The 144,179-nt window shown below is 38.7% G+C and overlaps 2 protein-coding genes across 5 annotated transcripts in view; both read right to left on the bottom strand.

Annotated features, from left to right (window-relative positions):
- The window catches only part of DICER1 (dicer 1, ribonuclease III), a 43,768-nt gene extending 1,983 nt beyond the window's left edge, over window positions 1-41,785 (bottom strand). Inside the window, exons 1-28 of one of the 4 annotated variants that reach the window (XM_065750711.1) lie at window positions 41,685-41,785; window positions 36,336-36,528; window positions 35,316-35,478; window positions 34,771-34,901; window positions 34,073-34,207; window positions 32,176-32,336; window positions 31,395-31,563; window positions 29,015-29,487; window positions 25,407-25,539; window positions 24,108-24,350; window positions 23,857-24,011; window positions 22,358-22,490; window positions 21,810-21,885; window positions 20,570-20,709; window positions 18,035-18,214; window positions 15,597-15,810; window positions 15,061-15,214; window positions 14,266-14,448; window positions 13,857-13,962; window positions 13,590-13,765; window positions 13,134-13,317; window positions 12,534-12,686; window positions 11,120-11,275; window positions 7,147-8,029; window positions 5,083-5,351; window positions 2,306-2,468; window positions 2,135-2,210; window positions 1-1,852 (exon numbers count right to left, since the gene is read on the bottom strand). The exon at window positions 1-1,852 is cut by the window's left edge and continues 1,983 nt beyond it. In XM_065750711.1, coding sequence (XP_065606783.1) covers window positions 1,687-1,852; window positions 2,135-2,210; window positions 2,306-2,468; window positions 5,083-5,351; window positions 7,147-8,029; window positions 11,120-11,275; window positions 12,534-12,686; window positions 13,134-13,317; window positions 13,590-13,765; window positions 13,857-13,962; window positions 14,266-14,448; window positions 15,061-15,214; window positions 15,597-15,810; window positions 18,035-18,214; window positions 20,570-20,709; window positions 21,810-21,885; window positions 22,358-22,490; window positions 23,857-24,011; window positions 24,108-24,350; window positions 25,407-25,539; window positions 29,015-29,487; window positions 31,395-31,563; window positions 32,176-32,336; window positions 34,073-34,207; window positions 34,771-34,901; window positions 35,316-35,478; window positions 36,336-36,479 — 5,319 coding nt within the window. In that variant the 5' untranslated portion in view covers window positions 36,480-36,528; window positions 41,685-41,785 and the 3' untranslated portion in view covers window positions 1-1,686. Of the gene's footprint in view, window positions 1,853-2,134; window positions 2,211-2,305; window positions 2,469-5,082; window positions 5,352-7,146; window positions 8,030-11,119; window positions 11,276-12,533; window positions 13,318-13,589; window positions 13,766-13,856; window positions 13,963-14,265; window positions 14,449-15,060; window positions 15,215-15,596; window positions 15,811-18,034; window positions 18,215-20,569; window positions 20,710-21,809; window positions 21,886-22,357; window positions 22,491-23,856; window positions 24,012-24,107; window positions 24,351-25,406; window positions 25,540-28,863; window positions 29,488-31,394; window positions 31,564-32,175; window positions 32,337-34,072; window positions 34,208-34,770; window positions 34,902-35,315; window positions 35,479-36,335; window positions 36,529-41,684 lie in introns of those variants that run through there. The other 3 variants (XM_065750696.1, XM_065750702.1, XM_065750719.1) reach the window with 3 other exon arrangements.
- A 28,177-nt stretch (window positions 41,786-69,962) lies between these two features.
- On the bottom strand, window positions 69,963-138,105 carry CLMN (calmin). Its single transcript, XM_065750683.1, has 13 exons — window positions 137,955-138,105; window positions 89,619-89,680; window positions 87,126-87,221; window positions 85,580-85,663; window positions 82,669-82,761; window positions 81,272-81,462; window positions 78,873-79,066; window positions 77,804-77,886; window positions 75,117-76,427; window positions 73,915-74,096; window positions 73,244-73,304; window positions 72,180-72,241; window positions 69,963-70,714 (listed from the first exon to the last, which is right to left on the bottom strand). The coding sequence occupies exons 1-13, from the start codon at window positions 138,034-138,036 to the stop codon at window positions 70,561-70,563; spliced, it is 2,655 nt and encodes an 884-aa protein (XP_065606755.1). The 5' UTR covers window positions 138,037-138,105; the 3' UTR covers window positions 69,963-70,560.
- Window positions 138,106-144,179: the final 6,074 nt, after the last annotated feature.

Raw genomic sequence — 144,179 nt, 5'->3', positions numbered from 1 at the left:
TTATCTGTAATTTAATACATAAGACACAGCATCAAGTTCAAACTATTGTGCTGGAAAACGTTAAAACACCTTGCTCTGCTTTCTCAAACTTCAAGCATAATTAACAGGGCAAAATTGCAGCAAACCTCTACTGATATTGGTGGGAATACGAGACCCACAGCTTTTTAAAAAGGTAAATTAAGAGGTATTATAGTTACAGTGCAAAAATTAAATTTTCAAGCATAATATATAAACATAGCACCAAAACAGGAAAAAACAATGCATGCAAAATAAGAAGAAAAAAAGAAAAGAAAAAAGAACTGAGGTATTTAAGTGAAGAGTGCCTACATAAATCTAATTAAAGAAGTATAGGCAAAGCCTAAAACATAAAAGTATGATTTCCCCCCTCCCCCAGTAGATCAAAACATCAATGAGCTAGTTTCTCTAAATTAAGGACCTAAATCACAGATGTATCAAAAGTACGGCAGTTATTTCAAACATCAACTTTCATATTATTTAACAGCACAGCTTTGGTAGGTGAAATATGCATGCAACTCCGAAAAGTACAGTAAGAAATTTATGTGGAAATATTTCTAAGTGTAAAGGTGCTCTGTTTGTTAAATACGTAACCAATTGACTATAAAATCTGCAGCATATTTTAGGTGTGATATGTCTAAGGTTATTTTGTTAGAATGACAGCTTGCACTGTACAATTATTCATTACTGTCTCCAGTAGTGGAACTATCTAGCCTGCAGGTTTGTGTAAAACTGGAATTTTAGCCAAAGACCATATTTTGTTTATGGTATAAAAAAATCTGTAGACTAACCACCTCCTCAGAATTGTTAAAAATAACCTAATTATATATATATGAATACAATTTCTATTATACTCCTGTAATAACTCACAGCTATAGTAATGAGTTGTACTGTAAATATAGAGCTGTATCATTGTAAAATGCATAAGAAAATGACGGGAATGTAAAATAGTTTGTTCCAAAAAAGATCAGAAATTAAAGGTTATTAATGAGGGTTTATTTACTTTTAAGGCAAGAACCTTTTTTTTTTTTTTTTATGCAAGACGATGTGGCATAAGGAAATTGAAGTCTCATTCTAACAGTATGCCAGCCATTTCAATTAAAATCTGTCCCTAACAAATAAGTGCAATAATGATTGGGAATGCCATCTTAATGTAAAAAGATGACATGTAGGAGAAAAAAATAGAAATGAGAATACTGGCACACTTATTCTTTCTTATACCCAATCATCCAGTACAGTTTATCAACTTCTTTATGACTGGCACTAGTGCACAGATTGAAGAATTTCAGGATTACTATATATACATCTAGCAACTGCATTAGGCATAAGCTCCCTGGCCTTCTAACACTAAGCAAAGCTGTACTGACAATAAAAGTAAACCAAAAAGACCTGACAACAATTATTCTGAACACTTGCTAAATGTCATCATTAAAGCACTCTTGTGATTAAACAAAGCAGAAGTGAGGAAAGAAGACAAGATTGTGTTTGCGCAAAAAACTATAACTACAATTAGTTCCAAAATTTTATACATGTTAAATGTTTTGTTATCTATACCGTTATCAAACTTTAAATTCTGTCTTCCAATTTGTTCCTCTCAACATCAGCATTTTAAAAAATTTGCTTTATTTGTATGCGTTTTTCCCCCCAATTTTATTTATTTTAAGAGGAGTCTCAGCTGTTTGGGACCTGAGGTTGATTTGCTTTGAGGCTTCGTAGTGCTCTTCTTGCAGCTGCAGATTTGGCAATCCTGTAGCTTCTGCCAACACCTTTAAACTTTCCCTTTCCTACAACTTCCACAGTTACTCTGACCTTTCCATCGTAAGTTCTTTCTGCAGGACTGCAAAAATACACACAGTAATTACTCACTTACTGTCTAGGCACGTTAATGTGAAATACAAGACCTATATTCATTCTCTTTTCTACGGCAGAAAAAGCAGTCAAGTTAAACAGAAATCATTACTCTTCTCAGAAAGTTATACAAAAACAAAGTTCATCTTAACTTTCTGGTGTAAAAGAAATTAAAAATCACTCGTGACATTTAAAAAATTCTCTGCAGTTCATGAAGTACATCTTAAGAACATTTTAGGGTGGTGTGCTCCAAAAGAAAGTGTCACCTTACCTAAATTTGGCCGTCTCTGGCTCCATCTCAAGCAGCTCTCGCACTGGGGAACGGGGCACATTAGCAGAAAACTTTTCTATTAAAAAGTAAAAAGTAAGAATTGATGTTTGTTCTTTTTGAAGCAGATAGCACTTAATCATTATTACTTTTTTTTCTGAAAGCTGACTATACCTATTAATGGCCTCATCATTGGATAGTACACTTGCCAAACCATTTCCAAAGACATTCCACTATCCATATAAATGGCACCAGCAAGGGACTCGAATATATCCCCCATGGCCTTTGGTACTTCAATGTCTTCCTCCTTTTCTTCATCTTCTTCAGATCTTCTGAGCTGTTTGCAATTAAAAAGAACGGGGGGGGGGGGGGGGGAAGGGGAGAGAGAGGGAAGGGAGGAGAAAAGAGACATTTGCTTCTTTTAAAACAAAATAAAGATCTTCAGAAATCTAAGTTCTCTTATATTCTGTCCTGAGCTGCTTCCTTTATGCTATTTTTCATTGACAGCTTCCTATGGTAAATATTCTTTTATTCCCCAATGAAACCAAGTTGCTGGATATATCATTTTTCAAATGTGAAAAAAAAATCCCCAAACACCATTGCTTACAGAGGACTTAACATGCTTTCTGAATTCCTCCTGTAATAATTCCATAGCATTTCATCATGGGTCTGTTTTTTCCAATAAAAAACAGACTCGGTTCTATCAATCAATAGTCGAAAGCTACTCATAACAAAGGAAGACTTCATACATTAAAGACCTCCTAGAAGGAGGCTTTAAAATCTCTAGGTCAAGCCTGTGGATGAAAGTCAGATGCACCATTTCTTACTTCATTTACCCCAGAAGACCAAGCATAAAAGAAGCATTAGTTAAGTAAGCCACTATTAACTGATAACCATCAACATTAGACTGAGCTAGGTACACTTCAGTATTCTTTAAACATAGCAGACAGTTTTTTGTTTTGCTACAGCACTAATTTAAATCCAAAGTCAATTATCATTAAAACTAAGCTTATGGTGTCTGTCTCTCAGATCTTGAGTTAACCCACTCCTCAATTACAAATATTTTAAATATATATAATTTGCACTCACTTTAGGGCAAATAAAGTAATACAGCAAACAATATGTTTTGGATCATTACTGTTGTCTGCCTAAAGAGAAATACATTTTTGTCTTTCCTCAGCAGGCAGCCCCTACTTAGGGTTTAAGACAATTCAGATCTCAACAGTCACCACAATGCTTCACAAACTAGTCCTTCCTAAAACATTTCCCCCTAAAATAAATTAATCAAGAAGTCAAACCTGATGTGTACACCCTCCAATGTGGAATTATGATGATGAAAAAAATAAAAATGAATTGTGTTCTGAAGAGTGCATTTCATACCAAGTTCAAACTAAAGAACTTTAGAATTACACAGTACTTAAGTAACAGAAGGAGAGAGAAATTAAGATCTATAAGGCAAGGAGCAACAGATGTTTCAGGAGTGAGATTCGAAAAAAGCGAAGCAGATGATGTGGAGACACACATGGAAACCAGTCTAGCTGGCATGGACTGCAGAAACAAAGACTCTTGCATTAACTGTGATGAAATAAGAGTTTCAGTAATTCAGTGCCAGACCAAGATAGGGAGCAGGCATAGGGAGAGTGAAACAAGAATTTTATTTGAAACAGCTATCTCACAATTTGGTTGCAACTCAGATCGAAGTTTCTAGGCCATCGTTTTGCATACCAGCAAAAACTGAACAAAGCTAAAATCTGTTATGAACACTTAAGATGAAATTCTAACCTTTTTACTTCATTGTGAAGAACACAGATAATAGTTTAGTTCTCTGATGAGAAACAATTATCTAAATTTCAATAAAAATTTTCTTAGTCTTTTCTTATTTTTCTCAGCCTTCCCATAAAACATATGGATTTCACTCTCTACCAGATGCAAGGGCTGTAAACATGAGTAACTGAAGGCTTTTTACTCCTGAGCTTTAAATTGTCTATCAAAAAGAAGAAATTACTAGAGTCAAGGATAATACATTCTCAGAATATTTTCTAAGAAGTCAGTAATTGTTTTTCAGAAGACAAACTAATAGGAAAATCTACCAGATACGATTTTTTTAAACAGGATCATGAGAAAGTTAATCTCTTGCAGGATCCTGGTTAAAATTTCTTGTGCTCATACATTTTCTGAGTGGCTTATCTAAATGAGAAGGCTTTAATCCATTCTTCAGTAAATGTTCATTTACATTTATTTCAAGTATTTATATTTAATTCAAATATTCCATTTACATTTATTACATATCTCAGATATGATCTAAGTTTGCAAGTCCTCACCTAAACTCTCTCAGGTGGTTTATTTAAACGATACCTGCTTCCTAGCCTAGTGGCTGTAAAGCTTCTAGGAGCATTTCAATCATTCTGGTGCAGAATGCAATGACACCTGTTCCAGCAAAACTCATCCAGAATAAAAACAGTCATTTCTTACACAGTTGTGCTACATTAAATTATTCCAGTATTTTGCCAAGCCAGTATTGTTTGTGGTGTCATGTGGATATCCTATCTTGAGTCAGCACTGTGTGACTTAATGCTACTTCATTACTGTTTTATTGTACAGTAGGCTTCCAATCAGAGAAGCAAGCTAAAAACAACACAGGAAAAAAAAACCCACTAAGAACAACACAAAGGTGAAATACTGTGAGAAAGCAATTGTCACTGAAAAAAAAAATCTATAGGTATAACTACTCTCAATTTATTTTCTTGATGTTTTTACTTACTCTATGCTTCCTGAAGCTTGTATTTTACTCCACACATTGCATGCTTTACTACTGAGAGCCACCTGCTTCTTTGGCTGCTTTGTGCTTAAAACTAAAACATTACAAAAATGTGCATCATGATGAGAAATCTTACAACATGCTACAAATCAGATACTGAAAACATTATTTTTTTTTCCCTACTACCACTAACCTCTGAATCCATTCCTTGCATTTCATTCTTTTCCATTTGAAACTGCACAAAATCATCAATAACATGAAACAGTTCAGGAGAGACAGCTTTGAAGTACTTGTGGTAGTCATACTTAACAGCTAGCGATGCAAAAATGGTATTATTGACTAGAGCAGATCGCAGGTCAGTAAGAACTCCTGGTGAGTGTTGCCGTGGGTCTTCATAAAGGTGCTTGGTTATGAGGTAGTCCAAAATTGCATCTCCCAGGAATTCTAAGCGCTGGTAACAATCTTAAAGTATTGGAAATAAAAGAAGGTACAACAACACAATTAAGTTTAACACATGCATTCTTTCCAGGCCTTTCTGGAAAGGAGATTCGTTAAACTGCCGTGTAAATTCCACAAAGTAACAGATGTTCAGGGAAGAGCGTGTTTTAAAATAGGTATCTTTGACTTTAAAAAGATTGCTAGTAAATAATAAAAGTAAGAAAAAAAACAGTTTTATCTAGAAACACAGACACTCTTGAGCCAAATGTTAATTTATCAGGCTCACAAAACACTTGTATATAATCAGTCAATAACCAGTTAATGCTCATGTCCAAATCATCATACTGTGCTGAGAGAAATGTACAAATAAAAATCAAGAAATTCTACTAGCACACTGATCTGAAAAGGATGACAACTAATGCTGCAAATATGAATAAAAAGTCAATACGTTAAAAGCAGGGTGACATATAATGAGGTGGGGTTTTTTTTGCTTTTTAAAATTTATTTTTAATGTAACTTGCCGACATTTAGAATTCTTGAGATCAACTGAACTAAGATTCCCATTCAGAATGAGCTCATTTACACCGATAAATGAAATGGGCAAGTCTTTGCTGTTGGATTATTGACAAGGCAGAGGGGAATGGAGAGCTATGGAGGTCTATTTTTAGAATAAAACCACCACATAAACCATCTTGAAAAGCAAACACGAATAGGTGGGAAGAGAAGCAAGATGAAACTACTCTACAGGTAATTTGATGGTGAAAAGGCTAGTGGGAAGACTCAGTCGCTTGTGGCAACTAAGACACTGTCATATCTCAACTAACACTCCTTCAGAAAAAAAACACTAAGCTTTACAGCAACTCCCGATCATCTTAAATGGTAAAAAGGGACTGCAATCAAAAGTTTCTGCTACAAGCAGCGTCATTTCATCTACGTGCTATGCCTCAGCATTTCTCCTTGATAGTATATAAAGGAATAGTCTACCTTCTATATGCTCTGTGAAGTTTCTAGAAAAAGTATGTAGGCATATAGGTAATACTAGTTCAAATGGAAAACCAAAGGAGGTTCAGTGATTCATCAGGACTATATCTCAATGTACTAACTTTCCTAAATGACTTATTTATTTGAAGGAAAGATTGCTTACTTCTTGGAGTAAGGAACCAATTCACTACAGGGAAGAATTCAGATAAAGCAAAAGTAATTAAAGGATATTACAAATTGGGTCTGCTGTTACATCATGTGGAGGAACATTAAGCAGTTAATCTGAAATTAATATTTGGCCTGATTTAGTAAACTACTTCAAACTTGCACATTAAACATTTACTCAGTAAAGTAACTAAACTTAAATTCAGCCTACAGATTTCTAACTTCAAACTAAAGTCTCTATAAACATTGTATGGTCTTATTTTAGTCTTAGATATACAGTCAAAGAGTAATATTTTTGGGATTAAATTATGTGACAAATTGCTAAATATATTTGCAAAACTTAATCAGCACTTCCAGATTTTCTGCCACTACATACAAATTAACACAATTAGATGCAAAACTAATGTTAGTCACATGCATTAATAATACAGCATCAAAAACACATCCTGCACCTGTACCAATTCAAAATATGAATAATCATTAAGATATAGCTTCAACAAGTATCCCCCTTCTAAATCAGGGCAAGATACTGTTTTATAAGAAATTTTATTAAGTGGATACTTATTTCTCAAAATAGTACATCAGATGTAAAAAAGACTACATATGGGAATACAACAGGCTAACTCTTACATTTATTGTACAAGAAAGAACACTTTTCTTTAGGACAACTTACCAGTAATGGTATTATAATGGTATGAGGCATGAGTAAATGCCTGAAGAAGATACGCCTTGTTCTTAAAACAGTAATTAATTTTCTTCTCAAAGTTTTCAAAACCAGAAATAAGGTGATTCAGGGTTTTTTCAGCATCTGGGTGATCAAACATACACCTTGGTGGGATCTTCAAACAACCATACTCCAGGTCTTTATAAAGAGAAGGCTCTGAATTAACTACACAAGCAGGAACAGAGTTTGGCAAAAGATTCTTCTGCTCGCTGTTACAGTTCTCCCCGGTAGCACACAGAGTGTTTTCCCAATCAGCCTTTTTAATTACAGGGAGCACCTTCAGCCCCAGTGAACACAGGAAAAGCTGAGCAGCTCTTTCACCACAGCTGGTCAGATAGCAGCCCAAAAGGGCTTCCACACAGTCTGCAATGCTTTTGTCAGCAATACACTGCTCTGTATGCAAATCATATGAGATAGACTGTTTTCCTGCATCGACACCACAGTTTTCTTCTGATGGATTCCAGAAGCCCACTACAAAATCATCCTCTTCAACAGCCTTGCTAGGATCCAGATAGCACATAGCATCCCAAGAGCTATAGTCAAAATCATCAAAGTCTGACGAAAACTGAACGTTACCCAGGGATGACTTTTTGGGTGCTTTCCATTCATAGTTTGAATCAGTGGTTGAAAAGTGAGAGAGAGAAATTTTCTTCACAAAAGCCCCCGATCCCATTAACATACTATCTATGAACTTGATATGCTCTTGATCATACTCCAAAAAATCATCTTCAAAGTCTGTTTCTTCCTTGGGTAACCTCCACATTAGGTCTTCATCCTCTTCATCATCATCATCATAATCAAGTTTACCATTAGCCAACAAATTATCTTTTGTCTATGAAAGAACACAAAAAAATACATCTTATTCGAGAATTGCCATTCGAGAATCTGAGACTCTAATGCATCAATAATCATTACTTAAAGCAGACAAAACATATTTATGCTCTCAAATATAGTTCACTTGCACATAATTTGTAGTCTACTCAGCAAACTAATTAAAAGTTTAGTCAGTCAGTGTAAGTGATTCTTACAGACCAAAACAGGATTCTAACACCAGTTGGCAAGAATTAATTGCTTTTGAGGGAGACTGTCTTGACTATCTATGTTACAGATTCAGTAAGTGATAGTGCTTAGAAGCAGAAGGAAGAACAAATAAATAACATACAAATTAAACATGTATGAAACCTCCCTAGCTTCTCAAATGTTCTATATCACCAAGATTTCAATAGAGAACATGTAAGAAGGAAAAGCAGATAAATGACACAGTTATGCAACATAGCTTTTTGCCTGGTACTGAACAGCAAGCCATACATTAAGTCACAGCGTAGGGTAACAATGCAATGCAAAGACAACCAGTACTCATTCTATCCTTCAGACAAGCACATAGCTGTTTTTTTTTCAGACTATTACTCACGAACTCTCAATTAAAAGTTACATTTGTCACCATTTTAAATACATAATTACATATCCACAACAATAAAAGTAATGATACCTCATATCTTTTCCCTCTGCACATGGAACAAATTGGTGCACGCTGAAGTAAATTGTAAATTGAACACAGATACGTCCAAGCTATACAATGCTGTACAATTTAGTGTGGACCCAATCCAGGAAAGCACTTTAAGATATTAGCTAAATGCATAAGTAGCCGTCCTTATATCAAAAGGACTATTCACAGACTCAGCTCAGCATCGCTGATGTCAATGGGAATTCTGCCACTGAATTTGATTGGAGCAAGATCAGATTCAAAGTGCTTTTCTGTACTGGGCCTTGAAAACCAACACCAGTTTGAATCAAGTGAAACAGCCTTTATCTGCCCTCAATCTATGTATGGTATGCTGTAGTCTCAGCTATCTAATCTTGTGAATCTGTGAAACAGATGCTAAAACTGGGGACTCCTCCATTTGGGCCAAATGTACAAGCCTTTAGAGCTGTGGATGTGCAGCTACAAGGTGCACCAGGCAGCCCCTGAAACCATCCACTGACCAACTGGATCACAACCTTCCTCAACATGATGTGGCAGTCCTAGTTGGGTCTAGGAAAAGGTGGGGGAGGGAAAATGGCTGTAGAAATTCATAGTCCAGCTATATTTTGTCAAAAATTTACTGCTGTAGCAGTCGTCCATTTCACACGCCCAAAGCAGGGATTTCACTAACTTTAATTGTTCAATAAAAATTGCAGAACTTGATTTGAAGTATTCTGGAAACTAGTAGTAGCACAAGGCACATTTTTTTTTATCCAACTAGAAATAGAGCTGCCTTTTCTTTTTTTTTCCTCTTATCACATATCACCCATCCCACATGCCACTAAAATAAAAATATACTCACTAAACGAGAAGTGCTCAATTCTAAGAGTTCAGTGACTGTCCTTGCAAATATTTAAAAAACAATAAATAGAATTATTTAACTTGTGAATGAAATTGTAGCTAAGAACAGCTAAGTAACCTCCCCTAACATTGCTTCATATGTCACAGAAATAGAAAATGAAAAATCTAAATGCTAAGCACATACAGTAGCTAAATGAGTCAGGATATAAGTTTGATAGTTACATTTTTTTCCTTATTAAAAAGCATTTCAAAAATAATAAATTAACCCAACAAGAGAAAATTTTGAAGTTAATTTTATTTTCTTTAAGAAAACACATGGCCACAAGCTAAATATACGGACGTTATGTGTTTTTTTTCTTGCTGTTTGTAAATCAGCTATTTGATAAATTAACACTGTTCTGCTCCAGGGAAGATCTTAATGCTTCATAATACAGTAATACCATCATTTGATTAGGACGTTTCAATAATAATTTGTCATAATGAAATGAGACTTCTAGCACCATGGATAAACAATGAAATTTAAATCTGAGATTGCAGCAAATCTAGTTTGCCACTTGGCCCAGAAAAAAAACCTCTATTTTGGTCTGAAATTGAAAATTTTACTTATAAGCAAATAGTGAAAGAGAAAGAGGTGACTGAAAAGTTATGGAGAACTGAAAGCTTTTTTTAAAAGTAATAATGATCACCTGCCCCAAATGTACAATTTTATTTTTTAGAAAGGGGTAGCACTAAATCTCTTTGAAAGGAAATTTTGGAATAATACAGAACCACAATATTCAAGTTGTTTTATTCTGCAATAAATATTTATTTGCACAGTACATCTACCTAATAGCCCTCTCATGTGCCCTCTGGTGGTTCCACAATCCCAGTGTGGTCTCCGTACTGGAGAAGAAAGATAAATCCCTCACTCCTTCCTGACCTCCAAATTATTTTCAAACACCTGAAAATTTATTCACTGGCTGTTGTATTCAGTAGTATTTCTTAAACATCCACTTCAACTCATGACATAAAATGAGTTCAGTCAGAGAATAATTTCCTCATAAAGATTTGCCATTCTGAAGTTACTGGTGACAGGGACTAAGAGGTGTCATGCATTTTATTTTGGATGGCAGCAAGCAATATTTTCTCAGGCCAGCCGTAAACTTTATTCTCCAAAGCACTATGAAAAATAACAACACCTGATATATTTTATAAGGTAAATACATCATTTATTAAAAAGCAGACAAACAAAATTTCTCCTGCATACAAACGTTACAGCAAAACTAATAATGAAAATTCAGACTAGGCAAACTCAGGAGAGCACCTTAACTACATGCAAAAAAAGCTTTTCTTTCCTGCTTTTCTATATATTGGATTATATTCAACAAATTTCTGTAGTCTGGGCTCTGCTCAGGATTGGTCTGTCCCTCATTTTCCTTAAATTATGGTTAAGTTTTAGATATAAATAAAATAAATACATGGATTTTTTTTTCCCCCAAAAACGTAGTAAAACATATGAGAGACAAGAGGAGGTAGAGATTAGAGGACACATATTGCAGTCATTAAACTATACTGACAATGCAGGTAAATATTCAGCAACATTGTTAAATGAAATCTTACCGTTTCATCTTTCTCCCATTTATCAGTGTTGCTCTTGTCCTGGTTTACTATGTAGCCAGGAGGAAGCCAATTGACAGGGGGATCAAAAATCGATACTACCATTCGACTAGGCAGTCCTTTCTTTTTTCCAAGGCGATACAAGTTACAGTTGCTGACCTTTAGGAAAAATACCTTGATAAATCTCCGGACATGCATTTATAAAAGAAATGAAGTTAATATATGAAGGACCAAAATCACTTTAAGAGGTCAGCTCAGATTTTGTACCATTGTGCATTTCCTTTATTTCTCTAAAGGGTGTTCAGATTTCTTAGCATAGTGCAACCAACTCACAGCAGAGTAGAGATTTATTTAAGTTAAACATATCAAGCATGGCAATTTCAGTTAAAAGAAATCTTTTAAATTCTCTTTACAAAATAAAATTACTACTAACTTTAGAATAATAGTAAATATTACCAGGACAAGTGTCATTAATTATCAGTATTAACAATCAACATTCAAAGTAGATTTGTAATGAAAAATATTTACTATTAAGGGTAGACTGACCTAAACTTTAGCAATAGAAAGTGTTAAAACAGTTCCACATAAAAAAATCTTAAGTTATAATCCAGATGTTATTTTGATAGACTTGAATGCTTTTAAACATTTTAAAAGGAAAGGAAAAAAAACCCACAAACATCCTTTCCTTTACTTTTGAACTACCAACTTCTGACCTTCATTTCTCACTTTAAACACAATTTCCATGTTTCTTTTTCAAGTCGTGAAATTCGAACTCAAATATTCTATTGCTTCTTTTATTTGAAGCAAGTTACTTAGCTTTCCTTGTTTCCCAAGACTAAACTACTCAGTCAGTGTAATTCTCAGTGAAGCACTTTATTAGAAGTAGACAATCAAACTTTCAATATTTAAGTTACATTACATGGACAAAAAGAAGTGAAGACTTTGCTACTACTCTTTACATTTACACTAAAATACTTCCATTAATTTTTGTTCACAAGTTCTGTATGATTATTTTTGTTTGTCTCATTTTCGGTATTCCCTTAAGGTCATGCAGAAAGATTTAATGAAAGGCAACTCTTGTGGAAACGAGGGAAAGGTCAGTAAAGCTACAGTCCAATGCTCTGTGCTGCTAACTCTTGATTCAAGTGCTCACATTAAGAGTTTCTACACCAAACAACTCTAACGTTTGGTCTGCCAAACATGTTCTCACTAATCCAGAACTTCCATTTCATTTCAGCTCTGTCCTTACTTACGGTTGGTTATTAGCTGCTTTAGATTTAGAAACAAACTGTAAAAAACTATTTCCATTACAGCTATAGTAACATCAGTTTCTTAATCCTGTTAATTATATACATAAGCAATTAATATTTATATAATATGTAACATTGTGTGATATCACTGGACTTTTACTACTTACTTTTTTACTTCTCATGTATGACAGCCGTCCCTCGTGTGCATCAGGGTAAGTGCAAAACAAGTACGTAGTGATGGCATGCTTTAAAAATGAATCACCAAGCATTTCTAGCCGCTCCAGATTAAACCCATCACTAGCATTTGAAAGAGTCAAAGCCTGAAGAATGAGACCAGGATTAGGACCAAGAGTTTTTGAGGAGTACCCACTGGAAGAGTTCTTTTCAGAATCCACTTTGTCTTTTAAAGGATTAAGAGCTGTTGAAGTACTGGTGGTCACTGCCATTTTGGGGCATCCATCTGAGGTAGATCTGTTAGCATTTCCATCAAGGTATTTATTACTCAGTAGAGTACATTCATTGCTGGGCTTGGGCTGGTTCTCACTGCTGTATAAATTCTGAATGGGATATGAGGTAGTTGGTTGTACAGGTATTTCCTGCCTGCAGTAATTCAGCTGATTTCCTTGGCAAAAGTCTCTGTTAACTAAATCACAATTGCCATTGGCAAGATTTTTGTTATAAGAAACACCATTAATTGCTGCAAGTTCTGCTGAGACATCAATTTGGAGTTTACTGGGTGACTCATCAAGCAGTGCTCTGTAACTCACAGACATTTGGTCGTGTTTTTCTGCAGAAGAGGTCCTATTAGCACCTTGATGTGCAGCATTTTCAGGGACTACAATTGTGCTGTGCTTACAGTAATTTTCATTCTCTACCAAAGAGGAGCTAGGTATGGAGATGAAGGATTTGCTGTCAATAGACTTTTTCCATCCGAAGTCCAAGTTAGGATATCTGTGAAAAGAATATGTTGGCTTTGTTAAGAAGAAAAAATTATGATAGATAACTACATGCACAAACTTGTTTTAAAAAAAAAAAAAGTAGTGTTTTTCTGAAAAAAGTGAATTTAGATGCTGTAGTCACTATTTCCAGTCAAGTCTGGAATTACCAGTTTCACTGAAAAATGGCATGAGTTAAATCCATCGACAATCAATCTCAAATTCTCACAGTAGTTTCCTCTTGTTTTCAATGAAGTCAGACTTCAAACATATTGAAAAAATATGTACCTGAAATCTGCAGGAAGTGATTTAACCCCAACACCAGCATCAGTGGCTGTTTGAGCTCTTAGTTCCTCTGCTGTCAAAAGGCAGTGCAGGCGATAAAGTATGCTGGGGAGGCAAACTGCTTTCCTCCATAACGATGCTGGAATAGGATGTATAGCACACAGCTCAGGAACCAGTATCTGGGATGGGGAGAACAGAATTTTATTTGGAATGGTATTCACCAGGTCACTGTTAATGCAGACAAAACTTGAATTAATACTTGTATTTTACCTGCTTATTCTGCAGACTTTCCCATTTTGCTTTCCTCTTCTCAGCACTGCTTAGTGGAAGTGCTTTCCCCTTCTGATTCAAATGGCGTGGAGTCAAAAGATTAAGTCTAAAACACATGTGAAAATAGTTCAATGTTAGTACATAAAAACTTATTAGCTTAAACTTTCCAAAGTGATGACTTGTTCTTAGAATTCACCTGTAATGTATTATGAAGTGAAACGAAGCTAGCTGTAGAAAAAATAAAAGCAACAGACTCAAGTTACAGTTGCTATAACATATGCAAGGTATTTCTTAAGAAAAATAAGTATTTTGGAAAGCACAAATCTTCAACTTTATCACACAGAGGAAAAAAAAATGGCATTTTGTTGTCATATTTGAAATACCAATCAGAAACATGATTATTATTTACCTTGAAGATGTGTGGTCCACATCCAGCAGTGGCTGGTTCAGATTGGTCAGGTCAAGATTATATTTTGTTTTATAATATTCAGCAAAAGTTTCATATTCAGGGGATGGGAATTTACTGAGTGGAGTAAGATCAGTGTATACATCAGCTACATAGAATCGATGAGGCTGATCAAAATTTCGATACCTAAAAAAAAGAGTTCAGCATGTTTATCCTTTGCGTGAAGCTGCAATGATTTCTTCAAGCTCAAGTGAGATGAAGTGATAAACCATTAAATAACTCACTCTGGGGCTTTTCTTTGGTTTTCAAACACTAGTTAAGTAAATGAGGGGCTTCACAACTTCAAAATCAAACATATTGATGACAGTCTCAAGAGTAATTCTGCAAACGATGATTTCTTAATTCCAAACACTTACCAATTAAACTTGGTAACTTAGCCTTTTGTAATCTGGTTTCCTTTTTGTGCTAGCATCAGTAGAATTCAGAGAATCAGAGTTCTCATGCAAAAAATGTACTCTATCCACACTGGCAAGTAAGATGAAAATACAAAAATTCAAATACCACATATGGTCAATTCACCACAGCTTTCCAAGGACAAGGTACAATATTAGAAAACTGAAGCCAGGATGTTGCAACACCTTTTAGTGGTGCTCTCTGGATACTATGTGAAAACCTGAAATTCTTCACTGAAGAATACACAGTATAATTAAGCTTTCGGGGGAATCCTTTTTTCTTATCTTATTCACAGTAATGCTTATTTTGTAGAATGTCCAAATAACACAAATACTTGCAACTCACCGTGGAATGATAACTGCATCCTGGTAGTCTTCCAACTTGAAAATAAAAGGCATTTCTTTTGTATATTGTGTACTGGGAATGCCTGTACGCGCTTCAGACTTTTCAATGTCTTCCATAAACTTAAAGTCAATGTCCAAAGTGCTGGAGTCATCAACTTCAAAAAGGAAAATGAATAACAATTACTCAGGGGAGAGAGCTCTTCAAGAAAAGCTTTTCTGACAAGTTGTAAATTAAAACTTTTGTGTTTTCTTATTCTGTATTTTCATTTTACTAGTGACGAATACATATATTTCTATATAAATATATGTGTGTGATTATATAACTTCAACTTAAATTTGCTATAGATCGACTTGTGTCACTAAGTTAAAACTGATTTAGAATTGTGAAGAAGAAATAAAAACTAAACCGACATAAGATTTCACGTTACCATTACCACATTATTTCTACAGTCAATCTCTGAAATTTAAAATAAATACTAAAAAATGTTTTGCTAAAAGAATTAAAAGTGAATATTAAAAAAACACCTCTGTTCTTACCAACGTTAAGAGGTAGAACACAATAGGCTGAATCAGCTTCCGTGGGTTTGAACTCTAGTGCAGGTTTCTCAAGACGAAGAATATGTGAGAAAATGTACTGGTGGAGTCGTGTTATCAGCTCAAGCATTTGCAAAGACAGAGTAAAACCAGATTTCTTAAGCTCAATAGATATTGTAACCTCTCCAGAGCGAGTATACACAGGAAAGTGAGGAATCTAAATATAGGGAAAAAAAACGAAAGAGAAAGGTTCAGAATAGGATTCCTTTACAGAGTACCAGTTGCATAGTTAAGACATTTCTAAGCAAAGACTGCTGCTAACACTTTGCTGCCACAATGGTAATGACAGAAAGTCTGTCAGCTGTTTGAAACAACACTCATGTCTCTTCCAAGGCTGGGGGCAGACTATACATACACTAAATTGTCTAATGTTACAGCATCTTTAAAGAGTAAGAAATAACTCCAAAGGTACCCTTCTACAACAGCCTAAGTTACTTAAGCTGGTGTTCTCCAGTCACGCTTTCCTACTTAAACATTCGTGTCAAAGTTACTGCTTGAGTCACCACAGCAAATGAGATCAAGTGCTATTTAACATCTCTGTAGGCAACAAGTATGGTAGGATCAAGTGCACCCTCAGCAAGTTTACAGATGACACCAAACTGAGTGGTGGTTGACATGCTAGAGAAAAGAGATGCTATCCAGAGACCTGGACAGGCTTGAGAGGTGGGCCCACGCCAACCTCATGAAGTTTAACAAGGTCAAGTGCAAGGTGCAATCCCAAGCACAAATACAGGCTGTGCAGAGAACAGCTCGAGAGAAGCCCTGAGTTGGATTTAGGGGTGTTGGTCGATAAAGACTCAATGTGAGTTTGCAGCCCAGAAGGCCAACTGTACCCAGGGTCCAGATGAGGGCCACAAAGATAATCAGAGGGCTGAAGCACTTCCCCTACAAGGAGAAGCTCTTCAGCTGAGAGAAGGGTCTGGGGTAGCCTTATAGCAGCCTTCCAGTACCTGAAGGGGAATACAGGGAGGGCTTTTTTATAAGGGCATGTAGTGACAGGATGAGGGAAAATGGCTTCAAACTGGAAGATTTAGACTAGATACAAGGAATAAATTCTTTACTGTGAGGGAAGTGAGACACTGTAACAGGTTGCCCAGAGAGGCTGTGGATGCCCCCTCCCTGGAAGCGTTCAAGGCCATGCTGGATGGCACACTGAGCAACCTGGTCTAGTGGGAAATGTCCCTGCTTATAGCACAGGGGTTGAAACTAGGTGATCCTAAAGGTTCCTTGTAACTCAAACCGTTTTACGGTTCTGTGAAACTTCTGAAAGGCCAAGCAATGCAAAATGTTTTCATTATCTTCCAGACTTGTTCCTTCATCTCGATTTTGATTAAAACAATTTATAAGGTAACTTGCCATATAAAGCATTATCACGTGTCTTAGAGTTCAGGTGAAGACATGAGACCAGAAAGCAATTCTGATTTAGATTTGTAAGATCGCACACAGTCTTTCTGAATGAAAAATTTCTGGAGGTACACTCTTCTAAGACCTCTATTCAAAACTTTGCTTCCAGGTTTTCCAAACAACAACCAATAGAATGATTGATGACTGGAACTGCTAATGGAGAGTGCTGTTTTAAGCAGTAGTAGCTGTTTAATCTTCAGTAATCACTTCTACTATAATTCCTCTAAAAATTCTCACACTTAAAAGGAATCCCATCCATGTGCTTGGATTAAAACTGCTGTAGATGGTTCTACAACGTGCTTTCAATGTGGCTTGTCTATTAGGAGTTTGGTATTCTTGTCACAAAAGATATTTTTAAGCCAAGATGGAAATTGAGAGTACTCACTTTAGGTAAGGTTGCAGTAACTAAATCACTTCACTTACACTCCTCTCAGATGTAACTACAGTTCACAGCTTTGTGTCAATTTCTTTTTACACAGCATACTACTTCTGCTGCAGCAGTACTCAGAGGAGTACTGAGAGGACTTGTTACTATAGCTTTCCTGAAGATGAGGTAATACTTCAGACCATCTCTGCAGCTGAAACTCCATTCCTATCATACTCACTACAAAAAAGGAGGAACATTTGGAATTTGCCACTGCAAAATAATAGAAAATGAAAAATTTCAGTTTTAAAGTTTGGACACAACAGAACACCTTGTTCCATCACTAATGACAGAAAATAAAGTGATGACTGGACTAGATAAACTATTTCATTTTCCAGAGGTGGCCTGACATAAGTGCACTTATAAAACTGAACAGGCCAGTTGAAAGGGACACACACCAAGTCCAACCATCTTCGAGGGCTAACCTAGAGTTAAAAGATATTAACACCATTATTCAAATGTCTCTTGCCTTTTGCGGTCATTTCCAACTCTTCAACCTGGAAAATGAGATTATGAGGCATATTAGATGATAGAAAGTAGCTAAATTCATTACCTGAGGTATAGGTTTGGCTGTCAATATGCCAAAACATCTTGTTGTATCCTCAGGAGGATATAGCTTTCGTCTCCTAAAGTTGAGCTCATCAGGCAATGGAGTAGTTAACACCATTCCTATTACATACAGGTAACAGGGCTGATCAGGTTTGGGATAACTATCTCTCAAACATTCTGGAATCTAAAAATCATAAAATAGAACAATATTAGCATGATTAAATCAGCAAAAATAACCTAAACACTATTCTTTGAACAAGCCTTCCTATGCTTACTTGGTAAAGTATGACTAAAAATGAGGAACAAGAAAATTAATTTAGACTTAGGTCAACTCTTTATTATGCAAAAACTTTTTTTTTTTTTTTTTTTTTTTTTTATCAACCTGGCCTGGGACTTACGGACTCATGTCATCAAAGGAGAAGAGTGCTCCCAGATCCTCCTGTTTCCTGAGGGAACTTAAAACTACATTACATCCCTAACCTTCCACTGTATCCACTTCGTTAAAAAGTCTAATTGTATAATACAGACATAACTTCACTATTAACACAACTAAAGTTTTGATGCCAACTTCTAAGTTTAGCCAGTATATCTGGAGCACTCCATGTCCAACATCTTTCAGTCTTAACACAAGAAAGGAAAATGAGTAAATAAGGTTGGGAAGACAGGGAGGAGGAGACAGAAGCGACATAAAGACCTCTTACAATCTAGTAATTCAGCTTTCATATAGGCTTGGCTGAATTTACATCTTCATTAACACAGATTCTTCTCTCCAGATAAACAGTTTTAGAACACCATTTTCTTTAAATACGATTTGAATAAACAAAAACAAGGTTTTATACACAGCCCATGTTGCCCAGCATTACACAGTAAAACTCTATATAATAAACAATTCTTGTAAATTTGAATGCTTTCAACAGCCAGGAGCATTTATAACTCTGCTCCTCATATTTATCTCAGATCATTCTTTATGTTTGGTAGGAGTTCATTACTTTATGGATCTCAGAAAGTTATCCTTCTGTTCATCTAAAAATAAACTGCAATACATGTAGTCATACATTTTAAAGTCAGACTGCAGCAAAACTAAGGCCTGGGCTTAATGGAAAATTACTTATAAGTTTAGTAACTATATTAAGCCCAAGAGGACCTTTTAGGCCTTAAACATTTGCCAAAACTTTTTTTCCAGATGTGAAAAGTTGGGACTGAAGTGAGGGAAAATATTTTCAGGTTCTGTATTAAAAAAAATAAAAAAGAGAAAGAATGATGCGTTACTTGACAAATCAACTCCTCTGAATGAGAAAGAATATAATCACGCATTTTACAAGTAGCCTTAATTCAGAAAAATCACTAGAGGTAAGGGGACTGAAAAAGGCTCTTGTAGTGACAAGAAACACCAAGAAACACTTTGCAAAGTTTCAAATCAGTAAGTTTGTCAAGTCTTGCAGGATAAAACGGTTTCCTAATCTTATAACTCCCTCTACAACATTCTTCATGATGACACAGTATTCCTTCCAGGCCTTTCATAATAACCAATTAAGCCATTTAAATTGGAGCATGTGGAAGAATCCAATAATGGAATTCTTGGCTGATACAGCACATCACCATAAATACCATATAATAGGTTCAACTGTACAACCTTATATGGCTAAGACCTGTTTAACAGATTTATGGATAAGCTACAGAACTATCAATTATCTATATAAAGCTTCTAGTACTTTAGGAGTTATATTTAGAAGTAAAATAAGTATATTTGATGCTCTAAGAGTTAAAAAATTATGAAAATCTCTGTTGAAGCAATACAGTTACTGAACTAAACCAAGCACCTAAAAAATTAAAAAACAGGTAAAGGAGCAATTTCTGCACTTAGTGGTTTTTAATTTTGACCTCCTGAACATCTTCATCAATCTTAAATTATTCCTCTAGAAAATCAGTAATTCTTCTGTTGCTCTACTACATTTACCAGAAATTTAGTTTTAATTTACAGATTACCAATGACAGATAATTCTTCCTTCCAGTTATGACAGTCTGTAAGGGAACTGTTAGGTCATAGCCTGAACCAGTGATTGAGCACCTGGTGAAGGGGTGTACCCAACCCTGTGAGCACACCTGGAAGCAATTCACCTGTGCCACCAGAAGGAGTGGACCCAGGGTCTCATCTAATCTTATTTAAGAGCTGGCAGACACAAGGGAAAACTCTACTTGGAGATTACTTTCTAGGGTATTTGGGCAAGCCCTGATCCTTGGAAAGGGGTAAGCAATTCCTACTTTATTACCAGATTGTAACCACTACCTTTCTTGGGTTTAAAGCAACTCTATCTGCAGTTGCCTATCCTTACAACGTACTAAGAAAAACAGTTACAAAGTTTTACAGAAACTGTACATTCTCTGAAGTACAGATTTGTTTCCATAAGATATGCTCCCATTAGCTCATTCAGGTGATAATGCATGTTTCCATACCGTTAAAACTTCAGAATATGCAAAGTACAAACTGAATTGTTCTAAAAGATAATGGTAATAAACATTAGCATTGAGCAATACTAACAGCTTTAGGGTAGCACTGTCGTCTTTTGGTAGAGCCTGGTCTTCCTGGCACACTGGTTTCTTCTTCGTCATGTAAATCAAGCTCTTCCTCGTATTTAACTGTTTCTTTCCCAACTGGCATCAAATGATCATCCAGTTCACCTGGGTATTGTGAAAGATTACACGTAAATAGCAATAAAAACAATCATACTCTCATGTTGTCAAGATTCACACATATATACTCAGGAGAACACCTCACCTAAATTTTTAAAATACACTTCCAAGGCTTCAGAAGTATAATTTTGGGGAAAGAATGATAAAGGTTATATTTTAAGTATTGATTTGTTGAAATGTTTTATATTATGATATTTTAATGTAAAGTTAATAGAAAACTAAAAAAAAAAAGAATTCTATTATGAGAATATTCATGAAAAATCAATTATCATTGTCCACAAAAAACAACCTGTAACTGAAATACTTGTCTAAAAAACACTCACATGAGATTATACCAACAAAGAGGGAACAGTTATATTTGTGTTATCATTCTAAAATAGGAAATAATACTATTGACTGTGCACCCAATACTGTGTTGGGCCACAAATATTATTCTGAGATAAATTCAATGGTACTGATTCAATCATCAAAAGGCATAACTCACCAGAATTTTTGTTTAAAAAACGTAAATATTTCTGTATTGCATCAGAGCACTGATGAGAAGACATGCTCTAAAATATTTACAATTAAGAATATGCTTCATTATACTTACTAGAGAAAAGACACCTGAAATAATCCTGCATTATTATTTCTGGATCGTGACTTAAGATGCAGTAAAAAGTACAGTTTTGGGCTCTGTATTTGTAATATTTTGCTTAAATTCACTTTTAAAATCCAGCAATTTATTTTTTGGCTGCAGTAACCAACTCCTGATCTATAACCAATACCTCCTAGGGAATAAAATTCTTTCCCCTTCTACAGTGAGTATATTCAACATTGAAGTCTCTTAGGCTTTCATTAATATTTCATTTGCTTAAGATGAAATTAAGTTAAATAACAGTATTCTTCTGGAAAATGAGTTTAGCTTATATGGTTTAAGTTTGTAATTTAACTACATGATGTTATCAAAAACAAGCTGAAAGGAAGTAAGAATAGATAGCTAAACCTGATCAGCAGAAATTCATGTACATACATAACATCTAGATCGTCTTCAATATTTAATTATAAAACGCTCCATGGTAAAGAGATACTGCTTTTCAAATTCTTACCAATTTTGTGCAGTTTTTCACAGCAAATAAGAGCTACAACTCTCTCAGCCAATCTTGCACAACTCATTGGAGGACCCTATAAACATTTAAATATTTATTGAAGTCTTCAGTTATTTAGCACATATATTCCAGACAGTTTAACATGAAATCCTTAAGCAAACAAACAAAACTTAATAGAATAATACACTGATGACTAGCTTTGTCTAGATTTGCTTGTTTACATTTTCTTTTCCATAGAAACCAAAATTACAAGCTGTTGACTTCAAAATACTACCAGTGAAAACCAATTTACATTTACCTACAACTGATACATAAGCATCTGAAAAACAAAACAATGCACTGGAATGGAAATCTAAATATTTTTGCCCACAGAAAAATCTGTTGCAAAACAGATAGTGGAAATAAATTCAGTTACAGAGTACAATACAGGAAGAGAAAGCCATGTGACTTCCACTGTCACTGAAAAATATCTATTTAAAAAACAGGAGCATGCACACATCTGTACCAACACCTCTTATTTCTGTGCTCTTCTGTCCCCAGATACCTACCACAATTGATGCTCGAAGAGGTGAGTTGATTGGCAGGTAGAGAGTAGAGTAAAATGTATGATCAGGTAGTTCTCGGGTTTTACACTTGGGAGCTAGGTGTGTAAATGGATCACTTGGTAATCTAGCACAGTACCTACATTGACAAGAGATTTTTTTTTAATCATCAAAACTTGCAAATTGAAACTTATAGAAGTTCATTTTCTATGAACTCTTACCTTACTGGCATGAACACTACGAAAGCCAACTTTACACCACACTGAGCACTGCAAGAGCGCGTTGTTGACTCACATTCAACTCTGCCAACTAGGAGACCTCCAAGTCCTTTTCTGCAAAGCTGGTCTTTAACGGGGTAGTTCCAAGGTTGTAATGATGCAAAAGACCATCCTATGTACCAGCATTTGCTTTCATCTTTTTCTCAATCTCCAGGCCCCCCTCCTCCACTGTAATCACATTCCCCTGACTCTCAAATATACGCCAAAGTCAAATGTGTCAAGGAACTTTTTCTGCAGCCATGAGAGTGACACTGAACTGCACTAGACCTCTTCTGATGGTTCAAGAGCAAAACTACACATAACATGCCAGCTAGCCTTTGAGTAATGTAACCACTACACTGAAACTGCTGAAATTGCTGGATTTAATTTCCCAGGCAATCCACACAAATTATATATTGCATAAATTCATCTGCTGATATCCTTCCTATGGCAATAACATCAAAAGCTTTAGTTAAAAGGATTTTACATGATCCACTTTTCCATTTTTCAAAGAGTCAAGCAATTGATCACACAGAAAACAATAGGTTCAGACACACAAAAACTGCTCTTGATGAAACTGTTGGCTGTTGCCAACCAACACCGCTTTACACTTATGGAAACATGTTCCAAAAGGATTCATACTAAAGAGTTGAGCAGTCACATACTTCTCTGCCTCCTCCTTTTTTTGTTTTTGGAAGAGGGTCACAATATTCACCCCTTCCTGTCTCTGAAGACCTTCTCTAATTGTCATGACTTTACAAAAATATTGTTGGTTAGTTCCCTTAGAAACACACTCTCCAGTCTAGCGGAACGGTATTATGTTCAGCTTTAAAGCATTGTTTTCTTTCCAACACAACAATACATTGACTTTGTAAGTGTGAATTTTACAATTGAAAGATTTTACAACAGTTTTAATAAGCCACTTATTTGTTCTTTGAAATAAGCTTGTAAAGAGAAAAAGTAATCTTACTACCTGTTTTAAAACTAAATGTCTTTGGGGCAGCTTTTATCTAGAGGATGAATTTAATTAAGCAGGAATCTATTATTACCTCAGAGCTAGAATATCTATAGGATAAAGAGAAAAAAAGCAAACTAAACCTTCAAACTTCAATGATTTTCTGTAAAAGACCCTGTAAAGATTTCTAAGATGAAATGTGCACAATGCCCTACCCTATACTCCTATGTTGCAAGACAGAATAACGAACCTTTTATTCACAGACAAGTAGTAAAAGTGAACATGCCTCATACCTGTTTATGTGTCCAATTGCAGTGTTGATAGTAACTCTCGGACTGTTCTCATCGGGCCTCAGCACATAGGGTGGAAATACATCATCATCATCAACAATGGGTTCAGTTTCGGTTTCGCTGGTATCAACAGATTTTGAGCATTTATTTCTCAGGATCTTAATGTTTCAAGAACAGAATATGATGAGAGATTATGCTTTCAAAACACATTACAATAAATTAACAAAAGTGGGCATATTTCTTTGACCACATACCTTCTCAATTGCTTTATATGTCTTAAGATCTTCTTCAAAACTTTTAATTTTGTCAGTATCTGCTAACATTATGTAATTGGAAATTGGTGCTCTAGCTCTTCCTTTTGACTGCACATAGGAACGGTATTCTGTGGGCAAATCAAAACGCACCACCAAGTTGCATTTTGGTATGTCAACACCCTCTTCTACAATACTGGTAGCAATAAGAAGATTGGTCTCATGTGCTCGAAATTTTCTAAGAACCTGGAAAAGTAAGGAAGACAAATTCTAGAGATTAATCTGTTACCATCTGCATCACTCAATTCATCAATAAGCTACTAGAGACAAGAAGAAATGATCAAACATTCCAAAAACCTCTTTAAGCATGCAGATAAAAAGCTACTAGTGTTTACAAAACACCGCAAGGCTATTTTATCAGAGTACCCTTCATTTATTCAGCTACCCTTCATTAGCGGATTCAACCCAAGCTAGTTTGTGACATTTTTGAAGACTTTATATTCTGAATGACAGAATTGTCTTTTTTGCATCCCTATATATATATATTAAAAAAAAGTATGTTTTCATTAGAGATTTATTAGGTACAATTAACTTCATTACTTTTATAAGACACTTAACATTTTTTCCTTTAAGTACAGTCACTGTTAAACTCCTGATCTAATTACATTTCAGGAGCTTTAATACATTAAAATTTTGGCGTTGCTGCATTACTGAGCATTTATTGAAGTCTGACTTTAACATTACTCTCTCCTCACCATGTAAAAGGCCAAACTGATTGAAGCATACAACAAATTCAAAAGGATACTAGATGACAATATCATCGCAAAAGCCAGAAAGTTGACAACACAGCCCAGGCAAGAGAAAAACACATTTGACTTCCAAAAACTTTACGTGCTCAAACCATGGAGTTTTACATTTATACAGTTTACAGATTTAACAAATGAATTGTTAGCAAAAATTAACAAAAGAAACTTAATAACTGTTAAAAGCACCTGGAACTTTAATTTGCTGTACAGTATTACTCTACTACTTCTAATGCAATGAAAAAAATTAACGGTTAATGATCTGACAAGAAAGAAGCATGACTTTAAATAAAATTTTTACATTAAGTTTTGTTTGTGCAATGTGACATACAATTTATCTAAACATCTGTTATTTTTTTTTATGAGAAACATCTGTACCTCAAATTAGCATGCATATTTGTAAAACCACAGGTATTCCCCAAACTCCTAATGATTGTGCCCAGATTCTGCCTGTAAGAAGAGTCCTGAAGTTATTTTCAATTATTTTTCTTGAAGTTACCTCTTCCTGTTTTCTGAACTCTACTTCCATCTGCTTGTTACGAGGCTGATTCTTGCCAATGCCATGTCCAGTTATGAAATTGCTACTGATGTAAGCCAGTTCTGGATCTTGTTTGCCAGCTTCTTTTATCAACCTAAAAATATAATGTGCTTTTTAGAAGTCACAGAAGGCAGACAATGGAAGACAATCTTTTGTTTGCAATAACTACATTTAAAAGTGAATAAAAATGAAAGTGTGAAAATTAAAATTAAACATCATGCTTAAATATAAGCTAGCCTTGGTTTTCCCTAAAAACACCAGGTTCTACTGAAAGCCTTTGTAAAGATAACAGAAGGCCATACACAGCATGCAAAGGCATGTACCATATACACTCTGGAACTATTGTGGTAAATTTTAAACCAAGCTACTACTCTAAAGATTCCTGTTAACAAACTCCCTATTCATTACATTTTAGTTTAGTTTCTGTAAGGGACAGTTTCCAGCAGAAATACTTCTCCATCCAAAAAGTATGCTTCCTCCATATACAGTGTCCATTCTTTTTTCCTTTTCCTCCTACATATTTCTTATAGAAAGAAGTACAAAAGTCTGCCTTCGGCAATGCTTTGGTTTCACACACAAGAGAAAATTGCTTGTATAAATAAATCTTAATCTATTATGAGACATTTGTGGATTCAGAAGCTTAATTAACTTGCTCAAAGTAATTGTTCATGCTGTAGCATCCTTAGTTGACCCATTTTCAGCAAGGAGTGAATATGGATTTTCTCAGCCATATGGGTTTATGACAGCAGAGCCAATAAAACCAAGGGTTCTTACATACACACACAAAAATACATCCCTTGCACACCTCACTATAGCCAGCCCAGCACCAGTTATTACAGTATATTCCTCATTTTCATCAAGAGGTCTTCTTCCTGTCCAAGGAAAGACAGCCTCCTTATACCTCCAACAGTAATTCGATCTCCTGTCAGTAACATCTTGAGAAGTTCTGCCTCACAGAAGAGGATGGATGCTGTACTAGCTACCTACCAGTACATGCACAGATAGCTACTACTAAGCAAATGGAAAATGGCTAAGTTCTCCTTCCTCTCTCTTCCACACTACTCAAGTCACCAATTTTAATGAAGTTTATGGGACCCAGAACTACCTTAGTATTGTGGAGTAATGCAAATGGACAGGGATAATAAATAAGATAATGGAAAACTAACAAATAGCATGGTATCCTTATAGAAACTAACTAGAAGGATGCTCCCATACTAAAATGTGCTTTTACTAGCTAAAGACTGAACAGATTCAATTTTTATATGAAGTCTAGGCTCTTGAGACAGGCATTCAAAGAAAGTAGGACTTTTAACTTAAAAAAACACTTAATTTTTTTATTTATTGTTCTGTATGGCATCTCTACCAAGCTGTATAGCTTGAAGAGCAACTACTGAAGAATAGAAATGCTCTTTTTGTGCCCCACTCATTACAAAAACAGAAAAATTAAAAGCAACTGAATAAACATGTCACTGTGCATATCTCTGGAAATCTCTTAAACAATGTGCTTAAAATCTTCAGTGTTTAACAGGAAATGTAACAGTTTTCCAAAGAGATAAGAAAATTCTGCTTTCAGAGCCTTCTCTATGAGACAAGTGAGGCACTGCGATGAAAATCAATGGATATTGGGCTTTTAAAAGTGATTTCTAACACCACTAAACTCCTTCTCAGAACAGGACTTAATTGCACAGACAAAAGAGTAAATAGGGTACTTCAGTTCTGTGAGTAATAACAAAAATGTTGGTTTCTGAAGGGAGGTTTGTTGTTGGTTTTGCTTGTTTGTTAGTCTGTAGCACTCACAACATGGCTGTTGCTAAAGATCCCCAAAGAAAGACTGGCTCTAATTACTACTTCAGAGAAAAAAAAAACCTACCTATTTCTCCTACAAAGCCCAACACCTTCCATAAGGGTTACCCTTCCTTAGTCACAACAAACTACAGAATGTACTACTTTATAAGGTTCGTTTTATTCGTAATACAGATTTTTGTTTAAATTGATGGTACTTCAAGTTAGTTAGATTGATTCATTGGAACCTAGAGGTTTTAATACACGAATTCAAACACTTTTAATTTCCTCATTTGGGAAACAGTACCCTCTTCCTGTACATACAGCATTGATATAGCTGCAATCAGCAGAGGCCTTTGAACTTAAGCATCTCCATAGAAGGCCTCCAGGTTTCTGTTGGTCAGCTCAAGTTCGCTTATTTTCCAGGAATTCTGAGACCCAGTGTACATGAAGTAAAGGAGCATTTTGAAATTATGCTAGCTAATTGTCAGCAGTGAATAAGAAGTTGTATAGTTTGATTTTTTGCTGCCCATAACTTGCACCAAAGGTGCCTAAGGCTTAAAGACAGCAGAAAGTGGTGACCTATTCTATCTAGATATCATATTCTCTGTTGGTTTCAAGAGCACTTGACATATATTATAACACATTAATCTGTCTACAAGAACACAATGAAAAAAGATGGAAATAAGGGATTCATAGTTTAATAGATAACAAATTTAACAATTCTGTTCACTTCCTGTCCAGTATTGAAACACTCATCTCAACTTTGCAAACAATTCATCATAATCTACTGAAGTTATTTCTTCAGGAGTTATTCACAGGGAACAAATTCCACTGAACTACATAATTCGCACTATATTGCATATTTATGCAAACGCATTTAAGAATATAGAAAGGCAAGCAAAAGTGCACAAAAAACACACAGACAAGTCTGCAGATCAATATATTATGCAACTCCAACTATTCAGTCAGGCAAAAGATAACAATGGAAATACCAAGTATCCAGAACTCTATAAACACACTGCAAAGCACAGTTAACATACCATCAAAAAAACAAACAAACAACCCTACATCTCCGCTCCCTAACTTCCCTTCCCCCCAAGATATGAATAAATCCGTTGTCACTCACACATGTCAAAAAGCTTCCTTAATCCTTAAATGACAAGTACATGTGTCATTGATCACATTCAGGAGCAAAAATTGATAGGGAATGATATTACTCCGAAGTATATCTTGGCAAAAATTCCAGGGTTCCTATTTTTCCCGGTGAATACTTTAAGTGCTTAGTGTTCTACAAAATAACCTATATAGTAAACACTAACCATTAAAAGTTGTACTGGTAAACCTTCAAAGGTATTTCTTTAAGGGAATTTGGTTTTCTGCACACCTGTATCATATAATATTGTGATTTAGTAAGCTAACAGTAAAATTTCCAGAAGCACAGCACTCAGTAGGTTAGAGAAATTTCCAGCATTTCCACAAATATAAAGTAATCAATACAAATCAGTATGCACCTATTTAACAGTTAAGGCACAGTACTGCAAACCTAGGTCCAGAATGAGCCCTTGAGAACAACTTTCAAAGATGTGCTCTTCCCCACCTCCCCATATACATACAAACTCTTTTGTTTGCTAACCTTGACACTGATCCGGTATGATTTACTAACCCAACTTTAAATAGAGTTCTGAAAATAAAAGACAATCCATTCCATATTCACAATATAATTATCCACATGCTGACAGCTGAACATGCTTTTTTTTTTTTAAAAGGGTTTTTTAACGATTTACCTATTTAGAACAACTGCCGTGTATCTTCTTTCCACAAAAATAATTCCACATAAAATATTTGTAAAAGGAGATGGGAAATTAGTCTCTGGCTTCTCTTTCTCCTCAATTTCTTCATCCTCATCATCATCTTCAGAATCACTCCACGACACGTAATTATCCTGATTCCTGTTGTTATACCATTCAACACTTTCAAACTGCTGCCGTTCATACGGTTTGTATTTGCGCAAGATTTCAAGCAGTTTTATTACTTTTGGAGTTACAAATTTCAGGTCAAGTGAGGCAGGTGAGAAATGCTCTTCACAGAGTGCATGTATTTTCCTTAGGAAAGTGTCTGTAAACAATAAAAATTTCCTGTGCAGCTCCTCTTGCTCATGTTTGATATACTTCTGTAGCTCTCTCACCATCATCCCAGCTACCTTATCTGCACACCAGGGTCCCAGAACAACCAACACAGCTCGACAGTCTGACAATATCTACAACAGATGAATTCAAGTATCAGTTCAAAGAACACATTCATAAGTTATTCAAGTAAGACAGATCTGTTTTCTCATACAGTACTTAAGAATACTGTGATATTATCTCCTATTAAAAAGATACTTAAAGTTGGCTTTTGTCATTTAGACAACCAAGGGAACTCTGCTATTTAATGGAACAATTTTTCCCATCCTAAATTCCAAAAATTCAATTTTAAGCTCTGCACATTTCTGAGCCTCAAACAAGTTCAAATAGTATTTTTCAATTTGATGAATAGCAATTTAAAGTTATCTTCAAATAATTATACTAAGAAGGAAAATACTTATTGAAGCAGGTCAGTAACTAAAGCACAACAATTATCTGTGTTTAGCATAAAACTAATAAGATAAATGCTTTAAAACATTTTACTTCATTTGTTAGTGATAATTGACAAGGTTTCAGATATACCTAAGCACAAAACTGCACAGCAACCATAAGTTAATTTTAGTAAGCCTTCCAAAGGAAAAAAATAGGGCTGTATATATGCAGGCAGCACAGAAGAAACCAGGGAACTATCTACCACTTAAGAGAAAATAATATCTATGCTTGAGTACCATCAGCATTTTAGCTGATCAGTTTTTTCTTCCAAGAGTGGTCAAGCAGTAAACAACTAATGAGATCCAAAAATGACATCCACAGAACAACTCATGAACTACACGTTGTTATAACAAGTATCTCAGAACAATCAGGATATTGGTTTTCAGTTGCCACTCTAAACCTTCTTCATTCTTCCATTCTTGTGAGGAAACACAGAACAAGTTGTTGGCTTTTTATACAATATTCCCTGAAGTTTATTAGCTGTGAGATTTGAGGATAAAGATTTCCTAAGCAAATCATAACTACATGCAGAGGTGCAATTCTCCCCACAGCCAAGAGAAGACAAGTAAAATGAAAACCTGATCTATTTTTTCTTAATATGAGTGCTTCCATCTTATCATAGAGATGCTGATCAGAAAACAAGCACAGATGGCAATGCACATTAGAAGCATAACTTAATCCAGTATTCTGGATTACACGAATCCTTGGAACTGCCCACACTGCCAATATTCCTTATGTATTTTACCCTACCGCATTTTAAGTCTAGAACAAAAGCTATAGGGACTTCCACAAGCAGCTGTAATAAACTGAGAAGCAAAAAGTTAGACTGCCTTATTTTTTATCCCTCTCTCTGGCCCAAGTAGACCTTCTTAACTGGACACTGCCAGAATAGTGAGTTTCTAGAAACATTAAACTGAAGTACTTTGGGATGAAAAGTTCTTCACAGATGGTTATAGAAATAGTTTACTTTAAACTTCTTGTTAAACAAGGAGACCGAATACCTGCACAACTGTACCTCAATGATGCAATTTCAAATCTCAATGGACAAAAAAGTTTCTGGATCCCATACCCCAAATGGAACAAACCTCTGTTCAAACCATGTCACCTATATCCTTTTTACCATCCTGCACAAAAACATAGTGGAAAGCTTGAAACTGAAGTTTCATTTAACAAGTCACACATTGTTCTCACTAGAATTAACTGTGGAAATCACAGAGCCAGTTGGATTTTACACTTCAGTTCTAACTTCAGAAATCATGGTGCAGGATATCTTTTTGCCTTATGCAAATATAAATACAAGATTCTCCAAATCAGATGAAGATCTAATCTAGGTAGGAATACGAGATAGGAATAGCTGACACTCAAGCCTCACTCATAAATGAAAGAATCTGCAGTCTTAGAATATGAAAATTAGAAGTCATTTTGCTCAGATATACCAGGCTGACTAGCTTACAAAGTTGTTGTAACATAATATATGTTGCAAAGAAAAAAAGAATAAAAAAATCAGGACTTCAATTCCCCAGGTTTTCCACACAGTTTACAACCTTACCTGTTTAGAAATTAATGTAGAATCTCTTTCCTTTGAATGTACAGATATGTTGCAGTCATTTAGAAAATGAAGTGCTTCATCCAATTCACTTAACAGTCTTCCATACAACCCACTTTTGTCAGTATATGGTCCACAGTCTACAACAATCTCACATGGCTGAGAAGTATATCTTAATTGAGGGCAAAGATCAGGTTATTTCAGCCTGTTAAAGTTATATGGCAAATAGCAAGGACAGTATGAAGCACAGTCAAGTACATTTCTTTCCCCATCTTGAATGGTTACAAAGTTAATATGCATTTAAAAAAAAATACAAACACCACAACGTATACCAAAATGATTGATTCTAAAATACTAATCTGTCTAACACACTTCCTAAAAATGAGGTTAGTATCACTACATACATTTCAAATATTTGAATATTTAAGGCAAAGCAGATTTCATCTACTTGAACACAACCTTCACTTCAAAGTTTTCCAAGGCGCACATTTTTGATATGCCAAACAAGTAAAACAGATGTGAAGATTTATGTTGAAAAAAGAAAATGAAATTTACCTCTGAATATTAAAGTCAGAGAGCCTTCCTACTTAACCTTAAGATGTACTTCAACATTAGTTACTCAAAAAGCCATTTCATACGTTCACCTCTGTCCACACCTCATACAGAAGTAATGGCATTGCATACACTCAAGCTTACCATTTTAAATATTAAGTATTTATATTAGTTTATTCCTGATTAAACAAAAAGGCAGTCCATAAATAGCCATAACTATACAACAACATACCTATCTAAGACCACCAAATCAGTTGCAGTTTCAGCATTGCTCTTCAGTATTTTCTCCAGTTTCTTTATCTTCTCCTCTAACTCAGCAGGATCACACTTCCCATTTAAAATGGAAGCAGTTAATCCCAAGATTCGAGGGCAAGATGGATAATCCTCACAGATCTGTGAAGTAAATCAGAATCAAGTTCCTACAGAATTGTTCCCACCATCCTGAAAGCCTACTATCAAACCAGCAGGCAGAAAGTTCCTATGCTTAGTTGTAAACTAGTATTTGAATAGCATGTATTGGACAGGGAATCAAATGTTGAGTGATTATTTTCTACTACTACCTGGAAGTAAACCTACAGAACCGAAGAACATTTTACAGCAGTCATGTTTCAAGATAAATATTTCCATCTAGTAAATAAGTAATAAACAATTAGTATTACACAGGATATTCTTGTCATAATAAAAGCATACATCATAGCACTTCACATAATCACAGAATTATAGAGGTTGGAAGGGACCTCTACAGATCGAGTCCAAATCCCTCCCAAAACATGCTCCCTAGCCCAGGTTGCACAGGTAAGCATCCAGTTGGTCTTGAGCACCTCCAGAGAAGGAGACTCCACCACCTCTCTGCTCAGCCTGTGTCAGTGCTCCGTCACTGCACTGTGAAGAAGTTCCCATACACATTTGTGTGGAATTTCCTATGCTTCAGTTCATGGCCACTTCTCATCCTATCGCCACACACTCCTGACAAGAGTCCAGCCTCATCCCTTTGCCTCCCACCCCTTAGATATTTATAGACATGGATCAGATCCCCTCTGAGTCTTTTTTCAAGGCTGAACAGATCCAGGTCTCTCAGCCTTTCCTCATAAGAGAGGTGCTTCAGGCCCTTTACCATCTTTGCAGTCCCTCCACTGGACTCTTTCAAGGACATCCCTGCCTTTTTTTTGTACCAGGGAGTCCAGGACTGGACACAATACTCCACATGAGGCCTCACCAGGGCAAAGTAAAAGGGAAGGATCACTTCCCTTGACCTGTTGGCCATGCTCTTTTTAATGCAACCCAGAATCCCATTGGCCTTCTTGGCCACCAGGGCACACTGCTGGCTCATGGCCAGCCTGTCATCTATCAGGACACCCAGGTCCCTCTCCTCAGAGCTCCTCTCCAGCAGGTCAACTCCTAACCTGTAGTGGTGCAAGCAGTTATTCCTCCCTAGGTGCAAGACTCTTGTTAAACCTCATTTGGTTTCTTTCTGCCCAACTCTCCAGCCTGTCCAGGTCTCACTGAATGGCAGCACGGCCTTCCAGCATGTCAGCTGGTCCTCCCAGATTCATATCATCAGCAAACTTGCTGATGGTGGACTCCATCCCCTCATCACAGTCACTGACAGAGATGTTGAACAGGACCAGATCCATCTTACACGCCTTGAAAAAAAACTGAAGTCATACCAAAAAAATAAGGTACACATGGTCTGGTTCGAACTAAAGAGAGATCTAGAAAGGTATCTAACAAATGCCTCACAAAGCTAATAATATCCCATAAAAAGCCCTATAAAGTACTAATTTCTAAAAATGTTTAAGAAAAAAAGAAACTGCTTAGTACGCATCATTCCTAAACACAAATATTTTAATCAATAATTTTGAAAATTCCATTAACTCCCTAAGTCCTGGTTACTGCCAGATTTTTCCTTAATCACTAGAAATTATAGAAGAACAGTATTTACTATGCCATAATACGAGTGAAGTATTATTTCATTACAGTAAATCCAGCCCCAACGCATGCTAAAGCAGAGTTCCATTGATGTTATTCTTCAATAGCAAAAACTGACTTGTTTCCTACTCCTTCAACCCTTCCAAACTCACCTATGCTCCAGATCCAAGTATTAAAACATTCATACTGTACAAACTAACCTTCATAATTTCACGGTACGGATGGTCCTGGATTGCAAGATGGCACTCATCAAACACCAGTAGATTAATATTTGACAGGGATAAATATTCATTTTTCAAAACAGTCAAAGCAACATGACATGTCATAACCAGAACCTAGTTAAAAAAACAAAACAAAATGCATGAGTATAACAGAAAATACAAGTTGTCTTAAGCCAAGGTAAAGTGGAAAAGCTCTTCCACAGGTCACACTAGATAATATTTGCTAATGATGTCAATACTAACTCCACGTACTCATTTTATGTGCCTGAGTTCTCCAGATATTTCACTGGCCATTACTAAAAGTTTTGCTAAGGTAAAACAAAAACAAGAAAAGGGTCCAAGAACCAGAGAACATTAGCTTACTCAAAAAGGCAGAAATAAAAACTATGTTGAAGAGTGACATTTTTAGTGACATTTAAAGTACAGTATGCGAACTAAAAATTTCTTCTGCACTTATCTTTGATCAAAAGGCAGGGAGACTGGAATAAACAGGCTTAACAGGCCAGTCTTTTACAACGACCAGAGTACCCTCTACATATGTTTTGTGTCAAAATTAATATATGTATATTTCTAACACACAATTTCTGATGGAAGAATAGTTTATGTATAACTGAAAATTACCAGTTCTCATCTGGTCTAACTGCAGACTCTGTTTGTATTTACATTTAATACATTACCTGATGCTTAGAGAATTCCTGACTCCATTTCTCTTTTGTCCATGATTCAGTTACCTCTAAACTTGAATACTCTCCCACTTTAAGATCTGAATGTGTCCTGACAGCTGATACTTGCTGAGCAACTTGATTTGCTTAATAGAAAAAAAAAACAGAAAAGGAAATTCTCAATCTCATGAAGGTGTTCTCATACATTAATTTTCAAGATGTTTGCCATGTAGCTTAGGCTACAGTTAAACTGGGGTACATGGCAACCTACCTCCATATAAAAATACAGTTAAGAAAAACTGCTAACTGAACTGCAATTCAGATTTAATACTTCAATTCTTAAATCAGGAAATAGAAGATGTCAGAAACAAAGAGTTTGTATTCAGTGTACAACAGGCAAAATGTAAAAGGTATCACATTCTTTGATCAGTTTATTATCCCTGCTGTTGTAGGCTCCAGCCAAAACTTTCTCTCATTTGCTTTCATTCAACTTCTATTAAGAAAAGACCCATGACAACAGTTCTAGCATATTCAGGCACTTAGTACATTTTGCCTCTTACCTGAGTTGACCAAGAATACAGTTCTTTTTCCATTTTTGTTGAAATCCCCCCTGATCTGATAGGACAGCTCTTTAGTGAGTAGTACTGCAATAAAAGTCTTCCCTGAGCCAGTGTTTAAACAGACTATTGTATTATGATCCAAAGCTGCTTCAAGCAGTTCAACCTAGGTTTAAAAACAAAGACTTATTAGCAGCAAAGCAGAGGAAATGCTGACAAAAATAATACAAAAGGTAAAAAACAAAACAAAAAAAACACTTCTGCAGGTTATGTTGACCTCTCGGTACTCTTTCCAATGTCAAACAACTAACGCTACACTTTCACAACAAAGGTATAGTTACTCAATCAAAAATACTAATACATGCAGTTTAGCTTCTAAAACTAAGTTCTTCTTCAAAACTATTTGAAGCTACATGCTAAAGCTTTTAAATCTAATTCTGTGCATTAATTCAGTCAAATATGCAAGTACTTTAGTTCAAGGTGATAGAACCTTTTCAGTAATATTAACCAAATTCTAGCATTCAGGCATCTCTGCAGGGCACAGAGAACTGAAATTCCAGAACTCAGGAATAGCTTCTGTAACAAAATGAAAATCAGAGTGCCCTGACAGAGTTTCTGACACTACTAAACAGCTTTGACCAGTGCACGTATCAAAAATCAAGAGTTACAACGTAAATCAAGACTGGAGACATGAATAATTATAAGCATAAAATCAAGACACACAACATCAAGATTAGGGTATTTGTCCCGAACAACATCTTACAGAAAGCAAGAGAATATTCAGCTTAAAATTTTGGTTCAAAAGAGCAAATTGAAATAGGGGAATGGGGATTATTACAAAAACAAAATGCATCCAAGCTAATGAAAGAAGAAACAATTAGGTCCCAACAGGTTGTGAGAAACACGTGCCTGGTCTATGTACAATGGTAAACATTTTCCATCTGCTCTGCTTCTTTTTCTATTAAATTCATAATTTATTTTTACTAACATAGTAATGTTAGAAAAAAGTATTATCACTGGTACCTGATATTTTCTTGGCGTGTAAATGTTATCATGAATTGCTTCTTGCTGCCACGGTAGTCCAAAAAATGGACCCATTGGGGAGGAAGCAGGGGTCATGAGCTGCAGACCCGCCATGCTGAGGGATTGCAAAGCAGGGCTTTTCATTCATTCATCCAGTGTTTCTGTCATTGCGTTTTTGTTCCAGCACAGCCTACTATGGAAGAAAGCAAAATAATATTACAGTTAAAATATAAAGGAAAAACAAAAAAGAATCTAAGAATACATAATTCTACTGTGCTTTTACTTCCAACATGCGCTACAATCACATCATTTTCAGCAAAACACTTAAATTTTGCACTTAAAGACACTTCTCCACTTAAAGAAGTGAATTTAACAAAATTAAAAAAAAAAGCTGCTTTATGGGCAAAGTTGATTCTAGGCACTTGGACTTGTACATTTCAGGATTGAGTTCCTTTTGTATTCTAACAAACCTCCTTTCAAAATTTCTTTAATAAAATATTAAAAATATATAGCTGCTTTATCTTTACTTCAGGAAAGAAAAAAGAAAAGATTTTTGAGACCACAGGTAACTAGTAAATCTTACTTGAAAATGCAAAATGTAGAAGAAGTTTTATATCCAAAGATTTACATACACATAAATGCACAGAACAAGGACTTTGTTCTAACCAAAAGGAAAAAGAACAGGAGCTTCAAAAGAACCTGGTTTCAATTAAATAGAAAACTTTATCAGAACCTGTAGAAGAATAAGCCGAACTGTAATAAATAATACTGATGACGATAAGAGATATCAGAAAATGGGTTCCTTGCCAGATAAACTGCCAGTTTCCAGAAAGATACTCTAAATAACCAGCTCTTTGATGACAATTACCTACTAGAAAACAGCTCCCTATGAAGGTCTATGAACGCATAGCTGACTATTTCAGAAACTTGGTATTTTTCATGAATTACCAAGGTATAAACAATTCTTTTTTCACCATAGGACTGAATGAATTATCACCTTATACAAAAATGTTCCTACTGCTCTGTACTACAGGAAAATTAAGTTTTACAATTGTGCACTAGGAAGGAATTTTGAGACAAGAACAATAAGATATATAACAACCTATTGAACAGTGAATATTAGGAAAGAAATACTTAGCAAGTACAAAGCAGTCAAAAAGAAAAAGTGTTCATTCATCTCTGAATCAACACGAAGATCTTTTAAAAGTTCAGCTGACATAAAATGGAAGTTCTCCCTTGTATACTGTTATTTCTATTGACTATTATATTATTGACTAAATTCTACAATCTGAACCACCTCTAAACACTCATGTAATATACTAGTTTAACTAACATTAAGTAACTATAAGAAGCCCTCAGTTCTCCACTTCAAGTATATTTTGACTCTTGTCTTAAGATAAAGAGAAAGCATTATATTAAATTACATGATCATTCCCCTTGGACATTTGTCAGAGTAAAAAGCTTTCTTTTTTTTTTCCTCCTTTCTCCAAAAGGGTGGGAGACTACTCAAGGGCATTAAGGCTGAGTTTGAAGTAACATTGTTCCATACCACTATTACTGTTTTGAAGACAAACATTGAGGAAAACACTACTAAGAGAAAGAGGGTAAACATCTTCTGCTCAGCAATAAACACTTCTCACTCTCCAATAAAAAAAAAATTTAATTCACAAAAAGAGCACATTTGTATTGAAGAAATATAGTCTTATTTTAATTTCAGCTTCAGAGAAACTGTCACTGTGAAAAGATATCAGAAAGAAATGATATATTCAAAAGTTTAAGAAAAAGCATGTCATTTTTCAAAGGATGTGCTGCAGAGTGCTTTTGAGATTCCAGCTAATTTCTCCAGTTACTTTTGAATGAATCTCTAAACTCATGGAAACATTATGAATACATCTCATTTACTCAGTTCTGTAACATAAGTTATTATTTCAGTCTGAGTCTTTTAGATACTTTAAATCAAAGCAATATATTTCTTCTATTTAGTTGAAAATACAAAACAACATAGGCTACACACATCATAAAATCAGAAATACATTTTTCATTTCAGATGTAATATGAGTCCTAGAGATTCTAAAACTGCATTTCTATTTTTCAAACTGCAAAAACGAGCACACAGGTTCTGTTCTAACAATTAGGCTAGTAGCTCTACACGGTGTTTAAATCCAGTCAGACCAGAAAACGTTCAGGATGACCCCCCGTTCAAAAGAAGCAGCTTCATGGCTGTTCTTCCACTGAAGTTCCCATAGCTCTATGTCAAGTAAGACAAGTGGTTAAAAAAAAAGTGCACATGCTATACAGTTGCGCGCAGTAAAGGTGATAATTCTTGATATTCTGAAATACTAAGCATTTTCACATCAAGTGTACTCATGTTAACCATTATGTAATTACAGTTGTGTCAGTCACATGCGAAGGACTGCATTGGGGTACAGTCTTCTTCACAGCCACTGGTAGAAAGCATCTGAGAGCTCTGGTCACTAACAAAGCTTTTGTATCAACAGGCAGCTTAGTTTCATGACAGTTGGAGAACCTATGGAAAGGTTCCCTCCTTCACATAAAGTAATAGATGAGGCTCTTTAATACTCTAGCTTTTTAATAATCAACTCAGTGTCATGCTATTTGGAAACAAAAATTTCTTTAGAGAACACAGAAGTCTTCATGAATACATTGAAATTGCCTCAGGTACTTTTCCTACTTATATAGAGCAATTTATGCTGAAGGATAATCTTTTTTTTTTTTTTTTTAAAAAGAGACCTCGTCACATAATAGTTGCTCACAGTTGGGATGGACCAGGTAAAGTATAATATATATTACATTTCTAAGGGCAATCGCCCAATCATTCTTACATTTATGACCAGTTACTTCGATTTTATAAAGCATTTTGGATCAGCAGTGCCTTCTCTTTGTTACGCCACTTTGGTTTACCTTTTCCAGACCACAGAACACAACTTCACAAACACACCCACTATCTGAGACCACCTCCCTCACAACCAAACACATGATCTAATATTCACAAAGAAGCTTACATTCTTTTCTACATAAACCTCCATGAGAATGACAGTAGGTTTAGCTATCTCACTGCAAGGAGTAGAGAAATTCACTCACTTACAGGTTCAGCTTGAGCTGGAAGAACCTGTGAAATGTCACACTCTAAGCTACAGATCTGATTTCTGGTTTTTTTCACGAAGGGCCTGCTATCAAGAACAGTCACCTCACTGAGATTAAAAAAAAAAGTATTCTCAAATAAAAACTTGCAGATTTTTTTTTAAGTTCAAAGGAATAAATATGTACACATCAGTAACTTGAAAAATAATCAAAAATAAAACAGCACTTTAATGGGCAGTAGTAGTATTATTAACTGCGGAACAATCTGACAACAATGGGATTTAGTTCTCATTATTAATTAGCAAAAACAACACAGTGAGACACAAGAGGACACTTGAAGTAATTTGGATTCCCTGTTCATGTGTAACAACTGAAGAAAAGTCCACCTCCCTAAACAATCAGTGCTACTTCCTGCTGTGCTAAGGAGTTCCCTAGCCCTGGCCTTCATTTGTATTATTTCTATTGTAAGTACATCTTCTATTGTAAGTAAGAAAGACAAACCAATTATGGCACTCACCTGAAATAGGACATCCTAGATCTAACCCCACTCTCAGGGCTGTTTAAAACTTTTATAGAATGATACTCTGAAGTAAGCAGAGAAGAGACTAGAGCTCCCGGGACACATCTTTGGGTTTTTAACTGCCACCTGCATGTTTAATATGTTTTGTATTCATAGCAAGTTACTGCAAAACTATACTTCCTATTAAGAAAAAGGTTATTACTGTCAAATGCAACATTTCCTCTGCTTTCTTCAAGACCTCTAACTGTGATGTCTGAATTCCTACCTGATACAGTCTTAATGACACCAGAATTATTTCTCACGCTGCAGGTTTTAATCTTTGCCTAGGAATTTCTATTTTATTCTCTAAAAATCAATGCTGTCATTAGAAGAGAGAAATTAGCCTCTGAAAAGATGGAAAAATTACTTGAAAGTAAACAAACCTTGATCCATACATGTAAACAGGAATCAAAACTTGCTGCTTCAGTATCTCTTACATGAACACCTAAGAGTCTGAATATTGCATTCCTTACAACAACAATACAATCATGTCGAAGTACTACATGAAACATTAACTTGTTCAAAGAACAAAAAATTATTTCCTGGGTAACAGACGAACAAATACAAAGAAAATTGTAAAATATATGAGTACAAGTATGGAGAAGAAGATCAATGTAAATGCTATTGGAAAAAAGAAGGAAAACATTAACTGAGAGTGTTAAGCTTACTAAGAAAACACCATCTAACTAATATTAAAGAGTATGAATCAAATTATATTTACAACATGATATCTTTAACATTTTAACATACGCAGTGCAGCTGCACAAAACTCCATTATCCTTCAAATACCTTCAACAGATGCACTGTTTAATGAGTTATGTTGTCCTACAATATTCTTTGAAAAGAAATAAATTCAGATCCATTCTCTTTCAAGTGCTAACGGAATGCATAAATACTTAGAAAGCTTAGCTGCAAGAAATCCACTAAGAAGCAGCTTCTCTGATTTCTCTAGCACAATCAGTTAACTGTGAATCTTCATCTTCAATCAGATGCTATTTGTTTTAATTTTATGATATAAAAATAACCTAAGAGAAAAATCGTTAAGTATGTGATATTTAAAATGCAAGGGAAGGAGAGGACCGATGAAACTACATACATGCCTGTCCTCACTTTGACACCAAAGGTCTCAACTTTTATTACATACAACTTCAGCAGATAGCATCATTCCTGTTTTTGCTCAACTAGTAGTTCAAACTGAAGTTACTACAGAGAGTAACAACTTACCTGCCATTCACCTCAAGACAATAACTCTTTAATCTCCTATCTGAAACAAACCTAATTCTAATCCTTCACATCTTCCTCCTTCCCACTTAATAAAAATTATTTCACTTCATCTATAAAACCACATTTCATTGAAAAATCCACACGAAATATTTGAACAACATTCACTTTTTAAAAATGTCCAAAAAATGAACACTCATTCAGTTTCACAAGAAATGTCAAGGCATACTTTCCACAGCAAATATCTTTTTTCTTTATGCTGTTGCTTTATCTAACCATCTATGCATAAAAATAAATTCAGCTATTCTCATTATTCTCATTCTTCCAAAGAAATTCAGGGTAAATTTCTAGAGTCTCACTTACTTCATGGTGACTTGGTGGTGCTGAAGGAGTTTTAGATATCAGATAGAATACAGCAAATGATAAATAAAAATCTGTTCATCCCATACTACAAAGCATACACTTACCGTTTTAATCTCTGCAGCCTCTGTGCTTATGCTTTCCAAACTGCATTTTGACATCATGATATCAGCTTGTAGGTTAATCACATAACTTGCAAGCTTCGGCTCTTAAAGACAGGAAGAAAAGAAAGACCTCTGAACTATAAAAATTATTTTAAAAGGGAACTCAAGGATAATTGTAGAAATTAACCTGGTTATAAACATTTTATGATGAGTCAGTACCACACTGTAACTGGTCAAGAAAAAATGAAATATTTAAAATAATTTGTTTGGGGTGGACTTAATAGTAGAAACAAAAGTTAAGAGCAATTTAAAAGCTGATTTTTGATATATTAAATGTACAGGAAATTAATGCATCCCTAATGTTATTAATAATTGGTTCACATGAGAAACACACTAGAGATTTTTCCATGCACAATTTATTTCATTTTAGAGCTGGCATGAAATGTGGATTTCTTTCAATGTTTTCTAATGTATTACACTTTCAAGACATAATAAACTGTTCATAAAGAAAAAAACGTTACTTTCTAAGCACATTAGCATATGTATATTTTATTAGTAACATTAATAATTTCTACAAAAATATTTACCTATACACATAAAACTAGCATTCATTCATGACAATTTCATGTTAACATCTTTAGAAAACTACAACTTAATAACACAAATGTTGCATATCTAAAATAGATCTACAGTATTCTCAAAGCTTGAAAGCACAAAATTATCACGATATATTCACCTCAAGTATTACTTTTGCTATATCTAAAGAGATTCTGGTCATTTTTTCTTTTAAATCAATACTGAAAACTTAAATGCGAGATAATTCTTGATGAAAATTTCTTCTCCAATCAGTTCCATAAAGTTAACAAGAAGGACACTCCCAAGATTACTTCAGTATGTTCATTTTTACCTCAAATACTGATGCTGAGCTTTTCCAGAGTTTCCAAGCCTGTAATTTTGTTTCACCCTAGGTAACCTAAAAGGCAATATAAAAAGAGTATTTTAACATGAACTGCCATAAAAATCAGTTGTGCCATGTGGTAGTCTGCTTTCTTGCATTTTAATATTTAGCTCTGTAGCAACAGCACATGGTCCTCAAAAATCTAATTATCATATGTCCTTTTTTGGCTGGGGATACAGACAGTCAGCATCTGAAAGCCATAAATGCTCCGGAGATATTTGCATATTTTCTGTTTTATCTGCTAAAGTAATTGCTAGCTGAGTACAACTAGATTTACAATTTTCCTCCCCTGTGCTCCCTCCACACAGCTTTCACATAATGCTGTGATAAAGTCTTAAAGAAACTCACCACCCAATACATAGCCAAAAGAATGGATTTAGTTGTTTGAAAGAGCAAAACAAACAGTTTTTGCTTTATTTTACAACAAGAACGTGTGGGAACTGCAATGCAGATAATCTGGTGAGTGCTGTGTTAGTGTACAAAATACACCTTCTCAAATCTTACTCCCAGAGCTGCTCCTAAAATTCACGTTTGCAGTGCTCACATGCACCCTTTTTCTACACAAAACACAGAAAGTTACCAGTAAGGTGCAGCAAGTAGAAGAAATTTATAAAATGTTCCTGTGACATACACGTTATTCATTTATTCACAGCTCCATAGCGTGAATGAGAAAACAGCTTAACAACAGAAAGTCATTTCTTTTGAAGTAGAAGTATAATCTGGACTTCACATTATCTCCTTCAGCTTCTCTTGCTATTACAAGATTTAGTTACCCTACCACATAACAGACAAACAGGAAAAAAAAAAGGCTCAATTACTTGTCAATAAAGCTACGGTCATGTATTGCTTCACACAGCAAATACACTTTATTCCACAATCGCAAATGGTAAGCCCAAAGCAAACATGTCGGTAGGTTAAGATTTGGAGGAACCAAAAGTCGGTGTGTGTGTGTGTGGGGGGGGTAATTCTCCACCACCACCACCAATTTCCTTTGGCACATCAAAGCTGTAACACAGAAGTCGGCAGCCTCAATCGATCCGCAGACATGAATTACAGTAGCCTTTTTAATGTCGAAGCTAACATATAACCAGACAGGCCACATTCCTGAGATGCAGTCAAGTTCTCCTACTAAACAGCAGCTCTTGCCATTAGCATCTCAATGGCGCTGGTGCCCTCTCCCAGACAAAGCCCGGTGCGCGGAGGCAGCAGCCCCATCTGCAGCTCCAGGGCTCCCAGCCCCACCGAGGAAACGCTTAGGGCTCACCAGAGAAAATTAATAAAACATCACTGTCCGATCTGGTAATATTTTTAAAAATATAATAACAATAAAAAAATAATCACATAACCGATGTTTTATTTGCAGATGGACGAATACTGGCAGAGGTACAATATTTTATGCTACAGTGACTAAAGGTCTCGTTAAAAGAAAAAAAGCAGAGTGACTTTAAAAATGACTCTTGACATCCCTAAACACAGAAGACGTTCCAGAAGTCAAACTCATGAGTAACTTCTTTTTTTTAAAGCTTCCCATTATGAGCTTAATGTTCACATATTCCATACAATGGTGGAAGGGGGAGTTCCAAGCTATTCGGATTGTCTAACTAGTCACAATACGAACGCCTTAAATACTTACAGAACAAAGCAGCGCTGTTCAAACAAACAAATAAACAGAAAAAAAAAAACAGTCAAGTCCTACAAAGAGGCCAAGAGAAGCAAAGTAGGACACTGTGACTTCTGCAGACCTCCAGTGGCCCCGCAATCTGCCAGCAACCACCAGGCACCTCTGCAAACCTCAGACAAGATCTTTGAATACCGTGGCTATTTGCTACTTTGACATAGGGTAACACACACACAAAAGAAGTATACAAATAATATGAGAAAATATACAAAAGATCATATCGTGAGTTTTGCTTTTTACTTTCCTTTCACCATCATGTCATAATTTAGAGTTAGCTGTCACATTAACCTGATAATTTTCTAACTGTTGATATTAAGAAAAACATGACTGCCAGGAAGAAGTAGGAATGAAGTCAACGACAGAAGCACATGACAAGTAACAGGACGAAGTTCAGATTCTCAAAGTTCTCTCTTCATCATCTACATTTTAAACTTAAACAACTATTCTCGCCATTCTAATAATTATGTTGATACTTAAACTATTATTCATGAACTGCTAAAAGCCTAAAAATGAGCTCCTATTTGGCAAGATATAGACAATTTGACTTTACATTCACGAGAGTGATGGAACAAATAATCTTCAAGCAAACAGAAATAAATCCTAGTGTAAACTGAAATCCTGCAGCACCAGAGGATAAGAGGCAAAAACCAACACTGTGGCTATGGTTAGGAGAAAGTCCTTCTGGGCCACCATCCTGCCTCTTCCCAATTACAGCTGGGTCAGGATTTTGAAGAGGGCAATTACAAAATGGGACTCACTCTTCTCTTCCATGTGTTACCCCAGCAAGCTTATTTCTAATATCTTTCTTTGGTTACACTAAGCTACAAACAATAAAACAAGTAAGGAGCCACAGTACAAACTTCATACTACCTCGAAGTCACTCCAAAATAAAATACTCTCAACTTGACAAACTGAAGTCAACTCCATGGAAGTCAGGGGGAAAAATATATACATTTAGGGCATACCTTTAAGTGAAGTCAACTAAAAGCCACAAACATCTAATGGATTTAACAATTAAAACGAAATTATTCTATGTAATACTTAATTCGCTTTTATTTTTTAAGCTACTACTTGAAAACTAACACAGAAGTCACAGGGAAGCTTATAGATCTTAATTTATGTAGTTACCTTATTATTACTACATCTGTACTAAAGGGTAGCTGAGCATGTATGTATTTATATATATTTTAATCACTTAGTACTTCGGGCAACAAATTGTTTTCCTGTAATTATTTAGTTTACCTAAAGGTTACCTTTAAGACAGGAAGGCAATTAAGCAGACATAAGGGCAGGGATTTCTCCTCTTCTCCACCCAAGGGCAAGCTGTGAGCCAAATAGTTCCAAAGTACCAATTATTCTTGCTTATGGTAAATACAAGCAGCAGCTGCCCCCTGAATATAACCCCATGTGGGGCTTTCAAGCCCGTTATTTGCATCAACATAAATCCTTCCTCTCCATGTTGCAAGACTTCACGCTGCCCCAAACAGGCATTTGACAGTCCTCAGTACTCCCTCTGTCAGAGCGTCCAAAGCTCCAGTCCTATGGTACAAGAGCTCTCCTCCAAAGGCAGTACTTTATAAAATTACTATCTATGGATATCTAGGTTTTAAGTCATCTCCTAGGGTCTTCACCAGTCTAAAATGAGTGTTCAAATCTTCTAATTTGGTCACGTTATTAATTCATCTATCACTAAGCACACAAATGGCAAGCTTAGTACTAAGAAAAAAAACAGTGTAAATCAACTCATCCTAATGCCTAATGTAACACTCAAAACTTTTAAGTATTATGCATTGATTAGGACATTATTTAATTACATTTTGGGCTTCGCAGTTTTTACTCTGTTTTCCTAAAAATAAAGGCTTCTCACTAATCATCTGCATGCCTGTAAGTACTCTTTCCTGGCCAGAAACTTGCAGGCACAGCGTTTGAATTTTCATTTATGAGAAGGTGGGAGAGAAGCAATACTTTAAGTCCATAAAAATATGTATTATAAAAAGCACCTACTAATGCTCCTAAATTCATAACACATTCAAAGCTCCAGATGCCAGGAACCCAAGCTCCAGTAAGACATCTATATGCCCAATTTCTTTATTTGCCCAGTTTAAATAACATTTAGAGGTGCAGATGAAAAAAAATCCCTGTGGAATCCTAGCAGCAATTCAAGGGCCCTCACAAAACAAACAAACAAAAAAAAAAAACAAACAGAATTTCCCATATTAAAGTTGTGCCTGCTCATAAAACAATCTGAATTAACTCCAAAATGGAAAAAAAAAACCTCATTAGAAAATACTTCATATTTTAACCTACACAGCTGGCTGACTGACTTACTGTGCACAGCACCAGAAAATAAAAGCCTTTATATTGAGTCATTTCTTGTCTGAAGAGCTGAGAATTAACTGGGCTAGCATTACTAATCTGTACAATTAGCAAAAAACAAATCACAAGTGCAGTGTGTTTGGCAGTGTTAATGGAATTAACACAAGAAAACTTTGCATACTATGAAGTACTTCATAAAGAAAATTCAAAATATTTTAACTCTTACAGATTACAATAACTTTCAGCTTAATAACAGTTATTAAATGCTTTCTGAGTCAGGCTGAAACAAAAGGCAACCCTTTTGAAGGTAGAGACTTTCACATCCTACTTTAAGCATCAGGCCTCTGCCAAGAAACAGACACTTAGATGACACATACATAGATGGGTACAACGAAATTTCACTGAAAGATGCAGAGTATTATATAGTGCTATTTCTTCCATAGAAACATATGCATTTAAAAGTAGAACTCAAGCTTTCTTTTACATTACCTAAACTGAGATTGCAAGCAAGTTTTATCGAATTAGTGATTATTAGCTATTTGAATGCATTTATCTCCACTTTTCAATGTTGTTCAATAAAGTAGAAAAATTTGTAGTGCCTGGTGTTCAGAGCTAGTAAGAAGCTTTTAAAAATACATTTTATCATTGTAAAGGTGAATGCTTCACGCAGTGTTTTCACAGTACAGGTCCTCTGTTTCACTACTGGCTTTCAAACACAACTGTCACCAAAATATTGAAAGTGATTCAGATAGAATTCACTTAGTGGAAAAGGTGGCAACAGGACAACTAACATCCATATCAAAGTTGAAGTGACAAGATGCACATGACAGCAAGGGACATGACACTTGTTTTGCCTATTTTCAATCCTGAAGCAGAGGAAATGAAAATCAGAATGGTTTGCAAAGATTTGAGGAGCTTATCTCGTACTCTTTAACTTCAGATTTCCAATATAGGAAAAAAACACCTTTGTTTTTAACAGATGTCTCCAATGCAGTCTCAGAGAATAAGCACTGCTTTATGATTGAGAAATGAAAAATATTTAAGACCCACAAAATACAACTGGAACACATTCTCTGCAACACATGAGATCACAGGTGTCTAACATCAATAAGCTCTTTAAAAAAACCTTAAAGCTAACTTCCCCCTCTTTCCTCCCCCCTTTAAATGCCTTTCACTTTTTCCATTAACTGTGAAAACAGCAAAAGGTCAAACAGATAAAGACTCTACCATGTCATCAGACTTGAGAAGTGTCCTGCTCATCATAAGGGTCCCTCATCTCCACTGTTGATGCTGCACCAGTTAATACTGTCAGTACAGACAAACAAATCAAAAACCAGACCCATCCCAGAGTCAGTCACCTGTGATCCTTCCACAGTAGCAGAATACAAGGAGACAAAGAATAACTGTAAATAAAATAGGTGTCTTTGATATATTTGTGTCTACTAGGAAGTACTTTTGTCTAATGGTAAGCCTATATTTTACTGATAAGTATCTTAATAATCCAGTGAAACATAAGTCTAATTTTCCACATTAGCTCTGTATATAACATATCCAGTAACAAACTCTTATACAGCTTATAAAAAGTATTAAGTGCTTCTCCTCCCCTTGTTAAATAATAAAGGAAAAGCTTCACAGACTGCAATAAGCAGCTTTGCTATTGACCATATCCAACATTAATAAAAAAACAAGAAAGATGAGCACGCATTCACCCTTTTATTTCTCAAAACTGGAATGGAAGCTATTTCTGAGTATAAGAAACAACATTATCCCATTACAAAAATAAAAACACTGTTACGCACATCAGAATTACGATGGCTTACTAAAAATGCATCAACTCATTTAATGATTATTAAGGCATGTTAGAAGGCAAAAAAAAAAGCAACTTCACTTAACAATTCCAGTTTATCTACATCCTCAACTAAAGCCACGCAGCGCTGAGAAATAACATTTTGAAGTAGCTAAATCTCTAAATTATGCAGTTAAGGGTTTCTGACATTAGTTCGGGTTCTGGAAACAATATAAGCTAATATAGTACTCCAGCTGCCAAATAACCCTTCTGCCAAGCCCGCCTCAGAATGCATTCACATAGTTCCTTCAGTTCCAGATCCGCTCTGAATAGCCTGGCACTGCAAAGACAGGCATACCCACAGGATCCTGGTCCACATTCATCAGTTGAAGGGAATTCCTCTCTTCTGTAATGGTAAAGCATAGTCCCACAACTCAATCAGTCGAGAATTGGAGAACCATGTTTTCAGAACAAAATATAAAGATAACGGCTTCAGTAGAGCTCCATTTCTAAAAAAAAAAAAATCACTGAACATTTTGCTCTACCCAGAATTCCAGCTCTATAGCACCAGTTACCAAATAAGAGCAGTTATGAAAAGTAGAATAAATTGAAATAAAAGAAAAAATCTGTCCTGTTATTACCACATCGGTTGTAGCTTGAATTGAAGTTGTCAAATCACCTATGTTTAGTATCATCTAATTGCCAGCAGCAAAATAGCAAGCACCTTAGAGACTGCTTGATCCCAGCAGCACGAAGCAGCCAGCAGCAGGCAGCCATCTACAAACACTTCATATTTTTTTGTCATTTTGTCAGTTCTGAGTTCTCAGAAAAAGGCCAAGTTCTGTAATGTCTACCTGGCAGCTGCATCAGCAGAGCCTGGACTACCTCCCCTTTCTACCTATGTCCTAAGCTTCTACCACAGATATACAAGGACCTAAAAAAAAAAAAAAAAAAAAAACAACAACAACAAAATCAAAACAAAACAGAAAGATACTTTAGCAGGTATATTCCCTACAGAAATCTCGGTGATTTACATCAGGAGAAGATGGAATTACAAAAAAATTACAATTACAAGAAAAACAGATAAGAACTGGAATACAGCTCCACCATTTTGAATCTAGAGGAAAAAATAAAAAAACCAGACTCACACATGATCTTTTGCAGATATCACCATATGATCCTTCCAACCTGGATTAACTTGAGAAAAGTCCACATTTGACATTTTATGACTCATTCCAGAGCAGACACATTATGGAAACATTCCTCAACACCTTTTTGTTATCTGACCCTTGGGTGGTTCTGCAAATAATTCAGTACTTTCACTAACAATGAACACAATGGGTCAGGAATATTTCCTTGCCTTCCCTTATCCTCACAATGCCCTGCAGATGACCAATTCCAATAGATCCGACTGACGAGTACATAATTCTCCAGGGAACAATTAAATCCAGACTCTCTAAGAAGATCCATGAAGCAGCACGGAAGGGGATGGAAGGAACAGCAGCTGTAATGAATACATAACATTTAGGCACCATCAGAAGAAACGCTGCCAGCATTTAAATGACAAAGAACAATGAAAGCTCAGTCTAGGTAAGAATGAATAAAAGAAAAGAAATAGGTTTCTAGAAGCAAAGAAGAAAAACATGAATGCAAACATAACTCTGAAGAAGTAGAGGTCTCTGCTCAAATAAAAATAAATACTGAAAATCATAAGATACGAAATAAATTGGTTTAAAAGCAAGGTAAAGGAACAGCATTTTAAGGTGAAGTGATTACTCCAACACAACATCCCAAAACAGAAATCTGATTAAATCCAAGGAATTAACACTCCTTAATTCAATACTGATTTCTATCGGGAAACTTTATCAGTTAAGAAATCTCATTTTGGATGTCAAGTTTTAATTTTAAGCAATTGCTTCCTTATTGATGTTAATTACTTGATCTATAAATTATGAATCTGAGCCTTTGACACATTAGGAGGGTACTGTTACAACTATTATTAACAATTAACTATTATTAGTTACTTCACTTAGTTTATTAATCAGCATATTCCACTGTACAGAACAGCCTACTTGTCTACCAGTTGTGTGCTATGGTGTATTTAGGAAGAATTTATAACTTGTTTAAATGCAAATGTATTTTAAAACATTAAAAATTTATATTATGCAAAATAAATATTAAAATACAATTGACTTAAATCTCATGGAATAATCATTTAATTTTGTTAGTTACAGCTAACAAGCTGACTTATTTGATCAGGCATTAAGAGAGAGAATTAAGTGGTATGACTTTCAGATTTACACAGATTAACTGCCTAACTTCTACTGGAGATGGAAATATTTTCCACTTCTTCCTCAGAATTACTTCTCGACTATGAAAGAGTAGATAAATTTTTAACTTCTCTTAAGCTAGCAGATGAATTGATTTCTGTTATGTAGGAAGGTGTTATAAAAGTAATGGTATTCAGAAAAAAAATGCATGTATTCTTTTCATAGCTTGAAATACTTAATGAGAAAGATATCATGGAAGTTAGAATTAAATACTGACACTCATTCTCTCCTAGCTACATACATATATATACACACACACACAAGATGGCCATTTTCATAGTTTACACTTCAAGCATCTTTTAAACGTACAGTAAAACTGATCAGGAAAAAGAACACAGTCTAGGCCTTTAGCACAGATAACGAAGTGTTTTGAAATGACACTGTAAAGCTTTAGTCATGAGATAGACAAGAGCTTAGAGAAACTGCGACTAATCGATTAAAGCAATGATGTTAATTTGAAAAGTAAATTAAACTCTTACGGGAAAGCTGTCACTGTGAAGAGTAGCCTTGCTACTTGTTCTCTGTTAGCGTTAAACAGAGAAAAAGCAAAAGTTTAACATATCTTAACGTCACCAGAGGTATTTCATTTTAGCTCTCAAGTGTTCTCAAAACACCCATATCTGTTTGTACAGTCAAATTTTTCCAGAATAAATCCAGAAGAAATGTGATAGCCCTGTACAGACAAAATATAGAAAAGCCACTTCTATTTCATCATACTACTTACATTTTCACTCAGCAGTTACATAAACCATTGTCCTTGTCTTTTAAAGAAAGACCTCCAGATGACAGCTTAAGATGCATTTCATAGGGCAATGCCAGACATATTAGAGCATCACTCTTAGATTCTCTCTTCAACCCACGTGCCACCTCCCACTGTCTTATACTGGTACAACTGCTTTTAGGTAATTGGTGGCCAGATAGAAAGACTAGACATAACAGTAATAAAATAAGTCTGACAGAAGAAAGCCACTTCTTAGAAGAAGCATCTTCCCTAATCTACCAACTTCAGACATGCTTGCACTCAAAACTTCACAGCAAATGCCACTAAATCAGGGGACATACAGGTATCTTCTTTCTAGGCTGAAACATCAGCTAAAATGCACAAACTACATACAGTTGGAGATAGACCTATGCACCTCAGGTGCCCAACAGGAGAAAGGATTTACTGTTTTCAGTATTATCTCTGTGATCATACAATCCCTAGTTAGAAAGCAAACTTTTAATGAATATGAATATCTTTATATAAAGGTTTTCTGGTTTTGTCCTTTTAATTAACCATCTACATATCACAATACTAACTGCAAGTATTGAATACAATTCTGAAGAAAAATATACATGCAGTGAAGTGACACTCTGAGCTGTATGCCTGCTATTGAAACTGATAAATATCATTTACTTCAAAAATCCAGTGGGACAGAAATGTTAAGACAACACTTTAAGTGTGGAATTCCATGTATCAGAAGTCAGACCACTTGCAAGTTTTTTCTGGCTAACAGCATATCTGAATGGTGCACCCGTTCAGTTACTTAAAAAATAACCTGTAGTCAATATGCATCACAAAACCAAGGACAGGTCTGTTTAAATTGTGAAGCCTGATCTCCAAACCCTTACCACATTTACTCTAGAAGTATAGAGTAGGAAGAAACAGTTCTTTACTCAAAGGAAGGAAAGAAGAACAAAAAGAAAACTTACAATGGTGACTTGCCTCTTTCAACTATTTTAACCTACTAGTTTCAAACTCCCCACATAATGGCACAAAGACTTACATTCTGGATAGCACAAGGTCCTAAAGCTTTGATTTCAAAGTAAAGATCAAAAATCTTCAACATGCTGGCAGTAAACATTCAGATTACATTTTATTATTTTAAACAATCAGAACATTGCTTTCCCTCCCCTTACCGAGACCTAACCACTTTGCTTCAAGAACCTCTTAAGGCTAACCGTGGAGATTACAAGAAATAAATTGCAAATCAAAAGAATGTAATACTCGATAAAGGAAAACGTTAGGCTTTGATTTGTATTCAATGACACTGCTATCATGGAATATATCAATACATTCAATGAAAACAGGAAACGAAATGTTTTAAGATTAAGCATTTTTTGAATACTTCCCTAATTATGGATTACAAATTATCACTAAGTAAAAACGGGAGGCATAAAAAACTAAGCATTAACAGAGACTCGAATTTTCCCAAGCTAGCAGCTAGAGCATAAATACTTGTTACTGTCCTTTCTGATTGTTATTACCTTTGTTTCAAAGTTATCAAATCCCAGCTGATCTTGATATACACCAGCTTAGTAATAAATGAGAAAGTAAAAGATTGAAAAAAACATGAAACAGTTATTTTAAGTAACAAGTGAGAAGAGGCATCAATATTCACATTGTACAGATGACAAACCAGTAGAAAGTACCCACAGTATTTTGGGATTAGGTTTAACAAGACTGCCAACATAACCCAATGGCAACTTAGTGCTAGATGAAGAAACTCTGCTTTTCTTACTGCTCCTTCCTGTCTCTAAACAGCTTTGAGAATTGGTTGACATGTTGGGGGAAAAAAAACGTCCAGTTCCCTAACCCTTTTTTTCCTTCACCTAAGCAAGCTTTCTGCTGGTTCAGCAAGCTGCATCAAATACGGGAGGGAAGAGAGTGCCAGATGAGTAGCAGAGCTGGTGAGAGGAGATGGTTGTCATCCATTTTGACAGCCATTAGGTGGCTTACCTTACAGGAAACAAGCAAATTGGGTTCAAGAGGCTACTGATTGTCACTCAAAATCTGACAGCAACTTCCCTGTTGCCAGCTATTGCTGATCGGTGCTACACTGTGACAAAAACCTTCAAGTTCCAGAAATAAAACTTCTTGACACTTAGTACAAAATGAATTGAAAGCAACAAAATAAAATACTTCGTAGCAAAATCAAGAGAATGAACTAGAAACAGCTTTAAAAAAAGTTAATAGTTGGCAGTCAATGTATATATTAATAGCATTATTGGAATGTTACTCAAAGTGCTGCCAGAAATCAGCACCTGCTTCATCATTTTGCAAGTCACTACTTGCTCTAAACAATCCAGCAGCTCCTTGCAGAACCTTATTCACTGAGGTAAGTACCAGCCAGTGGGTAGCTTTAACAAATCATGGATTGTTTTATTGAAAAATTCATCTTCAATTTAAGTAACACACAGACTTAAGACGACCATTTTCCAGAAAGTTCAGTATTAATCAAGGCAGGTTTTATGTCTCAACTTCTACACAGCAGAACATTAACTATGCAAAGATTACCACAGGGAAAATTACTCATCTCCTGTAGGTTGATTGTATGTCTTTGAAAGACCCAGGGAGCTCATAAATGTTTCTGGCACTCTCCCAGTCCTTTTGCATTGAAGCACTTCAAGGTAAAAATGCAGACCTATGTTGTGCATTACCTTCATAAAACCTACACCTCCTCCAGAGTTGTGTCATGTGTCATAGCTCAAGCTCTTTCCTCTCAAATCCCAGGACAGATATTCTTTACCATAGATTCTAGTCACACTTCTTTAGAGGAAGATACCACTAAATTGTAGCCTGATTACAGGACTGCAGTACATGCTGAATACATGTTGATTTTAAAAGTTCAACTTGAATACCTAGGTATACATATCTTAATTACACATAAACCTTGAAAGTACACAAGTAATGAACTTGATTTTGAAGTTACAGATTGCTGTGATTCTTCTGTGTTGGTGTAAGTCAATTTATGAGGCTGATTTGACTGAGCTCAATATTCTCTAGACCAACTAAGAAAAGAAAAACTTTTCTTCACAATGACATTAAAATGAGGTCTGCCGGACCCATTTTTATTTTTTTTAAGCTACGAGGAAATGCAGGCCTTGTTTAGAATAACTGTTGAAATCATGAGGGGGAAAAAAAAAAAAAAAAAAAGAAGAATCCCTAGGCTCAGCAACACAATTGTGTCACTTCCCTCTTGCAGTCTCTACCATTCCAGGCTGACACTGGACACTAAACTGCTAGAAGCCATTAATTTCCTTGGGACAACATTCTCCTTGTTTAGCCTCCCAGAAACAGGAAAGCATTATTAATTCATCTTAGTATGATGTACTAAGTTAAATAAATACACACATCTTCCACAGACTTGTGGAACATGTGCCAGAAATAGGGCTTCAAATCAAGCTTTGTTTTCAAAGCAGCGTACCTTTCCACGCCCACTGTCCACCTTCAGTAGTAATTCAGTTTTTGAAGACTCAGAGATAAATTTGGCAGTACCACGCCGGACAGTAAGTAAAAGTGACCTTCAGTGGTGGGGGGGAGGGGAGGAGCATGCCTTTCCCTACCCCACATCTTTCACAGAGATCATATCACTTTTGATTAATAACTTCACATATATTGGCAACACAGGCATTTAACTTCAGCAGAAAGACATTAAAAGGTCATGGATGGAAAAGAGAGAGAGAGAGAGAGAGCGAGCGCAGTCAAAACTCTGTTATATTGTAAACATCTCCCTTTACTTTATGTTATTTTCCAAAAAGGAAAACCTACTAGGCACTGAGCATGAAGTTAGCACAGCAGACAGATCTGCCTACTTGAAAATACAAAACTTAGTGAGGAAAAAGTCTCACTTGAGATTGACTACACTTGATCATCTTTAAAGATAATAATATTAGCGTCAGGGATGAATGAACAATCCATAAAGCCACGATTAGTAAGTCAGCTTAGAGGCATCTAATTATACAAACACCTTCTAACTGTCACTGATTTCAGCAGTAGAAAGTAGGGGGTGAAAACATACTTAAATGAATTTGCGGGAACTTAGAGAAGTGCTTCGTGAACTTCAGTCGCCAGAGACCAACTCTACATGTTTTTAAACATCAACTACAAAGTAACTTCGTTCATTCCCTCTGGAGCAAGAAAACATATAGTCAAAGAGACAGCAACAGTTGCAAGAAAGCTGCAAGAACGTTGATCTAAAATCACAGACGTGGGCTGCCATTCTATCCCGAATCAGATTCCACAAGAAGAGCCAGGCCCTGCGAACCAGATTTAAACTATTAACAGTAAGGACTGCAGGGCTTGGGAATTTCATATGTTTTTGCTGTATTTTTTTTTTGTGGTTTTTTTTTTTTTTTGCATACAAATGCAAGAGTTAAAAACAAAACACAACAGTGTGAGCTCAAACAGCCTCCACCTACTGCCCTGATCACAACAGCCATCCCACACCACAGTGAAACACACACAGAGCAACACTAAAACAGCAACCTGGCAGGTTCACAAGTGTGTACACACACAAAAGCCATGCAAAGTGGTAAAATAAAAAAATAAATAAATAAAAAGTCCCTGGAGATAAGATGCAAGAAACTGGATCATTGCTCTTCTTTCTTTTCACACCAGGTTCCCAACTTGCAACCTTGCAAGTAAATTCCTTGACACCAGTTTTAGTTCTCTGTTTCTCAAGTCTAGAAGTTGCAGCAATTTGAAAGTAAAAACATATCAGGAAAACTTTCCTTAACCAATTAGAAGGATAAATAATGGAGTTTTAAATCAGCTGCTTGACATTCAAATACTTCACATCAATAGGTAAAGCAAGTAAGAACTACCAAGACCAAGCATTCAGAGAATATCAAAGTGTACTTTAATATAGCAGACACTCCTTCAAAACCCAACCACAGATTGCAGTAACTCCAGTTGAAAAGTGAACCTTTAGTTATTACCATACATCAGGTCTCTTCTGACTTATCACCACCTGTACAGAACTCAGGAAAGGCTAAAGGCTGAATAATCTTGATGGTGTGAAGAAAGCACAATTTTGTCTTCAAACATTCTTAGACTTCAGGGTAGAATGCACAAAAAGTACATTTCATATAATTATGCAGAGGTTACTGTTCTATACAGTACTAAAATTATACTTTCTTTTTAAATAAAACCACTTCCTGGGGAAAAAATAGACCAAGTTTCTGTGCTGTCAATATAAAGAAATGATTGGTGACTACATGAAGGTGATAGGACACAGCTGGTCAGCACTTAACCTGCAAGCCATTACAATAGGAGGAAAGGGAACACTGTAACCACCTCTCTGTTCTGCCAACTTTTATCTATCAAGCTCAGTACCCAGTCTGTACCAACTATATGAAAGAAAAAAAAAGAATTTTCTCACTGAGAATTAGGGAATCAATGCATAACTCATCATAACTGAAGAACGTTTTAATGTGACTAGATCATGCCCCAAACTAAAACTTGTCTATAGTCCTAGCTATAATGCTCACTATTCCTAAAGCATCTCTAATCCTTTCCAAAATCTTCTGTAGACTGTAAATGAGAGTTCAAGCTTATACAAAGAGTATGTCAACTCCAAGCTTACATCCACTAAATATCTCCTTGCTCTTCTAAAAAGGATTGACTTTTGCACATTTTTTTTTGCCAGCAGTTTGCATTCAGTTACAGACCAATGCACATTTGGTCCATATACAGTTAAAGAGAACACAGATTAAGCAGTAATGCTCAAACTCTATAAAAAGGTGTGCTGAACCATCCCTGTGTCAAGGAAAAGGAATCTCAAAGACTTTTGAAATGGGACACATCATATCTTTTGCATACACCATACAGTAGGTTTTTCCTTAACTATTGTTCTGCTTATTTTTCTCCCCAAATCTACATATCATGAAAGTAAAACACTGCACAAACACTGCAACTTTATATAAAATGTTTGGATAATGTTATGTCAGACAAACTCTCTCCTTCCCAGCTTGTTGCCTTCCCTCTACCAGTAATCAATGGAGGTCAAGTATGAAGGAGTGTAACAGCAAGGCAGACAGCAATACCTCCTCCCAGTGACCAAATCATCTTGATATTTACTGAGCCTAGGATACTTCAGCATTCCTAAGAAATCACAATTCCTGCTGCACCAGGAATTGTAAGTTACATGTGATATACAGTTGTCCTGCCCCTTTTTTTTCCATTTCTAAACCACAGGAGCCTTTCATGAACAGGTGAAAAAAGCTACAGCTTCCCATCTACTTTACTCAAGACTTCTGTCTCTTATCCTTCCTCTTGCAACTCTTCCCACGTAAGAAGTCCTAATCAACTTCCTAGTTTAATATCATCTTTTTGAGATAGAAGAGAAAAACAGCATAAATATCCAAACTGCATTTAGTATTACATACATTGGCCCAGTAAGGATCTATACACTGGCATACTGATGCCATTTTATTTCCACTTATTTGTGAGACCTAATGTTTCTTTACTTTCTGACTGCTGAGTACTGAGCTGCCACTTTCACAGAACCATATCACTAAGTTGCTTTCATATTTAATTTAGAGTTCAGTACTTCTGAATGAGCACGTTTATTTTATTTATTCATCTGTAAGATTTAAAAAGTAACAATCTCCTGATTATACACCTACTAGCACCTCCCAACTAAAAGCTTCTAACAATATCTCCAAACCTCAGACTGTAATCTTCATAACTACAAATCTTGTAGACAGAGACAATGGGCAAGTCCCTCTTCAGAAAAAGATTTGGGAGCACTGTTATGGCACATAGGGAGAAAATTCCAGTTTGTCTCTATATCAAATTGTAAATAAAAAATTAAAAAAAAATAAAGCATAACTTACCAAACCTTTACATGCAATATGCCCTTCAACATCAAAAGCAGTTTATTAAAAAACATTAAAAACAGTATAAAGCACAATATACCATAATGTAAACAGTGTGCCTGCAGCTCATTCTTTTAACTCTGCAGTGTGGTCTCGGTCCTTTAAATACAGTTATCGCCTCCAAAACCACAGCTTCCACCACTGTAGCCGACTGCATAACTCGGGGTTCAACATCTCAGCATTAGGAATACTCATACTATCTGATGTGCCAAACCCCCCTATTTGAAGCCAGGAAGAAACTATTTTTGGGAATAATCATTTCCGGTGAGCGACCATAAGTAAAAACAAAACAAGGTGGGGTTTTTTGTTGTTTTTTTTTTTCTCCTAGATGTCAATACCACAGCCCATGCTTTTATTACTATTTCCCCTAATACCTCAGCGTACTACCGTGCCTTTTAACCTTTTGTTCCTTCCCACAGCACCACGCGTGCCTCGGTCACTCCGCTACTGCGCTTTCTTCACTCGTTTAAACTGAAGGCGACGGAGAGGAAGCACAGCGAAGAGCTGATAGTTTCCAACGCCTCCTTTAGAGATGGAGGCGCTCCGCTCCTCGTCCTGAGCCCACGGGCACGGGGGCTGCGAGCCCCGCGGCCTCGCACCGGGCCTTCCCCACGGGCCCCGAGCAGACAAAGCCGAGCGGAGCCAGAGCGCGGCCCCGAGCCGGGCGAGGCTCCGTACGGACGGAGACGGCCGCGGGGACAGAGGCGGGGCACAGCTCACCGGGACCCGGCGGCGAGAGGCGGGGAGGGAGCGGCCGCCGCCATCCCACCCACTGCGGCGGCGCGGGGAGCGGGCTCCGCCACGCAGCTCCCGGGGCGAGCGGCCGCCATCTCCTACCTGCTCGAACGGACCTGGCCCGGCGCTGCACCCCACTACAGGCCACGTCTCATTGTGCTGCTGCCGCCACCACCGCCATTTCCCCGCTGCCGCCGCCGCCTCGCTCCCCCCAACTGTCAGGTTCCTCCATTCACCTGGGCCCGTGACTGCCGCCTTCTCCTCCTCCTCCTTCTCCTCCCCCCCCACCCCCCCCTTTTCCCCCTGCGCTGCCGGCCCTACGCAAACAGAGCGCCTCCCACCCGTACCAACGGAGGCCGCCCAGCGCCTGCAACGCAAACCCGCTCCGAGAATTCCACCCTGCGCAGCTCACGCTCCGCGTCCCCGTGACATGAAAGGAGTCAAGCGATTGGCGGCGAGACCTAGATAAAAGGTGAAAGGTTCACCAATCAGCCAATGCAACAAGGCGACACAGGAGCTGCTGGGAAGCTGCCGGGTGGTCCAGGAGCTCACGTGCATGCGCCTCCCCCTCCAAAGCATGGCGAGGCTCGCGGCCTCCAGTGCTCCTCCGTTCCCTCCTCGCGCACGCGCTCGGGCGGTAGCGGTGAGGCTATGGCGGCGGCCGCCATTTTGACGGAGGTGGCGAGGCTGCCTGCGGAGCTCTGGGTTTCCCGCTGAGTCAGAAGTGGCCCTGGGGCGACAGTAGTATCCAGGCAGACAGAGGATCTGTTTGGAGGCAAAGGAGCGTTTGTTGACTCTGGTTTCAGAGTCAAAGTGTGACAGTGATCTTCTGTGTAGGGAAATTCCTCTTGCCCATAAAGGGATGGTTATACTGTGATTTCTGCCAAGGAGCTGGTGGCACTCACAGCCCAAAAGTGGTGTTGGGCCAGAACAGGGAATACAGAAGGACTGCCAGATGTGGTTGTGCACCCCATGAGCATCCTTTTGCTGTTGCTTGAGGCAGCATGGACCAGCTGGGTCATTGGTCTCACTGAGTTTCTTGCCCTCACTTCAATAACATTACTAGCTATGACTAAATTAAAAAAAGTGCCCAGAAATGTCATGGACACAACTTTTCAGCTGCTGTGACTTTTCCACCCTCTAAACTCTTCAGGTGAAGCTTCTTAGAGTGGCAAATGGGTTGCACATAAACACAGGATCACGGTTTCTCTTGTATGTCACATACTATTGTTTTCCGTCTTTTATTTATGAGACACAATTGACATTAATATCTAAAATTCCTTGGAAAAAACTGAGTGGCCTTGAGTTTACCTAAGCAGTGCCACACAGCTGCTGAATAGCATGTAGGATAATGTGCAATTGTAAGCACAAGGAACTGGTCACCAAGGTAGGGCATAGGATTGAAGCAAATCTGTAAAGCAGAATGAGCGCATTAGGAGCTTCCTCACAGTTTATTTTAATTTTAAATCCAGGTGGTTTAAAGCCCCTGGTTCCCACCTTCCATGGCATCATCTGCCAACACCATTGTCTTTGTGACTGGCAAAGACAAAACAGCATCATGGCTGGTATCAGCAGCAGGGAACAACAGAGGTCACCATTGACTCACAGGAAGGAACCTCTTCAGAATCCATTTTGGAACCCGATCTGATATGTATTCTGATCTGTCTCTGATATGAGACTGCACCCTCCTCACAGAGACAAGACAAAGGTGATAATCAAATCTCCAGATATGCAAGAACAAGAATAATATCTTATTGTACTTTACAACAGTGGTGGGATATGCACACTTAAGGTTCTGAACAGGCTTAATCTATGACGATAGTGAGTGGTCAGATGTGGGTACTGCCGATACAAATCATTGTAACGATACGGTAAATACCTAACCACATGGGCCATGTGGTCATTCTTATGAAAAAAAATCTTAAAAAAAATGTAAATATATGCACCTGGCTCTGTTTTGTCTTCTCCTGGCTTCTCCTTTTCATCGTGGATGGATGAATTTAGTTGCATGCTGTGTTGTCCTGCTGCAAAACGCTGCAAGATATTTCAGGCATGAAGGTTTGGGACTGGTCACACTTTTGGTAGCCGGGGTAGGCAAGTTATGACCATCCTAAGATCACAGTTACTTAAAAAGGGACTGGAGATCATCCTTGTTGCCTAATAAAGAAGACAGTTGTAAATGTAATATAAGCCACTTCTTGCCAGCTGCCGGCCTTTAAAGTTGTGCTGAATGTGATGCATATGCAGCTGCAGATTTGTCACTGGAGATCCAGCTTTCTTCATTCCATCTGCACTCTGCCTTCCTTACTACCACGGTTTCTGCCTACAAGATCTGTATGAAGAAATTAGGGTAACCAGAGTACCCTAAGGTTCATTTAAATTGGAGTAAAATGATTTCAGGTTAAAAGTGAGGCAGAGATCTAGGATATTATAAAATCAAGTTTTTTATTTAGTTAGCTCAAACTTCAGTTGCTATTTAAAGTACATTGCTTTTATAATGCCCATGTTATTAAATATTATAATATTAGGTATTTTATAGCATTGAAGGGACACCCTTCTGTTTTTTTATGGTTGGAAGAATATTCTATCCCATGACAAAACCTTAGGAAGAGGAGCAGCTGTTCAGTCTTATCCAGTGGGAGCTGTCAGAACATATGGGTCTATTTTTCCAGTTTAACTCAAGTACTGAAGGAAACTGGCATTCTTGATTATTTCTAACATAAAATAAAGCAGAAAGAAACCCTCCTTAATCATCTGCAGGCCAGGATTAAATAATGAATTTTATCCAATTCAAGTAGGTTCAAAGAGAAGGCAAGCAGAATACTTAAAACATAAAACAAAACAAAACACACTAATGCCAGGAGAATTCTGGAAGTTATTTTCATATAAAGAAAAGTGTGTCTCTCTCCACAGCTACTTCCTCCTTGAGCCTGGTAGCTGACAGGAGCTTTTAATTTGAAAGCACAGTTGGGATAAAACTTGTACTGTACTGTATTGTTCCATCACCTCTACCCACTCCTTTGTAAGCTCTGGGTATTTTTTTGTCATCTGCTTGCACTATAACAGCTGATCGTCAGATTTTTAAGCCCAAAAGAAAAAAAACTCTGTTAATTTCATAAATTTCTTACTTTTTTTTTTTTTCAAGTAAAAGGAGATCAGCCATGTGTTATAAAGCTCTAAAAAACTCCATGTATTTCAAAGAGCTTGGCATTCAGGGTTTGGTAAGAAAAAATGAACAGCGCACAACTGTAAGAAACAATGCAAACAGGACATTGGATGAAAGGAATAACCCAAATGATTAAAATCCAGGGCAGAAAAAAATGATTACGCACCAAATCATAGCTTTCACAATATCTTTCATGCCAGAAATACTGATGATTACACCTTTTGCAATAATTGCAGTAAGACTGCAGCAACCACAACAACAACAGAGATACTTATCTCCCCTTTTAAAAAAAAACATCATATCAGTAAATGGTACTGGATTTTGATCCTACTTATTCCTGCTGGGTGGTGGAGAGAAAATGTCTTTGGGATAGAATGCAGGGAAAATACAATTTTAAAGAAGTCAGAGCCAAGTGATTGTCTTTGTTCATGCTACAGAACTTAGAAATTAATCCAGCAGAAACCGGCCTTTGCTTTTGGCTCTACATATCAGATCGGGTTCCAAAATGGATTCTGAAGAGGTTCCTTCCTGTGAGTCAATGGTGACCTCTGTTGTTCCCTGCTGCTGATACCAGCCATGATGCTGTTTTGTCTTTGCATCACACTATTTCAACAATGCACTTGGGAACAAGCTGGCAGGTGCTGAGGAAATATGGGCCACCGTGTTGTAAGCAAGTTTCTGGAAAGGATGTGTCTATTCTTCACCTCACTTGAGAGAATTCAAATAGAGACCTTCTTCTCAAACAGCTCCCAGTCTGGCTACCAGTTTTCAACGTCCATAGTTGTGAATTGCTGCTCAAAAAGGCAGTTACAAACACTTGAAGCCACGGTGCTAATAAGAGCATCTGTAACATATTAGGAGAAAAAAGCTGCAGGTATGAGCATGAAGGAGGAAGCCGGAGGAAAGAAAGGACCTCTATTTGAGCAGAGTCCATTCTTAAAACAGGAGCTGACATTTTAAGGTGTCAGGTTGCACAGACATTTGGTTTCCCTCCTAGGATACAGGTTAAAAAAGAAATCTCACAACGTTTTCAGATGTCATAACTCTAAATAAGTGTGTTTCCCCTAGGGCAAGTGGAATTTAAACATTTTTAACTGTTCTAGTGTCTTTTCTCCTCCCGTTTATCACTGACTTGAAGTAATTTAACAAGACGTAATTTCTGCATTTCACAAGCAGTTGCTATACAAAAGATCTATCATACCATAATTAACAAAGGTCCTTAATATCCTTGAAATATACCTTTTTATGCCCTGGGAAACAAGAAATAATACTTTTCAATAGCTACTACACTTATGACGATGCTGAATAACATGCAGAAAATACATATCACCAGAACAATAAATCAGCTCCCCAGGCATAGAAGTAATGCCAAAAAATGATCAGTTCGAAGTATTTCCAGCAGAGGGAGCTATGCATTTTGCTTTGATCAGACGTTACATCACGTTCCAAGGTAAAGTGTATGTTTGGAGGGCACGGGGAACTGCCGATGGTACTGTCTTACCACGGAACAGACTTATTCAGCATAAATCATTTCATAAAATATTGTAATTAACTCTTGTGGAAATGATCCTTGTAATAGCAATACAAAGAGCAATTCAGTAAAAGATTATTGTCATTTATTACCTCGCTACATGTTACTGTTGTTGTAAGAGAAGTCACAGCTCAAGTCTACGATTCCATTATATCTACCCAGCAGTTTGAAGGTACTCATGCCTCTGCTAGCTTTTATCTACCAGTCAGATAAATAAGCACTGCAGAGAGCAACCAGCATATATGCCTTATGTCCACAGGCTGCCCTTGGCAGGTTTGGGTTGCTACAAAACCACAACATGCAGACTGGTCCCGTACCTGAAATGACACCCGTGCTTGTCTGTATTGCTGTCGTAATCCAGATGGGAAACTTTCCTATCCTGCATCATTTGCACCTTGTTTGATCTACAAAACTGAGCTAAATTTCAGAACCCGTACTCTCATAAAAATGTATGCTCCTCCCAAATTCTCAATAGCCTGATGAATGTTCTCTTAACTGGCTACAAACACTAGGCGTGGGGGAGAAGGGCTCAATAAAGAAGTACCAGGAACAACAAGTGTTGGGCAAAACACATTGGAAGTGTGTGAGGTGATTTGATTTTGTAGCAAGGAATGGAGAACACTGACCATTCCTAAAGCACGATAGGCATTAGCCTTTAAGTTTAGTTAGAAAATAAGCACTTCTACTCCATTCCCCCCATAGTTTCATGTTTAGTGGTATCTTTCTGGAGGCAGATCACAGGCCTGATTCTCAGCTATACTGCATCTCTGTTGTACTTTGATTATTCTCCTTTGCTCAGACACAGCAAAGGGAATTATGGTGTAGGGGGAGGAGCATAGTAAATATGAATCAGAACTGCACCTAGTAAGTTACCAATCCACTGATCTAACACTTAGCTTCTTATATAGAAATAGCCCAGATAAACTGAATATTAAGAATGATACATAACTCAGCACACCTGGTTTTGAAAGCTTACCTTTATAATACCAATTTCCATACATTAAGAAATTAAGTAATAAATAATTGTGAAATTTTGAAGTTCATTCTTGTTCATTACTGGAATACAACTTCAGCTTCCTCCTCCAAAATGAAGTCACTTTTTAGGTAGGTGGGAAAACAGTTCTCTATGAATGTGCTCTGTTTGCTCAGATCTTCTCTACTGAAAAGTGAGTACAGCTTCTGGGCACTAAAATGCAAAATGAGAACAAAATGGTAATCTCTCCTGACATCAGGAGCTTGACAATATGCAGAGAGGAAAAGGACAAACTCACAGTAACAGTTTATGTACAGGAAGCCTGTCCATTTATTTCAAAACTGAAGGTTTTATAAAATAAAGTGGAACTATTTGCTAGTAAATGCTAATCTTATTACAGAGCAACAGGTTCTAAAAACATTTTGCTGTTGTACCAACTATACACAAGAATACATTTCTTTCTCACAAAAATTAGCTTTGAGCAACAAGTGCCAATGTTCAATACGTACCACTGATAGAAAGCATCTCATAGGAATATATTTTAAAGTACACAAAGACACATCTCCTTCAGCATGCCTTTGGATACCAATCAATTCCTCATAGCATTTGTTCTCATTTAAATGACCTTCATTCCTTATCACTTGCCCAATGGTAACGTGTTTTCTTTTAAATGCGACATCTCTTACTTACAAATGTCTCTAGTTAACTCCTTACCAAACTAGAATTTCATAGATTATTTTAAACTAGAGTACTTCAATAAGAGCAGTCAAATCAATCAGGGTAAAAGAGGTTTTTTTCAGCTTTTCACACAAAATAAAAAAGCATAAAGTGATATGGCAAAATAAAACGTTTCATTCAGTACAGAAGCAGAGGTTGAATTCTTCTGATTATAACAAAAAGATGTGTTTGATGTGTAAGTAAATCAGCATTAAAAAAAGAAAAAAGAAAATGTTGCTTCTCCAGAAAATGGAAAGCACATAATTTGAAAGTTCATGGATTTAAATTAGATCAGTCATTTCTAAGAAAACACTGTTACAGTCTGGTGACAGCTGTGGATCAGAGCTGCACTGTGTGAGCGGTTCCTTGGGCACAGAGCAAATATATTCCATGAATCAAAGAGATTCCAGGAAGGCCCAATGAAAGCCATGAAACTACTTTGGCAGTAAAATATTACCTGACTTGAACACTGCCTTTCTTGGAATGTTATTCTTTTTACTATTTCTCACTGAGGTCAAATTAATTATTTTTATTGCCCCTTCTAACCTTTTCATGAGGAAAGAATCGTATTAATCACCCAGGGGCCGATTTTATGTTCCAGAGACATAAACTTAGACATTCCCCTCGTGGTGAGAAAATAACACAGTTCTCATTTTCCATTATCAGCAGTAGCAGCTGTCTGAAAAGGAGTCATCAAAAGCGCCACTGAGGTGGAAGTGAGCTTTCTATGTCTCATATACAGAGGAAGAAAGAAATGTTTTGATATTCCACAATTTCATTTAAGATAACCCTGAAATAGACATGGCACTTGAGAATAAAAGGTTAATTTTTTTGCCATTGTCAGTTATAGAGTAGCGTGTTAAGAGACTGACAGAGTAAGCAAGCTTTCCCATTCTGAATACGTCTTTTCCAACATCCTTTAAATGTGCATATAAATCCCATCCTCTAGCATGAATAGCTCCACTGTGGTAGGGTGTGGGGTGGCAACTTGCACTGTGGATTCCCCATTTATGTACAAAACTGGAATACCAACACTCATCGGTCAAGCATCTGTAAATTAGCACCATCAGTGGTACTGCACAGGGGAAGAATTCAACATTATTTACTTGACAAAAACTGCACGACATAGAAATATAACCACTTAGGGATTTTTTTCCTTCTTTCAGGTTCACCATCTAATAGCCCAGTGGAAATCAGGGGAAGACCTTTTGTCAGAGATGTTGGCTGTGGAGGTTTGGGAACTTTCACAGGGTCATTCTAATCTGCGTTCCAGCCACTTGTTCCCTGCTGCTGTCCTCTTCATCAAAACTGGTTGCAGATGGTAACTTCCTAGAAAGAACAGGGGATTGGTCCTGCATAATTTACCCAACAAATGTAATGCATATAAGAGGGGTTAACTGAAGTCTGTGGCATTGTTTGTGTACCTTAGATTTGAGGGGTTCTAGCCCTAAGGCAATGTTTAGGCTTTGGCTGCCTCTGGCCTATGTGATGGAAGTTAAGCCCCGTCAGGGCCAGATCCCGTAGCGTGTGCTTGGCACACAGATGTGTCACAGTGACTTTCACAGAAGTCGAGAACTGAACACATCACTGGATGCATCCATGTTTGTGCTCGGTAAGAAGGGACTCCCCCAAGTACTTAAAGCTACCTAAGTGATAATGCACTAATTCTCTTTTTAGATGGTTGAATGTGAGAGTACATACACTGGCCAAATTCCTCTTCTAAAAGCTCTGATTATGTGAGGATTGGTACTGAGCACTCCGAAAAAAATAAAAAAATAAAAAACCCTGGACCCCAGGAAATGCAGTGGCTCACTACTTTGGTAAAGACCATCATCAGAAGATGTAAAGGAAAGAAGCGAGTTAAACACCAAATATTAACAAGTTGAAATTTCAGCCTCACGAAGTTTTAATGGAAGAAAGTAGCTTAATCACTCGGTATAATTTGCAACTTTAGCTGAAAGTTAACATCACAAAATGATATACAGCTACGCAGCTTTACGAATCACACAGTTGTATTCCAATCATTTCCCACGTTTTTCAAGTCCACTGTTCAGAAAGAGCTCTTCCTCTGTTTGCAGTTTCCATTTGTTGAATGGCTGATCCAACTGATGCATAGCTCAGTGTTCATTCTTGTGAGTCATCATTAATAAATAATCGTATCACATACACACAGCTTTACAGGTATTCTTCAAATGGTTTTACAGTTCTATTAAATATATAGATAAAATAATCACCGCTATATAAAAAAAATCTGTTCAAAACAGCTCAACTCTGAAGCTTTGCATAAAATTCTGTAGACACATTCATTACAATCTAGAAACTCAATTAAAATATACTTTAGAGCTCAATCCATCAAAAATATTCATGGCATTGGTAAAGTGATTGTCTTGGTTTTTTCTTTACTGCCATCTGTACTTGCCCTCATTGTTTCCTCCACCCTGGCAAAGGCTGCATTCATTTCAATTCATACATTACTCAACTGTTTAACTCATTTCTTCAGCTGGAACACATCTAGCCCATAAATGCTGAGCAGGATTTTGTCTTTAACACTATACCATTTCTTGCACTTCCTATAAAATCGCAATGAAACACTCTGCAGTTATGTTACACAGCAGCAGTAACGTTGAAGCATCCTGTTACAGCTGCTTTGCAAACTGCAATGGTGCCTCTCTGAGCACCGAACACCCTTCTATCCAGTACTCTTCAAGCACTTCCCAACGCTTACACTTCACAATACCTTACTGTGCATACACTTGCTCAACGAGAACTGATATTATAAATGGTCTTAACAGATCAGTGCCCATATATATCTGAATTCTGCTACTAAATCAAAGCATCAAACGTGATCACTTCAAGCACTTTGCAAAAACCCACACCTTTTTTTTTCCCCAGAAAAACCTTCTTATTCAGATCATGCACAGATCTGATGGCAAGATTAAAGATGTCCCACCCGCCTTTAAAATCTCAGATGCCTCAAGACAATCTTCTAGCCAGCACAGAAAATCCTTTGATACAGATAATGCTTCACAGTCAGGCTTTTAGACTGTAAGCTAAGGATGGGACACCATGTCCAAACAGCAGCAACGTTTGCAGAACAGGGAGGGCACCTGCAGTAAGGGATAGGATTTTGCACTGTGGAATAATGACACAAGCTTACATGTCATTTTAAGTAGGGAGTCGCTGCTGCTTTTTTTTCTTTGCAGTTCTAGATAATGGCAGAACTCTTTGAGAGTTCAGCCTGTTTCCATAGTCAGCTGACCACTGCACTATTATTTGTAACTCTATATTATTCCAGACACTTACACAACAAATGGCTGAATAAAGTAGACTGCTTCTCTTATAGCAAAAACAAGCAGGCAAACCCAAACATGGACAGCAGCCAAATACCAAGTATCATGGAATTCGGTATTATTTTCATCAGCATTACAAGGAAGAAACAATCTCCATCTTTTCACAGGCCAAGCTGGAGTGTATACATCAGCTTAAAGATTGGATGAAATGATCAAGACAATTGCCGTATGCTGTCTGAGATTAAAACTGCTCCTTTCACTGCCTGAGCCACTGATCATTAGCACGAGGGAAGGGAAAAAAACAAACATGGGTTTTCTCCTTCTTGGAAGCAAATATTTTGTGATGAAATTGCTAGCCCACTCTTCCATTCTTTATGGATGCCAGTGGTTTAGATGAGACATCCAAAGATCTCACTGAATTGATTTTCTTAGGAGATAGAAGACAAAAAGGGAACTGATTCACCTTGACTGAACTTTAATAGTGATAACATTCTCCAAAAAGACTGTAATAGAACTCCAGGTAATCCCTGTTGACAACTATGAAATTACTGCAACTGAATTGAATTTGAAGAGTTTTCTTTCACCCTATAGTACACTGGTACTCTTCCTCCGGGCTAAAAAACCTAAAACAAATACCCTAAAGTGATTGCTGATGTGGCTAAAAATGTCTGTGCACAGAAGTCTGTCTAGTTATACTAGAGAGTAAACAAAGGCTGTCAGCATTTACCTGTATTGAGTTTTACATTTCTCACTGATTTATACATTTAAAGGATATTTATAACCCTTTCGTACCAATGCACTTGTGCTTCAACAGTAGCCTTAGGAAATTAGATTACCCACCATATTTTGTACCTTTAAAACAGAGAAATCTTCACATGATCTGGTAATTAAAAGCAACAGAAAAAAGGAATCAGATGCTGCCTCACAAGCAGTGAGGTACAGTATTAAAAACAAACACCACCTATCTGATTCTGATCTTTTTCAAAGGTGGCCACCATCAGTAACAGACAGAAAGTATATTTTTTCAGGTATTTGCTACAGAAATTTCTGGATTAAGATTTTTCACATGATCCCTCCTGCTGCACACCCAATTTGTTCCTGCAATTTAAACTTAACATACTCAGGGAAAAAAATGAACTTATATCCTACAGAATAATAAAAAATAAATAAATCAAACTTCCCTCCACAAATAAACCCTCCACCTGACTTTGCTGCTTCACTGGATTGCCACTAGAATTACAGTCAAATTCCTGCAGCGAGAACGTTTCAACTCCAACTCTGCTCTACCTCCATCTCTCCCAAAGAATGCCACGGTTAAAGGAGCATTTCAAGCCTTGCCCTTGAAGGAGGGCCAGATTCAGGGGCAAGCCAACAACAAGTCTTCCACTGCTGTTGGACCCTTCACAGGTAAATGAAGCCAGAGGAATAATTTTTGAAGACTAGAGCTCTGAATTGTTCATAGTTCTACTGATAATTATCCATTTTTATTTAGCATCTTATAAAGCAAGGCACAAATGTACAAAATTGCAGCTACTAAATCAGGTCATTTTTATATATATTTACACAATTGTCATAATATAAAATGTGCTTAGACACTGTCATAGCACAACAGTAGAGAAACTGAGGAGAACCTGATAGTAAATACAGATACCAGGTCCTATATTTCTGCTTGTGCTTCACCTGAAATAACATACTCATATATGTAGATACACAAAGCAATCAAGCCATCATCTTTTATTTTTCCACACCTCACAGAGATCACACTTTGAAGCTAAAAAGCTGTGGAAGGACTAAAAGACAGTAGACAAGCACCCAGAGGAAAATGATGAAGTAGAATTGCTCTGACTGCTCAACACTTGGGGCCTGGCAAGGAGGCAATGCAGTCTCATTTGTTTCTGTGTCCTTTTTCATCCTAAAAATAAGAGAGAATTTGTTAAGAGGCAGGAAAACCTGTTAACATTTACTTTAAAGATCAGAGAGTTTTTAACTGCAGCTTAATCACCTCTTTTAATCTACTTGGTTGCAACCCAAGCTACGCTGTAGGATGCATAATGAGCTCTAGCAGGTGTTTCCTAAGGACTCTGAAAACAGCAATTAATACTCTGAAGGCTTCGGACAAGTTTCTCAGGTAGTTTAAATATATGCAGAAACGGTTATTTTGACGAGAGCTGATTTTCATTGGTCACAAAGACACTTAAACTCTCAGAGCAGCAAGCTTTGAGCGACAATTGTATCACGTTTTATTTATATCGTGTATCAGACTTGACACACTGTCTCCAAACCAGCTACTCATGGGTTTCTCAGTCAGACACACAGAAGGGTAAACAAGAAGCCCCAGACTTCAGGAAACAAACTAACAACTGAGGTTTTTGCAGGACACCTCCAGAATTCCAACCCCAGCTCCTAAGGGCAACGTCCAACACACTGCCATCATCAGTGAGCACTCCTGTAAATAATAAAAGGTCTTCCTTCAAAAGGTACAAGGTGGTACACTCCTAACACCATACATATCTCGCTCTCATACACATCTTTTTAATCTACTTTTGAATACAACTTTCTTTGGCCTGTTTTAATGAGTCTTTCTTTTTCTGGCTTAGGCATCCTGCTCCCTCAAATAAGGTACCAGACATATATGTATGAGTATTATACAAAACATGTTTGACATCAGCAATCTGCAAGCAAGCAGTGCTTATAGACTGCTGTGACAGCTATTCTTAAATATTTTTAAGGGAAACATAACTGGGACCAGGGTAGGAGATCCTGTTATTATTTTAACTAGAAATTCAAGGTGGTACTAATTCAGTACCAACTGAGGGAAAATGTAAAGTAATGCTTATTTCTTACATAGACATGTAGAAACCCATTCTAAAGGGACAAATACTTGTAGCTCAGGTTCCACCACAGCACCATAAGCCCCAACTAAACAAACGACTTATGGGTGCTCTAGGAGAGGCACTTCTCCTACCCTGTTAAGCGTTGCCTTTCTCGGTGCTAAATGCTGTATTAACAGGCTTCCAAACTTGGAAAGAGCCAGCAGTACCAGAAGGCCTCACATAGGAAGAACTCCCACTCTTTTCATGGTCTGAAATATCCACCATGTGGGGAAGTTCACAGTCTTGCTTAGACAGCTAAGCCTTTTCTCTCAAGCAAAGAAAAGGTATTTTTAGTTAAAGAGAGAAATCTAGCAACAAAGAAGTTTTGTATCTTACCTATGGGAAATACATAAGTTTATGAACTTATGAACTTATGAACTGACCCCAAGCCAGTACACAAGATGTACCATGGGTATACCACTACAGTTATTTTTCAATTCCCTTTGCAATAAAGATAAAATTACCTAGAATTTATAATAAGATTTTGTCTGAAGGACTACTCACCCAATCATTAATAGATTTTCACTCATTTCTGTCATCTTCTGCTCCTTTTTACCAAAGGTTTCCTTAAACAAGCAAGTAACCAAAAACTGATTATATAAAAGAAAACAAAACTCAGTGTCTCACAACAATGGTAGTTGTGTGTGTATTCTTTACAAAGTATGTCTAATGTTTACTTAAATAAAAGGCAACTTTGCTCCTAAATTTGGCCTGCGCACATACACCCCCCACCACAGTCTGGTACATACACAGAAAATAAAGAACTCTCCTCATTCATACAACTTTCTGTTGGTTTCGACAGCATGGCAAAATGAGAGCACCTGTGTGAAACACTAGTTTTCCTGGACATTGTCAGCAGCATTTCTTTCCAACTTGAAGAAGGTCCAAATTTTATTTCATGCTGAAAAGTCACATTCCTGCTCTTGCTCAGCACACTCAAACTGCTGCTGCTGTCCCTTCTGAGTTAAAAAATAAAAAGCATCCCGAGCTCAGTTGTGTGCTCACAAGAAATGAATATGAATTACATCTGTGATTAAGGATGCAGTTTCTTGCTACAACTAAGTGACTTCAAGAGCTAGCTGATGGTATTCACAGAATATACTACAGCACTACTACAAAAAGGAGAGGCAAAGAGCCCACTCTTTGCTAAAAAGTGCATCCAAGACACTCAGTGTTTTTGCATGGCTCTGACCAGGATGCTTACATGCATACAGAAAATGCATAAACTAGAAAAAATTGAATCTGCAAGTAAAGGCAGCTTCAAAGAGGAGAAATGTTTCAACTATACAGTGCTGACAAAGTAACCCTCAAAGTTAGAGTATATTTAATTGAAACATTAAGTAGTACTTCGTGGGCCTTTTCAAGGATCAGTAAGGTGTCATTTCATTTATTTGGAAGAGTTCAACAATAGCTTAAAAGGTTAAAGACTAAAATTCTTCAAAAACACTGGGCTTCTGCATCATCACCGAACTTTATATAGGGAGTGGACCCTTTTACAGCACTTGAACTTCTGAAGTTTAGGAGTAATCATGAAATAGTGACGGAAAGGTCAGTTTGTACATGCTTACCATCTCTGAGGAATCAGGGAACCTTTTTCGAAGATGAATGTTGGAATCATTGTCGTTAGTTCTGAAACACACGTAATAGCAAAGTGCTTTGTTTCATAAAGCTTTGCTTTGAATTCCAAGAGAGCCACTGCAATTATGCATGCTAGTTTTAGGTTACCCAAAACTACACATATTCACTGTTGTGTCTTTCAGTATACGGATTTGAATTTATAGTTATCATTTTAAGCAATAACTTTGGGAAACTTTATGCTATTTCTTGATTTAAAAAAATGCAAATACTCAAATTTTAATCTTTTTGGAAAATAACATTTTTTGCACCTTTTACATTATCTATATTTAAGTGAGATCTTATGGTTGTGTAGTCAAAAAGAATAATTGATAAATTACAGGGAACGCAAGCCTGACTAAAGAAGTAATGTTTTCTAATCTCAAAATGCACTGGGATTCCAGCTGGTTTTGTGTAGCAAAGTTTGTACAGCAAAGTGAAATCACACCTTGCTTGCACTAAATCACTTGATAAGTTTAAGAGAAACATAGGAAGAAGCCAACAACTCCTAGAAGTCCACAAAAAATATTCAACGGTCACAGCATACTGTAAAAGTGCAATCCACTTCAGAAGTGCATCATACCTATCGGTTAGATGCACTTCAAACAAAGTGAATGTGAAGTACCTGCTGAACTCCTGAATATCAGCAATTTCTTCCAGTTCATTGTGGAACAGTGAAGTACGCCCAACTTCTGAGATCTGTAAGTCTTCCGCTTCCATCGTATTTTCCTTTTCTTCCTCCCCATTACTACTTTCTTCCAGTCTTATTCCCACTGTTGCAAAATCACCTAGATTGTCTCCTCTGAACTGTTGAAATTAAGAAATGTTTAGCATCAGACAAGGCTGATTCCCCACCCTTCTAAATATCTCAGGGGCGTAACTCACTCAGATGCTAGACTATACGTAGCATGAGATTGAAGGTGTTACTAAAGAGAATAAAACACAAATTTTGACATAATCTTGGATACCTTGAGCTATAAAGCATTTTCAGTTTAACTGACATGCAATTAGTTGGTAGTTCTTTAAACATAAGAAATTATGATGTGATTCAGCTCTTTGAAGTAATCAACTAGGATTTCCTTTTTTAAAATCTATCTCCAATTAGCCTCTTGGTGATAACAGCAATTTCATTTCATTACCCTAATAAATGTTAGGACCAAAACAAGTTTAAGTAACAGATTGAGATTCAAGTACTTAAATGGACACTCATTCCAGAAAACACTGTCACTACTATGCTAGAAAATGTGTAAGACAACTCATATCAATGCTTGCAAGCAGAAATGCAATAGCACATTTTGCCTAAGTCCAGAACACAGAACAATTACCAAAAATTGCTCTTTTTTCTCTTCCTTCAGTATAGATAATCCTTCATTTTACTCACATGACTTAACCTACTCAAATTGGTTTGTTTTCACAGAAAACTTATCTAAATTCAGACAAAAAATTCCCTTAGTCATATCCTTTCTATATCAACAATATTGCTCCCTGTTCATTTCATTAAAATTTATTTTAAACACCCTTTGTGACAGTTTTCTCTGCCTAGGAGCTATACAGGAGCTTCAATATACTTTAAAACATCAGTAAAATTCAAATTCTGCAATATCGTTACTGCTCATACTCTGTTTTGATAATGCCAGGTCTTTTCAGGGAGCTGCAATTCCATTCTTTCCAGAAGAGGGCTGTGGCAAACAGCGTTAACGAGGCAGAAAATCAAGTACATTTCATGCATTTCTCCAAACAGCACGCAAAATGAAATGAAATCTTTGAGTTCAGGTACTAACCCCCCATATATACGTAAAGAAATACAGCTAATAAAGAATTAAATACCTCAGGATGCTGTAGAATCATGGAATCTTCATTGCTGGTGGCCTTTTGGCTGTCTATTTCAATTTCTATCTCTCCAATTAGTAATGGCACTTCTTTTTCATAGAAAGAACTGCTATGACTGTTATCTATTGTTTCCTCCTCTCCATTCTCAGTACCCATTTCCAATGAAGGGGCACCAAGATTATTCCCTAAGCCTGGCTCTGGATCATCCTCTTTGTAGTCCCGTGTTGATATCCCTTTCTCATGTAAAATATCTGTTACTGTTTCAGAAAAAGGTTTATCATTTTCAGTATCATATCTTTCAAGACAAGGCTCGACATAAGCATCCAAAACTGCTGATATGGGAACGTTATAATGTGGATAATAGAAGAGATCGTGGGGTATTACAGATACTTTTGAAGAACTAGGTAGCACTTCTGCTGAAGACTCATCTTCATCACAGCTGTCTGAGTCTTCTCCATTATTGGGTGCGTCTGAGAGAGAGTCATCAGATATTTCGAGCAGTGTAGATATTTCTTGGCTTCTGAGATTAGAACCATTCAATGAACAATGGTTATTTTCTGTTGTCTCTAAGACAGGCAATTGCTTTGTATGTTCATTTTCTGGCAGTTTCGGTACTTCCTCATTTAGAAGATGAAGAACATATTTATGTGTATCTTCTTGTTTAGAGGTAACTTCTGGTAAAATAATTGAATTTTGAGAATTGCTCTCTTCTACTTTATTTATAGATTCATCTGTAAGTATACCTGAGGTCCAGGACAATGGACTTAAAGAAGAAGTGTTGGCTGAAAGGCTCTTTGTTTCATTGTCATATTCAGTATAGGTTTCTTTAGTTAATTCTTCAGAGTAGTCTTCAAAAGAGTCAACAGAATTTTTCTGATCTGTCAGAACAGCTGGAGAAAGGTCATCATTCTGCTTCAGTGGATCATCAGATATGCCACCATCGCCTGGCATCAATTTATCACTAAGAACTTCCCAGGAGGAACTGGATTCACAACTGACAGATCCTGTAATTTTCAGTGAAGTAGGCCTTCGTGGCTCATCCTCAGGGATTTCCTGAGAATCACTTAACACTTGACTCAATTTGCCATTACATGCTTCAGGAACGGTTTCTGACAGGATTCTTTCAGGGGCATCATGAATATGAACCTTTGGAGGAGCAGGGTGACTCTTTTCATGATTAACAGTATACATGTTTTGGTCACTTTCCCTTAAAATCAAGATTTTGCTTTCCTTTTCTGAAGGCGCGTCTTTGATGTGGACGTACGTAGACTCAATTGGAAGCTCTTTCTCAGGATCTGTAAAGTCTTCCTATAAGTAACAATACACCATTAGAAAACAAATCATACCTCACATACCGTTTTACTTCTCCCAATTGATACAGAAACTAACCCACTACCTCTTTAATTTGCAAATGGCCAATTAATTATTCACATATTTTAAAATTAGGCAAATCAATTTGTCAAGTCAAGTAAGTTGAACAAAGGTCAACATCAAGAAGCCACTCGTAGGAAGATTAGAATGCAGATAAGCCTACTGCTCAGTTCTTAATATTTTCATCTCTCCCTACTGCACTTGTGGAAACAATTGACTCTGCCTTTTTGACTCAATCCCAAAACCTGGAAGTAAAGTAAACCTCATGAGTCTACTAAATCTACCATGGAACATAGTAATCTACTAGATTATTCAGTTCCAATGGACTGCATTAATAATGAATAGCTAGGCTCTTTCTTTGCCATTAAAATGTCCAAAAGTCTTAATGCTGACAAAAATTAAACTAATAATCGTGATTAGATTAATATAATAATTTTAATTCAAATGACTTCAGCAACGTCCACCAATTTCATAAGTGATGAAACAAAGCTACTGGAACTTTCAGTCAATAAATGAGAAGGAATAGCTCTCATGTAGGAATTGTGATCGATGTGCATATAATCAAGCTCAAAAAAATTACCTAGGTACTCAAGGGTCACTAAATCCCCTGGAAACTCTTTCAGATTAAAAATATTGTGTTAAACCAGGATAGTCAAGAACACTTTTTCATCTTATATAGGTCTTCTCCCAAGTTCCTGTGACTTCTCATTTCTCCTCCAGTTTAATGTCTCCTATAGTTTAGCTACATTTCAAATTTATCTTCTTTTTCTCCAAAGGATCTTTGTCAGTCCCTGTTGACACCTGCTTCTCAATGCTTTGTTTATGATAAGGTCTTCCTTAAAGCCCTGCCCTTTAAGCTGTAATTTACATTATGCTTACATTGAGTGCATTTGACAGCTTTATTGATAAGATTCAGACTTTGATGTCTTGTGTCTGATACAATATCTACTAAATTCAAATTGATTGAGACCCTCATACTTGAGAAACTTGCATTCAAAACCAAATTGCAGGCCTAATAAGTTATCAAACTTTATTCTGAAATTATAATGGCAAAGTAGCAGAGCCTACATAAATACTTCTAACCTTCAAAAGCTTTAATTGGATGTGTTTAAATGCAGAGTTCTACCTGAAACAGTTGAGCAATGTGCAGTGAAAGCTCACTTGACTAGATTTAACAAAGATGAGAAAAATTACAACTGAGTTTGTGCTTTATTTTAAACAGCTGAGAAAGAAACCCAGAAGTACAACACCTGTCTTTATTAATTATGCCAAAGCAAATAATAACGGGATGTGGCATGAAAGTAAACACTTACTCCCTCCAGCTCTGGGAAGTGTTCAAGAAACTGGGCTACGTAGGTCACAATGGACTGCTCATCGGGGGATTCCACCATTATATCTGTGGAGGAAGGCACACAACATGTCAGCACATGTGGCCTGAAAACAGTTTTGCAGGGGCACGGGCTGCCAGACAGTTAACTGCCTTTACGATGAGAGAAATAGCAGCTACATTTTTCTTTTGCTGACAGATTAGAGATGGTAGAATCCTTTTCACTGCTTACAGTACTCTAAAGAGTTCTCACCATCTGTTCACATTAATTTTCTTCCTGTTTCCAAACACAGATTGAACCCTGACCAGGTCAGGGTTACTTTTAATCCACCTGGAAAGTGTAATTTACAACATAAATTTGTTGCTATCACTTGACAGTGATCTTGTTGAGTGACAGCACAGAGACTTATTTTTAGCAGAGCCTATTCTTCTAACAGATGACACTTAAAGCACAGTTTGGTTGTTTGTGCTTTCAATCATGAAGTCAAGGCTTAACACCTGTGTAACAGAGTTTAGCAAAAAACGTAAGAATCAGCTCCACTTGTAAACAAATATTTATCTGCACACTTATATATGCTTTTATACACATTTATATATGTTTTATATATATGCATTGTAGAAGAGTAACTGGAAAACACAAACACTTGAATAACTTCTTCATTTTCCTGGTGTGGTGACTCACGCTTCATCCTGAAGTGACATTTAGCCTCTGTGAACTACAGACATTATGAAATGCTGCTACTGCATTGAGACACCTCTCCTCTCAGCAGGGTGGTGATTAATGCCCACTAGCAAAATCGATGTTGTGTAGCATCTAATCATTAACCAGGACCAACATACATAGCTAAAATTACGGTAAGGTATCTGTAGAAGTGTGATTGGAACCACATGTCTACCAGCCAGTGACAAAATCTTTTCTCATATCCATGAATACCAGACACAGATCACATCAATAATCTAATCACTGGGAGGTTTTTGGTAGGTATGACAATGCAGTATTAATGTACTCATTGTAGTCTGAATGTTACCCAATAACACTGATGTAAATGTTTTACCTTCTGGCTCTAGGAGCCTAGGAACACCCAGCTTGTTTTGTGCAATGCTGAAAGCATCCTCCAAGTTTTCTCGAGCTGATTTTTCCAGTGCACGCTTCATGTCTACCAAAGTGGAGTCTATTGCTTTTATGACAGCTAAGAAGGCAAGGCCGCTCCTCCAGCTGCTGGCAAAGTCCTGAACTGCAACACCATATCTAAACAGAATTACATACAGTTAACCTGGCAGCTGTGTTAAAAATCCAAAGTAGATTCATAGTTACATTAGGTTGGAAAGGACCTACAAGATCATCTAGTCCAACCATCCTCCTATCACCATCCCTACCCACTGAACTACTAAATCAAATCCCTTAGCACCTCATCTAAACGCTTCTTGAACAGCGCTAGGGATGGTGCCTCAACCACCTCCCTAGGCAGGCCATTCCAGTGCCTGACCACTCTTTCAGAAAAGAAATGCTTCCTCAGGTCTAATCTAAATCTTCCCCGGCGCAACTTGTGGCCATTCCCTCTCGTCCTGTCATTACTTATCAGGGAGAAGAGGCCTACCCCCTCCTCACCACAACCCCCCTTCAGGAAGTGGTAGAGTGCAATAAGGTCTCCTCTGAGCCTCCTCTTCTCCAGACTAAACAATCCCAGCTCCCTCAGCCGCTCCTCATAAGACTTGTGCTCCAGACCCCTCACCAGTTTTACATTTACAGTTTTACACAGTAAAGCATCATCATTTTGAAAGTTTCTTGAAAGTTGCACTAGTCTCTACATCAAAAGGCACAAAATACTCAGATAAAACACAAGGATTCATAGACTGCCTCAGTGTAGTCAACAACTGATATGAATCTGCTCATAGGAAGCAGCTACTGAAAACAAAGCCCTCAAGTACTCAGCAACCACATTTAACATTCACAAAACCAAATGTCTGTGCGATTCCCATTTCTGTTGTGTTCCAGCATTTTAACACCGTAGCTTCAGATGACTGCCAGCACTCGAGTACTTAAAAAACATAAATATAAATGACTCACTTTCTTGAGTACTTGGCCTTCTATAGCAGAAAACTGTACTTTGACAAATGCAAATAGTGCAGTATAGGAACAGATCACAGGTGTGTTAGGTGCCCAGAGTTTTGCAGGAGAAAACAATTAAATTTGCATTTAAATGCAGGCCCAGAATAGAAAATTCTGCACAAGTCAATGGTAAGGACAACTATAATGATTCTACTACACTTTGTTCTTGCAACTGAGCTATTAAATTTTCTCTGTTAAATGTTTCAATTTGTACTCCTTGACTAGGATGAAAAGTCTAAAAGCTTTTACTTCTCTCATTCTCTTTGCACCACCTCCCTGTTAAGGTAGGTGTCATTATCAGCACTACCTTGGGAGTAAAACTGTGCTTCCTTTGTGGTCTGCAATAGCAGCAAATAACTACAGATCTCAGTGGAGCAAGTTTATCTGTACAACAAGCACCATTACCTTCACTGGAGATAATCAAGGGATGTGGTCTGCAGGACCAAATACTTAAGATGTAAATTTGTATCTTCAGCTCTGTATATAGAACATCTGTGCTCACAGGCAAATTTGGACATACATATCTATCAACAGACAAAAATGACAAATATACAGCTCTCCTACATTCACTGTTTAAGCTTGCCCTATGCCCTCTTTAAAAATCTCTGGCAATCATCCCTTCTAATAATATTACATGTAAAATACATTCCAAGCATTTATGCATGCTCTAGATATCTTACACTGAAGAACTTTAACTCAGCAATTAAACAGCAATTCTGCCTGGTGTTAAAAATCAAAACATTTTGGTGAAAGAATTGTTTTCTTATTTCAGAGGAGAGAGATGTGTTGACAGGTGGAAATGGACCCCAAATTAAATGTGTTCTCAGGAAACAATCTAAGATTTGACCAGTTTTCATTTTTAGTTTTGAAGAAACAAAGCTTCTAATAGAAAGTCTGTCCTTCTAGGCACTCTACAGCACACAGAGAAACTCCCTCAGGGCTGCTGCTTTATTTAAAAGACTGTTTGTTGTTCAAGTCTTTCGCTATGGTTTTTTCCCCTTCTACATTTTAACCTTTATTTATGCCTATCCTTTAATTAGTAAAAGATATCTAATAGACTGTGCAGAAGTTGAGGGAGGGAACAATCCTGTTTTAAATAGTGCCGAGCAGATTAGTGCATGTTAACATTTAACATCAAGCCATGAAGCAACACAGCCTGCTTCAAGGTCAGACGGTTGCTTTAAGCACACGTGTGCAGAGATACATCCACCTGCAAGTCTCTTATGCCTGCAGACTTTAAAAGCCACAAGAACCCACCGCCACGGCAGTACAGGAGGAGAGAGAGATGAGCTACTTGAACAGGACAGGAGGAACACAGTTCTCAATGACAGTTTGTTTGCTTACTTTCTGGTTTTCCTCTGAACCCAGAACAAAAGGGCTCTGATGGCTTTTCGCTGGTCCTTCACCGTGACAGACATGCTTCTCTCTATGTTAGGAGTGCTGGGGTAAGACGTATCTGACTCCGGCCCGCTGGGCCCAGATGAGAGGCTGGATGAGGAGGAGTTCCTGTTGAGATTCCCTGTCAGCTCTTTAATCTGCAATAAGAAGTGAAACACACGTCGCACTGATTTAATAGCGAGCGAATGGAGAATTTTATGTTTGTTTTCAGGCAAACTAGAATACTTTTGAGATAACACGGCCATAAGTGAACAACTCTCAACTTGTACTGCACAGAGATGATAGCAGCAGTAGCCCAGCTCACAATCTCGAAGACAGGAAGGGCATGGGATCAGTTAATACCGAACAGAACAAATTCATATTAAACCAAAAAAAAAAACACGTCCTGAAAAAGCAGTTAGCTTAACTGAAATCATTCTCTCTCTTCTCAGGGCTCACCCGAGTGAAATATTTTATATTAAGAAATGGTGACCTGCAACAGCATTCCCATCCTATCCTTGGTCAGCATGGATAGCTGAGTCCAAAGTACTCCCTATGCTGCTTTCATGTGCCTCCATGCCTTCTGTTGCCAAGTCTATCTGGCCAAACTGGTGCTGTGCTGTTTGGTTTGAAATGCTCAGCCACACAGAGAAACCCCTGTGCCACTTCAAAATAAACAGCCATTTTAGAAATCAGCCCAAGAAAATGAAAGAGCATTTAGAGCCTCACAATCTTACAAGCACTGCAGAAACCTTCCCTCCATCTCCCTTCTTCATTAAAATTTGCTATTGTATAGAAGGTCATTTTCAAAATACTCATAGATTAGGAAGCAATTTTAATCTAAGCCTGGGGTTAAATTAAATGTCAGGTTTAAATCAGTTCTATCAGATCTGAAAGTTCACGCTCCTCAAGATCTTTCATTTGTCTCTGCATCAGTTGTGAACTTCTGCCATGATGGGAAGGTCTCCAGGGATCAGTGATTCTGCATAGAATTTGCCATCACATTACACTAGATCCAGATAATGACATTGAAAATAAACTGTAACCTGGAACCAAATGTAAGACATTGGTGCAGGTCCAGGGAATGTGAAGCAGAGTCCTGAGAAGGCACAGGGGAGAAGCTAATTCTGGTCCAAGTCTAATCAGGGCTTAAATTACCTTCTATTCACACCAGAGCAGATCCAATAAAATAGAATGAAAACAGCTTCAGGTATAAAATTAGCATATCTTAGGAGGAAACAGGTCAAGTTTAGCAAGCTTAATTATGTTTTTTAGGATTATAAACCAATTTTATTAAACAGTATTTGGCTGAAATAGATTTATAAAATGAAGACTGTTGATTTTATGATTAAAGTATTTATTACCTGAAAAAACAATATTATATTCCATATTAGTCCAAGTACCAGAGAGGAATTTCCATCTGCTATTTCTGCTGCATCAATGCTAACAAGCTTTACCTGTAGAGGAGATAATAAATTCAGAGACAAATTCAAGTGAAACAATGTAAATGCAAAAATATATACTGGCTTGGACTGAGACCATTGGATAGATCCAGAACACTTCCACCATTGACCAACCAGACAAATGTAAGATTGAATCTCTTCTAATGATAACGTGCCCTGATCACAGCCACTCTGCTAACTGAACTCTCAGCTGAAGCCTTCCAGGCCTCTAGCAAAGTCTGTAGAACAGGAGTGAGCTCAGTTGTACGTCTTAAGATTACAAATGTATTCCACGTGTACAAAAATATGGAAAAAGATAGTGTCCCTGCTGGAGGATCTAATTCTTAAAAAGCAGAGGGCAGGCACATGCCTCCTGTCTTCCTCTGCCTAAATTCTCACAGATTGTCTGGAATGCACATAAAACCTGAGGAAAAGGATAGGACTGAAGTACTTCTCTTAATAAAATTGGAATCACAGCAAGAACTGTTCACTTCTGTTTTGCTAGGCATTTCCTTTCTCCTTGCTTATATCATTTTACACCGCTTGTCAAAGAGCTCTGATGAAATCAGGTAGCAGGAGATAGGTTTGCATAACCCAAGCAAACTCTAGAGTTTCCTACACTGAAGTTTCTTCTACATAATGACAACAGAATGTTATTCTCCTAGAGAACATATACTTGTTTTTGGCAAAGCTCATGAAGGAAAGAGGAAGCAAGGAAATTGTCAGTACAGTACGTGGCACTCAGCACCCAGCATACAGCAAATTTATCATTTATTTAGAAATTCCATACATGATGAATCACTTTGCAGAGCTTTACCCTGCTGCCCCAGTTCCACAGAAGCGTACGCTGATGGGTTCCACCCATTGTGGTTTAATATCTAACCCTGAAGGTCTTGGCAGCACTTTCATCACTACCTATCACTAACTGCTTTGGTTAAACTGAAAAATGGAGAGCAGAATAGCTTTTTATCTAGTGGTTTGCACAACAGTTTTCAGTTCCAGCAAGAAGACACTTCTGGCTGTCATACTTCAAGGCTCAGACTTTTTTTACCTGCTTCAAAGTAACTGTCATGGAATAAGTTTAAAAGTTTAAAGTTTTAGAAACTTAGCGCATTTTAACAATTGTCCAAAATGAGCATTCATCCTTAGACTGTCCTGTGTCAGCTCTTTTCTCTTACCACTACTTGTTTATGTCACCTGTTCCAGCTTAGTGAAATGCTGCAAGCTACCAGCTGCTCACTCTTAAGGAAACAAGAAATAAATAGAAAAGTAGTTGTTTGGCACAGCTAATTAGAAGGCTGCCTGTGTCCAAGGCTTTGCCTGCCTGGCCTTGTTCAGTGAAGTTCTGGATTGTCATCTTGTGAGGTCCTAGCAATCAGGCATGCTTCAGCTGCAGCTCTGCAATGTGTTGACATCAACAGAGAGAAAAAAAAAAAAAAAATCTGCCTGATAGCAGGCCTTAGCTGGCTTTGTGTGAAAAGCATAATCTGGGAAACTGCTGAGAAATTTAAGAACTTGTAAGATATTTCTTAACAGTTCTACAGAAGGCCATGTACACCTACACATTTAGGGCCAGATCAGCCTGCACTGGAAGACCACAACACCAGGAAGATGTAGGACAACTTTCTGACCTTCCATATCCTCTTCTGAAGAACAAGGTTAAACCTTCAATGCCTACTGAGGTTGAAAGAGGTCCACTAACGTCTCACATCATACTCATTCCTGTACTGGTTCTCCAGTGACCATTTGGTCTGATGAGTACTGCTACAGGATCTCTGGAGCAATAATCAAGCACATCAAAAGAAAGCAGCAAAGCAACATCAGTCACTGATCTGACATTCCCTGTGAGGCAGGGTTTTATCCCTACACACACACACCAGATCCCTCCTTACCTAAGAAGCTTAACCCTCCTTTATTTATACCCTGGAGTTAATAGCATCATCAGTTACATTTTATTTCAAACAACATTGTGGAGAAGCTACAGAAGTTCATTTCAGATATTAGGGGAAAGAACTTTCAGGACAACAAGAACGCTGTAATCCTTTGTGGGTATGGCCCACTTTTCCTCATTCTGAAGGATCTGAGTACACCATATAAATAAGCTGTCATATGGCTGGGGACTTCTCTTGACACCATTACACAGCTTTTCAAGAGCAGACAGCTTTTGAGACACAGGTCACATCAACAATGCTTTAGAAGAAAGCTCTAATGGGAGAGATCAAAAAAGGACTGAATCATTCTGAGCTACAAGGTATGATTCTTGCTTGTTTCCTTCCAGCTGTGTCAGCTTTTAGGAAGCGATCTTGCAGCACTACCACACTATGAGAAATGTTATATCCTTAAAGGGTTTTGATTCCTGGAATTATGCATTTATCCATGTTCCCAGATTTAATTTCCTCTTGCCTTTGACTCATGATCAGCTGCTGCAGCAGTTTACTAGATAAATACATGATTTGCAATACTGAAAATATTTCTGATAAAAGGAAAGAAAGCCATCTCTACCTTCAGAGTAATTGAAATAACACCTCTAATACTCAGTTCGTAAAGATTACTTGCATTTCTTTTAATTTTAATACTGGATTCCAGGTCCTTTAATCCTATTGAAGCTTTACATTATGAAATGAACAAATAATCCTTGTTTTAGGCTCTGTAGGCGTTCTCTTTGTGCACTTCTATATGTCTTTTCAGCCCTGCTGCTAAGGTAAGTCTCAGCGCCTTTAAGCAGTACATTCTTCCTATGTACATGCCACGCATCAGCCTAGTCACAATTACAAACACAGTCTGTGACATACATCCAGAGAAGAGATTAAGAACTGCCTTTAGAAATACTCACGTTACTGTCCTCCAGGAACTTAAGTGCTTTGGCAATGTTGTTCAAACGAAAGATGCGGTGGGTTGAAGATTTATATTCGTGCATCTAGAAAAAATAAGCCACATCTGTTTCAAAGTGGTGGAATTATTCACCCTTTCATGCAAAGCTTAAAAGAATTGCAAACACAGATGCAAATCAAGCTGAGGAAGTAAATATACTGCCATCTTTTCTGATCAGGAAGTGCTACAACTACATGATTGGCCCCAGCTGCAGCAAAACATGGTTAGCAACCCATTTTCCTGCTCTCAAGATGTTACCTCTCTCCTCAACCTGCCAGGTTGATTATTTATATAATCAGCCCCAACCACATTCAGCAACAGGATCAAATTTACCAGAAAAATCACAATAATAGATGTATTCTTTTGTCTTTAATTAAATTGTATGATTCTATTCAGGAAGCACAAGCTGTTTTGCTAGGAGGCATAGGCAGGTGGAAACAACAACCTTCATTTTGGCAGAGGTGAAGCAGACTCGTTGCATGGCAGTCTCCCTGCAATTTCACACACTACTTTTATCATGTGTGCAGGAAAACCCACCTGCCAGCACGAGTCTATCTGACCTTACCTCCCATGCTGCCTCCCTCCCTGACTTCCAGCACACAGACCAGGGATTGCTGTGATGTGTCTCCCCTCCAACTCGACTCTCAAAGCTTTCTATGTGAATGCAGAGACACTGCTGTTTCTGCTACAGCCCAAACTGCACGAATATTAAAAAAAATTATGTGGTTCTGAATGTGTGAACAGAGTGAGCATTCACACTGCAGTATGGAGCACCACCAGGTACACATGCAGTGATGTGGTAGCTGAGGAGCAGGTCCCTCCTCTCATCCAAAAGCGTGGTATCCCCAACGAAGAGAGTACTTATTGACAAGGCTTAAGCAGAAAGAGAACACTTAAGCCAACTGTAATTGGTCATTTATGTTTGTATTGGGCATTTCCATTTCTGGTATGTGGAATTTTATATATTTCTTAGAATGAGTAACAAAATATTCTAGTAAGTGAAACTTTGTCATTTTGATTCAGGCTGTACCAGTAAGACTAAAGAAATCTGAGCCAGAAGTGAAATCACAACAGCACAAAAGCATGCATCAGCAGGCTTACTCAGTGCCATAATGTCTTCAGACCAAAAAGAAAGGGAATTCAGGGATAAAAAAGAAAATACAATTTTCTCCAGCATGTTTATCTTTCCTCGATAACATGGCCTGAGCAAACTCTAAATGCAGTATGTGAACTTCAACATATCCGAGCCTTAATAAACCTGGGGGGAAGGAACACTTACAATGACTGCACACCACTCAATACCTCATGGTTACAGATTTCCTTCAGATCTAAATTACAGCTCAGGACATCAGCTTGTAACATAAAGAAATAACGACAAAACTGCTAAAATACTTCTTATTCTATGCATGACATGGGAGCAAATTCTCCCTTATTACTTGAATACCAATATAGTGTTACTTCTATTGTGTGGAGCTCCATAGATAGGTTTCTCTCCCTTGTATACATACCAGTTTTTGTCCTGATAGGACTTCCAGTAGTGCCATCAAGATTTTGCCATCTTGTATATCCATAAACAAATCTCTCACTTTCAGAGGAGGTTTGCACTGTGAAGTAAAGAAACGAGGCAGTTTTAAAACAGCCCTACTTGGTGAGTCACTGTTACTACAGAGAATTGGAAGGAGAATTTTAAAAGACAGAGATACTAGAAATAAATCTTGGCCTGCAGGAAGAAACAGACAACTCTTCTTCACATCACTGGCAATTATGCCTATAAAAGAAATAAGATAAAACTGATATAGTACCTGTGTAACTGAGATCTGAAAAGGACTTATCCCAGATCTCCTTCCTGTCTTCTCTGTAAAGTTTCTGTTGGTGCCATTCTATATCCCACTATTTTCTAAGCACTTTAAATAGCAATGTATAGTGTCTTCTCAGCAAACTCCTCCAAAGAGAGCTATTTCTCCACTCTGCTGAGGTGTCATAATGTGTGCCATGAGGCACACAGTGAAGTCAGCATTGCCCTTAGGAGCAGTCTCAGCTGCAGCAGTGATGCTCCGTTCAGATGTCACTTGCACCTGTATCCCTAAAGAACCAAGTCATTTTATTTCTGATTGGGCAGTGCACTACTGTTTCATTCAGTGCTGCTGCTGGCAAAATGAGGCTGTACATTTTTATCTCTAGTCTTTAATCTAGCCAAGAGTAATAAACTCAAGTCAACGCTCCATACTGAAAGAAAGAAAAGCAACATTCATTTCAAGATTTAAAAATCTTCGAGTTTGAAGCTTTCAGATGACTCATTCCCTCTTAACAAAAACAGGAACCACCAGAACTCATAGATGTAGACTGCCCCCCGACTATCCCATTACCAGAGCCATCTTCTCTCAAAAGATGACCCAAATGGGATGGCGTGCTCTAAGAGAGCACACACCATGCCACACGTTTCCTAAAAAGGGATATGAGGAGGCTTTCAATGCTGCCCATAAAAGAAGTGAGCCTCTCTGCATACAGAAGTGCTGCTTCAAGGATAAAGGCAGAAGCCATCTCCTTCAGAGGGTGTCCTTGGGGAATTCACCTGTAATTAGAAATAGCTTTAGCAGTGTTCTCATTATTTACATGGATGTGCTTGTTATGCTAATTCCAGAAAAATAATAATAATAATAATGTAGCAGTACACTTTTGCCCTTTCTTCAGAGAAGCACTTTTCTTTATTGAATCAGAGAGGAAAAATAATTGTATGCACTCCAGAGAAAACAATTCACTTATCCACAAAATTTCTAAGACTTCATATGTTTGGCACAGAAGAATTAACAGCTCCCTACAGCCATTTTGTGATCTAATTCCTTTTGTAAATGAAAGACCTTTTCCACAGTTACATGCTTGACAAACCTTTCCGACAGCTTTCACATTTAAAGCTCCAGAGCCTAATTCCCAAAGGAATCACTCACAAAACACTGTCTTCATTCTGAGAATACTTTGGGAGCAATTGATAGTGAAAACATTACCAACTAACCTTATTCAGATCTTCTAGAGAGATTGAAGATCCTTTTATTCTTTCAGTAACATTCACTGCATAGTAGCAGACTGAAGCAACTATACACGTGATGCTTTTCTTCTACAAACCCTTTGCTTTACCATGTTTGAAGAGTAGTCTCTTCCAAGGAGGAAACAATCCAGACTTTAGTTAACTCACAGCCCAAGCTTATTTCCTATCTGTACTCTATGAAATTTAGCCACAGATACTAACATCACTGTGAAGCTCAAACTCCAATCCAAGTTAGGACTGTTGGTCTGTCTTATTTCATGACTGCACTAAGCATTGTTGCAGTCTTAGGAATTCTAAGATTTCTTTTTTTCTTTTCTCATTCTCAACAACAAGTAAACCCTCCTCTGGATGTCTAACTGCTCGTGAGAGTTAGTACTTATCTACTGTCAGCAGGAACAACAAATTGGCTTCAATAGTCATATTACAGTGTGAATAAGAAACAATTATACTTCAAAAATGTGATATCTAAGCATTAGTTTTCTAACATAATTGGATATGTAAAGATCACATCATACAAGCCTTTGGAAAATGAACAAGTAATTAATGTTTCCCATCTGGAGATCATTGACAAAGCCAGGTTCTGAGGACTGATCTGTCTTGGGCCACGATGCCTCAGATACTGAAACTTCCAGTTGTGGGAAGCATGCAGCTATCATCACTTCAGAGCAGCCTAAACCACAATTGATTTTATACAGGTATGTGGGGTTCTACAGGTAGATTCAGTCAGTAGCAATGAAGACACAAAGGTATCTGAGATGGCCCAAACCCAGCCAAGTGTTCATTGAACCTGAAAAGGAATTTTCATGCATACAGAAACATGTTTTCTCATTCTTCTCCAAATCTCTCCATACCCACAGAAGTCCTCTTTGATCAGAAATTGTAACTATTTTAAAATATATTAATGTAGTCTGCTTCCTACTATGTCCTTGTATGTCTTTATCAAGACAGCCAGACTTACCTTTCCCAAATGTAGGTTTATCCATCGCGTAAAGGTCCTCTTCTGTACATTTTCCCGTTCCACTAGAAATATCAGAAACAAAACACAGCACTTAGTTTCCAGAAGACAGCACACTTACAGGAAACTTCAAAAACTTATGCACAAAAGAAGCTGGAATTCATTGGAGGCCTGCAAATAAAATAAATATATTCCAAAACAGGAGACATAAGGTATTTCTTCAATTCCTTCATCCAGGCATGAGCTATGTATTGTAGATGCATTCTAAACTACATGGGAAAAAGGTTCTCTTAGTTTTGCAGTCTTCAATGTAGCTTTTGAAAGCTGAGTTTTAATGTGTTGTGCACAGCTCTCCAGTGATATTAGACAGTGAGCTGGTCAAACCCTTCAATTTATGGAATTATTGTCCTGACACCCACATGCAAATTGGGCTGCTGTGGATTCCAATCTACTTAACTTGCAAGCACAAGGAAACAGGACCATATTAGTCAACACAACAATTTGGTCTTCAATCTTATGAATGAAGAAGCTGCCCAAAAACTCACCTTCCCCATCTTCCAACTAGTGTGTTTCAAATATAAAAAATCAGAATCGAAAGCCTCTGCACTGATTGATCATTTTATTTATATTGCAGTAAGATGAGAAGCACTTGTGACTTGCCAGAAGTGCTGTACACGGGGAGCTGTACAAATAGCTCTTGTGCCAGCTGAAGAGTTTTTAATCACATGTGCCATTTCCTGAATCCATTTCCATAGTGAACTGAAGTGAAAGTGCAAGGGGAATCATATTTCTGACTAATCTTCTGAAATAAAAGAGTGAAGTTTATATTTTAAATAAATGGAATAGACAGACAGAGTGATATTTCATTTTAGAGACAATTATTCTCAAGTGGTTCTCCAGTTTCACTAGAATTAAGGAAATCTGGCAATTTATAAACAAAAAAAAACAAACATTAAAACTACTTACATGCTGTATTTCAATCTACACATAGAGCATACTGAATATATTTTAAAATCATTTTGTATTTCCTTAGCCATGCAAAAATAGCTTACCCATCTACTGGGAGATCGCATTCTATAAAAGTCTGGTTTGTTTTTATTGGTCAGCCTAATTACAGGCTAAGTAGTAGCTTCCATAAATCAAATTTTAATCTTGTTCTTTTTGATCATTTTAACTGAAGGGTCAGCAGCCTCTAATCATATATATAATTGTTTTCCTTATTTTGATGTATTGGAATAGAGCTTTCAGCATGAATTACATCTGTCACTGACGGCCACTTGGGCCTTCTAGGTCTCCTTATTCCTGTAAAACCCGATTTTATGTAAGATTGTTTAAAAAAGTCATTACCCTTTAAGTGCTTCAGAAAACATGAAAAATGCCAAACTAATTATTGCTGTTGGCTTTTCTTTTAAAATAACTTAGAAGAATCTGCACAGATTTGAAACATTTCTCCACAAATTAAACTGTAAATTATATTAGGGTTCTAGAATATCTATAAAAACACCCACAGCATTTACTACCTACAAATCTTAAGATACAATAAACTATGAGACTGGTCATATCCTTCTTGGGCTTCCCACCCTTCAGCACTTCAGTCCCCAAGCTGCCTCTCCGTGCACTCACACACACCCACGGCTGTTCAGAAGAGCCACGTGTCACACAGAGTCAAGGGTGTAACTTCAACAACTGATTAGTAAAAATTAACTTTGGAAGGTCGGTAGAGGTTAAAGTTAAGCCAGATCTGTCCCCAGATACGTTGCTTTTTGTTTAAATACACGTGTTGGTGAAAAGAGGCAGGCAGCGCAGCAGGAAATGGGGCTGCTCTGAAACGTTTGGGACTGCCTGGGTGTCAGGGAGGACAGGCTGCCTTACCAAGTGGGCTGGCTAGACAGATGTCCAGTGTTCACCAAAATCCAGGAGGAAGCACAGAAGGGCACCCAGAAGAAAAATTAATATTTTCTACTGCATTTTCTAATTTCTACAGAGGCCTGGTTTCAGCCACGTCCTGTCCTCACCAATCACTTTGGCAATCTTTATTTTCAGGGTAAATAAGGATGCAAGCGAGAGCTGTGTTTATTTCAATTGCCTGTACGACGGAGGACACTGTGGCTCCTAATTTTCCTGCAGAAATTCTGCCATCAATGTAAATTAGAGCTGTACATATGCCTGAAAGGTTGGGCGAGCCGAGCTGGTATTACTGCTTCAGGAAGTTCACACACCAAAAAAATAAACCAGGCACATGCAGGAGAGCACTTATGTATATATACAGATTCCTGAAACTACTCGGCGAACCTTCCAAAAACAAACAGGCTCCTTCCAATAAGAACAGCTCCAGAACAGACACTGGTTCTGTACTTCTCTAAAACAACAGTAACTGGACGGGGAGGAGGAAAGGGGAGAAAACGTGTTTCTAAAATCCCTAAAGCAGACAAATCCCTAATGTAGGCCATCTGCTTGCCCACGGAGTTAATGGGAAAAGTTCAGCGCAGTTATTTACTGATGCGTGCCTTTAAGTGCTATTCTTCTCCAGCACTGTGGACCTCCCAGTTCCAGTGCAGCCCCTCCTCTCTTCTGCAGCCTTTTCATTTGTGAGGATTGTGGAGACTCTATAAACTTTATATAGTTTCTATAAATTAAATGGAATCGTTTTTTCTCCTTCACACCTACTTTTGTATAAAAGTGAAGAAAATCACTCAAGTCCGAAGTTCATATGCTGTTGTACATAGTCTACTGAAACTGCACTGGGTTTACTGGGCAGCTAGAGAGCAATAACACCATTATAAAACAATAATTACACATGCCATATGGCTGACCCGCACGCAAATCCAGCACAGGAGGATGCCTGCTGCGAGGGTTGGATGCAAGGACGTAATGCTAGAAGGCAGTAAAAACTTAAGAATTACTATTTCAGTTATGCTTTGCTCAGACTTTAACATTAGAGACAAAGATAAAAAGAGGAATTTTGACCACCACACAGGAAGCAGGTCCTCCATACTCTTCCAGTAAGCCCAAATGCAGCATGCTTTCTTATTAGAGTCTAAGGTTTTGCAGAGGCATATGATTTTACTGAAGAACACAGGCTCTGGGACAGATGGAACAAAGGCTAAGTGAATTGTTCCACATCCACGTTGTCAGAAAGCAATAGCCACTGCAGAGCCAGCCCACATCCTTGGGAGATATCACAGTATTAGTACAACATACCAACTCTAGTGAGTTGGCAAATAAATAGTCACAAAAATGCATATTCTGGTTTGTCAAGCCAAATGGAAAATGTTACTAATTTGTCACAGAATAAAACCAAGCTAGTTCAAAGACCTCTTGAGCAAACTCCAGGCTAAGTTGATATGGACAAGAGAGTTCTGCTGGTTCCCTTTGTGGCACTATTTCCTTCCCCACTAACCTAGGAATTACTTAGGCATGTACCACTGACGTCACCTCTTCCTCCTTTAAACCTCCTCACAAACACTGTTGTTGCAATACCTACAAGAAGGCAATCCCCAGTCTCTATGTTCAGTAGCAAACTGGAGATAGCAAACGCTGATTTGCTTTTAAATACTATTTATTATGATGTTGTATAACCAGTTATGAACAATGCTTGGAGGCACACCACCACAGGGCTGGGCGCATGGAAGAACCAAGAAATGTGAAGTTGATTTGAGTGCAGCTCTTGTCAGGGTGTAGTTGCATAGCTTCAGAAAATTGCTTGATTTGCATGTATGGATATTATTCCCAAAGCAAAGCAGAAGGTCACTTAAATTTGTTTCCAAAGATATTAGCATTTAATTCAGGATATCATCAGCAGATGACTTTCAAACTTGCATAACAAGCTGGTTTTTAGATTCACTTGTTACTTACCTACAAGACATCCTGTTAACTACCAGTGTTACAACACGTACACAAGCCTTCTTTTTCCTTCCTACCTGAGGTTATAACCTCTACAGGTACAAGATCTAGCTGTTATTAATATTAGGCAAGTTTTCAAGAGGGAAATAGTGGAGCTGGCCACATAACTGTGGAAGGTGCTGACTGCTCTTGGTTTCAGATGCAATAACTTTTTGGGAAAATAATCCCACATGCACTTCATCAGCAACCAATGCCCATCGCACAACCAGCTCTTAGCCTTCATTGCTCTGGAGCTAGCAGTTATCTGCCAGCACCACAGATCTGGAGAAAGTAGCACTTCTCATTACACAACAACAAAAAGGGAAAATATACGATATTGAAATACCACACTCCCAAATGAAACAAGTTGCTAAAATACTCTCAGTCTTGGGAAATAGAATACCAATTCTTTTCCTTCCACCTTTCTCATCCCCAAATCCCAGCTCACACAGTCAAGCAATCAATCAGCTTCTAAAAAACACATGATGAACAATCTACTTTTGAACCACCCAAACTCTAGGCCTCTAAACGAAATGAGAACTGGATTTTAAACTGGGCTTCATGGTGTTCCTACACAGTGATTCAGCCTAGGTATGGCTGATCACTAATCATCACGTTATCAAGGTAAAAACAGTATTCACGTTTCCTCTGAATACGTAGTGTTCGTGAAGGAAGCCAGACTGACATCTTCAAAAATGGATTTTACCTACAACTGCTCATTTGCTGCCCACAAGGTGTTAAACCTTCCTATACTACTACCAGGTCTTGAACACTAATGAGTGTTTCCAGATATGAAAGCCTGTGTTGTTTTTACACATAATGATGAGGCTGCTAGCAACAGAATTAGCTGAGGAGAATTTCCTGGGTTTTTGTTTTAATTAGGTGCTTGTATCATTGTGTAGATGCAGAATGATGGCACTGAGTAGCCAGGTTGAACTGCTGCTAAATCACCAAATGCAGCGTGATGTCTGACCAAGATCCGCCTCAGTAAGTTTTTGTACAACAAACATCCGGGACACATAAATCCTACCTAGCATGGCATTCTACTTTTTGCCTTCTGAGGTACAAGAAATTGCACATGTCATAAGGACTGTGGCATTGTTTACTGTAGGCATTAAATACAGAATGATGTTAGATACAGGACGTCGCAGAGCTGCATGATGTAGGGCAGGAAGAAGTGCAATTAGATTTTCTACCTGTGACTGGTTCATCCAACCTCACAGTTACAATAAACACAATGAACCACTTAATCTCTATTATATATTTTTACAAGAGAATAAAAAACAGCTCACAACATGACTCAACATAACGTGCAAGAAAAACATTCCTCTTAAGTCTATATAATGCAGCTACACTGCCCAGTAAGTACTCAGTACTTATAAGGAAATCTCTGTATTTGTAGAAGTGCAAATTTTAATGGCATAATCAAAGCATAAGGAATAATTTTATCCAAATTGCCTACAAAATTCATTTTATAAGCTTCTGAATTCCTGAGAATTGTATATTTTCCTTGTGCTTACGAATCCCCCAAACAGCTTAGAGGATTAATATTTTTTTCTTCTTGATCTCTACAGGGGTTGAAGGCTTTGTTGTGTACCATATGCCAATTTGACATAATTTGGTGCACATGAAATATTAAATCTCTAAAATTCTGATTTTCTAAGGGAAACATTAACTATGCTATATAACATGAGACTGCTCTCAAGTTACCTCCTACGAAACAGGGCCTCTAAGCCTTCCAGATGAAGTTGTTAACTGTTATTTGAAACTGACTCACTTATTAGGATCCTTGTTAAACTTCTATGGCAGGCATTATAAGTTTGAGGCTTTTTCTTCCATCAAAGATGCAAATTCCCAGTCTTACTGGTTCAAAATTCTTCAAAAACTCAGGTTCGTGCTGTAGAATACAAACCTCACAGGGTCACAGGCATGACGTTTTCATCAGTCACAGATAGACAGATTTCTTGTAGAGTTCAATTTCTGATTATAGCGAAATATTTACTGTTGCAACTGGTATATTAGGATTACATACACCAAACAAATATTGCAAGATGAATAGACCTCTAAAAAACTCTTAGTACTTCAATCCTTCCAATGTCTGAGACAGATGTTCCTCTTAACAAAGCATTAGATAGATGAATTTACTTGTAAATTCTACTAGATTCTGGAAGAGAAATCCTACATAAAATATTACTATTAGAGCTGATAAAATGGATTCCAATCAAAGGGATTTATTTTTCCCTCATGAAAAGTAATTTGATGGTGACAGATGGTAAAGATTCCTCTCCCTGCATCCTTTAGCCACAAAGTAAACATCTCTGTTCTGATGACCTTTCATATGCATGGAAAATGTTATTGAACAGATTTCAGAATTTTTCATTTATTTACTAGGAATATTATTATCAAACAAAATTTGACATTTAAAAAAAATACGACTCTGTTCTGAGCACTCTGAGTGAAATAAACATCAGTGTTTACTTGGGAATGTTACCGGACCCCACTAAGTAGTAATAAAGCTAGATTCAGTGACTTTGGAATTGATCTAACAAGTGCTTTAATCATTGATCAGGCAAAACGTTCTCAGACTGCACACCACCTGCTTTTGTAATATTACATGCTGTACAAGGAGCTTAATACCTCCTTCTGTACATTAAAATAAACAGGATTTGCTATTACCAGCAATGGCCATTAGGAACAATGCACATTTACAACAACTTGATTTGAAAGTCTCTTCCGGATTAGAGTTCACTGTATCCGTCTGCCTTTGGCTGTACTAGAATCAAGTTTTACAAATATCTCACCTCCTGAGACTGCTAATGCTTCTCAGAAGTATACAGGCTCCCATCTCCATAGTGGGCAGAATCTCCAACCCATTGCCATTGCCACCATGCTGAGCTCTGCTCTGAAGGGAGTTAACTTCAGTTTCAGACTCTTCTTCCAACTTTTCTACCTACTTGAGTATACCAAGTCTGATTCCCTTCACTTGCTTAAAGAAATATCCAGGAGCATCCCCCTGAAAGAGACATTATCACACTGCTTCAGCCTGGTACCAATTAACTCTCTGCTGTTAGAGGAATGATTCTTCCCAATTTGGTTTTAGCTGCACTGGCACAACTGTTTCCCTCCTGCTGTCATGGAAAAGATCACTCATTATCCACATCAGTATCTGCAACAGCAGAGCTAGCAACTAGATAATGTGCTAAATCAAAGATATCAGTCATTCTGTAGCACCTAAGAAGAAAACAGCAGCACCTTCCAGAAAACATTTTACCTCGCCAAGTATGGGCTAATCACAAAACCCAGTCCAGCTGCATCTTCACTGCCCTGCACTATTTGCTGTGGCAAATCTAGAAACTCTAGACTGTGAAACATTTCTTATTCATGTTTTTTCCTTTCAGAGAGGAAAATCAGCCTTTTGGCTACTTAATTCTGTTGAGACATCAAAAGCAACAAGATATTCTGCTTTACATTAGCTTTGATAGCAGTGCTAAAGCCTAAACAACTTGAGATGAGCAAAAAAGCCCAACAAAACCCACACTTCCAGGGTCGCTTGCTGGCATTCAGAGTCAGACGAGCACTGGGGTGCCCAGATTCCCACCACTTCCTACACTCATCAGATAGCACTACTAGGTCTGTGATTAACTACTCGTGTGCATTTGAGAAAATTGCATCTGCATTTGTGAGCAGAAGGAACAAACACAGGAGACCAGCAATATAACCAGTTTGAAACAGGAGCCCAGGGCAGCTTCCCAAGGTGCTTCACAGGAGTCAGTCTAATACAGAATTTCAACTCCTGCAATTAATGGCCAGGACCTTCAAAGAACTATAGCTTGGAACAGAAGGGCTTAGGAGACAACTGGCAGAGATATCCAATTATCTGGAATTTGCCTGTAACAATGGAAAATCTGTCTTTAAAAGACAGTAGTATCATTTTCTAAAAATGGGCAAGGAAACTGAAAACAGAGTCTGACACAGAACCATTCTGCAGATGCCATGACATCACAAACTGCCTGCTGGGTGCTTGTGACTTCTGGATCTACCTTTTCTGCTTCCCTACACGCACCCAAACAATTTGGGAAAATTAACGAGCCAGCATATAATTGAAACCAAGAAATGCTCATAATGCCTTCTCAACAGGACACAGCGCTAGAAGAGGTTCAGTAGTGAAACTTAATTACTTATGTGTGGTACCACAAAACCAGAATCAAAAGCCAGGAAGAGTAATCCACTGCACATGCCACCAAAACATACTGGTATCCACAAGAAAGGAAGGGGCTTTGGACAGATCTCCACAGCTAAAAATGTGAATTAATCACACTGCATCCTGTCTTCCACTTTTTCATCGTGTTGATGTCTGCCATCAAAGCTACTAAGCAGCACAGCAGCAATAGCAAGGAACATGGTGGTCAAATGAATATTAGAAACAAACAGAAAAACATGCAGCTCTAAGATCAAAGGCCTGAAGAGATTTATGGAGATTAATATTAACTAGCATCAAATCCTGTGGCTTTAGAGGAATAAGCAGATGCTTTGTCCATTGTGGGCCAGTCACATGATCTGAAGGAGAGGGTATGGGACTGCTCTTGGAGAAACGGAGAGAATAAGTAAATCAAAAACACCATGCAAGAGATTGGAGCTGCACTGTAATGTGTTGCCTTGCAGAGCAAGCAATAACCATTTACAAATGGATCAAGGCAGAGTGTGAGCTGCTAAAATTTGATTAAAGTAGTTAAAAGAAGAACTGCAAAAGAGGTCCTTTATGAGATGCATTGCAGATGCAAGAGCTGAGGTATGCTTCAAGAGTACACTTGCATTTCCAGGAAAAAGGGTACTTGCCACAGAAGTTGGTCAGGGACAGCAAAAATAACTTGTAAATTCTCTATTTTTTGCAACTCTTTTTCCAAAATTCAGTGAGTACCACAGAAACTATGAAAAATCATACCTTCTCCTTCGTGCCTCACAGGAAACATCCACAGAGAAGAAGATGCAAACATTTAAAATAATTTAGCATTAATTTCCAACCGTATGTTTATGTTATATTTGCAGACACTTCCAGATGTTCCAGATTTAGAATTTAACAGGTATTTTGGATCACTCATTGCAAGACAATTTTGCTTCAGGTAAAGCACTGTCACTACTCTGCTATACTCTCCCTGTTTGCATAGTATCTTCAATCCAATCTGTGATCCTCCTTATCAGACTTTCACATCCCTGGGGACAGGACATAGCACCATTTCCCATTACCAAGGAGAAAGTGGGAGCAGGAATAACTTCAAGGACATTTTTTCTCTAAGGAAGAAATAAATTGAGCAACCCCAGAATGGCCAGGACAGGTCTAACTTAATTTGGAAGTGTTGAATACCAAAAGGTGGAGGCTCATAGTGGATTGTGATGGAACAGGAGCAGGGAACGGGAACAGGGCACTACCAGAGGAGTGCTAGCTACTTATCATACGTGCATCAAACCCTTCCTTTAATGCACCTAGTGACGCATCACACCTTTCCAAGAGGCACAGGAAAAAAAAAAAAAAGTAAAGCTTACGGAAAGAACACGTATTTTGTTGCTTTCAACTGTGTTCAACATGCATAATGTTCCCTCCTGAGATGGATTTAAAAGATATACTAGAAAATGGAAAGTGGGCCATTTCATTTGCTTTGCTAGCCTGCACTCAGAAGAGAGGTAATTAGACACTCCAGAGAAAGGCAGGCCTTCAAGTATATGTCATACTCCATAGCACAAAAGGATTAAAAATACTTTGAAAAGAGAGAGAGCTTTCGTCAGAGGGTCCACAGAGTTTCTGCAGCCCTTTGAATCACGTGTCCTCTTTTATTTTTCTTTTAATGCCAATTCCAACGATTTACTGCCAGCTTCCTGGTGCTCTCAGCCACTCCCTGGGGCTATCAGAACATGAGAAGGAACCGTTCTGGCACAGCCTGCTCAGTGCCACTTCACTCCCCAGCTGCATGAAGCAAAAGCATTGTTTCATATACCCTTTAATACAGTTCAGATCAGCACTGCCAGTAAGAAGCTTAGCAAACATTTTGGCCAGCACTAGGGAGGGCATCAAGCAGCTTTTTGGCAGCAGGACTGGCCTATTGCATACGTGAATCCTTGGCCTGGGAGCACTTACTGTCTAAACACCATCAGATGAGGTCCCTGTCTTGTTGATACTGCTTCTATGCTACCTTGCATTTCTTTCCTCCAGCCAGAACAACAGGATTGTGGTCGTTGTATGTTCCTTATACAACTTATCCATTTGCCACATCAAACCATGAAGGTTGTGAAATGGGAATAATGTAGAGCATGAAGACTGACAACATTCCTACTGCTGTAGGAGTCAGAAGAGCTCTCATCAATATGCATCCATTCTGCCTATTTTTCCTGCTGTAAGAAGCACATCTGCCACTTTCAGGACAGAGGACTGCTGGTACCTGCTGGATATGGTTAATATTTTAATATAGCCACTTCCTTTAGAATTGCAGCTATTTACAGAACCAGAATATACAAGTTCTCCAACAGAAAAATCACTATTCACTCTCCATTTTCCTGGCCTGCACTCAGAAGAGAGGTAATTAGACACTAAAGAAAGGCAGGCCTTCATGGATAGATGAGCAACAGAAGAGGGCAGCAAGTACATCACTGCTTTCAGGTCTAAACACTTCCTTAAGGGAAAGACAACTTAGCTCTACAATCCAGTAAGATATGAAAAGACACAAGTAGCAACAGGAAGGCTGCCCTGCACACAGGAGTGGACAAGACAGCAGCACCCTCCTATCAACAGCACCAAGACTGGATACACTAACATGAGCACGGACAATGACCTCAGGGTGGCAGAGGATGATGAGATGCTGTCTTCACTAAGGTCATGTCTATGCTTACAGGTAGAGCCTTCAAAGCTGCTTTAGTTCTTCGACTTGTATGAGACCCTCACTCAAAAAAAGCCTTTCTTCCTGAATCTCACAGAGCAATAGTATAATCATATCAGAGACATTTTGCCTTCACATGGTGCTTCAAGTTGAGAAGCTTTTGTAGATGGTAAAGGCTTATGCATAGCAATCAGTACTGTTCCCTGCTCACATCATTTGGTGACTTCTTAAGCTATGAGAGCATGGCCTGATGAGGAGAGGCTTAACTCTAAGGAACAGTTTCTAATCTTCACAGCTATGTGATTAGATTATGAAATTACCTAAAGCAAAACCCACATTTCAGAAATCTGTGACGTGACTCATGGGTTTTGAAAGTTTGATTCCACATATTCCCCAGTGTCTGTCATTCCAGGCACATAGAAAAGATATTATTAAGTATTCCAAGGACTCCACAGGTCTGAAGTGTGCATGGCAATAGGTTTCATCAAAGCACTCGCCAAACAAGCAAAGTAGATCAGAGAATTGAGTAATCATGAGTAAAACATGATCATATGATCATACACTTCCCCTCGGGATTAGAAACACGATGAAATCTCCACAGAGAAAAAAAATCAGGAACATAACTACTTGATTGCAGCCTCTTGCATGGCAACAGAGAAACACTAAGTCTTTAAGCAAAGAAACTAGCTTGAAACTGAGGTATCATTAGAAAAAAAAAAAGGACTCTCAATGTCAAGCTGTATTTAGACTGCGCTCTGATGTATTCTGTGTTGCTAAGAAGGTCATGTGTACAAGAGTGTGAGCCTGAGGAATAGGAGAGAGCTCAACCAAAGTCTTAAAAGGATGAATTCCTTTCCATGCTTCCTATACTTTTCATCTTTAACACAAGAATCATCCAGGTTTTGAAAGGATCTTGAAATGAAACCCATACATACTGACTACACTCAGGCACTTCAGCCAGAACTATGTAGCCAGGCCCTGACGTGTAGAAAATAAACTATTGATGGGACAATTCCGGTGTTGCATCTACTCACCACTGTCACAACTACCATCAATAAGATTATTTACTCTCTTGAGAAACCTGATAAAACAGTGTACCACTCCTATATTAGTTTGTTTGCAATTGTTTAATATTCGATCTCAACACAGTAAAGTTGTAAAGACAGCAACACCTTTCACCTATTCACACTATGATACCGAAAGTAACTGAGGGGTAACTGAACTCTATCACAGCAACCCATTCTTCCCTTACAAACATTATTTTTATAAGGCAAGTCACCAGAAGAGTCAGGATGGGATTTTTGTTTGATGCAACCTGGAAAAAGAGACCTAATTTTTTTTTGTTATTATCATTCAGTTTAATTTTCCACTAATAATAATGGTTGCAACTTAGCTGTAAGAATGGCTTTGAAAATGTTTCTTCTGTTTCAATTTATTTCTACAGCTGCAGAATTAAATTGTCTAACTTTTTTTTCTTAAGTGGATTTCCTTTGGCTTTGGCTCCTATTTAATAAAGTGACGAGTTTACTGAAAACAGCCTTTGCAGTTCCAGTGGATTAGTGTGGTAAAGCCTAACTTGATTGAAAAATAACTTCACTGCATGTTGTTTTACTGCCACTCAGCTCACACTATTGACTTGTACAGCTGCGTCTGGCCACCAGACCAGTTGTTTCACTTCTTGTTTGTTTCCAAAGGGTCAGCAATAGCAATACCAGTAACATGTATACACTCTTCATTTTCATAGTGTGTACAGAGTAGACAGGAATAGCCTGATTGGAGACAGGTTGTCAGAAATTTTTTTTTTCCTGCTTTTCTGGACATCTGCAAATAACACTGATGATAAAGGAAAAGCAAAGACAGCAATATAATCATTTACAAGGAGATATGCCAGATGAAACATGGGGGTAGAATTTAAGTAGGAAAAGCTTGTCAGAAATCTCTAAGCACATAATTTAATCAGGATTTGATGTAATGACACCATAATATGCAGCACATCTCTCCTAAGGTCTGGAGAACCTCTATCACCCACTCATTTCACATCCCACTACGCCCTGGGCATGGCTGAATCTCACAGAGACTCCTTGAGACAGTATCCACAACTAAAGATAGGCATCAGCATTTAGCTTTTATTTGTCTGTAGAACAAGAAGACTTAATCTATAAGTCAATTTTATTATGACATAAATAACAGCTACTGTGTTCTTTCAGCACTGAGAAGGCTTAAATTTAAAGCTGTCTCATGGACATTCACATTAAACTTCACATGTGTGAGCAAATGGAGACTTTAAGCAGCAAGGAATCTGGGTCTTTCAAATCCTTGAGATGAGGTTTATTACTCTCTCCTACCTCATCCAGAAAACTGAAAATGGTAAATTTCTCAAATACCACTATCTGTCCTGGAAAAGTATCCAATTTATTTACTTTCGTGTCCATTGAATATAGGATTGTTAAAGCTCAATTATTTCATTTTTTATTTTATATACCTCCAGATCACTATTTCCATTAAAGAAAATTAAAATAAAATCTAATCTAGAAATGTAGTTACATAGTAAGAAGCTTGTTCTTGTCACTGACAATGTGCAACCAAGAAAAAAAATGGAGTTTCTAAATAAGTTAACTACAGTTTTCAAAATAATAACAAAAATAGAAGTTCACAGCCTTTGCGATTTCAACAGAACTCCCCATGGTAGTGAAAAAAGTCTACAAAGTCTACATTCTTTAACTTAAAATTATTAGTCTTCTAGTGAACTTGTGCTGTAAGGAAGCTGGTCAACAGATTAAAAGATGAAACTGGTTTCTGGAGGCAGAGCTAGCCAAAGGAAACACAAACTGGCCTTTTCACTCTGGATTTCTAGAAGCTTCATGAATTATCATTGCAAATTTAGAACAAAAGTCAGAAATTATCATTATATTGAATTTACAAACAAGCTACTCTTAGTTGACTTGTCTAAGGTCATACATGAAGCCAAACCATATTTTGAGCCTTATTCTTGAAGTCTCATTTTGTACTGTGAATAAGGATATGCTCAGAAAGTGCACATGTGAGTGCAGTTGCTACCTAAGTAATAGATCCTTAAACTGCAGCTCGTGTGGGCCCTTTTCCTAATGAAATCCGCTGAGATATTGGACTCTGCAGTTAAAATAGGCTTTACCACACAGGCCTGAAACAGATAAATCTGGAGCAGAATGTACTGGCTATAAAAAGTAGGGGAAAAAAAAAGTCTTCAAACTTACATTTGTCCCAAGAGTCATATAAAATTTCATGTCTCAGGGTTGTCTTCTAGAGAAACTAATGTTTCCCTGGAAACATGTTTCTAAATGCAGTTGCTCTACTCATCTCTCCTACTAACAGTTTGCTCTTCAAGTACAGAGACAGGCTAATCACTGCTGAGTTTGTATCCCTGAAACTTGCCTGCTCTAGTCAAATCTCACTATTTCTCAGGACCCATCTGTTTTTAATGACTGAGACAGCAACAACAGTAACCTGGGGTCCAAGATACTCCCAGAACTCAATGACTGCAAGTCTTAATGCCTTAGAAGGAGCCCTAAGCCATCTCTGTCCTCTCATATAGGAAACTAGATGCAGTACTGTTAAACAGCCTTCAAATGTCAGGCAGCTGGTGCTTCAGCACGCACCGACTGCTCCAGGAACAGAACTGCACCCTGACTTTGCACCACGCCTGGCACACTGTAGCATCAATTACTTATTACAGAAGGACATGGAACTGCCAGCTGAGCTATGAAGGAGCTCTGAGAAGCTCTTGGGAACTAATAGGGCAAATCTGTAAAGTCACCATGATACTTGGATGCAGGAGTTGAAAAAAGTCATAAATGCTGATTAATTCTTCACTGTGAGAGCACAAGAGGGAGCTGCAGATTTCCAGCACCATTTCTGATTGCCCAGCATTGAACTTCTTGCCAATATCTGATACAGCTACCAGGCAGCGCTGGTCCTGGCATGTTTCCTAACATGATCTCCAAGCTGCAGTGTGTTTGGCAGAGTGTTTGCTGTTTCATGTCTTTGCCTAAGAAGAATCCGTTCCAAAAAATGGGTGGGTGGATGATAACAGCCTTTGCCCTGTCTTCTCTACTCTTTACCAGAACAAAGGTGCTGGAGGACATCATGCTGATCTCCGTGATTACCTACACAGCAGATGGATTTTTCCAGTTATAAACAATTCCTTTTACACAATATTATTTGATCTGAAGAAATAAAGACTAAAGATTTGACATATATATATATTTTTATGTTCATGCAAGGCCTGTAGGATCAGGAATGGCACTGAGAAACTAATTGGTTGTTGTCTCTCCCAGCAAAAGAGCTTAGCGGTATGAACTGAAAATATTAAGAAGCAAGTTAAAAAACAAAACTAACAGAAGATTCTCTTCATGTGCACTATAGTCAGTTAGTGGAAGACTTCACAGCCAGACACTGATTACTTAACACATTTAGTGAGGGCCCAGGTGGAAAGAAGCTCACAGAAGAGAAATCCATCCACGCTGACAATATGTACAAAATATATATTCATGTGAATGCAATAAGTTTGGGTTTTGTTTTCTTCTCTACTATTGCCTACACTGTCCAATCCACAGCAGGACACCCACCCTTTACAGATGGCTAGATGACTGTTTCCATATAGAGACATTAACTTATAGCTGTTTCTGAATATCTAATCCTTAGGCAGATAGAAACATTTTAAAAAGGGAAAAGGGGAAGGAGGATCTAGATGAGACAACCTGTCTGGTTACCTACTCCAAGAGCTTTTCACTCACTTTTGATGGTAAAAATTAACATCCCTTGTTAAAGCCAATAGCTTTATTAATTTAAAACTATGTAACCTATTTATAAAACAGACAGCCTTGTTAAACCAGTTGTCCATTAATAAAACAGCCCTGAAAAAATTCTGCAATGTATATTTTACAGGGTGTAACTATCACAGAACCCATCAGTGGGAGAAAAATATTGGCACCCAAAGCTGGACACACAGTGGAAAAACCCCTACAGTAAGCAGAAGAACTAAACAAATAGGTCTACCGTCACACCCTCAAGTTGACACCACCCAGCCCTTGCCAAGGAAAGTACATTCCAGATTCAAGGCCCTTCCTTGCTGAGAAAGTACTGCCCCAATTACTCCCAGAAACAGGTCTAAGCCATCAGGCTACAAATCTCTCTGTGGGAAAGCGAAAGCCAGCAAAAAAAAGTCAGGAGAGTGATATAAAATTATTCTCAGATAGGTCACCATGGAGAACATTCTTGGACTAAAAACTGGCTGCTTGCTGTGAACTAGAATTCTAAGAACAGTTACTTCCTCCTAGCCACAGAATGAACACTATTTCACAGATGCCATTATCTGCTGGAGATTTATTTCCCCAATCCCTTCCAGTTGTGTTCATTTTAGCTAGCCCTCTAATTGCCCCACTGAAACCAGAAATGCCATATTTGCTCATTTTAGGTCTCTGCTTTGCCTTGGGCTGAACAGAGTGTATGAACACCCTTCTTTTTCCTTTTCTTCATCAAGGAGATTCCTGTACTACAGCATAGGTTCACTGAACAGCTAGGAGTATAGACCATGCTGTTTCCTGACATTATAATTCCTTGACAGGCAAGACCACCATTATAACAACACATGTTTTTAAAAGGAAATATATCAATTGAATGTATTTATAGGAATGCAGCAGCTTCCAGTAGTGTCAGCAGTTAATGTCCAACATAACTGCCTGTGGTTCATAACAGCATCCTGGAACTTTGGGATAAACTCAGAGCAGTGAAGTCATCAGTTAAACACCAAGCTTATAACTCAATTCTGACAAATTCTCCCAGTGTGGTGCTATATGAGAACACTCACTTAATTCAAGGCATTTTATTGCAGCTTGTGTTCTTCTCTGGAAAAAAAAAAATAATGATAATAATAAAGCATTTCTTAACTGGTATTTTTTGAGGAATTAAACCTGGAAGGGATCAGGACATCTAAATTGGACCTGGGTTCTTACTGAGAGATCAGTTCAGCTCCTTTGAGATGTACCTCATGACATGAACGTAAGGTACACATTCAAGAATTTTTTCCACAAAGTTGCCTGTGCTGCACACTCAAGGACACATATCCTTCAACGCATCTGCCACCACTTGCAGTTTCTTGTTAGGAACATCTCACACTGTAGTCCTTAATTCTCTCATGATTTGCATTGTCTGAAACCATGCTTATCAACAGTTTGCCAGAGCTTTGAGACTCCTTATCCACTCGAGACACAGAGGTGAGAAGGTGAAATTGTTCCACAGCAAGGAACATGGTCAGCAAAACCTGGATTTTGAAGGCATAATTCATAGTCTTTCAGATCAATAGGAGTCAATGATCAGTGTGGCATACCTGAATTTTCACCATCAGTGTGGCAGCACTTGCCACAGGGCTTCACTGTTGCCTGTTCAGCAACGTGGTCATGGGGTGCCTCAGGGAGGGAATCACCAACTCACACTTTTAGACACCCTCCCAGTGCCTGTTTCAAATTGTACCAAAATACCCATGAAACCAAGCTGATGCCTGTAGCTGCCTATACTCAAGAGGATCCTAAGTGCTATCAGGTGTTTTGACTAGTTTTGGTGGCCAGTATTCACTGGCCTAGTTTAATCCTCTGCACCAAATAGAGTTGGAATTCCAAGTAGCACCAAGAATATCAGTCCTTGGAAATGGATAATTTCTGTCCCCTATTCAAAAAGTAGTCTTAGATGGAAAAAGAAGTTTCTTCAAATCTTACAGACCAGCAAGGTCTAATTCAAACATCCACATATCCCCTAGGTGTCCGCTTGTAGATATATGACCATGTGCTCTATTTCACTGCCATCAGTGTCCCAGACCACTGTCCCAGATTTGCACCCTCTAGCTAATTCTCTTCATTGCTGTAGTTGAACTCACTCCCGATCCAGGTCTGTTGAAGTAGTCCCTTCTCTCTAAACCACCCACCCATACAACCACAGGCACAGGGAGGCAGCAGTGCTCCCCATCAGCAGTAACTCCTGCACAAGGCTATGGTTCCCCACCTTCTCAGAAGACCAGTACTGCCCCCAATGGGAATTTCTGTGGGACTGGGACATGTGTGGTGCTGTCCTCCTGCCCTCCCATGCTTCCTTGCCCTGATGTGCAATTGGGATTTTTACTTTGATCTCTGTGTCATTGTCTGAAGTATGCACTGTGGATGAGATGCTACATTTTCTCCTTGTTAATCTCTTTGAGCTCCTTTAATTGCAGCCTGGAAGCTTCTTCCACACTAGTGGCTGGTATTATTTTATTCTTTCCCGGAAGAGTTCAACTGCCTTTGCCATTTAAAGGCATTTCTCAAGGGTTGAAGCCACTCCTCTCAATTTTTTCCTGGAATACAAAGTCACGCGTTCCACAAATTATCCCACCACCCATATCTCTTCTGTTTCTACATTCAAGTCAGAAGAGCTTATACCAGATTTGCATCCTCTTCTCTGTACTCAGGCTCCATTCTTGCTTCCACATACCCACAAGCATTTTTTGCCCCAAAAGCCCATTTTTTTCAACCATTATGCTGGATATGTACCTCTTTCTACAAACTTCTACTTTGCTTTTCCATTTCTATTCTTAATTTGCTTCATCGACAACTTCAACACTGCAAGCCAAGTACAAAAAAAAAATACCAAGTTTCAAAAAAGATGAGCAAAAACTAGTTTCACAATGATCCAGGCTTAGACCTTGGAAAACCAGACTGAGGGAGCATTGCAAGGACCAATTGTATCTCATACTGGTGCTCTTCCAAACTCCCCTACTCTGTAACTCATGTTTCTTCCTCAAAGCTGAAAGCAAGTTCAGCAGTCCTTGTGTTTTTACAGTGACTTGGTACTTCTCCAGCTCTTTGATAATTTGACTCCCACTAAGAACATTCTTTTACAACATTATGACAAAAGAAAATCTTTTATTCAAGGTGAAGGAAGAAATGAAAACCATAAGCATCTAAGCTTCATCTTTTTCAGCATTTGTGTGAAAACTGGGTAGGAACGCAAGCACAGCAGACCAGCACTGTAAATAATTCAGGGACATGAACAGTTTCTGTGCAGGAACATCTACAGAAGCAGCACTGCATTTTAACCTTCTTAACCAAACATTTCAACTACTAGCAAACTGCTTTGCTTGCCATTACATTTAAAAAGCTGCACTGTCATTACTCAACTAAACGGTGTTTATTGAGATTTGCAAAAGGTGCACTGACTCCTGTTGCATAATTTGGGTACAACTCCTCAATACCATTGTAAACAGTTCTAACAATTTGGGAGCTTCTGTTCCCAGAAGAGGAAAGCATAATTGCATTAAACTATGCATTAAAAAGGGCCACGCTATTGCAAAGTGATAGCAAATTACTTTCCATGCCAAGAGGATTCTGGATGGAAGGAAGGATTTATTCACATTATTAAATACTAATCCACAATATTAAATATTATCAATGTCTAGATTTTCTTTCCATAACAGTATCAACACAGATATTTTTGTAACTCCAGAGAAGGAATATCCAATCCAACTGAAATATTACATAACTGTTCATTTTGTTTACAGTTGTACTTAGTTCGAAACTAGTTTCAAAAATGCAAAGTATACTGCATTTCAAATACAAGAAACGAAGAAGCCTGTTGAATTTTTAACCATTTTATTCCCTCTACCTATCAGAAGGACCTTTTTTTTCCTTTTTTTAATTAAAAGAAAAAAAGAAAAAAAAAGAAAAAGAAAACCAATCCTGCTAGTTGCAAAATATCTCTAAACTACACATAGGATATAAGCCCTGCAGCCATGTTTGCAGACCGAGGCCTTAGACTCTCCTCCTCTCCTGGCACACAAACAGGAAAAGGAGATAAGAAGCTGCCACAGGCAGAGTTACGGTGCTCCTGGAGCAGGATAGATTCCTAGTGCACCTCCTGAGCCTGAAGTGGTATTTAGGGATTTCAGGGTCACCTACACATTAAGAGCCCAAACAATATACCTGTTGTTTAAGAAACTGTTGAAATGACTCACTGGATTTTTCTTTAGTGATCTGCCAGGGTTTTCCATCAGATTTTTTAATCTGATCATTACCATCCTCTTTTATCCCCTTGCCAGCTTAGTTTTCATGCCAAACTCTGAAACAGCTGAAGTTTTGATTAATGTTTTCAGAAGGAAAAAAAAAAACAACACTTTTACATTTACCAAAAACATGTCATATTTTGACAATTATTGATGTTTCCAAGGCACAAAAACAAGAAAAGCAATTAGGGATAGTGTGGTTTTTCTGCATATGCACTCCATTTCTGTATTTCCCACAGTAATCTGGGTCCAAAATTCTCCCAATTAAACATTCAGACAGGTATTCCCAACATTGAGTTGAATCCCTAGACAAAAGTTTGTCTTCTAAATGCTTTGCAAAACAAAATCAATTTTCAGTTAATTTTCATTATCTTCAGAGATAAACAGTAACTTAATGTCACAAGTGGCAAATTACAACACTACATGTAGTTCAACAGTACATTAAATCAAAGATCTTGAATAAGAATCTTGAAGAACAAGATTTTTTTTCAAAAGCCACATCATACGAAATCCTGAACTAATGAAAAACCTATCCTACCTGCTTTATTACTTGAAATGCGTTGTGAATTGAGTTTGTATCACCAAGTTTTTAGACCACACCAGTTACTTCCAGGTCTCTGACAAGTGGCACATAAGGATAAACCAAACATCATCTCCACATTCCAGTGAATTCATCAGAGAAGTATTATGAGTCCACAGGTGATACGGATCACCTCTGTGATTTCAAGGAAGGTAGTGAGAATGTCTTTAAAATCAAATAAATCTACAACTTTCAGTAGGAGTATTATTTCTGAATAGGTTTCTAACTTAATCACAAGTCATTCAGTATTACTTGGTCTTGTAAACGTCAGATGGCAACTAAAGTACCAAACCATTGCTATGATTTAGAAGTGTTAATTCAAATCTTCATCCTGGGAAGCACAATCAAAAGCAGAAATGCATAAATAGAGAACTACAACAGGCTTCATCAGCCGCATAAAATATATTTCATTTCACAACTGCAAGTCTGCAATACCAGCCTGGATCTCCTCAGGAAGAAGAGACCTAAAGAACAACCTGCTTTCTATTTCTGTTCCTTAGCATCAAAAGACTAAACTCGACATATAGTGCCACATCTGCTTTTTCCTACCTCTATCACAGATTCATATTTTACATACCCTACAAGGGCATGCAAATAGCCCTTGCACAAAGATTTGCTTAATGTTCTTCAGCACAAACTCAAACAGCCTAAGCAAAGTGAGAGAGAGGGAAGAGCAGTCTAAACCTGTCTGTGATGCCATGGGAAACCAGGTGCAGGATTTGATCCCAGCTAAAATTAACTTGATGGACAAAAGAGTTTATTTTAACTCAGTTACTCGATCTAATTCACCGCACTGTCACACAAACACTTGTGCCTGTATGAGCCAAGGGGGAAAAGGGTGTGCTACAGCCCTGCCTCCCTTGGCAGCAGCACTGGCTTATTTCTATTTAAACTGCATGTAAAACTATGTCTTAATAGCCCTTGAGCCATTTTATTTAGTCTCCTGAGTCACATATATCACAATGATTTTTGCTGCTGTCCAGACTGGAGCCACTCAATAAAAGCAAAGCATGAGTCTTCATGCAAGACTGAAAACTATGATATGTTTAATTAAATATTCAATGGCTGTCTCTAACGGTGGTATTTTTAGTTCAGAAGTTAGAGCAGAGGATTGCCAAGGTATGCCACAACAGGAGGGAAGCAAACAAATGAACATGCCTTTGTGCTCCACTGTTGCTACTTTGCATAAGATCACTTTGTATGATCTCAGGAGAAGAGCTAATGTTTTGATTGCATGTGGTCACAAAAAAAACCCAAACTCACGGAACATTAAAATTCTTGAGATTCTTAAAAGCATCTAAACATGTAACACACAACTGCGATACAAACCAAAGGAGTTTAATGAATGATTATATATGAATTTACAGAGCTGCTAAGAGACACCATGCCTCTTAGTCTTCATGTAAGAGTTTCTTCATTTTCTCTCTCCATCCTAATTGTTTAACTTTACCTATTCTGTGATTAGCCTCCAAATACAGTATACATATGGTTGATTTAGAACAGTTCAATTACACATTTTGTTAGCAACTCATCCCAGTTCCTCTCTGATGAAATACAAACCTGTTTTTCACAAGTGGCTGAAGACATAAGGATCAAGAGCCACCTTCTTCCTTGCCTCCTCTGCACTTATCTTCCCCACAGTTTTCCTAGTGCTTATTTCCCCATCTAGGCTTTGATCTGGTCTGTAATCTGGATACACAGTTAATCTGTATCTCTTCCTTTCTTTCCTTCTCTCAGGAGATAAACCAGCACGATCTGCAGAGGTAATTCCCTTACCAGACAACAAGTTAGAGAGGTAGAGCTACACATAACACATTTCTGATGCTGCTCTGAGATAGCTGTGGTTAGAGAAGTATTACACATAGCAAGTCACTCCAGTTGTAATATTTCAGGTCAGGACAAAATGAACAAAATGCCCCTCAGGCATCCATGCATTACATGCCCAAAGGCAGCTGATTCATCATCTCAGGAGGCCAGATAGCAGGATTTAGTACCTGCTCATGCATTAAATATCAGAGTCACAAGGGGCTGCCTTTTAAATCCAGCTAACCATAAAAGGATCCTCTATATTGGTTATCTCAAATCTGAAGGACTGAATAATTAAAGGCACTAGGTACTCTGTACAAGAATTACATCTTTAGTTAGGAGCAGAACGACATTTAACAGATCAAGATTTATACATGTGAAAAATAGCTTAGAAGAGTCAAAGATCAATCACTCAGACCTTTGAGGAGCAGGCTGGCACTGGAGGCCCAATGGACACAGTGCACATCTGCTGGTCTGAAAACACCTTCACTCTGAGCTGGGTAATGTATCAATCATGCAGGCACAGAACTCATAGCTGTCCTGTCTTCTTGGTGGCATAACAAGATGAAGACTCTCTTTCAGGTTAATCTCACTTCTACTTCGTAGTCCAACAGCTTCCAGGTGCCATGGTGTGGTCAGAAGTCCTCTTATTAGTGAGAGAAAAGGACTACAGACTTACCTCAGACTAAGAGGCAAATCTATCATTTGAGGCAGGGACATGAAGAAATCAGAGAAGGGCTTCTGAAGACAAAGCCTCTTTGAATACTCAGTTTACAAAACTGAACTGAAGGCGATCATGGAAGAGCCTCTGCCTCCATTTACCAATGAAACCTCACCGCCGTAGGATGCGGCATTTCATAAGTTCATAAGTTCATAAGTTCATAAGGTTGGAAAGGACCTATAAGATCATCTAGTCCAACCATCCTCCTATCACTATCTCTACCCAACTACTAAATTAAGTCCTTTAGCACCTCATCTAAACGCTTCTTGAACAGCGCTAGGGATGGTGCCTCAACCACCTCCCTAGGCAGGCCATTCCAGTGCCTGACCACTCTTTCAGAAAAGAAATGCTTCCTGAGGTCTAATCTAAATCTTCCCTGGCGCAACTTGTGGCCATTCCCTCTCGTCCTGTCATTACTTATCAGGGAGAAGAGGCCTACCCCCTCCTCACCACAACCCCCCTTCAGGAAGTGGTAGAGTGCAATAAGGTCTCCTCTGAGCCTCCTCTTCTCCAGACTAAACAATCCCAGCTCCCTCAGCCGCTCCTCATAAGACTTGTGCTCCAGGCCCCTCACCAGTTTTGTTGCCCTTCTCTGAACACGCTCCAGGGCCTCAATGTCCTTCTTGTAGTGAGGGGCCCAAAACTGAACACAGTACTCGAGGTGCGGCCGTACCAGAGCTGAGTACAGGGGGATGATCACCTCCCTGCTCCTGCTGGCTACACTATTTCTAATACAGGCCAGGATGCTGTTGGCCTTCTTAGCCACCTGGGCACACTGCCGGCTCATGTTGAGCCGAGCATCAACCAACACCCCCAGGTCCTTTTCCTCTCCACATTCTTCAAGCCATTCTGCCCCAAGCCTATAGCATTGCATGGGGTTATTGTGGCCAAAGTGCAGGACCCGGCACTTGGTCTTATTGAACCTCATCCCATTTTGCTCAGCCCAGCTGTTCAGCCTATCCAAATCCCTCTGAAGGGCCTCCCTACCCTCAGGCAGTTTGACACATCCTCCCAGCTTTGTGTCATCTGCAAACTTACTGAGGGTACACTCAATTCCCTCGTCTAGGTCATCAATAAAGATATTAAACAAGATGGGCCCCAAAACTGACCCTTGGGGGACACCACTCGTAACAGGACGCCAGCTGGACTTAACTCCATTAACCACTACCCTCTGGGCACGGCCCTCCAGCCAGTTCTCCACCCAGAGAAGAGTGAACCTGTCCACACCACGGGCTGCCAGTTTCCTTAGGAGAATACTGTGGGAGACCGTGTCAAAGGCCTTGCTGAAGTCCAGGTAGACTACATCAACAGCCTTTCCCTCATCTACCTGTCTGGTCACCCAGTCATAGAAGGAGATGAGGTTGGACAAGCACGACCTGCCCCTGGTGAACCCGTGCTGGCTGGGTCTGATCCCTTTATTGCCATGCACGTGTCGTGTGATCTCCCTCAATAACATCTGTTCCATAACTTTCCCTGATACCGAGGTCAGGCTGACAGGCCTGTAGTTCCCCGGGTCTTCCTTACGGCCTTTCTTGAAGATGGGAGTCACATCGGCAAGCCTCCAATCTTGTGGGACCTCTCCAGATAACCAGGAATGCTGATAGATGGCAGAAAGTGGCTCGGCAATCACCTCTGCTAGCTCCCTCAGCACCCTTGGGTGGATCCCATCTGGCCCCATGGACTTGTGGGAGTTCAGATGGAGGAGAAGATCTCTGACCGTCTCTGCTTGAATCACAGGGGGTGCATTATGCACCCCGTCCCAGACTTCCAGGTCAGGGCAAGTACCATTTGGATAACTGTCCTGTTTATTAAAGACAGATGTGAAGAAGGCATTGAGAACCTCAGCCTTTTCCTTATCATCTGTGGTTATATTGCCTGCCTCGTTGAGTAAAGGAGGGAAATTTTCCTTAGTTTTTCTCCTGCTGTTAATATATTTGTAAAAGGGTTTCCTGTTCTCCTTTACAGCAGTAGCCAGCCTAATTTCAAGCTGGGCTTTAGCATTTCTAATTTTCTGCCTGCAGATCTTGGCCAGTTCTCTGTAGTCACCCCAAGTAGCCTGACCCATCTTCCAGAGGACATAGACTCTCCTTTTAGCATCAGTCACAACCAATACTCTCCAAGGTTAATCTCCAAGACCACACCACAGTGGAGATTTGCCAGGTGTGGGAATGGCAGCCCAGAGGTCAGAGGGTGGTGATCATGTGCAGTTCTTTGCCTCTGGAAACAGAATCCTGACCACTTGCTGCACTGCATTTCTTCAAAACAGGGTGGGCAGGACTGCCACGTAAGTAAGGTTAGGTGGCATAAAAATCACTTGCATTTCCTCCCTTAGTTCTTTTAAAAAGCTGAGCTATTTTAGACAAAGAAAAGCCATTGTTTAGCAACTGGTAATTACCCAGTAACATTTTTCCTGCCTTTGCTTATTAATATTTTCTCAGGTCTCCTTTGGAACTGTGAGGAGGCAGGGTTCAAGAGTAGCAGTTTGAAAACAGATTATGCAAATGCACATCACATCACATCACTCCTCATTCACTCACAGGCACGCTGGACAGAAGGGACCTATGAAAGACCCTGGCCAAAACTCCTGCTCAGAGCAGTATTAGTGCCAACACAGACTGCAGCTTGCCAAGCCTTCAAAATTTCCTGAGAGCTTTTATGGCCTCTCTTGAGAGCTGTGTCCATGCTGCTCCAGCCTCCTGATGAGAAAGGTCTTCTCAATGCCTAGCCAAGCAACCAGATGTGGTATTGCACTGTTTAGCATCATTTGGCATTGCTGGGAGGAGTCTGGCTCTTCAGATAGTAAGAAGATTTCTTGAGGTACTCAGTTCTTCCCTTATCTCACACTTCACCAGACTGAACAAGTTTATTCTCCACAATGTCTTTTCCTAGGGTGTGCTCTAGTCACCTTACCATCTTTGTAGTCTTTCACTGCACATTCTCCGTGTCCCTCTCGACCCAGGGGCCCCACAACTGGACACCGCATATGAGCTGCTGCCTCACCAATACATGTAGCAAGGCACAATAACTTCATTACATTCCCAATAGGTCATGGCCTGCAGAACATAGGGTGGTAGAGGGTTTGTGTTATTTGCAGTCAGGGTGCACTGCTGTGTTGTTTGCAACTTCTGGATCTACTGTGGTCATCTGGCATCCACTCTAACACCCACATCCTTATCAGCAGGGCTATAAGTCATCCAGTCACTTCCCAACCTCTACCAATGCAAGGTGTTATTCCTTACAAGGTGAAGAATGTTACAGTTTTTCATACTGAACTCCATTAGATTGAAGTTTTCCTACTCCCTGAGTTTATCCCTCTGTATTCAGGCTCTCCTACCGGCCAAATCACTCTCCTCCCTTAATCTGTAAAAGGTATGCAGTGACTTTAGCAATGTCAATGAAAATGTCAAGCAACATGGCACCTCATACTATGCTCTGGAAGCTCAGCTCACTAGTTGATGCCAGACGGTTTATCAACCTTTGGTCTCCTGGAGTCCAGTAAGTGGTGATCCCAACAGTTTTCAACCCATCTAGCAATATACTGATCCAGACTGCATCTGCAGTATCAGAAAGGTCATTTTCCATTGGTAGGATTTGGCAGCTTTGAACCTTTCCTAGACAGAAAAGACTTAGACTCAGATGGAATGAGAAGCCACGACATCTCTGCAGTACATTTTTAACATCCCAAACAATTGAAATGTAGGAATGCGGGGGTGGGCATTGAACAATACCATCAATTTATCAACTGACGACCAGCAGTTTGTTTTTCCTTAAGCTTACTGAAAAACAATGCTAGCATTCACTTATGAAATCAATATCCAGCAGAATTTCAAGCACATATTTAAGCACAGATTCCAAGAATTGAGTTATTCCTTAAATGAACAATGGTCATTTTAGTCTTACTTCCAAAACCAAACATTTCTTTACTCTGGCCTTCTTAACAAGGTCAGTCTTTCAAAAAGCACTTGTAGGAAGAGATTTTGTAGCTTTCAGAAAAGCCACTAAAATACTCACTAGCACACAATCCAAACTTGAATTAAAAATGATGGTAAAAACACATGGAGTGATTGCAGCTAGAACTGGGTTTCAGATGAAGAGATCATCATTTCGGGTGTACATACATGAATTAGCTATTAGGAGTAATTGCCTTCAGCTGCATTTTGCTGTTTTAAAAAATTAATGACATGTAATTAATACTAATTTAAAGACTGATGAAAGACGTTGGTGCTGAGATGAGACGTGTCTGACACGAAACTGCTACCTCAAATGCAACTTTGGTGGTGACAGCTAGAATATTTCTATCATATTCCCAACATTACAAAAGCTTTAATCCTTCTGTCTTCTCAGACACTTCCTGCCCATTAATCTTTCTCTTTGACCACAGTCAGATCCTCAAAAAAGGTGTGAAAAGTGAATAAATTCATTGTATTACTATTACTAGACACACTGCCAGCCCTCATCTATATACCACCCCTCGCTAACTCATCTACCTTCATAGAAAGGCATAGACCTGCTGCACTGATTTTAATTTTTTTTTTTATTATTACACCAAGGGAGACCTGGAGTGAAAACTTGTGAATCAAACCTCCCTGTGATTTATACTCTGCTACACTGAGAACAGATAAACGTACCCAGATCCAATTGCAAAATGACTTTGCTGGAAGATTTCCTGGCAATTTCATGTAATCTACCCTGACAACATTTCCTGCCTTGAAACAACAGTCACTCAGCTCTGTGAAGCCCTGGCTGCATCCGTCCCTTCACAAGGCAACCCCCCATAGGCTGCACCACAGGCAGGGAAGCTGATAGTTGGTGTCTAGGGTAGTTTTCAGTTGCTAAGGACAGGCAAGAAAGTGATGCAAGGAAAGGCTCTTTGGCATTACTGATCTGTGACTTCCATGGCTTCCATGAGGTCGGTGAGAAGATGCACTGGATAAGCCCTCTGCATGGTCAGCAAATCAGCTCGCTCACAAGTACCCTTCCCACAGATTCCAGCTCATTACACAGAGTGAAATGATATCATCAAAGTTAACATCTTTCCACACTCTGCTCTGTGAAAGCACACGCCTATTACATGCATCAGGCTTGTAGACTTATTCTAAATAAATTGGTTCTCAGCTTTTGGTCAAACCATAAAAACCCCATGCAATGTGGTTTACCATGGACAGTCAACAGCCTGGATCAGAACTAAATGTTCATCAAACCCAGAATTTTACTAGTCATGCTGAGTAGATTTAGGCCCCTGTAGCACAACTGCTTGTGTAGGGTTCACGTGACTTTCTTAAAGGCTCTGTAATATATATAGTAATTATTATTCTGGAGTTCTAACCAGGCATCTCCATTCTGTGAATGACAGAGAAGCTGAGAGATTTCAATTGATCTCTACTTCCCCAACTCTTTTTTCTAAAATCTCAAGTTCAGCAAACTTAAGTGCATCATCCCTGATTTTGCAGTGAATGCTCCTTTGCCTCCCTTTACCTGTTACACACAGCTTGTGGCTACCCTAAACAAAGCTTTTTGTTTCCTTGCTCTCCCCCCCAACATTTGGGAAAACAATGATAAGCTCCGATTTGACTGCAGCAGGACCCCCAGTGCCAGGAGGAGGAGAAAGCAGAGGAAGGCATCACCTGCAGCAGCTGAGCAGAAGTGCAGGGAAAAAGGAATTTCCCTTTGGGAACAAGCTGCAGAGAATTACCTGGTTGCTTAGAAACACGAGATTAAAAGCAGCTTGGTTTTCCCCCTTCCTTCACACATGCACTTAAAGAGAGGCCATAAATTGGCGCTTAGGAGACTCAGGACAGACCATCTGCAAAGTGAGACCTGGAGTCACTGCTCCAGCCAAACAGCAGGCAGGGGGAAAGAAAAGTTCTGTGCTCCCCCTTCCCTGTCTGTGTTAGCTGCCTTTGATTTGCAGTGAGAAGTTTCTCCTTCCTCAGTTTTATTAGCCAGAAGGAGACACAATCGGGCAGCTCTGCAGATGAATGTTATACGCCAGCATTTCAGCTCTCATGGCAATCAGTTGAGGGAATGCAGTCAGGGTAAAGGAAGCAAGAATGAGCAGCTGATGTTTACAGCAGATGATAAATTCTGTGCCTCTTACTAATGTTTCCTACGTGAGCTGCCACAGCACTGGTGATTGGCAGCATTACAGACGCTGGCTCCCTGGTTGTGTGTTACATACCTCAAAGAGCCTGAAAGAAACACTGATTTAAAACACAGAAGTCCAACTGCTGCTTTGCTTAACCACCTTCATGTAACGTGAAGTAGGAAATAGCCATCCAGATAAAACAGATTTGGACTTAATCTCATGCAGTTCATGGTCAAACCAGTTTAACATGAAACAGCACCACCACTAATGCAAACATTACAGCATAGCCACAATGTGTGCTCAAGAGCTTTAATGAAGTCTCTGCAAGAAGAAAGCTCTCCAGGGCTGGTGCAACAGATCAAAATACAGATGAACTGAGATCTGTCTAGGAAGTAGCAAAATTTGGAAAAAGATACTGAAAAGTGCTCTGACTTCAGACAATTTAACATTCATTCACTTTCTCAGACTTCAGTTCTCCAACACTTAGTACAGATTTGCTGTGCAGTACCTATTAACTTTGTGGATAAGAGCCAGTGGTGTGGTTATCATTATGCTGGACAGTTATTACAAGCTGAAGGTTAATTATTAGCAGAGCTGAAAATAAAAAGGGGCTTGATCCAGACTGCATAGCTACACACACAGGAAGCAGCTACCTTGAAGCACAGTCTGCTTTCAGACACGTTCAGCATGGTTTAGACAGACAAGGTGACACGTCATGCTATGGTAGAAGTAACAGAGAACAAAGCCAGGCTGTTCTTATAACAGCACCTCTGCTGAGTGGGTTCTTGAAAACAGCACCTTTTGGGATTTTTGTTTCTTTTTCCTGGTAATACCACTCAACAGCAGTTTAAAAACTGGTAGTATCAGTAGAATGAAGTAAATTTTGAGTAATATTTAAGTTCTGTATAAGTAAATTCTCTCTTGGAGTTGGGAAGGATTTTTTTTCAGAGTAAGGACTAGAGCCGTCTCCTGCTCCATGCTTCACTACAAAAAGCAATGAGATCTTCAGGGATAGTCACATAAGACGCATGCCTCTGATTTTGTTAAAAATGTATTCAGTGATATTTTATGTTTTCAGCTCAGTAAAACAGGGAAGAGAAAAACAAGTCGGAAAATTACAACAACAACAACAAAAAAAGGGGTAAAAAAGACCAAAGATTAAAGTCACCTGGCAACATATTTCTGAATTAAAGGAGACATATTTGATAGAGTTGGTTGTTCTTTTCCACAGGAAAATGGTTTCTGGACTTTCTACATGAAGCACCAATTAATCTTTGCCAAAGAAACTGGAAAACTTTGTATTGTCCAAGAGATGAACACTCCAGCCATACCCAGGACTTTTTCAATCACTTGTCCTGCTTCCCTTTGAGATAAGCTCAGCATTAACCCAACTGCTTCAATTGTAACAAATACAGTTTTACCTGTTGATAAGTGCTTGATATTCAATCTGCATCAGGAAAGTAAACAAGGAACTCAAAAGTGAGCAGGCAGGAATAGCTGAATTCAGAGTAACACAGTGGTAAATGCAAACCAGCTCTTGCCAGTCACATCAGCCTGCACCCAGGAGAAAGCAGATGAGTAGATCTGGAGGTTTCCAAGGCAGATGCACTTAGCAAGGACTTCACATGATTAATAGGACCACATTATTCTATAAACACCATAGGAAGAAGAGGGAAGGAGTTTATGCTGGCAAATTGAAATAAAAATAATTGCCACGCTGCCTAAACAGGGCAGCATTTATTCACGGTGAAGGAGGCACAGCAGAGAACACTCTGCCCTGTGACTTGCTCTGCCAGTGTGCATGCTGCGAAAGCATGGGCTGATGAGACCATGGGCTCCCCACAACCACAGCAGCTCTCATTTGGCAGAAAAGGGTTAGGTCTGCTGATTTTGCCAAAAGGAAATCAGAGCAACTTCTACCTCTCCTCATTCTCGAGATGTAAGGCAATAACACTGGGAATGGGGAAACTCACTTCTTTGTTTGCAAGCCAATTTGAGAAAAAACAGACGGCTTCATTTTACATTCAGCCATCAGGTGAGACAGGCTCCGTGTGACCTGGCATGACAAGGACAAGTGTCCAAGCTAACTGGCAGCCAGGCAGCAATGGCAAGCAAGGGACATGGCTCCCACTCACTCCTATTCATGCTGAAAACATCAACTTCAGCTAAAGGCCCATATTGGTCCTGTTCTAGAGGATATGTGACTGGTAACACAGCCAGGAGAATAGCAAAACATCTGCTTCAAAACATGTGGGTTTATTTTAATATATCTGCAGAACTATTTTGTCACCACAGCTTCAAGGCGCTTGCCATGAAAAGTTGCAGAGATGAAAAAAAACAATGAAACAAAAAAAACACAACAGCTTATATCTGGATGAAGGCAACACAAGGGACCTTCGAGGCATGCCAGACAAGCAGCTACAGTGACAGCAGATACAAGTGGACTACATTTACATCAAGGCTTTGCTCGCCAAAATAGTTTCCTGGTGAGCTGTCCAAACAACCCTCCTGCTGTTTACACCAAAGCTCTCCCAAATGTGACTGTCTCATTAGTAAACATAATTTCACACCAGCCAACTCAGGCACATTTCCACTTTGGCAGCACTCCTGGCCTCAGAAGGAGCAGGAAAGGTGAATTCAATGCCATTCTGCTCCTGTTACAAGGTCTGCAGCCCAGTAATGCTGAGGGATGTCCTCACCTCCCTGGCCTCACCCCTTTCCCTCCTGGAATATGCCCAGTTTTGCCATACGCAGGGAAGTCCACGTAGCCAAGCTCCAACAAGACCTTGCCCTGCACAGCCAAACGAGCCAGGAAAAACACTGCTGTGAGTTGCAGTACTTAACATTTGAAGCAATGAAACTTCTTATTTGGATGCATTATAAATGTCTGAATTCCTAACTGCAAAGGCACATTTTATATGTTGCTTTTTGTCATGAAATACCTCTGTGCAACTTTGTTCAGAAAACTCAGGTTATGGCAGCATCAGTAGACACCACTCTTCCACCTATGATTTGATTTAATCCATCCGTTTGCTACCTATCGAGGCCAAACATCTACATTTTGCAATCACATTGGCTTTGCTAGTCAGTCCAGGTCCTGACTATGATACTTGTTAAACAGTAGTTCTGTCATTCACTGCTGTAACTATATTTATTCATAGTCATGGTATCAAAGCTATGATGAATTTTCAAAAGATTTCTGTGTATAAATGAAAGAACATTTTTCTTCTTCAATTTTAACAAATGGAAAAACAACACATGCAAGGTAACAATACATAATTCAGATTTATACAAATCAAACTTGAATTTGTTTTATAGTTTGCAGCCTGGAAACATGAGCAATCCAGTGGGCTAACTTCATTGATTCTTATTACACAAATAAGCACACCACCAAAAGAAGTCTGAAGTGAGGTAGTAGCTGTTATTAGGTCAACAAACAGAAGCTGGAAAAACAACACGGCAACTTATCATTCAGCCTAATAAAAGACATTACCTCTCCCTACAAACCTTGCCTAGCTTATAACACAGCAGCAACTTCACTGCTCAAATATTTATCACCCTAATAAATAAATTCTGCATTTACTAGATGCAGTCAGAGAGCAACCTCAGTTGATAGTTTACTTTTGTAACTAAACGGGGTGCAGTGCAGAGAGGAAAAAAAAAGAAAAAAAAGAAAAAAAAGCAGAGGAACACCAGTACTGGAAACACAGCTGATATAATTTTGCTAGCGTGGGCACTGGATCTGCAAGTTCCTCCACCCACATACTGCAGAGCCAGCATCTGCTGAGAACCCCCCAGCAGCAAAGTCATGGGCCCTGGGAGCAAATTACAGCACAGCTGATGATACCCAAAATTACCATCAGCAGTGTAGGTGGGTCTGTGTCACACATGGCTGATCTGGGGTGTAAGCAGCTCCTGGTAGGCTTGCAGGTCTCCCTGGGGGCCCTATGAGACAACAGTGAAAGCTATTTCTTATCCCATGCTCCGTGGCACAAAACTGAATTGGGGCAACGTTTTCTACAAGGCTGGAGGAATAATTACATGGCATGGATCACCAAGCAAACAGGTATGGGGGAGCCACAGGGCAGTGTAGGGACACCCAGCAATTTTTAGGGAGCAGGAGGTTTCTCTGGAGCATCCCCAAGTCCACAGAAGACTAATAGGTTGCTTCCAGGGAAAAAACACATTAAGGTAAATCTCACTGCTTTGTCAACTTCTCAGTAACCATACCTCTACACACAGACAAGACCCTTAATGAGCATTCTCATCATTAAGCAGAGCTCAGGCATCCCTCAGAAACTTTCCTGCTGAGATGGGAACACAAGGACCTACTCTTCTATTTCTTTCCTAGCCTGTTAGTGTTCAGAGGAGACACATAACTCCTCTTCACTGCCTCAAGGCAACAACAAAAGCAAGAACCAGGATTACACACACATTAGCCTCAGTTTCACCACTGGGGCAGGACATGGCTCAGCCTTCCCAGCCACACTGCTTCTCTGCCAGCAACTCCTGGCAACAGCCTCTAGTCACTGCCTCTGGGGCTCAGTCCAGCTACAAAGACATGCATCCTGGTGCATGCTTGGCTTGATCCAGGTGAACTACCTTGGCCCCTTTCCATTTGGTAATGCTCCAGCTAGTGCACTGACCTCCAAGTAAGAGGACATCACTGCTTGTGCCTGGTCTCCACTTCCTCTCCTGTGACTTTGGTTGGCTTCAGATGGGTAATGCCAACTGTTAGGAGCACATCTCCAGAAAAAAAAACATCAACAGAGGTAATCCCCACCTGGAAAAAGCATCCTTTCTCCAGTTTAAATTCAACCAAAGGAAGTTAAAGCAGAGCTACCTTCATTCTACATAGGAACATCACATTGGCATCCAGAGTGGTGGAGGTTGTCAACCTTCAGGAAAGTTAATTTGGTTTCACTTTGGAGTGTACTCTTGTAAGACACACTTTTCTGTTAACTACATTATATCATGGTGGCTTTGGTCAGGTTCAGTGCTCTGTGGCACAGTAAATAAATGCTAAATCTGTGTTTTAATAGCATCAGACTGCTCAGCAGATTACTATTACTCTGAAGACTTTCATCAGTACAGGTATTCAATAGCCTTAAGATATTATGGTCTGGCAACAAATGTTTTCTTTCCTAAATAGCACTTTAAAAAAAAACAGAAGTTGTGTGCTGTGGAGAGATGATGAAAAGGCTTTCCTATACCCCTCCTCTGAGCACTAGGCTATTAAATTTTTATGTAAAGAGGAAAATAAAACATTGTGAGAACTTCTGAAAGAGCATGTTAGAGAAATGGAAGGCAGGATACAGAATTAAATGTATAATTCATGGCTTGTGAGAGCCCTAAGGCAAGACCTTTCGGACTTGCTAATTGCTCTTCTGAGAAGTAGTTCAGAAGCCATAAGGATACCTCCTACAAGCAGGCAAACGCATGCAGAAAGCTGCAGTAACACCCATCTAGGGGCTTCCAGATCACCTCTGCTGCAGTTATATTGTTGCCCACCTGACAATATGCCAACCAAAGACATCAGGCTGATTGAAGTGTCTGGATCTGATGCTGATATGTGTTCCTGCATATTGCAGTTTTTGGACTGCAAGCAGGTACATTTATTCATAAATGACTGTCGTTATATTGCAGCCCATGGAGGACTTCCCGTGTGCTCTGAGCCTTCATGTGTCACGAGCTCTGTGCACGTGAGATCAGTAGAAATGAGTGTCTCCTCAACTGCAACAGCCGTATTTAGTCCAACTGAGCTCACAGGCAAAAAATTCAGTGGGTGCAAGATCAGATCCCAGTTGGAGGCAACAATATTAATGCGACAAAGAGCGAGGACAAAGCGTAACAGTTTATACAATTACAGGGGCTTGTATATGTGCATAATTTGGTGAATATAAGTCATGAACAAAGCATCAAAATATTTTCTCATTTCCTGTGCCATAACCACCTCCTTCTCCCTCATCCACATTGAACATCCTTGAATTTTCTCATCCCAATAGGCAAAACTGTAGGCTTTGATCAACCAGTTCCTTCCTATTCACATTCTCTAGCTGCAAAAGATACTACTGCAGCCAATTCTCTGATAACATTCTGGCAAACACCCCTACCCACTGCTGCTTCTACACTGTTAGACCCCACCAGAAGTTAACTTCAAGGACCTAAGGGAGGCTTCTCTATTGCTGTTTCTAATTTGTTACATTATCCAGTTCAAGTTGTTCATTGAGTCTCGAGGGAGATAAACTTGCCACTAAAGCAAGCATCTGTTCCAACTTCTCACACACAGGCCCTTTCAGAAACTCTGAAGAAACATTCTTGATGCATTGCTGTAACCAGCTTCCTCTAGAAGCCTCAGTTGATGCTCTGTACCCCTTTTCGCAACACATCAGAATGAATCTTTTTTTCAAGCCCTATCCTTCCCTTTTGGTATTATTTACTGACACATTACAATTACCTTAATATCAACTCTTTCCATAAAGCAGCTCATCTCTAATGAGTTTGAGATTTACTTCTTTAAAGCTACTGGAATAGCAAGATACCAGAATCTGTCCCTTAATTGTACTGTGCCAAATCCTACTCTCTTCATGATGATATTGAATCAGATTAAATTTTTACTGATAATTTTTATTTTCCTGAAGATGTTCCATTTACTTCTCAGGGTCGAGAATATGAAAAAAACAAAAGTACTCTGAAGATGTTAATAAAACAGAAGGTGGGTAAAGAGTCCTGATTTAGATATATTTTGTCTGGAAATCATCAGTATTGTCTTGTGAAACTCAGTAGCATAAACGAAGCTATCAATTACATTATAGAGAAATAAAGTTCCACAGCAAGTAAAACATCCTTTGAGTACTTCAAATCACATAAAAGAGAGAAACTGCTTTGCAACTTTGCAACATCTTCTGTATAAAAATTTTAATAATCAGTAAATGTAACAGGCACACCAATGAAGGCTGTTCAGTAGTTAGTAGAGATATGCAATAAAGCTGAGGACTCCCAGACTTAGACTAGACTCAAAATGCTAATTCCTAGTTCTGAAAGTAAATAATCTCCTAGTTACTTAAGAAATAGTGCAACATGACACAACAAAGGCTGTAAACCATTCAATGTGCAATTCCCACCTATGCCATTTTAATTCTTACAATGTTAATGTTCCTTACAAACTCACCAATTTAGGTTTTGACATCTACAAGATGCATACATAGAATTCACAGTTTTCCCAAGACCAGGGATTTACAACCCCAATAAGCAAACTGAAGGCAAAATATGGTAAAGGGAAAATGATGGCAACAGAAAAACGTCCCTTAATCTTGTGAGTTCCACCCTTAATAAATTTTAACAGCTCCCACATAGGAAGTAAGGTAAATAACCATTAGCAGTAAGCAGTTTTGTGTAGATTTATTTTCATCTGTGACCTACTCATCTGGTTCAAGAGAGACGAGTCATTGAGAACAGAATGGGTCCCTTACAACTGTAACACAAAGGGCAGTCTTTAACTCCATACAAAGAGTACTAGCACAGATGGTGAATCAACATTATGCAGGAAAATCCACACTGCTTCCACATTAATGAGACACAAGTTACAAGAACAGTATCATATGTTATCGTCATTATGTCACAAGTGATTTGTTGTTCTAGCTTAGGTATCCAGACGGTATCAAAATAATCTAAACTTCCTACATGCAGAAAGCTTTCATTACAACTTAAAAAAATTGTTTCAGAAAACATACTGGTTTCTTCAAGTATTCCCAGTTTGCTTTTAACTGCTGAACATGTTCTGTATTTCGCTTGCAGTGGTTTTGTAAGACATACACACATTAGAAAACCTCAGAAGGCATGACTGCTGAGAACTAGGCACAGGGGAAGGGAGCTGTGCAAAGCCATCATATTCTTAAAGTTCAGAAGAGAAGGAACAGGCAAAGAGCTTAATGGTGTTTCCCTGGCTGGTATACCAGTGAGGTCTTCAAAAAGGGCCTGGTCTCTGGTGTCCATAGAGCTGCATGTTGGATGGTACCAAAGCAGAACTAACTACAAAACTACACAATTCATGCAGTTCATGCAGTTTTAAAAAATACCTCAGATTAGGAGAAGTGGATGGTCCTGCTTCATTCAGATAAGGTTTAGCCTGTTCCTGTCATGATGGGCATTATTCATGTCAGAGCCAAAGCAACTGGACTTGATGCCAACTAAGTAAGTCCCGTTATTAACACAATTTTGTTTCTGATAGGAGCCTCAAAAACCTTTATAAAAGACTCTCAGTTAAGTAATTGCTTTCCTTTCACTTCACTCTATCAGACTCCCACAGGTTTGACTGTATTTTCTTTCTTTCAAGTAAATCATGCAGCCTCTCTTATAGATTCATAGATTCAAAAGTTCGCCTTTAAAAAAGTGCCTAGAAAATACCAGTCTAAATTCGACATATTTTTCCTTGTTTCAAGGTAAGAGAGGGTTTTTCTGGAAGATCTACTGCAGAAAAGGGAAAAAAAATAAAAGGGGGGAGGGGGGTGAGGCAAGAGGAAGATAAAGGAACAAACTGCTGGAAGCATATGTGGGTGGCAGGATTTGGTTTTTAATCTGAAAGCTATATGTCAGCACTTCTCCACAAACATACCTATCAGGGATTCTTCTTTGCATCGCTACAGACTTGCACTGTTTTCTAGAGATATCTCTTATTTTTAAGTTGATTCCCTACAGGTCTTGATAACCAAAACACTAACAGGTTAACAAAGCCAAAAAAGGCTTCAGTCTTTTTCATCAATACATTTGCCTTCCTCAAATTCCTCATGAAATTAAAAATTGTTTGTCACCTATGCAGCAGACAACAAGGCACAAAGACAGATTTACACACTGGTAACCAGGCAGCAGGCAGAGGAGGCGGCTGCTCAGCTGATAGATATAAATAGTAAAATCTCAGTCAACAGGATATTATTGTTCTTTGGGGTTCCCAAAGAAGCCTTAAGCAATAGATCAGCACCTACGCACATGCTGATTGCAAGTCAGCGCTGGTGTGCAGTGGGAGAAGAGCACAGGAGAAGCCCTGCTCTGGAAGACTTCAGAAAAGGCCAGGTCCCAATACTTCTCATGCTGCAGTGGGAGGATAGATGGGAAACAGGGGGGAAAGGTCTCAGCAAAACACCTGTCGTTTGTTTGCTTATGTATTAATAATTTGTCTCTAACAGTCATGAGACTATAGAGTAATGCTTTCCCCCCTTTACACCACAAAGCCAAGCCTAGATGCAGATCACCAGATGAAAATCAAAGAGCCTGAGAAACTGAGAATAGAAAACAAAGACGAAATCTTCCTGAAGCAGATCAGAATGGCTTATTTATCAAGCTGCAACTCCACAGGACACTGGCTACAACTGGCTTCGAGTCAAGGCAGCTTACAATCTCAGGTATCGCATAATAAACCACCATAAACCACATTTCAAGGTAGAGGCAGTTAATTACCTCACCCCTCTATGACCTTTACAGAAAGGAAAAACATTTTGATTGCTCTCCTATTTCTAATTTTTTGTTAACTCTTATTTCTTTCTCTTACAGAACATACACTTGTAATCATTCAGGGAAAACAGACATCTTTAGACAGACCTCTCTCCATAGGCAAGATTTATGTCTCATCCATCCGCTAAGTAAACTCTCCCTTGGTCATTCTTTCTACCCATCCCTGAGCTCTTTCAGACCCAAGCAAAACGGAGACACATTTTCCTGCCAGTAGATACAGCACTGTTCTCTGTTAAAATAACATTCAGATGATTCTAAGAACTGAAATTACAAGTACAGTGCGACAGCAAGTTCAGCCTGGGATAAAATTTGATCTGATTCATTTACGCATGCAAACGGAAAACTTCTATTAGCATGCATTCCTCAAGAAAAAGAAATTACAGTTCCTGGAGACGCTTACCATGAAGGATATTCTGGCTTCTAGTGGCAAGTTTCCTTCCTTCCCCAGCTCCACTTTATCTCCTTTCTAGCAACATACTCTCAAACCAAAGCAAACAGAGCTCCTGGAATAAACTGAGGGAAATGGAAGTATAGCATTAAGAGGCCAAGGGAACACAGCTGACTCGGATGTTGACTGAGGTAATTCCAGAGTATTTGGAGGAAAAGTTTACCTGAAGATGATATAATAAAAACTCAGATGGTAAACGTGAGATTACTATAAACACATCTTTCCAGATAGGATGAAGTAGAATAAAGCATGCAGACTCTATTCCACAAGCATTTTGTTTTATTTACACCATAAAAACCTGAGCCAAGCCAAAATGAAGTCTGCTTGCACTCAGTTAGTCCTGACCCTCCAACTGGTGTGTGCTGGAGAGAACACAACAATCATGTTAGTGAGTTGCACAAGTTCACTAAAGACAACATACTGGTTACAGTTCCGGGAAATGGTTAGGTGGCATTATGTATTGCTGTCAGGTGGTGAAGGAAAGGAAAAGAAGGTGTGAAAGGAGGAAATTGGTCAGATCGTTATAATGAGCACCCTGGAGAGAGAAAACCAAGGCTCAAAGCCTGCTCCTCCAAAGCATTTCATGTTCATACACAGAAAAGTGACATTACACAACCTAGACAACTTTGAAGTCCTCTGGCTTTCATGAGCCTTCCCCAGCCCTGAAACAGGGAAGCCAGTCGGACAAATACATCAAAAACATGAAATGCCCAACTACTAAATAAATAAAAATAATTCATTGTTAGGATGTATTAAGAGCACATTCCAGTTTTAGTCAAGACAAGTACAAAGCAGTGGGGAAAACATCTATAGGCATCAATACCATCTGAGTACCAGAACTCAAGCTGTGACCCCCTCTCTGTAAAACCACGACTACTGAATGCTAATCCCTCCCCTGCAACAGTCCTATCCATCTCTAGGAACGCAGTGTGCAGAAACACACGTGCCCAGCAGGACCACCAAAGCAAAATGAAGCAGGCAGTTCTGTGAACCTTTCTGTCATGTGGACACCACATTAGCACGTTACACTGCGCTTACCACTCAGCGTTTGGGTTCCAAAACACGTTATTGGTGTAATAAATGAAATGAGCGGAAACTCCTGCTCATAGAGCCCAATTTGTAGCAGCTCTGTTGACAGTCACTGCTCTAAGTTTTGGCTCATTGGTGAAATGAGAGTATGAGAGGTCAAGTGAACATTTGGTTCATAATTAAAAGCCTGAATGACAAAGCTGTCTGCTGGCATGAGTGACGCAACACGGAGGTCTCATCAGAGCTTGCTGTAGGCATCCAGACCACCTCTACAGATTGCTTTCATCATTCTCAGCATAAAAGTAAAGGACTAAACAACCATGAAAGAAAAAATTGCTCTAGAGCCAGCTGTGGGCAGCATTTAGGTACCCCCACCAAATTAAAGTTGAGGACTTGAAAAGCACCTGAGAAATGACTGGTTGAAACAAACACTGAATATAACTGGCTATTAATTACTTCAAAATCAGCCTGGAGAGATGCATGGAGAGATGCAGCCTTCCACATTTCAGTGGCTACAGGAGATCTTTCATCAACTGAGAACAGCCCCCCTGGTCACTCCCAGGACCAGGGTGAAGCACACCCTGCCCTTCTCCTGTGATCTCCAGGGTCACCACCATTTCCTGGCTTCAGGGAAGGCACACTGCTATGACCTTCAAGTTCTTAAATAACCACACATGATGAGTGATACTGTCAACTGCAGCATTATGGGTGAAAATTCTTATGTAATTGCTTAGCTGTATTAGTGACCAGAACAAGGTGCTTCCTCTTAAGGTCTCTGAAAACAATTAAAGATCCTATCCCTCTTTGATCCTTCTGATAAACAGGCGATGTTTTAGAGATTTGAAAGGTCAACACTGAGCACATCAAAAAGACCTTCTACTCTCAGGAGCAGAAACGGAGCTTAAGCATTCTCTGTCTTCTTTCAGCCAAGGTCAATAATTATATTAACTTCTGAAAGATGGTTGAGTACAAGCTTTTTTTTTTTTAACTAGCATTACATCCCTTTGAAACTTTTGCTTTATAATTAACAGAAATGAAAGAATTAACATATGAGTCCCTGTAACTTTAAATCATGCCTTGTCCTGTCTCCAGGGAGATCTTTAGCAGAACAACAAAAAAATAATAAAACCGAGAGCAATGGGAACTAAATGTTGTTCAGTGACATTAATCATCAAGGATGAGAAGTCACCTACCCAACACAGAACCTGAGAGCAAGAACAGGGGCCAAAAACATTGCCCCAGTGACTCTAAATGACAGCTGCTGAAGTCACTTGCAATTCTTAACAAAAACAGGCCTACTGAAGGCCTTGTCAAAGAGGTAGAATCAGTGGAGCAAAACATGCCTCAGAACATAGAAATAACACATAAAGGACTGCCTATCAAGGTATTTACTGTACTGTTTATTTGAGTTTCTTGAAGAAAACAGAAGAAAAACAGGCTGGAAGAGACAATGAACAGCAACCATCTGAGCTACTTGTTCTTGCTACTGAGTCCTTGTTGAGGAGAATCAGGGGTGCAAGACCCCTGACTTGAGATTTGTTTCACAACCAATACAAGAGAGTCTTCTTCAATGCAAACATGAAATACAGAAAAGTCCGAAGTCCAGCTGCCCTGAAAATCACCAATACAATACACAGGTATGATTTACTGCCATCATAGAAGGTTTGTACTCATGCTTAAAACCCTGTGCTGTGATTTGACCTAGCTGGTCACATTCCTGGTACAGCATCACCTCAGCAGCCTCAGCGTGGACTCATGAGTAAGGAGCATTATCAGAGATGCACTGCAAGAGCAAGTCAGTCTGACCCATGGAGCACTGGTCATGCCCCTGGTCACGGGCACTGCCCACAAGCAGAGACGTCCTGCTGGGAACTTTAAAAAAATGCACTCATCCTCAGCACTAATTAGGAGAGAAAGAAAACCCAATGGGATAAATGCATACTAAAAAAGGCTGGGACATAAATTTTTCTACTTGAAATTAGTTCTGTGGCACATACTTAGTAAGCAGTAACTGGAATTATATTTCCAAAATAGAAAAAACATGAAAACTGACTGCCATAAGGAAGCAAATCAACACAGCTGATCAGAAAAGATCTCATTTCTGACTAAGAACAGTAAAAGATAACACAAAAGGAATAAAGACCAAAGTAATTTGTAGTTAATAGACTAACTATCTGAATTATATTGATATACGTCAGGAGTAAATTTCAAGATACTGCAATACAGAAGATACTTTTTCATATGTCAGAATTAGTGGAAATAATTAACAGAATCCCTCCAATATGAAAGTACTGTATTATTTTAAAAATTAATTCTTGAATCATGCTCCCAAATCGAGTCATTGGTACAAAGATGAGAGTTATCTTTTAAGTATCTTGGATAACATCTTTCCAGATAAAATAGGATTTCTTTCTAAAACCAGAAATCCGTCTGTTTGCAGGTTACACGTCCACAGGTATTTGTTCCAGGAACACTCAGGCTGTTGCTATCTCCTGAGAAGATATAGATTTAAGTTTGTGTTTGTGGCTATGAAGCCTCACACTGCAGATGAAACATGGCTCAGTTATTTGCACAGAAACATGCAGCAATTACAGTGAAGTAAAATCCATCCCACAATCCTCCACCTACAGTCCCCACACTTAACTGGGTGGGGAGAGATAAAAATAGAGTAGTAGGTAAAGATATTTGTAGAAAGAGATGGTTATTTCTTAAAAAGTACTGCACCACACCAGCACTGAGAAATGCAACTCCTCATCTGCTGATTTCTTCCCTCAAACACATCACTTTGAGAATCTTTTTGACTTCTACACGGAGAGAGAGGTTAATTTGGCTCTTCCCCTTCAGACAGATGCCCTTCCCAATTTTCTGCAACAAAGTAAGTTTAGACAGTACAGAACATAAGAAAATAGTGCCTTAAAGAACAGTGATGAGCTAAAATACCCAAGGTTGTCTTAGTCAAATAGAAAGCAATCTTTCAAATGGAAAAAGGAAACAAAATCATTCATTTGAAATATTTTCTAACTAAATGCTATAAACATGTCAGGATACAAGTGATATAACCTTGAAATTGGCTTGGAAAAAGAAAACTGTTTGAACTTCTGTCCAAGCTTAATGGATAAAAAGAAATAAAAAGGAGAAACTATGAGAAGCATGTAATATTTTTTGGTCAGCATTAGTTTGAATACAGTATTTTGAGTATTGCCACTTTTAAACTAATGCCATTCAACTTGTTAGGGTCAGAGATGTCACCAGCTGTCCTGGGAAACACTTTGTGTGGAGCAGAAGCTCATCAAGGCAGGAAAGAGGAGGCGATGTGGTGTGTGAGAGCGTCAGCCCCTTGTCTCCAGTCAGGCCTGTGCTTGGAGGCCAAACAAGAACAGCATCTCTTACGATGTAGTGTTAATACATGGGTTCGTTTGACTGTAGAGCATGATTTGATGTAGGGCATGATTTGAGTTTGACGTAACTCCATGCATGCAATGGGACAGAGAACCCAGACCTTTAATTTGTTAGAGAAATTAGGCACTGACCTTGTTAACACTGCAGACTGAAACGTGCAATCTGTGCTTTCTCTTACCTCTCACTGCTCTTTTATTTCATTGCAAGTGCTTCCTGCACTTAGAGCAAGTAAGTCCTGCTGCCATCCTCACAAGCACTGTGAGCCACAACAGGGCCATTACAGATGCCATCTCCATCAGAATAATTATGTTTCCAGCATTATCTTTAATTTCTTATACTTGGATCTGATTCTGTGTTTTGAGACTTTGCATTTATAACTCCCAGGTCTATTGAATTTGTATATAGAATAACATCACTTTGTTGATCTTCCTCCATCTACAGTCCTCCAGGCAGTTTAATCTCTCCAAATGTCATCTCAATCTACAGGGAACTCCGCTGAAAGTAACATGTCTGTGGGCAGCATGAAATACTGCTGAACATGGAGCCAAGTAACCAGAGAGTTAGAGTAATGAATAGCTACAGCACCTTACTTTTTTTCAGAACAAAGGGATATATTAAAAAAAAATGTTTCCTTCCACTTATAAAATTTCCATGGGTTTCAAACAACAGCAAACAGGTCAAATGCAGTTGTTACCTTGTAATTAAAAACAAAACAAAGCAAAAAACCAACACGAAATTCTCAGTGATCATAATCATTATGTTTCATACATAAATTGATAAACAAAAATACAGAGAAAAATATATTGAAGGATACCTGACTATGAGCACTTGCCACTGGAGATGCACAAGCCCCCAAAAGCAAAGACAGAGATACGTTTGCTCATAAAGTATTAGCTGCTATGAGTCAAGCACCTGTATTATCTCTTAAAACATGGGCCTTGGGATGGGCTATCTCAAAATAAGCTATCGACTGAAGTTATTACTGTTCAAAGCTTATTAAAGGCCTAGATCTTATGCATTCAAATGGGAAGGCAAGCAAAATCAGGGAGTGCTGTGAGTTTATGACAAAGTACTGCAAGCTAAGTTACAAACCAGGGCAGGGATGGGGAGCTTATAGGTCTGATATTGCTCATTTCATTTCTTTCAGCCTGTTATTCCACTATTTTTGCATCATTTTTGACAACACTATAATATGCTCCTGAGTAGTCCTCCAGATATATTTCAAGGCCACTTAACCATCAGCAGAGCAAGCCTAAGACATAGAAAAGCATTTAAATCCAGGGGAATTCAGGAACATACATCAATGGATTTCTGTGGGATCTGGATCAAACTCTGAGTAATCACCAAAATGACAAGTAACAGGATGCTGTGCTCCTTGTCTAGTCCTGAGAGACTCCTACCATCCCAGACCATGTACTCTATTATAAAAAATGAGCACTCAAATTCACAGTTATTTTTAAATGGTGATAAGAGCACTCATTTTTCAGAGATGGAAAAAACTTCTGACTTTACAAGTATTCACCTTTACCTATTTCATTCCAAGGAACATAAGGAAAGAAATGCTATTACACATACAACATCTGGACTACTGAAAAATACTGAATTCGAGACCAAAATATTATTTAAAAGAAAATAACTTTTGCTGGGGATGTTGCCTCTTTCTAGTGAGCACGATTCACCACATAAGGGAGTATATTTTTGATGATCCTAAATCAAGCTTCCAGTAAGGAAGCTCTTTAAAATATTCTTGTGTTGTAACAAAATGTTCTCACTGGTGGTGTAATGAAAGAAAGAAAGAAAGAAAAAGTCCATCTCCTGGTAGGAAATTAATTATTGAGCATTCCACTGCTTGATGATGCGCTCCTACATTCAGTGCAGGCTTTCCATTTTTCCTCTCTCAGTACGTGGAGAAATTCACTATGGAGAATATATAAACAGAACAAAGGGGAAAAGAATATCAGTTTATTAAATGCATTAAACAAGCCAAACAGAACTGGAGTGAGGAGCTCAGTTTGTGTATCGCCACACCTGGTGCTTACTCCCTCTTTATATTCACCTGTTCTCCATCAGACTGACACTTTGTTCTGTGAAATTACCTCTGTTCAAAATGGAAGGGATGCTCCTGAATTTAGCATCACTTAACCTGTGACTGGTTAGAATTACTTCCTTCATTGAAAACAAACAAACAAAGCAAAAAAATAAAATAAAATAACCCCGAAAATCTTTGTTCATGAAGGAAAGAGAAAATACCATAAGTATATGCCCATGGCTAAATATCCAGCCACAACTCCATTTCCAAAAACCAAAATTTTTTTTCCCCCTCCATATCCAGTCAGTTTAACAAATTTCACCACTGTTAATTTTGGTCTTCCTGTGAAAAAAAAAAAAAAAAAAAGCTGAGAAAACCATCCGTATTATAGCTTCAGCCATCTGTTTTATGCCAAAACAGAGTTCCCGAGGCTACTTGTGCCCCTTGCACATGCACCTAGGACACTCCTGAGGTCAGCAGGATTGTACTGCTGCAAAGCATCCCCACAAGAGCAGATCCCAGCAACTGGCATCCTGAATCCTTCAGCAGCATTCTGTGGACCTATCGCACAGAGAGGGAACACGCAACAAGACTGAAACCACATATGCTGTCTTTCAGGTAGCACTTCACATTAGCAGTGCACTACAGCTTAGCTAAGACATGGTTAAGAATTTTTCAAGAGAAACTAATACTTCTATCTTTCAAAAAAAAAAGGAGATGGAAAGAATATGGTAAACTGCTACAGCAAATGGTTGTGTGATGTCTGCAGAAACCTGAATGCCAAGTAGGTTCCTGAGGTACCGGTGGTACTGCTCTCTTGCCATTGCCACTGTCTCCTTGGTTCTTCCATTAGCAGCAGGACAGAAATGTCTCCATCTGCTGTAGACCTGAAAGAGCCCCTGCTTGGCTAGCTCCTTGCATCAGCAGGAGATGGTCAGCTTCCATCCCGCAACTCACATCCCACTGATATCACATGCTGTTCACATCCGGAAATATCTAGCTGCTGCCTGCTATCCTCTCCTTCCCGCATCCTCCCTGTGCATCATGGAGGCATCTTGGGTCTACTGCCACACCAAGGGGTCGCCAGTGACTATAAAGCACTTCCACAAATGCAACAGCATCCACTGAAAGGATGAATTCACGAGTAAGACAAACCATCAGCTCTGGCCATCTCATGTGGCCACGCAGGAGCTCTGCAGTGCACCAGCCCCAGCTGGCTTCTCATTTGAAACTCATGACTTTCTAGCACATCAAAACTGTTCTTGATTCTGCAACTGACAATGATATTCGTGATGATTCAGACTGTATGCTTTTGAGAGTATGCATTTGGAATTACAACGCATGAAAAAGTTTAATTACTACATATGAACATAAAGCATATGCTGCCATTTTACAAGAAAGAGCGTGCTGAAGAGAAGCACCATGCTTTGCCACTGGGCTCTGGCATGACAAAAATCACACTCTCCTGAGTATCAGACTCACCATCTGTAACATATTCCATTTCTAGAAGATAATGTGACAGCTACGTGTTACAAATCATATCTGCTGTCAGTGATAGATATTATCACTTGGTTTGGAGCAGCACCCTAGAACAAATGCCTTTTCTCTCCTGTAATAGCCCACAACAGGCATAAAACTTTTTAAAAATCCTATTCATTTTTGCATGCAAAGTGTCAACTAATATATCTCTGGGAATTCCTCTTATATGGTAAGAGGGGGACAGGAGTTCTTACCATTAACATAATGTTATTCAAAGGAATTTGCCCTGTAGGATGGCGTTCTCCTACAGGACTAAAGGAGTTCCAGAGATGGCTGTGTGCATCTGTATAAATGCATTTTAAGTTCCAGAGAGGAAAACGAGTTTAACTCCTTATATAAATGTCTGGAAAGGCAAAGTGAAAAACATGGTAGTTTTGTGTTTTGTTTTTTTTTTTTAATTATTATTATTATTATTTTTTAAGAACAGATTTTTATTCTTTCAAATTGCCACAAGTTAAGGATTAAACCTATTTTAATCACTAGAGTTGACCACAAGATATCAAATGCAGGCCATCCAAGCTAACACAGAGAATCAAAAGAGACAGAACCATGAGTCAGAAATGTAGGATTATATTACAAAGAAAGACTGACAAAACCCAAGGGGATTTCAACCCAGAATTGCTAGCCCCAGCAACTGAAAAACAGTATTTCAGTAGATATAAAGATGCAGGTCACACCCCATCCACACTTAGCCACAGACCTGAAAGAACAGCTAATTTGGGTCTTTTTTCATTTCTGATAAATTATACATACTCTATGTCAAACCCAACCAAAAAACTAATTTCCAGCAACTGCACTGCCTCTGCCAGTAGACAGAGCTCTAATGTCGTTATGCAGAAGCAGGAAGAGATAATGACCTATAATTCAAGCCTATTATTTCTACGGAACATGAAGATGCATCGCAGCAAAACACAAGCTGTTGAGTATGTTTGATGTAACACACCAATCTAAGTGTTCTCCCATGCCTATAAACCAAAGGCTCTTTTAATTCTTCCATCCGTTTCCGCCAGTCACAAAGAGTTCGCCGGTCAGGGGGCAAAGATAACTTTGGAGGGACCGATACCAACAGCATCCAAGCCCGGGGATTCGCATCCCTTCCGCCAACACAGCCTGTGGCGGAACAGGAGAGCACCTCGGAGGTGATTTCTCCCAGAGCTCTGCCCGCGTTTATTCAGCTGTACGCTTCGGGAAAAGTTTGGTCCACTTCCCCACGCCGGGCCCCGCACCCTGGCCGCGGGGAACCGCCGGCGCCCTCCTCCTCCCCGTAGTCGACGGTCTCTTGGTGGGCTGCGGAGCCCCGGGCGCGGGGAGGGGGAAAAAAAAAGGAGAAAAGGAGGAAGGGGAGCGGGGCGGCGTGGGAGGGGTCTCGCGGGTGTTTGTTTACCTTGGAGGTTCTGCACTCGGATGTCGCTGATGTGCCCGATGAGCTCCTCGCGCTGGAACCAGTCCCACTCCTGCCCGGCCATGGGGCAGCCGGGCCGGCCCGCTCCGGGCAGGGGGCGGCGGGAGCGGGCGGCACCGCCACCGGCACCGGCACCGTCGGCGGGCGCGGAGCGGAGCGGAGCGGAGCTGGAGGGCGGGGAGGGGGGGGCGGCCCCTCTCGGTGCTGCGCTCCGCCCCGCGGCACTCCTCCCTCTCTCCCTCCCTCCCGCCGGCCCCCACCTCCTCCCGCTTCGTCCCCCGGAGCCGCCCCCTAGGGCACCGCCAGGCAGCCCGGTCCCGCGGCCCTAGCAAAGAGGTTCCTTGCCGCCGCTGCCGCGCCTGGGGTGCCCCGAACACTTGTCCCGCACCCCCGTCTGAATGGGAAGAAACAGCTCGGAACGGCGGAGGGGTCCGATGGAGGAGACAAGATGACATGAGCACCGCTGTCGATTAAAAGCAGAGATGTGCTGCTTGTGTATCCCTTTCCCCTACTCTCGCTACGCTGCTGAATTTCCTTTGAAGTGAATTTTCACCCTGAATATCGCCATTCACAGCATTCTTCATCCCAAGTAACTGTCATCGAGGCTAAGGCATCATCACTAAGATGTGCTCTGCAAACTTCCCGAGCAGCACGAGCATCTCTTTACATGTTATTTCGTTAGTGCATACAAACATCTTTAATTTTGCACCTTTTTCTACTCAAACCATGAAGATTGTTTAATGTAAACAGAACAACTTGACACAACCCAGTCGGACTGGTATAGTACCATCAGTTAGACTACCAAAACACACAGCTGAGATCTATGAAGTTAAATATAAACAAACTAGGAGCTGAGACGGCCTCTTTCAAGCTGGAAGTGTTTGTGCTTATCCCAAACTCCGGCCCCATACAGCCATTCGGACACATGGTACTCTTCCTACAGCCCCATCACATGGATTTTCCATCATCCTTCCAAGTCAGGTCCAGAGATAGGACACCTGTTTGTTATTGCTGTAACAGGCACCAGTCAGACATCCCACAGCCCAGCCTACACGTACCGGGGCGGCCCTCAGATTTATTACTGTTTACACATCCAAGCCCTAAAGTTTCTCAGAAATGTAAAAAGATATGAGTGCCACTCCAAAGAGTTCACAAGCCTGAAAGTGAGGAACAGAGGAAATATCGTGTGAAAGGGAAAGTGCAGCTGATTCAGATATATTTGCATGAATCCCAGCACCAGTCTATGGCTTTACGTTGCACTGAGACATCCTGGTGTTGCTAGGTTCCCCAGGACTGCCACCAGTGTGGGATGGGTGGCCCAGGCTTGGTGTCACTGCATATGGGCACCCCGTGGGACCTGGTGTTCTGAGAGCCCTCTGGACAGCCCATCCCAGCCTCCAGGAGCCCCCACGTGTTCTTGCAGCTTCCTCTTAGAATCATAGAGTCAATAAAGTTGCAAAAGACCTCTAAGATCATCTAGTCCAACCATCAGCCCTTCACCACCGTGTCCACTAAACCCTGTCTCACTTGTTGAGAGCATTCAGCTGGTATAAAGTGGAGGCAAATGGGTGAGGAGAAATGGAAAGATCAAAAACTTTTGGCAGTGAAAGGCCTTCAAGAATGTGCAGCAGGAGTAAAGGGCAAGAGGAAGAGGAAAAGAAAGAACATATTATCACTGGCATCATATATTCACTGGCATCTCTGCCCATGTGTAATGTTATGGCTTTGATTCATTGCTCTCTGCACCTTTTTCTGCAGCTTTTTAACGCACTGCTGCCTTCAGTCCTCTCCCTGCCCACGTGCAAGGTGCCCTACTCAGCTCCATCAGCAGGGTGGCTGATGGCAACCCCAGTGCACTGCCATCCTCAGGCCGGCTAGCAGACCAGACTGTGCATGACTTGCACAGTCTGGATCTCAAGATCAGGCTTTGTTTAAGATGTTGTAAATGACTAACACTGTGGTACGAGTTATAAAGTTTATATTCCTGGTGAGGGGGAGGAGAAAGGCTGTTAAAACTCTTTTTATGCAGGAAAACACCTGCTATGTGCACTATTGTCCCGTGACAGAGAAAAACAGAGCTAAGTGGCAGTAGCTGGAGTTGTCTGGCAGGTAGCACTGCCTGGGCTGCCCACTCATCAGCACATTCATATAAGCTGCATCAGCTCCATCTTACATGAGTACAAGACACTGACATTGAAAAATCTTGCCCTGCAAAGTGCAGCTCTGTTTGGGAAGGCAGCAGCCCGACTTTGTCCATCCCAGCCTGTCAGATAGCTTCCCAGCATTTTCCCAGCCCAGCTTTATGGTGAGCAGAAACCCTCACTGGTACAACCTCCATTGAGATGGCTGTGAAAAATGCAATATTTGCAGAATCAAGTATTCCAAAATGAAAAACTAACCTCTGAAATTGTAAGGACGCTAACATTTGAGAGGTGAAAAAGGGCATTCTTTACAGTACTTTTTTTCTTTAAGCTTTGAAGTTCTTCCCTGTAAACATGTGGTCTGTGAATCAGCTCCAGAAAAAAGTATGAAATCTGACATTCTCACATAAAGATAGATCTCCAAACATTATGTTACTTATGCTACTTGTCTTAAAATCTGTAAATGCTTGTGGGAAATTATCTGTGAAAACATTATACGCCTACTAAAAAGTAACTGATCATATACAGTGAGGTGTAAAGAACTTCTCTTAAACAAAAAGTGATCTCAGATTTTGTTATTAAAGTTTGCTTGCCTTTTGATGTTTAAGGACCATCCTATAACTGAAAAAGCAGGTTACATTTAATTAAGTCCCCTGGCTCAGACTTGTTACTCAGGGCAACACCATAAACACTTGGCAGGGATGAACTATAATAACAGGTTTATTAAAAAAAGATCTTGGTCACATACGAGAAGACAGGGAATATACAGGAAGTTCATGGGCAACTTATCACTCTTTTACATCACCTCCTTTTTTTTATTTTTAGTGTATGCAGAAAGAAAATATTAAAAAGCTTTGTTTACCATCTGCATTTGGTTCCTTTGTATATCTTACTTGTGAGTGATTTAATGAGTTGAATTCTTGGTTTGAGAGGAAAAATTGTAACTGAAGACCATCTGATAGTAGCAACAAAACCTCCAAATCCTACAGCTAGGTTTTATACCTGTCCAAAACAAGAGTGCTTTGTGACTCCTACTAAAACGGCAAGTGAAGGTGCCTCTGCAAAATAAACTATAGATATATTTATGTGACTGCAGCTAAACTGCCTTGGTTTATAAACAGAGCTCTGGTATGAACACTCAGTCCATGAATGGATTATTTTCTGGCTCCATGTAAACCTGTTCCAGACCAACAGTAACCAGAACAAGATGTTGTATTCCTTGAAAAAGGAACTTTCACGTGTGGACATAATGTGCACATACCCCAGGCCTCAGAGGAGCATAACTTCCCACACAGGGATTCCCTAGCTATCACTGACTGCCCTTGTCAAATGGCTAAAGAGTATGTCCATAACTATCCCTGCTAGACCTCCCTCTGGCCACACTCCCAATGTCCTCACTGTACTCCACAGGCCTGCAAGTAACTCTTCCTCTTGAAGCAAATACGGTTTGGGAACGCAATGGACAATTGGGTCCCCTTGGCACAGAGCTTGAGTTTTTGCATGTCCTTATAGCTCCTCAGCAAGGCTACAGAGAAGGTGAAGACCTCACTCAGTTTTTAACCTATTAAGTTTTTCTGAAGTCTTCCTGGCCAAACAGTAAACCCAGAGGTTTTCTTGCCCTATTGCTCAATGAGGAAAAGGGAGGAAAGCTAAAGTCTGTAACCTTCAACCAAAAGCAATTCAAACTACAATTCAACTCTCACATTTTACACTTACAGTGCAACCTGACCTGAATGGTGACTCCATTTCAAAGCAATAAGTATGCTACCATAAGTTTCATCAGCACTTCATTTTTCTTGTTTAGCCCGTATCTGAAACACCAAGGAGTGCCAACCATGAGAAAAGATTCATTAACTGTGCCGGATGAATTGCTAAGCAAAGATTTTGCTTTTATTACCCTGTCTGACAGCAACCCTCAGCCTGGCTCTGCTACCCACACACATGTAAACACTGGGAGGGGTACCATGTAAAGTAGGCTTTCAAAGCAAAACATAAGAAAAGTCAGGGGAAAAAAGACAGTCAAATTTAACAAAGTAGGTAGAAGACACTCAAGAAAAAGGTGCAAAAGGAATGAGAGAGACTGTATTAGGAAGATTAAGCAACTGGAGGAAGTGGGGTTATGCATTAAAAAACAAAAGCTATAAAATATACCTAAAAGTGCCATGGGAGCCTTTCTTTGAAGGTAAGGAAGACTGAGGTAAAATGTGTGTTCTATTTCTCAGACAAATTTTGGTAGCAAGCAAAGAATTCATTAGTAAAATTTATATAATCAATAAAATGAATACCAGCTTTGAAAGAGAAGTGACGTGGCCCACTAAACCAGTGCCAATCTTGATTCGTTTCAGCTGACAACAGAAGATGAGGTGCAGTGACTGTCAGCCCTTGTCTTAAAGTACTGCTGAGAATATGAACAAACTCTGGTTTGTCTCTTTTCTTGACTACTAGAAATCCCTTAGGCCACGCTGAAGAGCCACACTAATTCACATCAGCAGCTGCAAACTAATGATAATAAGTAGATTACAGGGTCTTCTAAAAGGTCTCTATGTGCTGTAAATAAGTTTTGCTACACAGGGTTCAGCTGAATTTATATTATCTTCTTGCTGCAAAGGTGAGACCAATCTATGTACCAATCTAGTAGCAAAATGCACTTTCCAGCACGCAGTATTATTTTCAAGGCTGGGCCTTTTGGAATGGTGTCCCATTAGGGTCACCACACTCAGAGCTGTGGAGGTGAGGTCCTTGTGATTCTGCACTAGATCAGCTAGTATGGTAGAAGTGGTGCTGTATGTGTCACCCCTTGTTCTTCCTCTGCTTTTCTATTTTTATTTGTTTATTTATTTATTTATTGTGAACGTGGTCCATTTAAAAGTAGGATTTCTTGAGAACATGCTTCTCTACTTGACGGAGGGAATAGGAGAAGTCTTTCCCTGGCCTGCAGGCTAGTTTTCTTACAGTCAGTGTGGTTTTCTGCCATTCTTTCAGGCAGTTTGAAGGCTGGAAGAAAAGAAGGGTAGTTATGTAAAACTCATTTGAAAATTATGCACTTGCGGAACTGATTTGTTTCTGTTGCCATGGCCCTTTTGTTCAAAATCTTCCCTTTCACTAGGGCAAAACCTTCCCTTGATTCAGAGAGGACTTGACAGTAAAAGCTCAGCAGAGTTTTTGGAAACTTGTTCCTTAATTTTCTTTTTTTTTTTCTCTTTCTATAATTTTTCCTTAGTTTCTGGTGAATGCCAGGAGGCAGTTATCTCATCCCTATGATTGTACTGTGCAATTCTTCCTCTTTGGGATTCACTTGCTCTCAGCTCTGTGTTTCATGACCTTCAGATTTCATGACAATTGATTTCATGACCTTCAGATTCCCATCTGTATGCTCTGGCATGTTACAAAGTTTTGTTACCCCAGCAGATAATGGACCAAGATTGCAATGTGTAGCCATAAAGAGACTGGTTTTCCAGGTAAAGATGTTGTTTATCACCTAAAGCCCCCCCCCAAAAAATAAAAAAATAAAAAAGACCTGTGAAGTAAAACTTTCACCTTCAGAGCCCATGAGTGCATCCCAGGAGTTTTCAGCTCTTCAACAACCTATTCTCATAACATCAGTTTCATCATTTCTGATCTCAGTGACAAAGGTAGCAGTGTCAGCTTGGTGCTAGCAGTGGCTTAAAAATGGCACAAGAAATGAAAGAGTCAAAGCCATGCCAGAGCTTACTGTAGTTAGAGATGATGAATATTTCTGTAGATAGCAACAGCTGGTAACGCTGTGCAGGTAGAAATGATCCAAACCACATCTTAAATTTGCCCTGGGCAGGACAACTCTGCCTCACAGTGTTCAGCTTTAGGTGACCCTGACCAGCAGGCTGGGTTACCCTCTTTTGTCTGAATTACTTTGATTAGATAAATTTGAGGTACTTCAACCATATGCACAATAAATGGAAGTCAGGGACTCTGAAACAATATTCACTGGCAAATACTGTTTCTTGACATAACTACAAATATTTAATATCGTGTAAACAATAAGTCAGCTGCCTCTAACACTGACCAGAAATGAATGCTTCAAGTGGGA

The sequence above is a fragment of the Cyrtonyx montezumae genome, unplaced genomic scaffold (assembly GCF_038088225.1).
Source record: "Cyrtonyx montezumae isolate F1298 unplaced genomic scaffold, pur_monq_1.0 scaffold_10, whole genome shotgun sequence".
Lineage (NCBI taxonomy): Eukaryota > Metazoa > Chordata > Aves > Galliformes > Odontophoridae > Cyrtonyx > Cyrtonyx montezumae.
This window is presented reverse-complemented; position numbering and strand designations above follow the sequence as displayed.

Coding starts and splice junctions, on each gene's coding strand:
- CLMN (XM_065750683.1), bottom strand. CDS start 138,036: ATGGCCGGGCAGGAGTGGGACTGGTTCCAGCGCGAGGAGCTCATCGGG. Junction 87,222..89,618: donor TAAACCTACATTTGGGAAAG/GTAAGTCTGGCT, acceptor TTTACTTCACAG/TGCAAACCTCCTCTGAAAGT. Junction 70,715..72,179: donor GAAAATCTATTAATGATTGG/GTGAGTAGTCCT, acceptor TCTTATTTTTAG/GATGAAAAAGGACACAGAAA.